At 35.1% G+C, this 132,500-nt stretch overlaps 7 protein-coding genes, 2 long non-coding RNA genes and 1 other non-coding gene across 45 annotated transcripts in view; 6 read left to right on the top strand and 4 right to left on the bottom strand.

Annotated features, from left to right (window-relative positions):
* The window catches only part of LOC125645622 (DENN domain-containing protein 2B-like), a 39,367-nt gene extending 24,839 nt beyond the window's left edge, over window positions 1–14,528 (top strand). For all 4 annotated transcript variants that reach the window (XM_048871247.2, XM_048871244.2, XM_048871246.2 and 1 more), the window contains 4 exons: window positions 1–15; window positions 4,576–4,694; window positions 8,737–8,878; window positions 10,437–14,528. The exon at window positions 1–15 is cut by the window's left edge and continues 109 nt beyond it. In XM_048871247.2, coding sequence (XP_048727204.2) covers window positions 1–15; window positions 4,576–4,694; window positions 8,737–8,878; window positions 10,437–10,531 — 371 coding nt within the window. In that variant the 3' untranslated portion in view covers window positions 10,532–14,528. The remainder of the gene's footprint in view (window positions 16–4,575; window positions 4,695–8,736; window positions 8,879–10,436) is intronic.
* Window positions 14,529–17,392: 2,864 nt separating this feature from the next.
* On the bottom strand, window positions 17,393–71,786 carry LOC125648149 (pleckstrin homology domain-containing family A member 7-like). Of its 25 annotated transcripts, none has more exons than XM_048875078.2 (33): window positions 71,675–71,785; window positions 71,415–71,491; window positions 63,415–63,472; window positions 59,253–59,324; window positions 57,955–58,006; window positions 56,907–56,938; window positions 56,693–56,765; window positions 56,524–56,596; window positions 51,366–51,573; window positions 50,226–50,996; window positions 45,061–45,667; window positions 44,757–44,856; window positions 40,207–40,902; window positions 38,936–39,027; window positions 38,088–38,183; window positions 37,769–37,893; window positions 37,128–37,224; window positions 36,427–36,528; window positions 36,008–36,142; window positions 35,806–35,886; window positions 35,217–35,366; window positions 31,286–31,393; window positions 30,327–30,498; window positions 27,986–28,188; window positions 25,234–25,336; window positions 24,293–24,400; window positions 23,626–23,663; window positions 23,020–23,523; window positions 22,606–22,686; window positions 21,811–21,944; window positions 21,381–21,529; window positions 20,381–20,417; window positions 17,393–19,271 (listed from the first exon to the last, which is right to left on the bottom strand). In XM_048875078.2, the coding sequence occupies exons 1-33, from the start codon at window positions 71,752–71,754 to the stop codon at window positions 19,268–19,270; spliced, it is 5,418 nt and encodes a 1,805-aa protein (XP_048731035.1). In that variant the 5' UTR covers window positions 71,755–71,785; the 3' UTR covers window positions 17,393–19,267. The 25 variants fall into 25 exon arrangements, with proteins under 25 accessions (XP_048731035.1, XP_055995502.1, XP_048731031.1 ...); XM_056139527.1 differs by having other exon boundaries at window positions 40,207–40,884; XM_056139528.1 differs by lacking the exon at window positions 20,381–20,417 and adding an exon at window positions 21,217–21,235 and having other exon boundaries at window positions 19,130–19,271.
* On the top strand, window positions 54,288–54,361 carry Trnat-ggu (transfer RNA threonine (anticodon GGU)). Its single transcript has one exon. It is a non-coding gene; the product is annotated as a tRNA-Thr (tRNA).
* Window positions 71,787–72,980: 1,194 nt separating the features above from the next.
* LOC130046749 (uncharacterized) lies at window positions 72,981–74,532 on the bottom strand. Its single transcript, XR_008795750.1, has 2 exons — window positions 74,200–74,532; window positions 72,981–73,492 (listed from the first exon to the last, which is right to left on the bottom strand). It is a non-coding gene; the product is annotated as an uncharacterized LOC130046749 (long non-coding RNA).
* A 17-nt stretch (window positions 74,533–74,549) lies between these two features.
* Window positions 74,550–80,806, top strand: LOC125648156 (dynein light chain Tctex-type protein 2B-like). 2 transcript variants are annotated; one of them, XM_056139543.1, is made up of 5 exons: window positions 74,550–74,572; window positions 78,436–78,610; window positions 78,789–78,888; window positions 80,248–80,338; window positions 80,498–80,806. In XM_056139543.1, exons 2-5 carry the CDS (start codon window positions 78,455–78,457, stop codon window positions 80,661–80,663), a joined length of 513 nt encoding a protein of 170 aa, XP_055995518.1. In that variant the 5' UTR covers window positions 74,550–74,572; window positions 78,436–78,454; the 3' UTR covers window positions 80,664–80,806. The 2 variants fall into 2 exon arrangements, with proteins under 2 accessions (XP_055995518.1, XP_048731054.1); XM_048875097.2 differs by lacking the exon at window positions 74,550–74,572 and having other exon boundaries at window positions 78,335–78,610.
* Window positions 80,807–80,901: 95 nt separating this feature from the next.
* On the bottom strand, window positions 80,902–93,062 carry LOC125648151 (uncharacterized). Of its 4 annotated transcripts, XM_056139542.1 has the most exons (7): window positions 92,950–93,005; window positions 92,254–92,409; window positions 87,292–87,565; window positions 87,019–87,103; window positions 86,412–86,544; window positions 85,980–86,059; window positions 80,902–81,143 (listed from the first exon to the last, which is right to left on the bottom strand). In XM_056139542.1, exons 2-7 carry the CDS (start codon window positions 92,339–92,341, stop codon window positions 81,015–81,017), a joined length of 789 nt encoding a protein of 262 aa, XP_055995517.1. In that variant the 5' UTR covers window positions 92,342–92,409; window positions 92,950–93,005; the 3' UTR covers window positions 80,902–81,014. The 4 variants fall into 4 exon arrangements, with proteins under 4 accessions (XP_055995517.1, XP_048731045.1, XP_048731044.1 ...); XM_048875088.2 differs by lacking the exon at window positions 92,254–92,409 and having other exon boundaries at window positions 92,950–93,062; XM_048875087.2 differs by lacking the exons at window positions 92,254–92,409; window positions 92,950–93,005 and adding an exon at window positions 88,154–88,468.
* LOC125648155 (glutathione S-transferase A-like) lies at window positions 92,636–97,078 on the top strand. Of its 2 annotated transcripts, XM_048875095.2 has the most exons (6): window positions 92,636–92,875; window positions 93,515–93,580; window positions 93,998–94,078; window positions 94,179–94,259; window positions 94,499–94,567; window positions 96,579–97,078. In XM_048875095.2, exons 1-6 carry the CDS (start codon window positions 92,636–92,638, stop codon window positions 96,795–96,797), a joined length of 756 nt encoding a protein of 251 aa, XP_048731052.1. In that variant the 3' UTR covers window positions 96,798–97,078. The 2 variants fall into 2 exon arrangements, with proteins under 2 accessions (XP_048731052.1, XP_048731053.1); XM_048875096.2 differs by lacking the exon at window positions 93,515–93,580.
* Window positions 97,079–105,002: 7,924 nt separating this feature from the next.
* On the top strand, window positions 105,003–110,888 carry LOC125648153 (glutathione S-transferase A-like). 2 transcript variants are annotated; one of them, XM_048875093.2, is made up of 6 exons: window positions 105,003–105,247; window positions 108,655–108,720; window positions 108,802–108,882; window positions 108,986–109,066; window positions 109,362–109,430; window positions 110,420–110,888. In XM_048875093.2, exons 1-6 carry the CDS (start codon window positions 105,077–105,079, stop codon window positions 110,636–110,638), a joined length of 687 nt encoding a protein of 228 aa, XP_048731050.1. In that variant the 5' UTR covers window positions 105,003–105,076; the 3' UTR covers window positions 110,639–110,888. The 2 variants fall into 2 exon arrangements, with proteins under 2 accessions (XP_048731050.1, XP_048731051.1); XM_048875094.2 differs by lacking the exon at window positions 110,420–110,888 and adding an exon at window positions 109,520–109,720 and having other exon boundaries at window positions 105,016–105,247.
* A 116-nt stretch (window positions 110,889–111,004) lies between these two features.
* On the top strand, window positions 111,005–120,913 carry LOC125648152 (glutathione S-transferase A-like). Of its 3 annotated transcripts, XM_048875092.2 has the most exons (7): window positions 111,005–113,557; window positions 113,963–114,135; window positions 115,637–115,702; window positions 116,008–116,088; window positions 116,185–116,265; window positions 116,475–116,543; window positions 120,365–120,913. In XM_048875092.2, exons 2-7 carry the CDS (start codon window positions 113,968–113,970, stop codon window positions 120,581–120,583), a joined length of 684 nt encoding a protein of 227 aa, XP_048731049.1. In that variant the 5' UTR covers window positions 111,005–113,557; window positions 113,963–113,967; the 3' UTR covers window positions 120,584–120,913. The 3 variants fall into 3 exon arrangements, with proteins under 3 accessions (XP_048731049.1, XP_048731048.1, XP_048731047.1); XM_048875090.2 differs by lacking the exon at window positions 111,005–113,557 and having other exon boundaries at window positions 113,586–114,135; XM_048875091.2 differs by lacking the exons at window positions 111,005–113,557; window positions 116,185–116,265 and having other exon boundaries at window positions 113,585–114,135.
* LOC125648157 (uncharacterized) lies at window positions 111,295–113,725 on the bottom strand. The gene is made up of 3 exons (XR_008795748.1): window positions 113,660–113,725; window positions 113,408–113,534; window positions 111,295–111,411 (listed from the first exon to the last, which is right to left on the bottom strand). It is a non-coding gene; the product is annotated as an uncharacterized LOC125648157 (long non-coding RNA).
* Window positions 120,914–132,500: the final 11,587 nt, after the last annotated feature.

Genomic DNA, 132,500 nt, shown 5'->3' with positions numbered 1-132,500 from the left:
GCAAAGTGGATGCTGGTAATTATTACACGTAAAGGTTCATTTTTAGCTCACCTGAGCTGAAAGCTCCGTCCGTCTGTCTGTTAGTCTGTCTGTAAACTTTTTATATTTTCGACTTCTTCTCCAGAACCACTGGGCCAATTATAACCAAAGTTGGCCAATAGTATCCTTGGGTGAAGGGCTTTCAAGTTTGTTCAAATGAAGGGCCATGCCCCCTTCAAAGGGGAGATAATAAAGCTTATACTCTTTATGACACCACGTCACAAGATGGCGATTTAAATGTTTTATGAAAGTATTTGTATCAATCGATTTGTTTGTCTATCATCGTAGCTCAGTGGTTAAAGCATTGGGATGGTGACATGCAGATCTCGTGTTCAAATCCCCCAGAGTCTTTTGTTCATACGTGTTGAAATAATTTTTTTGAAAATCATGTTTTTATCCAAATTTGTATATTTTTTGCCGTTTTGGCATATATATTTATTGTATATCATCATATTATTTATAATTAAATAAATTTGTACTGATTTGAGAAACTATTTCTGGGTGTAGTGAGCCACCTTAAAAATCTTCTTCTCAAGAACCACTGGGTCAGAAGAGCTGAAATTTACATGAAAGCTTTCTGACATAGTGCAGATTCAAGTTTCTTAAAGTGATGACCCTCGGGGGTAGGATGGGGCCACAATAGGGAATCAAAGTTTTACATACAAATATATAGGGAAAATCTTCTTCTCAAGAACCACTGAGCCAGGAAAATACAAATTTACATGAAAGCTTCCTGACATAGTGCAGATTCAAATTTGTTCAAATCATGATCATGGCCCCCAGGGGTAGGATGGGGCCACAACAGGGGATCAAAGTTTTAAAGTATACAGAAAAAATCTTTAAAAATCTTGTCAATAACCATTATTGGGCCATAGAAGTTAACATTTGCCTGAAAGCTTCCTGACATAGTGGCGATGTAAGTTTGTAAAACTCGTGGCCCCTGGGAGTAGGTTGGGGCTACAATAGGGATCAAAAATTTACATGCAAATATCTAGGGAAAATCTTTAAATATGGGCCAAGGTGACTCAGGTGAGCGATTTGGCCCATGAGCCTCTTGTTTGATCACCAGTTGTCCATCTGTCTGTAAACTTTTCACATTTTCGACTTCTTCTCTAGATCCGGCCAATTTCAACCAATCTTGGCAAAAAGCAGCCTTTGGTGAGGGGCTTTCAAGTTTGATCAAATGAATGGCCATATCCCCTTCAAAGGGGAGATAATAACAAAAATGCAAAAACCGGATGGGGTCATTTAAAGAACCATTGGGCCAGAAGTTCTGAAATATAGATGAAAGCTTCCTGACATAGTGCAGATTCAAGTTTGTTAAAACCATGACCCCCTTCCGCCATATTACAATATGGAATCAAAGTTTTACATGCAAATATGTAGGGAAAAGGAAAAATCTTTTCAAGAACCACTGGGCCAGGAATGTAGACATTTACATAAAAGGTTCCTGGCATTGTGCAGATTCAAGGTTGTTACAATCATGGCCCCCAGGGCTAGGATGGGACCACAATCAATAAGGGATCAGAGTTTTACAAACTGATTTATATGAAAGCTTCCTTATATAATGCAGATTCTAAATTGTTAAAATCACGGCCCCGGGGGGTAGGATGGGGACCACAATAGGGGATCAAAGTTTTACATACAAATATATAGGGAAAATCTTTAAAAGTCTTCTTCTCAAGAACCATTGGGCTAGAGAAATTTACATTTATGTAAAAGCTTCTTGACATAGTGCAGATTCAAGTTTTTTTTTAACATCATGGCTCCTGAAGGTAGGATGGGGCCAAAATGGGGGATCAAAGTTTTACATACAAATATGTAGGGAAAATCTTTAGAAATATTCTTCTCAAGAACCACTGGGTCCGAAAAGTTTACATTTACATGAAAGCTTCCTTGCATAGTGCAGATTCAAGTTTGTAAAAATCATGGCCCTTAGGATAGGTTGGGGCCACAATAGGGATAAAAGTTTCACATGTTAATATATATAGGGAACATTTTTAGATTAGGACCCTGACTTAGGTGAGCAATGTTGCCCATGGGCCTCTTGTTTAATCAATGGCAGGCTAGCTTTATTATACCCCCCGCAACAAGTTGTGGGGGGGGTATACTGGAATCGGGTTGTCCGTCTGTCTGTCCGTCCGTCCGTCTGTAGACGCAATGGTTTCCGGGCTCTAAAGCATTATCCTTTCCACCTACCGTCACCATATCATATATATGGACTACCCATGGGATGAAGATGTTCCCTATCGATTTTGGGGTCAAAAGGTCAAAGGTCAAGCACACTGGACATCGAAGTAGCAATATGTTTCGGTTTGTCATGCCATTTGTTTTTTACACTCAGAAAAGAGGTAGTTTATACCTATTACCAACACCCTTTGGGAGATTGGGGTAAGCGGGGGGTATTCTTAGTGAGCATTGCTCACAGTACCTCTTGTATTGGTGCAGGTATGATACAACTTCAAACTTTCAAAGATTTTCAATGATTCTGAGTTACATATACAGGTGACTCTCGATAACTCGAAGTTCAAGGGACCTTGATAAAACTTCGAGAAATATAGAGTTCGAGAGATCGAAATTCGGAATTTGAAGGTCCGCCGGTATGGTTCAGATTTTATAGTAACCAGAAATGTATACCAACAAGATCTTATGATATCATTTTGACATGTTTTCCTTCATATTCGTCATAATAAAAAAAAACTTATCTTGCATTAATAAAAACATTTCGAAGTTTATGTATTTATTTGTTCTTTAATCATGCTTAGATAGGCATACAAAACCAAGTTCCGATGACGCTTTATTATCACAAACTAAACAAAGCACAATGTTATGTCGCTTTACTCAAAGCAAAAATTCTAACAAATGAGTAAAACGATGTTTTAGAGTAACTTTACACAAAGAAGAAACTTGAGAAATTTAACAGTCTGTAGATCTCTAAATTATGTATAAAACTTACTCTCTCGTTGTCATGTCAAAACAAATTATAGATTTTATTCATAGTCGGATTATATATAATTTTAATCATCACGAATCAAAACCCCAGTGCAAGGTGTAAACTGACCAATTAGCCAATTATATACTCAAGTGTTCCACCTCCACAAAGAAGCACTGGTGATGTTTCACCTATGTAAACACCTAATTACCCCTCCGACATTCAACAAAAATCTAGGTAAGGCCGAAGCGGAAATTATTAAACGCTTGGGTAACGGTGGGTATACGCTACCACCACTTCGAGAGATCGAGAGTGAAAAACAATGAGATGTGTTTTACGGGACCCAACTTCACTTCAAGAGATCAAAAACTTCAAGAGATTGAACGTTCGAGAGATCGATAGTAAATTTGCTTTGTAAAATAGAGAAAAAAATCAGGACCACGATTTCACTTCGAGAGACCGAGAACTTCGAGAGATCGAAGTTCGAACCATCGAGAGTCACCTGCATTGGGTAATGTTGGTGTACTATATGATGGTGGCTTTATTGGTGCAGGAGGAAAATTTACCAAAAATACGACCAATAACATACATTGTTCTTTCTGTTCATATAAATAATATACTTGTTACTGGATTGTACGTCAATAGATAAAACGCTAAGATTTCAAACTTCTTTTATGAGAAAAATCCACTGAATATTCCCAACGGCAAAATTACCCAATATAGAGTATGTTAAAGGCATCCTTTGATGTTGTGTGTGTAGCTGTCTATTTTTTTTATGCTTTGTAAGCTCACCTGAGCGGAAAGCATAATTGATCTTACACTGTCGCCATTGGATGGCAGTTGGTATGTAAACTTAATGCAATATGGGCCATTCTCGGAAATTTTATTCAATTTTTTGTAATGAAATGGTTTTCATATGATTCAAAATTAAAGGAAGAACTTGTAAATAAAATTGCAATTGAATGTAGTATAGATGTATTTACTCAAAGAAATCTTCACAAGAACACACTCACCAGATTTTGACGAAACTTAAACAGAAGTATGACAATATATCTCTCCTAGTAAAGGAAACTGATCGAGCTAAAATTAGAAATTTAGAAAGTGATTTTATAAAGTATCTTTTTTAAAGCTGCCATGTGATTTTCACCAATATTTATATCCAGTATAAAGTTTGTCAGAATATAAGAATCTGCATGTCTGTCTATCTGTCTGTACCTCTGACCCGCTTTTTACAAAAATCTAATGCAGAGACATTAGAAACACAAGAAACAAATTTGGGATGAAGGTAATTTGGTCGATGTCAAGGTCACAACAATAATATTGTTTTAGATATATACATTGTTATGTGGCTGTTGGTGATTTACTCCTTCGATTTAATCACATTTATGTATTTATTCAGATAGCACATCAGCTTGAATATGCCATGAGATGAAGCACTGTAATGTTCCTGTTGGATTTGTAAAAATATGTCTCGTTCTGCTGTAACTGTGTTATGAAACCTACAGAAAAAGTTTATATTCTTGTCAGTACAAGTAGTGTTTGATATTAAAGAGCCTGTAAATGTCTCATATATCTGAATTGACTTGTGGACTTTTTCTTGTCAGACGTAAAGATGGCGTCCAATCTGATGATGTCTGAGGCGTTCCTACGCATGTTTGTGGAGGCTGTAGGTCATTATGCACAATACATCACTACTCAACAGGACGGGACTAAAGTCTTCCAGGTATAGTCTTCTGATCATCACAACATCATCAGCTGATCATCACAACATCATCAGCTGACTGTGTATTAAGTCAAGAATACACTTAGTCTTCTGATCATCACAACATCATCAGCTGACCGTGTATTAAGTCAAGGATACACTTAGTCTTCTGATCATCACAACATCATCAGCTGATCGTGTATTAAGTCAAGAATACACTTAGTCTTCTGATCATCACAACATCATCAGCTGATCGTGTATTAAATAAGAATACACTTAGTCTTCTGATCATCACAACATCATCAGCTGTTCGTGTATTAAATAAGAATACACTTAGTCTTCTGATCATCACAACATCATCAGCTGATCGTGTATTAAGTCAAGGATACACTAAGTCTTCTGATCATCACAACATCATCAGCTGACCGTGTATTAAGTCAAGGATACACTTAGTTTTCTGATCATCACAACATCATCAGCTGATCGTGTATTAAATAAGAATACACTTAGTCTTCTGATCATCACAACATCATCAGCTGATCGTGTATTAAATAAGAATACATTTAGTCTTCTGATCATCACAACATCATCAGCTGATCGTGTATTAAATAAGAATACACTTAGTCTTATTAACGGTGCTGCCGCAATGTATAAATACACGCGTTTACGTGGAATTATCTGTGCTGGTTTGGTGAATAGATACACAGATGAAAATGGACATGATTGACCTGAGAATTGTCAGATTTGTTAAAAACATTCTGAAAATACAGTAAAATATCTGTATCTTGAATATGGTTTATCTCGAATACCCCGCTTGAGTCGAAGTCGACCGCTGGTCCCGGTCATTTTCCCTATATAAATGATTTAAAAAACTTCTGATATTTTGTACACGGAAATCTCGAATACCCCGCTTATGTCGAAGCATTTTCAAGGTCCCATGCCCTAAATTCACCTGGTTTATCTCGAATTGCAGTCAATTTTCCGCTCTGCTTACCATACCTGGCGTCGTAAGTCAAAAATTCACACCCGCGGCTACACCAATTATAACTAATGACCACTAATCCACGCTCGCCTTTTCCGAGTAGACCCAGGTCACAATAAATGGTTCAACAGCTTGGGTGATTAGTGAAGCCTTCCAACATTACGGATTAAGTCCACAGCCAATTATGATCTAACACGCCCGATTCCAGGGATGGTGTTTTGAATGACACACGGTATGGGTTAGATAAACGCACAAAATTGTCGAAGTGCGTTTGAAGGTAACGCTCATAATAACGATACACGCTTCATAATTAAAACTAGGACAGAGAAAACACGAAAATTTATTTAATCAACATTTAAAAGTTTTTTGTTTTTTTAAATCCATATTTTTTGTTTCTTACGTGATAGGTTCTTTCATTAAAACACAACAGCTACATCCCAGTCGAGCCTAGACAGTAGTAAACTTAAAGTAAGCATACAAGCACGATCATCTTAATTTTGAAACACATTGTGAATTCAATGGGATATTTATATACATTAAAAAAAACCCAAAATATTTGTCTTTGAAATCCCGCCATATCAATTTATCAACTTGCATTAAACTATAAGAAACAGCAACGGGGTTGTTGTTTATAATGCAAATATCATACTATGCATCAAATATCCTCCTTCAAATAAAAAAAATATTCAAGATCGATTTTGGATATCTCAAACCCCCGGATATCTCGAAGTTTTTTCGAGGTCCCTCGGACTTCGAGATAGAGATATTTTACTGTATATCAGAAAACAAAACACACTTGGAGAAAATTAGTAGAGAGTTTGTGTATCTCTTAGGGCTGTGCGGTGCACCGAAAATTTCGGTGCACCGCAATTCACACCATTCGATTCGATGCACCGATTACAAATTCAATATTTCGATTCGGTTTGGTTTAGATTTTACTTACACCAAAACAACAAATATGGCGTCCGAGTGATGTTGAAAATGTGGTTTTTATGCAACAGAGATTTAAATCAGCTACTGTGTTGAGAGTTAGCATTTCTCATATACCACCAGAATATGGTCCGTAAGATCATTGCAGTTTATCTTTACATGACATATAGCATTTCTGTCAGTGGTGGAGTGAAATCAACATCGTAGGTAATGAAACAGATTTGACAGGAGAGATTTCCAAAGACTCTCAATTGATAGAATTGTTGAATTTTTGCATATCAATGAAAACAATATCATATACATTTTAGATTCACTATAGATTTGTTTAATAATCCAAAACTTATGCAGCACATTAATATAACAAATTTTGATAGACTGTCAGTGTTTTCTTTTTTCTATCAAAGTTATAAAATGCCATTATGAATAGATATGATGCTTACAAATGACGACACATAGTTATATAACCTGAATAAAATCAAATCAAATATGCTACTCATTAAAATTGTTAATTTTTGTGGTGTCATTAGATAAATTGGACCTAACATGAACTGAATCGAAAATAACCGAACCATGCTGTTCTGAATCGAAACCGAATCGAATTGAGCTAACCCTGAATCGTCCCAGCCCTAGTATCTCTATACAAATGATACAACTTTATCATGAATTGTGATGGACTGGTTTAACATTACACCCACAGAACTTAATATTGATAGTTATGATAGTGTCTGGTAGATTTATATTTATGATAGTTGTGCATTGTGTCTGGTAGATTTATATTTATGATAGTTGTGCGTTGTGTCTGGTAGATTTATATTTATGATAGTTGTGCGTTGTGTCTGGTAGATTTATATTTATGATAGTTTAAGTTGTGTGTTGTGTCTGATAGATTTATAGTTATGATAGTTTAAGTTGTGTGTTGTGTCTGATAGATTTATATTTAATATGATAGTTGTGTGTTGTGTCTGGTAGATTTATATTTAATATGATAGTTTAAGTTGTGTGTTGTGTCTGATAGATTTATATTTAATATGATAGTTGTGTGTTGTGTCTGATAGATTTATATTTAATATGATAGTTGTGTGTTGTGTCTGGTAGATTTATATTTAATATGATAGTTGTGCGTTGTGTCTGGTAAATTTATATTTATGATAGCTGTGCATTGTGTCTGGTAGATTTATATTTATGATAGTTGTGCGTTGTGTCTAGTAGATTTATATTTATGATAGTTGTGTGTTGTGTCTGATAGATTTATAGTTATGATAGTTTAAGTTGTGTGTTGTGTCTGGTAGATTTATATTTATGATAGTTGTGCGTTGTGTCTGATAGATTTATAGTTATGATAGTTGTGTGTTGTGTCTGGTAGATTTATAGTTATGATAGTTGTGCGTTGTGTCTGGTAGATTTATAGTTATGATAGTTGTGTGTTGTGTCTGGTAGATTTATATTTATGATAGTTTAAGTTGTGTGTTGTGTCTGGTAGATTTATATTTATGATAGTTGTGCGTTGTGTCTGGTAGATTTATATTTATGATAGTTGTGCGTTGTGTCTGGTAGATTTATAGTTATGATAGTTGTGTGTTGTGTCTGGTAGATTTATAGTTATGATAGTTGTGCATTGTGTCTGGTAGATTTATATTTATGATAGTTGTGCGTTGTGTCTGGTAGATTTATATTTATGATAGTTTAAGTTGTGTGTTGTGTCTGGTAGATTTATATTTATGATAGTTGTGCATTGTGTCTGGTAGATTTATATTTATGATAGTTGTGCGTTGTGTCTGGTAGATTTATATTTATGATAGTTTAAGTTGTGTGTTGTGTCTGGTAGATTTATATTTATGATAGTTTAAGTTGTGTGTTGTGTCTGGTAGATTTATATTTATGATAGTTTAAGTTGTGTGTTGTGTCTGGTAGATTTATATTTATGATAGTTTAAGTTGTGCGTTGTCTGGTAGATTTATATTTATGATAGTTTAAGTTGTGTGTTGTGTCTGGTAGATTTATATTTATGATAGTTGTGCGTTGTGTCTGGTAGATTTATATTTATGATAGTTGTAGTTTGTGTTTGGTAGATTTATAGATATGATAGTTGTGTGTTGTGTCTGGTAGATTTACCGTGGTATATTTATGATAGTTGTAGTTTGTTTATTGTAGAAGGAGAACTTTATCCAGGACGCCCCTACAGACAGTATGATGCAGTTCCTGCAGTGGTTTTGTGAAACTCAGATGTTTGAGGTTTTCATCACAGAACAGACGGAAAGAATTAAATCTGCTAAAAAGAAAAGCAAAACTATTGGTAAGCATTATGAAAATTAAATCGGCTAAAAAGAAAAGCAAAACTATTGGTAAGCATTATGAAAATTAAGTCGGCTAAAAAGAAAGCAAAACTCTTGGTAAGCATTATGAAAATTAAATCAGCTAAAAAGAAAAACAAAACTATTGGTAAGCATTATGAAAATTAAATTGGCTAAAAAGAAAGCAAAACTATTGGTAAGCATATGAAAATTAAATCAGTTAAAAAGAAACGCAAAAACTATTGGTAAGCATTATAGAAATAGTGTAGATATAAATGTTTATTCGGTATATACATGTACATACATACAAACATACATACATAAATACCAAGGATAACCCATGAAAGCTCGAAAGATTATTTCCAAAGGGGTCCTTTGATGCACTGATGTTTGCGCTAGGGGGTCATTTATGTGGGAGGAAACTGGAGTACATTACGGCGTACTCTATGCTCTAAATTACCTTTGTTTAACACCTGTTTCACCTTTTTTTAAACCTTTTGAATTAAATATCTATATCTTATATTTCCTTTGATATTGTTCCTAATTTTTTATTCGATAAAACTTTAACGAATTATATTTTGTGTTCTACGATCGTTATTTTGGTCATCTGCTACATAATCATGGAAGCTCGGTAAGAACACAAATCAAAATATAAATATAAGAAATAAAATATCATTTTTGAATGTTATTAGGATATAACATGAAGTTGGTACGTGATCAAATCTACTATAACGCCCTTTGGGTGTCATAGGATTTGATCATGTGACCAACTTCATGTCATATCCTAATAACATTAAAAAATGATATCTTATTTCTTAAATGAATTCACACTTATAGTAAAACATGGCTACAGTGAACACACTTATAATGAATTCACATTTACAGTAAAACATGGTTACAGTGAACACACTTATAATGAATTCACACTTACAGTAAAACATGGTTACATTGAACACACTTATAATGAATTCACACTTACAGTAAAACATGGTTACAGTGAACACACTTATAATGAATTCACACTTACAGTAAAACATGGTTACAGTGAACACACTTATAATGAATTCACACTTACAGTAAAACATGGTTACAGGGAACACATTTATAATGAATTCACATTTACAGTAAAACATGGTTACAGTGAACACACTTATAATGAATTCACGCTTACAGTAAAACATGGTTACAGGGAACACACTTATAATGAATTCACACTTACAGTAAAACATGGTTACAGTGAACAACACAATTATAATGAATTCACACTTACAGTAAAACATGGTTACAGCAAATACTAGTATAGTGAATTCACACTTACAATAAAACATAGTTACAGTGAACACAATTATAACGAATTCCCACTTTACAGTGAAACATGGTTACAGCGAACATGATTGTTATGAATTCACATTTACAGTGAAGTTAAGTGGATATAATGAATCAACACTTTGCTATAAATGAGTTTTACTTGATCAACAATTTAGGAAATGTTATATTGATATGCAAAATTGATATACTTGTTGTGGAAAATGATTTTACTGGAAATGATATATGTTGTAGAACTATTTGATCAAAGAATTGTGGAGGCAAGAGCAGAAATTCTGGATAAGAAGGCCAAGAAGAATAAAGGACTATTGAAAATGCTGAAGACCTAAGAGGTTTCTACAGGTCATGTCAAAAGTCTGTGATAGGTATTACAGGGTCAGTCAAAATATGGACAGCCAAGATTGACAGTTGTCACATACATTCCTAGATTGACATTTGTCATATATACATTCCTAGAATGTATTCTAATCCCAGTACTTAGTGTTAAGTATTCTGTAATGGAATTGCCAATATGTTAGGCTGGACAGAAAAAGCTGTCTGTGAATCATTATGACTTAGTCAAATTATCCATTTTTTAAAAAATAATATATATGTATATTAATGGCACTGCATGTATATTCTAGGTACGTGTACATCTCTGAGAATTTCAAAGTGTCTTATCAATGTAGACAAATAGCCACTGTTTCTTGTCTACATGTTGGTTTTCCTCTTTTTGTTATGGTTGTGTTGCACTATATTTTATACCTTGTAAAGTTTACAAAGTTGATCATGGTCAGATCCACATTTTACTTATTTTATCACTTGTCTTTGACAGATACCATGCCCCCCGACAACCATGATATTTTGATCAGATGTTACAAGTATATATATATATATATTGTACAGTAGGTGTTATGCAGTATATACACTGTACTATGAAACGAGAAACAGTCAGTGTATCAGAAAAGTTCCCTTTATTTATGAAACTGACCAGTTTCATTGTGCAATATTCATGTTGGTGTTTGTAAAGAATATATAGGCTCACCTAAGCCATATCTCAAGTGAAGTTTACGTATCAAACTCTGCCCTTCGTCTACCTGTCTATAACTTAATATTGTCAGTTCCAGAAAAAAATAAACTTTTGCAACCAATCTGAGAGCAAAATATCATTGGTTGTGGAATTTAAGGGCTTTTAGTGCAAAGGGAGTTAATTTTAAAAGAATTTTGATTTCGGAAAGAATTACAATTTGTGAAATTATCTGCAAACATTCTTATAAAATGTACATGTAGATTCAAGTTTGTTCAAATCATGGATTTCTGTGAGAAGTAAACAATGCGGTATAAAGTTCAGGAGATTTATTTGTCTGTATAAAGCAGGCTGATTCAGGTGAGCAGTGCAACATAGGCCTCTTGCTTGTGTAATTTACTTTTATTGTAAATAAATGCAGATTTAGTAGTACATGTCGATGTACAAAGTGCATGTGGAAGTGAATGGGACTCCTGTTGTTCTGTTATAATGACGTCGGTATGTCTATCCAATGGGACATTCTGTTATAATGACATGTCAGTATGTCTATCCAATGGGACGTTCTGTTATAATGACATCGGTATGTCTATCCAATGGGACGTTCTGTTATAATGACATCGGTATGTCTATCCAATGGGACGTTCTGTTATAATGACATCGGTATATCCAAATTGGCTGCACAATAGAAAGATGTGAAGAGAAAAACTTTGTGATTCAATATTTTGTGCCAATCAAGAATTGAAATACTTTCCCCTTTCATCTCCAATTCATTGTTGAATTTTTAGGTACTTCAATGGTACATCCTATGATGGGCAGCTAACTAATTTTAGCTCGCCTGAGCCAAAGGCTCAAGTGTTTCTTGTATTTTTCAAGAATTTTTTTTTGCCAAACCCACTGAATCATTTTTAGCCAAGCTTGGCACAAGCTTCCTTGCATAATGAGGATCTGAATGTAATTGTATTCAAATAAAAGACCCTTTCATATTCCAAAGGGGAATAAGTAAGAAATTGGTGGGGGCATTTAAAACTTTCAAGAACTACTAGATTAGAAATAAGTTTTTAAAAAAAAAGATCAATGAATGATTTTTACCTGAAGTGTGTGCATGTGGAGAAGATAAAAACATTGTGATGATTTGAAAGGACTAGGTTCTCAGTGGTCTGAGTAGGCCTGAATTCTAACTGTAAATTGAAACTACATACATAAATAATGAAATGATTTGCCTAAATTTACTGTTAGATAGTAAAAGATACAAAACTAATTAGAATTGTAAAAGTGACTGTGAATTTACAATATATGACATCACATGACTTTCACTCCATAGGACCAAATTTTTTAAAACCTGATTGGCTAAATTTAGAGAGTATGAGACACATGTATCAATCATAAGATTGAATTAAGTTAATCTTCATTACATTTTAATGGGGAAAATATTTTGATCAACATATGTGGTTGATGATTTATATTGAACTGGCTGAAATGTAAACATATTTAACAATTTTGAAGGAAAATGTGAAAATTCATTAACTTTGTGACATCTTATTCCAGAAGGAATCAGTTGTGGGGAAATATAACTTTATTTTTAGATAATACTAACTGTTATATAAGATTTGTATTTTCTATGACTCAGTGAATGCCAGAGTGTCTGAACCTCGTTTGTAAAAATTTTGAAGAAATCATTTGTTAACATTTCAGTCACAAAATATTGGAGTTGCATCTGGTAAATTTAGCACTCAGGTGAATAAATAGCCTTGCGCATGTATTTTCCAAACCTGAAACTTCTATTTTTGTCTAGTTTGCTCAATGGGTTAAGCTTTCAGCTTGTGATTGTTGACAATCTGTTGTTTTTATTTTATATAATTTCCTTTAATGCTGAAAGATTTAATTGAGAGAAATCCAGGATACAGAAACATTTGTAAGATATTTAGGGTCATCTTTAAAATTACACAGTACACACAACACTACCCATATCTTTTCTGGTAGTCGCTGAGTTTTAGGTGCCATGAATTAATTAGCTTTGTTATCAGCTTTAACTGAGAGAATTGACTCCAGGGATCTGTGATATTTTGCTTGTTGTCCATTAAAATTATAATTTTATCATTTGTTCTGTTAGTAGGGATGAATCTCAATCTCACAACATATCAATATTTTACTGTGGTCCTCTTATCAGGAGTCTAAACTGCACAACAAAGTGGAGCATTCTGTGACCTGAGTGCAAACCCACCCACCCCCAACATGCACACACACTCTCCAACATGACATATTGATTAATTCTTACTAGTCTACCATACTAATATATATAAAGTCAATGTCAGATAATGAATAATGTTTCTGGCATTGTTATTAACACACAGTCTTAAAGGGGCATGGACACAATTTGAGCTGAAAATTTTTAAGTTTTATTTTCATTTTCAATGTTTAGAATGCTTAACTAAGGTATTTCTAATAGTCAGCAAAAATTTAAATGTCATTTGTCAAGGTACATGAGAGATATAGAGCTCACAATTCTTTGTTATGTAAACAAGGATCGTGCCATATGTTTGTTTACATAGGTTAAATATACTACATTGTAGTAAAAGTTTGTTTAAAGCAGATTTTTCAATTTACAAGTAAATTCTGAACACAATTCAATAGTTTCTAGTGTTTGGCACATCTCATTTTGTTTTAATCATGATAGTTTCTATTAAACAAAAAAATGGCACAATTAACCTTGTTTACATAACAAAGAATTGTGAGTGCTGATATTAAAATTTTGGTTGTCCATTAGAAATACTTTAGTTAAGCATTGTAAATAATAAAAATTGAAAAATAAAGTTTTCAGCGCAATCGTGTCCATGCCCCTTTTGATCTTCATATACAGAAATACACCACCCCAACGATTTGTGTACTAACACCCCTTTAATCCAATGTCTTGACAGCTGTTACAGATGATTGTTCTTAGAGAAGCATTTGTGTTAATCAAACACATCTTGGTTTTTTTGTTAAATATTTTTATTTATATTTTGATTTGGAATTATTTTCAATATATAGTATTATAGTAACCTGTAAATCTGTAGTCAATATACCACACTCATGTTCTATATGTGTATTCCTGTTGATGATTTTGGTTCTGCCAGCGTTCATTCCTTGTACAGTGAGACATTATACTATTCATTCGGTAGTCTGTGATTTTTTCCTGTGCTCAGTAGTAATTAATGATCTGCTATTGGTAAAGATCACCTACTTAAAAATTGTGCAATTGTTGTAATAATATATCATAAAGTCATGTATAATGCAATTTTGTTACATTGATAATATATAATAAAATTATATATCTGTCCAAACTTCCAAGTGTTTTGGTATTTTTAACTCGGGTGACCTATTGCAATTGGTTGTTGTCTGTCATCGTGCGTTAACAATTGAACATTTTTAACTTCTTGATAACTACTATTCCAATTGTTTTCAAATTTGGTATGAAGTATCTTTGGGGCAAGGGGGACATAGATTAAAAATTTCAGGGCTCTTGCACCCCTGAGGTCCTAAGGGTGGAGCAAAAACTGCCCAAAATTGACCAATTTTCAAAAATCTTCTTCTCTAGAACTGCACATATGTAAGAAAAACTAAATGCACAGTGATGTAGAGCAGGAAGGCCTCTACTGAAATTGTAAATTTCATAATCCCTGGGGTAGGGGCTCTGACTCCAGGGTGGGGCCAAACTTTGTATAGAGTGTTTATGTATAAAACATTTAAATAGCATCTTCTTTAGTGCTATTAAAACTAAATGGATATTTAGAAAGATCAGGTAATCCTTTACTAAAATTGTAAATTTGATGATCCCTGGGTTAGGGGTTTTGATATCAGGGTGGAGCGAAAATGGTCAGTTATTAAATGTGTGAACAATAGAAATTTTTAACTTCTTGATAACTGCCATTCAAATTTGGTGATCTTTGGAACAAGGGGGGCATAAATTGTAAATTTCAGGATTCCTGGGACCTTAGGGGTAGGGAAAAAACTGTCCAGTTTTCAAAAATCTTCTCTAGAACTGCACGTTTAAGAAAAACTAAATGCATAATGATGTAGAGCAGGAAAGCTACCAAAATTGTAAATTTCATGATACCCGGGGTAGGGATTCTGACCCCAGGGTGGGGCCAAACTTGTTATGTAGGATACTGTGTAAAATTTAAATGCATACTTGGGAATAGCAGAAAAGGATGTACAAAAGTGAATTTCACAACCCATGGTTTTGACTCTAGGATGGGTCCAAATTAGTCATATCTGTTAATGTTAATACAAATACATAATAATTATATTATGTGAAGCCTTTCATCAGTGTATGCACTTTTGAGGGCATTGAAGTATTAAGAACACATCTCATTTTATACTGTTGCTGAAAATTTGAATTTAGCTTAAATATTCGAAACAGGAATTTTTTTTCTAGATTTCATAGCCCTTGGGAGTAGTGATACTCTTTCATTAGTACTCAGGTAACTGATAAGGCCTGTGGGCCTCTTGTCATTTGTGAACTTTTCAGGCCAGAATTTCTTTCTCGGACATTTTTGCTTAAAGATGTAAAATACCTTTTAGTCTTTTTAGGTCACTTTAATAACCCGGGGTGACCCATTGCTATTGGTCTGCCTTCGTCGTGCATTAACAATTGAATATCTCTAACTTCTTCCTGATAACTACCATTCCAATTCTTTCCCAAGTTTGGTATGAAGCATCTTTGGGATGTGAACAAAAATTGTACATTTCAGGACTCCTGCACCCCCAGGGCCTTGGGCGAAAATTGATCAATTTTCAAAAAACTGTTAGAAGAGGCCTATGGGCCACATCACTCACCTGAATCACCTTGGCCCATATTTAAAGATTTTCCTATATATATATATTCGCATGTAAAACTTTGATCCCTATTGTGGCCCCAACCTACACCCGGGGGCCATAATCTTTACAAATTTGAATCTGCACTATGTCAGGAAGATTTCATATAAATGTAATTTCTCTTGCCGAGTGGTTCTTGAGAAGATTTCCCCCTAATATTTGTAAAACTTTGATCCCTTATTGTGGCCCAATCCTACCCCCGGGGGTCATGATTTGAACAAACTTGAATCTGCACTATGTTAGGAAGTTTTCATGTAAATGTGTGTCCTGGCCCAGTGGTTCTTGAGAAGAAGATTTTTAAATGACCCCACCCTATTTTTGTGATTATCTCTCCTATATATTTGCATGTAATACTTTGATCCCCTATTGTGGTTCCAACCTACCCCAGGAAGTCATGGTTTTAACAAACTTGAATTTGCACTATGTAAGGAAGCTTTCATGTAAATTTAAGCTGGTTCTTAAGATTTTTAAATGACCCCACCCAATATTTGTAATTATCTCCCCTTTGAAAAAGGCATGGCCCTTCATTTGAACAAATTGGAAAGCCCTTCACCCAAGGATGCTTTTGGCCAAGTTTGGTTGAAATTGGCCCAGTGGTTATGGAGAAGAAGTTAAAAATGTGATAAGTGTACAGACTGACAATAGGCGATTAGAAAAGCTCACTTGAGCTTTCATCTCAGGTGAGCTAAAAACTAAATGCAGTCATTAAAGGCAGAAAGGCCTCCGCCAAAATTTGTAAATTTCACAATACCTAAGGTAAAGGTTGTGACTCCAGGGCAGGGTCAAACTTGACAGAATTGCCTAGGCCTGCTCACTGAAATTGTCCTGCCGTTGATTGGCGAGGGTGATTATAATGGTAATTGACCAAATCGTACCAGTAAATAGGTTGGAGGATGGCAATATAACAGGGTTTTACATAGCAAGGAAAATGGGACTTTGAACTTTTTTGGCGATATGTGGGGGGGTGGTGGGGGTGGGGGGCGCAATATAGCAGGGGATCACTATACATTATTCCCCATCCCCCACCCCCCGACATTCTACATACATGTTATATCAATTTGTGCAGAGTTGTCATTCCTGATCAGGCAGTTGAAGTATTAAATTAATAGACCGACAAGGTATACTGTAGATATATAAATGTTAATTCCTGTTTCAATTATTTCATAGGAATTCGTCGAGTAAAAAAAATATAGAGTAGCAGCCCCTTAATATCCGCGTTTTAAAACAACAGGACAATTAGACCAATATCGGCAGAGCAGAATGGGACTACAAGTTTGCACTCTGTCCGTCCATCATGCATTCATCAAGTAATTTGTCAACAAGACACAAAGTTGTTTCTAAAATAAAATTTATTTTTCATATATTTAAAAAAAAAAAAATATATGTATATATATAGAATTTATAAAATATTATAAAGTTATCAATTTGTAATTGCAACAATTAAACAATATCGTGATGTAAATGAAATGAAAAAATATACATGTACACATGCTTACTTCAACTACTATACTTGTGCTGTACTTTCTGACAGATCAACTTCAGAAGCACAACACTCATTTCTATAGCTAAACCCACATGTTAATTTTAGTCCACACCAAGATAATACCTAAACAGACTTGCGTGTACGGATACTTATGTAACTGGCAATGTATGTAAATCATGACAAATCAGCATTAAACACCATTTTTGATTCAAATACAATGTTAACTGCTTCAATGTACAAAAACATATATAAACATTTTTAGATATAAATCGGGCAAATTTAACGTATTGTGGCAGCATAACAACGCAACAAAAATCATCGATGTCAAATAAAATTTCATAGAAATAGATATCTAACAACTTCAAAAATCACAAATTAACAACCACACGTATATATCAAATTACATGAGAAATTGATATACATAGAGTAATGAAAACTTTTAACAAGATAAAAAACATAGCATGCATCTTGGGAGTAAATTAGGATTCTAAGGAATGTGCTTATTGAAAAATCCAGAGACAGAAATTCAGTGTCTATTAATGTGGAATGTGGTCTTCACAACCTAATAATTTCTCATGAGATTCAAGACCGAATCTACAACATTTAATAAAAATCATGACAGCACCAGTACTATAACAAAATATCTTCACTTCTTACAATATATAACCAGATATGTCATCACAAATAGGATACTAAGTGATTACATTTCTATTAGAAAGTCTAATAATCTCAAACAAAAAATAGCTGCTTATGAGGTAGTATACATAACACACAAAGCAGGGTCTATACAAAGCAAAATACACAAGCGCTGTGACTAAATGATACACTGCTAGAACATCTACGTGTTCAAACATTTCTTTGGTTCTGTTAACATTTATATTCTTTTGTACAATGTAATTCCTGCTTTACACTTATCAATAGTGCAAAATGTTTTTTATTTTATAAATCCATGAATATCATCCTTACGTCGGAGACGAAGGTCACACTTTTGTCAAGACAGTCTTTTAATCCCTATCCATGTCCCATACCCTCACCTTCCTTAAATTTTCTGGTTAATATAATCAGTGCATGCTAGTACTGTTCTAATTAAAACATTACATTTACATTGACTTTTAGTAGCACTGTTAGTAGAGAGACCCTTTCATCGAAAGGGAGACAACCCAAGACATTACCTGCATTTTATCACAAAGAAAAAAACAAAAGATACACGTACAATGACTCAGTATTGCAGGGAAAATTACACCCCCTTGGACATTCATCATCCGTATTTAGTAACATTTACATATACTTGTTACATCATGAAAACTCAAGATTCATGGATCTATAAAACTTCTAATATCCTTATAAAATATTTTGCCAGAAAATTGAGATATATATTACATGTATTAAGATATCTTTGTGTGATCCCATTTATTGTTCTGTAGTTTACATTTCAAGTTTTCTACCCACAATTTCACTGGAAATGGTAGTGTTTTGTTATTATGTGAACAAGTTTTCCAGTCTGCAGATACTCCGCAATAATATGAACAAGTTTTCCTGTCTACGGTTACGCAGTATCAGGTATGCTGAGATTATATGAACAAGTTTTCCTGTCTACGGTGATGCGGTGCCAGGTATTCGGAGCTTCCCATGGTCTGGTCAACTTCTAGGTCCTCTGGGTCCAGAATTGAATCAGCGACCTTACTGGGGGACCCTGACCAGGTTTTTCTTCTCTTGGCTCTCTCAGCTACAACATGAAAAGGTCACCATTAAAATAAAGGCCACGTACAGTACTTGAATAAATCATTATCATGAAAAATTAAGAAATAAAGTGTTTCTAAGTTATGAAAAATCTTTCCAAATTTTACTTTCCTGTGCAATACATGAACTACATGTATTTTCAAGTTTCAATACTCCAATCCTTTCATAATTATATTATATTACTACATGTACAGTATAAATTATGTTTAAAATCATATCAAGACTTGTATTTGAATAAAGATTATTCTGAACAAGACTAAAACTATTAAAAGCAGATATTTGGATCATGATTAAAGCACTCATTGGTCAATGGTTGGGTGTGTTTAAATCTCCATGGTTAAAGAGACTTGGACAATGTGTAGATAGCAATACATTTTGCAAAACAAAGTACTTGTAATTACTAAATGTATATATTGTATAAAATATTGTCTTAACATAATTACTGTTGATATTTTTAAAAATATGACAGTTAGAATCATGCTTTTATTTACAGTATCTAAATTTGGGATTAAATTTTTCATGCTTTTAATGAATAACTTTTTCAAAAACACAACATTCATGCTTTATCAAATCATTAGCAATCATCTATACAAGACTTAACCCCCAAATGTTAATAAAAATGTTAAATTTGACGAATGAAATCTTTGCTTGAATGAAATGAGCTGCATGTAGTAGTGACAATGCAAAGTAGAACAGATTACAAAACATATTGCAGAACTTCGGATGTGTTACACAGAGATATACTATTAAAGATAATAACAGAACAAAATTATTAATACATACATGTAAGTATGAAAATAACTTTCTTAATCATGTCTTTATCCTATTAAAAACTAATTATTCATATCAAACAGTTCTATAAAATTCACAAAAATAGCCACACAGAAGAATCATAAGATTTAAAACTATGGAAAGTGCACAAAAGCACCAGTGCACTTCATTAAATTTCAGATCCAATCTTTCCCCAACAGACAATTCTACAAAATTGATTTTCATCATTATCAAGCAGAATAGATCAGTGGTGCTGTAAATAGACAACAACCCGTGTTAATCAACCATTCAATTTTCAATGTTCTATAACCATGACAACCTTACCTGTTGTAAAAATCATCAAGCGATTTATTTGTAGATGCTAGAAGAAATTTCATCATAACAATGTCAAAATGATTAGCAAAAATTAATATTGTTTTGCATGCATGATCAAGAATAAAAATGCAATCCTCCTCCCACCTCCCAAATAACCTATAAAAAGGGGAAAATATTTTGTAATAAACTTTAAGAAAACTTTATTTCTAAGCTCATTCTAAGATCATACTAGCTATTGTAAGACACAATACGCAAGTTCCGAGATATCAACTCTTCTGTGATGGAGGTACATTCAGTATTCTGTTGAACGCTTGGGTGGGTACAAGATGTATACAAATGTTATAGACTAGCTATGCAAATAAGGATAAAAGTTATTAAAGCGTAAATTTTGTTTATATCAGCCATTGCTATACAATTAAACTGACCATATGAAGAATAATATTTGTTTGAATTAGGCCATTAAATTAAATATGAATTTATTTTTTATTTCCTCTTCTGCATGAGTGATACTTTAATCAAAGAAAGTTGGCGATTATCAATTTTTATTTGAGCTATTTTATTATCAAATAATCATAAACTTACTAAATTTGTGTGTCCTAGCAGTTTGGGTGGTTGCATGATGTCTGATAATCACCCTTTAGGCAATATATGAAGGTAGCGATAAGCATTTGTACCCACCGCGTGTGGAAGAAAGTATGTTTTGCATCTCACTGTGCGATAGAGTTCCACAAAGGGAAAGAACTATTGGGCAACTCGGAAATTGCGTATTTTACATGCCATTTGATAAACAACAGTCAAGTCAACTTTCAATACATGTATATACTAGCTCTATTTTCCTAAAATACCTTGGGTGGGGGCTAAAATCTAATGTTCATAAAAAATACCACAATAAATTCATATAAAATTTAAAGAGAGTGAGAGAATTTGCAGTATATGTATTGTCAATATTCATGCAATGTGCTCCCAAATATAGAGACTGAAGCCATAGGAATGGGCTTAGGACACATACCAGCTGCCTGTCTCGATTTGAGGGTGACCTGTTTAGCGAGCTCTTGGCTGACTGCCAACAGATGAGCTCGCTTGATCTTCTGCTCATGTGCCTGTTGGTGTATCCCTCCCACCTGACTAACATCTGGCTGGGACAAGGAATGCTGCACACTGCAATAATAGCAAAAATATCAGGGAACTGAAGAACTGAATGTCAGTATACACGAGTGACTTCCAGATGCTTCATCACTAAAGGTTTGCTCATTCTTGTTATATCATATTGATGGTGTTATACAATTTTAAATGTCTTTGTTTGACTGTAAAATGAGATATTTTCACATCACTCCATGTTACAGTATTATATAACTGATACAACCATCAACAACAAAACCATTTCAAAAGCTCAGACTGCTGTTTAATGTCAGCATTTCACTTCCGTTGTTGCTTCTTACCTCGAGTTGGTCAGCAGTCGTTTAATTTTCTCGGCCTTTTCCTCCCGTTTCATTTTCTCCTCCTCTGTGATGCTCTCGTCGTCCGAGTCAGGGACGTACCTCTCAGGAATTTCCACTTTATTGGGCACATACAGCTAACACAGAAACAAGCAATATCCACAACTCAGTCACATGCAACAGAACTGTTTTCGTAACTCCTGTGAATCTGATCTAAGCATTAATACTCGGGACAACTGAAAATTTATCCCTGTGTACCAATAAGAGTGGGGGGTTGACAGAATGTATCATTATGTCTCAAGAGATTCCCAACCCCCCAAGTTTCATCTGTCTTCATTACACATGTTAAATAATATATTCTAGTCAGTTTGGCTAAATAGATTAATGCATACATAAACAGATCACAGGCATGCTTGTGTAAGAGTTACAAAAACATAATGAATACACAGTATAGTACAATGTATGCCTAACTAATTAGAGTACAGTATATGATACAAATGCATACGGTACATTGTATATGATATGTTTACGATGGTACAGTGTATATGATATGTTTACGATGTGTATTTTGACAGGATATACACACATTACCTGCATGCACCATCAGTGTCACAATGTGCAGATGGGAACAGACAGTCAATCAATTTCATGTTACAAAAATTCTGCATTCTTAGGATGTGTTCTATAGACTCCTAGGTCACCTGAACGTTTTAGCAGGAGAGTGCTTCCATTGACTATCTATTCCTATCATTATTAACCTCCACTCACACATCTAACCACACCTGGCATCTCACTTACTATTTCTCGCTCTATGGCCGCCTCGTCCAGCTGCTGCGGAGTCTTCTGGGAACTTTTCACGATGTCTGGAACCATGTCCATCTAAAATCACATTGACATATAGATATCCTAATTATTACACAGTAATTAACTATACTGCTAATTGATGATGTAGTGTTATAAACCAATATAAGCAAAAGAGTCAAGCTTACAATAAAAGCTTACTACATTCTCAGACATATAAACAAAGACATGCAAGTTTTAAACAGTTGTGTCTAAACTCATGCAGTGATGGATTTCACTTCAAAGCTGTTATGAAAATATGAAACATACATGTACTAGCATTCTAATGAAGATCTACTGAGTTACAATGTGTTGGATAAGTTCATCAGTTCTGTCCATCTATCTCTACCAGTGTTTACCAGGTGGACTTACTCTGTTGGTCATGAGATCCCCGGCTGCAGTATTTGGAGATGTGGGTTGAATCAGAGATGTCTCGAGTCTCACTGGTTCACTGCTAGAGATGGTCATATAACGTCCGGTAGGCGCACGCTTCACGTTAAACATTCCCATACTGCTGGGGGTGTTCACTGGTGCAGATCTGTCTGCATCGTCTACTTCATCATGAAATGGAGGCTGGACAATGATTCTGGTTGCCTTGACTACACCATCATTGTTAGGATGATGGAATGAGTTGCTGTTGGAGACGATATTAACAGGAGATTCCACGTGAGTGACAGGGGAGGGGGTATTGGATTGCAGGTGGAAGGGTACAAAAGGTCGAGGCCCCATGAGATGGAGGCTAGAGGAGCGGCGAGAGGATGGAGCAGAGGAGTTGCTAGGCAACACAGAGGACCAAGATTTACTGGAATTTACCGGAGGCAGGTTCTCATACACTGGGTGGTTACCATGAGCACTAGAGGTGGGTGTGTCTTCATTCTGAAACATCACAATTAAATATCAAGGAGTGTTGAGTAGTAAATTTACATAATTTTTTTTATAGGTATCCCATAATTCCATTTTGTCTGTTGATGTATTTACCTGACTTCCTGATGAACTTTTATAATCCCAGGACGGATCTGTGAAAAAGAAAATACTGAGTGAAAAATATGCAGCACAGATTTTATTTCTCTCATGTACATGTTACCAATCAAACGATGTCTTTTAATTAAATGATTTCAGGATTGAATATTTCTCCAATACACACAACAAATTCTTTAATATCAGAAATACTCAAAAAGGTTTGCCATTCCATTTACAAGATTAATTTCTTGTTAAAATCAAGAGTAAAAATTCTATCATATGAGGAAATGGCATAAAATTACATCTGAAATTTTGTTAATTGGAACAGTGAGGGGGAAAAAATCAGTGAATATTTAGAAATTAGTTATTAAAAGGTTGCCTATAGACATTCCGTGTAAATGTGCTGTTTTAAATAGTTTTGCTAAAATTGAAAATGTTACACAACTTGATCTAAAGCTATAACACTACAATATATTAATGAAAGTGTGACACAATCAAAATCGTCAACCAATAAAGCTAGCATTTCACTGCAAATCAGACAGATATACAAGTATATTTGTATCAGTCAAACAATCTGGAGAATTAGGGGTACATTGTAAGAGTTGTCAACCCCCCAGTGTCTGATGGAAGCAGAAAGACAGTGTTGTCACCAAGGCAACGTGACCACAGTGACAGCGGAACTGACCAGGGCTAACATCCTCCCGACGAGTTTTGTGATTTTCTTTGCGTTGTTCTGATTGGCGCTTCACATCTCTAACAGTTAACACTTTTGGTTTCTCTTTGGGTATAATACCTGAAAATTCAAAGCGTTAAGGATATATAAACACCCATCTTACAACTACAAGCTGATGAAGCAGAAATGCTTTCCTGGTTTTCTAATTCAGATCATGGTGCTAATGCTGTTATAAATTAAGGAAATTATGGAAATAAAGGGAAGAGAAAATCAAATGAAACAGTCTGCCTCTCTTAAAATTAAGCTTGCTTCTGATCAGCATAGAGCATTAATTCCACTTCAATGGAATCCTATGATGTACTGCCATGTACTTCTTTTAATACAGAGCTACGACAGACTGTTTGTTTGAAGTCTAATTATAATTGTAAATGCTTGTAAAGCCACCACTTATCAAAGCTGTTTACATAAAAAAAAAATGCATTAATTTTTTGCAAAAACTTGAAAACAAATATCATGCTATTAATACTAAAGAAACCACAAACAACCACTGATCATAAATCCTGCCAAGCTTACAATTTCCTCAAAAGCTTTCTGGATATATATATATACTTATCCTCAGTAATTCTGATATACATTTTAAATGTGCGCATCAAACAAGAATTCATGCAAGTTATGTACAAGTACATGTAAGTATGTACAAGTACATGTAAGTCCTCCATGACTTGTCTTCTGAATACAAAACTTCTCCTGAATACTGGTTTAGCAGATAATAATGTTAATAAATGCATCTGAATCTAAACAGAGTAAAACAAATTGATTCTTGTTAAAAAAAATCATAAAATGTTATTTTCCCCCAACAAGGCATGGCATATTTCCCACGGTGCAGCTGTGTGCAGTGCAATACTCTCAGAGCTAACTATCACCCACAATGTCTGCCACCTAGAACCACATACCAAAGAACCGCTTTGTGTTGTCATCAGCTTCCGAAATGTCCCACTGTTCATCGTTCACTGGACCTCCTCCAGGAGAAAGGGAGGAGCTCTCAAGGGATACACTCTGTTAAATAAAAATCAAGACTTGTCTCTACCAACCATACAAAATACAATCTATGTGATAACTCAGTCATTTCTTTTATCAACTGGTACTGATAAACGGTAACATTCTAAATAATGTCGAGTTTTCCCAATTTTGAGGCTAGAAATGCCCAGTAACAAACTGCTATGTGTTAGTAATTTGAAGCTCGTAATTTGCTTTGCATGAAACATTGTACAAGTTAAATAATTTTTTCAATTTCTATTACATAAAGGTTTTAAAAAAATGGTGCTTGTTTCTAAACATGTAAACAATTCTTTAAAATATGGTTTTACATTCAGTGCTAATTTCAAAACAAATGCCATTTGTTGGAAATGAAAGAAATCTTCCAATTTGTTCTATTTTGATGTTATTTTTCATAACTAATGGGTGTCAGTTCCATTCCCATATGGTAGGGGGAAAATGCTGTAACCAAATCATCATTAAAACCAGAAATGTTAACATTTATATACCTCCTTCCTTATATTAGAAACATTGTGACTGTGTGCTAGCCAATGAAGTTCAAGGTAAAGGCTTTGATATGAATATCCATAGGGGTCATCCACTAGTCATGACCAATATACAAGTTACTAAAACTGTCAGGTGCAAAACTATATCCCTCTGTCCTTAAATGATGAGAATTTAAAAACAAGAGCCCATGGGCCACATCGCTCACCTGAGCAGCAGTTCCTAGCAATAAACAAGCTTGAGCAAAACTATCATTATCCATGTAGCTTGGTTCAGAAATTTTTTTTCCAAAGATAATGACCAAAAATTCCTTAATTATCAAACTTAATTATTAAACTTGACAACAGCTTCATTAAATATCAATCATATGCCCTTGTAGATGGGTATGGTCTTTCATATTAACAAATTTCATCTAAGGATGCTTTGAGTCATTTAGTTTGGTTCCCTTCACATGTAAAACTTTGATCCCCTATTGTGGCCCCATCCTAACTCCCAGGGGTCATGATTTTTACAAACTTAAATTTCCACTTTGTCTGGAAGCTTTCATGTAAATTTCAGCTTTTCTGGGCCAGTGGTTCTAGAGAGATTCTTTTCATAAAATACCCTCACCCTATTTTGTTTTTGCATTTTTGTGATTATCTCCCCTTTGAAGGGAGCATGGCCCTTCATTAGACCAAACTTGAATCCCCTTCACCTAAGGATGATTTGTATCAAGTTTGATTGAAAGTGGCCCAATGGTTCTGGAGAAGTAGTTATTCCTATATATCAGCATGTAATAATTTGATTCCCTAAAGTGGCCTCACTTTACCCTCAGGGTCATGATCTGAACAAATTTGAATCTATTCTATACCAGAAAGCTTTCACTTAAATCTCCACTCTTGCAGCCAGGTGGTTCTTGAGAACAATATTTTTAAAGATTTTCCCTATATATTCACATGTATAACTTTGATCCCCTATTGTGCCCTGTAGTCCAAGGTCAACAGTTCTGGTAACAAAAGAAATGTCTTCTAATGAGGTATCTATATTTGAAACATCAAAGCCCTATCACTCTTGGTTCAAAAGATATAACCAAGGTTAAAGTATTCGAGCAGTAGGTCAAAGTTCAAGGCAAAGGTCATTAGGTCAAATGTTTTCTACCAAAACAAAGGTCTTTTCAAGGGGCATCTATATGTAAAATATCAAAGCCCTATCCTTATTGGTTCAAAAGATATAGCCCAGGTTAAAGTTTTTAAAAAGTAGGTCAAGTCTAAGGTCACAAGGTCAAAAGTCTTGGTACTACAACTAAAGTCTCTTTATGAGGCATCTATATGTGTAATATCAAAACCCTATTCCCCTTGTTTCAAAATATATAGCCCAGATAAGTTTTTAAAATGTAGGTAAAAGTCCACAGTACAGGTCACTAGGTCAAACGTCTTGGTACCAAATGTCTCTTCATAAGGCATCTATATGTGAAATATCAAAATCCTATCCCCCTTGGTTCAAAAGATATAGCCCCGGTTAAAGTTTTTTCCTAAAAGTGTGATGCTGACGTCATGACAATAACTCTCCGGACAGTCATCCTGGCGAGCTAAAAAATAATTACAAATCTCTCCAAGGCCAAAAAATAAAAAGAAATAAAAATTAATAAATAGTTTCTCAGGTCAAAATTTCAAATTTATATGATGAGGCAGGCGTGTATATTTTTTACTTGGCTGTAGCATGAGTTATCTTTCCTTTATATGTTGACTGTAGAATGAGTTAGCTTCTTACTTATGTCTAAAACATGTATAATAAGCAATGGGATTTTTATTTTCATAAAAAAATAGTTTCACATTACTTACTATTAAATTTATACTACTATTCCTAAACACTTGCCATAAAATAGAATGCATTCAATAATCATTTAATCAAAAAAAAGATACAATTTTATTAAAACCTTCTGAAATTTTACATGCATATCTATAAGATAAGAGTTGCCTCAATTACCTATTAAATAAACAAATATAAATTGAAACAAATTTCCATGCAGTCCTTTCTCAACTGGTGCAGTGGGGCCTGAGAAACTTATGATTAATTCTTTTGGGCCTAATATAGGATCACTTTAATTTTAGGCAGAATACAATTGCCCAAGAGAGCAATACTTTACCATTACACACTACTAAATTGAGATTAACAATGTATCCTTACAGTTTGGCTAACCAATGTTTCATATCTCGCTACATCAGTCTCAGACATCTCCGGTGGGTAGCCTCCCCTTGACAACGAGCCGTAACCATGGAGCACCTGCTGGATTTGTGACAGGTCTTTAGAATCCCCAGTATCCAAATCTGTCTCCATGTAGGTGCTGGGCAGCTTCTCTACTGCCTTGTTCCTGTTTGTCTTTGGTGCATCTGAAATCAAATAATGATTATTGTTCTTGAACTATTGTAATATGCTTTTTGAAAATACAATACTCCACTTTAGACCAAAATCATAATAGTTTATGCAGGCAATGAAATTAGGGGGAAATACTCGCTAAATGCGAGTTAAAAATTGACATAGCGAGTGCAAAATCACGAGTGATCGCAGCTTTTTCCGAGTGAAAAACCCCCCCGATCTTTTTTCCGGATTTCCTTGGTTTATTGACTGTACTTTGAAGTTTACAATAATTTTGTCTTGTGCATAGAAATGCTTTACAGAATGAATATACAAGTATTGAAAAAGTAAACGTTGATCGAATAAATAACTAAGGCCAAGGTCATCTCAGTCAGTGATGTCGAAGATGGCCTACTTCATGCACACTTCGGGCGTCTCAGAGACCTCTGATTTAAATAGCAAGCATGTTGATGTCGTCAGTGTTTACATGAAACAACACATGAAAGTGTTAGTGTCACGCTTCACGCAGTGTCCTTCTGTAGTCTATAGTCAAACACTTAAGAGTTCGTGGGTTTTTTTCAACTAGAATTTTTTAGATGAAATTTCCAAAAGTTTTGAAGATATAGTTTGAATTGACGCAAACAGTCTTCAAGATTTCAAACCACATGATGTTGTAAATAGGTGGTAGATCTCTGGACAGCGAGTTCGCCGCACAAGTGTACCCTATGACCCTCATCATGCACCAATGATACATGTATGTTGTCTGATAATTCATTACAATTTAAATGAAAGAATTCTCAACATTATTTTTATCATTGCACTTTAAAGAAGATTTTTAAAGATTTTCCCTATATTTTGATATAGATACATGCTTGTTTTCTTAAATTCCTGTAAAACAGCAATCGATTGAAAAATGCTAGTAAAAGCTTAATTTTGCTAGTTGGAAAATAATCCACAAGCTAAAATTTGCTAGTAGTGAAAAAAGTTAATTTCGATCCCTGGTTTACGAGTATAGTAAAATGTATGTTTTAAAATACATTATAATAATAATATTTATTTATATAGCGCCCTATATGACTATAAATAACCACTCTAAAGCGCTGCACACAATAAAAATGATACAGCATGTTATAAAAGTAGTAAAAGGAAATTATGATAGCATTAAGACAGATAATATCAAAACAATGCTAGAAAAACATCAATAATGTGAAGTAAAACATTGATACAACTGTCCTTTTGGGACTAATACCCCCCGCGAGGCACACTATACAAGGGTTGTCCCAAAATTACGTGGACTGGGCTTATAACTTTTAAAGTATTCGATTTAATTCCATAAAACTGCTATATATCATAAATTATTATATAGCTAATAAATAGTCTACTATAAAATCTGCGTAAAATCTAGAGAATGTTAGTGTTCAATATCCTGAGAATTTATTGAACGCTAACTTTGCATTGCGTAAATTGTATGCGCCCGAAACATTCCGAGTATGAGCGTTCAATATTGACGTTACCGTCACGACGTAAACAAGCCAAAATGGCAGACGACGGTCCTCCGAATCTGACAGAGCTGGTATTTGTTTTACTGTACTTAAATTATGATGTCCCCATTCACAAAATCAGTTTGCCTCATGCATTTATGACGGGTTAAATATTGAACAGTTAAGAAATGCATGTTGATATTGCACACTGCCAATATTGATGAAATCTCGTCTATTTTGGAGTATTTTGAGTGAAAAGGGATATAATTTAACGACTAAATACTTTAGCTATATAATAAAAGGGTTATTGAACTTATATTGGTGAATATCGGCACTCGTTGGCTGTCAAAATGCACTCGCAAGCTCGTGCATTTTCACAGCCAACTCGTGCCAATATTCACCAATATAAGTTCAATAACCCTATAGTATTCCATTGTTTGTTTGAGGGGGTATAATTATGCATCAAAGATAATTGTAAAACCAGGGTCAATAACAGTGTACATTATTGCACTATACTAAATAACAAATATTGTTTCACATATATGGCTCCTTTCTGTAGTTTCAAAGTTAAGCTTTTATCAGAAATCTTTCAAAAAGCAAATCTGGTCACCTGTCAGTTTTACATGCATGGTATCATGTGTGAAATATGACAGTTCACAATTGATTTTCCATGTTTTTAATTTACTATGAACCTTTCTCAATTTTGTCTAGCATGTTTTCCAACCCTCCTCCTGAAGACGATCTCCTGAACTGTTTCATGGCTTCTGACAGCTCAGCTTGCTGCTCAGTCAGTCCGACCATCATGTCCTGGACACGAGCCAAGTCCTTCTCCATCTTCACTTTGTTCTTGTAATTTTCTTCAGACTACAGAAGAAATTCCTTACACTTTACATACATACAGTAAAACAGAGTTACAGCAAACACACTTATAATGAATTCACACTTACAGTAAAACATGGTTACAGTGAACACACTTATAATGAATTCACACTTAGGCCAATTCAACTTAATTAGTAGATTATCATCCAAGGTCAGCAAAAAGTATGGGGCGGGTGGGTGGATTTTATTTTTTAATTTTTATTTTCTGGGAAAAATATTAAAGACAAACGAGTTTTTTCCCCCAACAGATCCGCATCATTTAATGGCAGATGGATATCAATCTATGCTATTTTCATACACTAATTTCAGATTAATCTTTAATTTAAGGATATAACAGAAATATACCTAACTTCTTTAAGATTTACGTCTGTAAGAACGTGAGAAATTAAGAAAACCATATAAATCTATTTTCTTCACGTGACTTTTCACGTTCCTATACCGGAAATGTAAACAAGAAGTGTAAATATCAGAGTCGTACATGAAAATATTCCGGAAATCGCAAGTTTCGCAAAATAAAAAAAATCAGGGCAGGCCAATTTTTGAGGGGCGGGCGGGGATGATAATCTATCAATTAAGTTGAATTGGCCTTACAGTAAAACAGGGTTACAGCAAACACACTTATAATAAATTCACACTCACAGTAAAACACAATTACAGAAAACACACTTATAATGAATTCACGCTAACAGTAAAACACACTTATAATGAATTCACGCTAACAGTAAAACACACTTATAATGAATTCACCCTGATATTCTCCAAGAAAACATACCAGAGAAGGAGCACTCTTGCTACGATTGAGTTCACCATGAACTTTTGACCTCAAAAGAGCCACCTCATGTTCCACTTTGTTGTTTTCTGCGGTTGTTTCTTCCAGGGCCTACAATGATAAAACGTTCAGATTTATTGAATGAAAAATTCATGCATACTGAAAACGCATCAAAAGACAACTACAGTCAACTCTCGATAAACCGCCACCTTTTGTTCTTATGAAATTATGGCATTATAACGAATTTGGCGATGAATTGAATTACTGCCATCTTGAAGAAATAGAGTTACCGTTCTTTTATATGTAAGAGTTATCTTTTGTCCTTACTTACATAAACCACATAAACAATGATTTGCAATATCCTGATGGGTACATTTTGGATGATGTTCTTGGTACATAATGATTTGCTTTTTCTCATCGAAATTTAACAGGACCCTCTTTCGTGGCGAAACCATAGCTAAATTGAAATGTGTTTCTATGATGTATAAACAACTTGACTACAGTTCATCTCCAGTAATTTTCTTGTTTATTCAATACAGCAATTACTGGGATCCTTCTGTCCAGGTGTACGCCGGAGATCGATAATGACCAATTTACTGCTTCACTGACCACGTGCACCTATGGCGGTTTATCGAGAGAATTAACACGGTGAAATAGACTTTTGTAATGAAAACACTGTGGCAAATGGCGATAGCGAATTTGGCGTTTTAACGAGAGTTTTAAGTAACAGGAAAAATATTCCTAGAAAAATGTGGCGTTATAACGAAAATGGCGATGAATTGAGTGGCGATAATTCGAGAGTTACCTGTAGTTGCAAATTGTATTCCGAATTCAATTGTTTTCACATGTAAGCATAGTGTTAAAAGTACATATACAGTCTATTCTGCTTATAATGAAGTTGCTTATTGTCACAATTTGTGATAATGACATGGAAATAATCCCTAACTGCAAACCGTTCTTTGAGATTGATAAAGAGTATGTGCAAATAAGTTTATTATCATGCTCACCAATTATGCAAGTAACATCTACACCCATACACAAGCATGCACACATACAACACTCATACAAATAACAAACAACCCCCCCCCCAGAAAACAAAAAAAAAAAGAAAGAAGAAATTACAGACGATTACACGTGTACCCGACCAAAGCTAAATGTTAAGTTATGTTGCTTTATGTAGGAAAACCAGCAGACTTGTCTCTTGAATTCGAAATAGGTTACACAGGAAGGCGAAACAAAATATGTTGACTAAAGAGTTACCACACTTTACACAACACAGTCGTTGACTGTCCTCATACATGTCCATCATTAGCTCAATGTTTCTGTAGCCGTAAACGTATTTCCTGTATTTCTATTCAGGTCGTTCTTCAACGCTGTTCATCAAATACCTTAGAGCGCCAAAATATACATGTTGCAAGCACTTGCTCGAGCCATACAATACACACAAAGCTGGTCACCGCTGTTGAAATGCTCATAATTGTGTTCTCACTTTCCACACAGGAACACCATTTGAACATTTGAACTACATGTACATACAATGCAGGCCCAGTAAACCACACAGGTAAAACTCTCGACCACACAGGTCTATCATTTTCACACATTGGAAGGACACACCTTTACACTTCCACGGCTTGATCAGAACTAACACGTAAGCATTTACAAACCGTCTGACAGCCGTGACCAGCTATCTGTAACGGCTATATGGTGAGAACAAACTATGGAGCGAACAAACTATGGAGTGCCATAACAAGTATAAAAATCAGTATATGCACCCAGGGGTGCATGAGCCGAGTTGCATGGGATACATTGTAAAGCCAGGAATGACGTGGTATATTTATAATTGTGAAGAACTAATTTCAGTTTTAAACTTTTCGAGTTACTGTCCAGAAACCATATTTGTCTGAAGTTTTCAATCTATATTCGGTCACTGTGACCTTGACCTTTGTTCTCCAAAATCAATAGGGGCCTTGCTTTGCTGGTATCCAACAATATATCCAAGTTTCATTTGATTCAAATTAAAAAATTTCGAGTTATCCTCCGGAAACCAAAATCCTTTTGGAATTTTAAATCTATTTTCAGTCACTGTGACCTTGACCTTTGACCTATTTTCTCCAAAGTCAATAGGGGTCTTCCTTACCTGGTACATAACAATATCTTCAAGTATCATTTGATTCGGATTTAAACTTTCTGAGTTATCATCCGGAAACCAAATATTTCTGCAATTTTCATTTTATATTCGGTCACTGTGACCTTGACCTTTGACCTTTTTTCTCCAAAATCAATAGGGGTCTTCCTTACCTGGTACCCAACAATATATCAAAGTTTCATTTGATTTGGATTAAACTTTCGGAGTTATCATCCGGAAACCAAATTTTCCTGAAATTTTCGGTCACTGTGGCCTTGACCTTTGATCATTTTTCTCCAAAATCAATAGGGGTCTTCCTTACCTGGTACCCAACAATATATCAAAGTTTCATTTGATTAGATTGTAAACTTTTCGAGTTATCATCCGGAAACCAATTGTTGACGCCCAACCGCCCGCCCACCCGTATCACCAAACCAACTTCGTTGCAACTCGGCTAATAAAACAAACTCAAATTGTGACACTTATACTGAACAATCTGTTATATTGAAGTTCTTTATATTGACCTATCTGTTACACTGAAGTCGCTAATATCTAATTATCTGTTATATTGAAAATCACTTATATTGACCTATCTGTTTCATTGAACTCCCTAATATTTAACACTTATCTGTTCCATTGAAGTCACTAATATTTAACTATGTTATATTGAAAATCACTTATATTGAACTACAGTGAAATTTCTCTAAACTGGCCGGCTCTCGGACCGGAAAAAACGGCCGGTTTAGAGGGATGGCCGGTATACCGAGAATTAAAGCAATTATAGACGTTTTATCTCAATATTCACAAAGTAGGTACTGTTCACTTCGATCTGGTGATCTATGATCAATTATCGATGGAGATTAAATTAGTCCGCTTGTACCTAAAGGTAATTATGATTACAAGAAATATTCTCGCTGAAATCATCTAATTTTAAACTGAAAATCTATAACAGGATACATAAAGAAAACACAGAGGCTTATTATTGGAATTCCTCTTACCTATAAAAACTGTTTACATTCATCGCTTATGTCATTAACAATTTTGTTTTGACGTTTTTAAAAAGTACAGTAGTAAATATGAAATTGTAATTTGAATATTTCTTTGGAATTTTAAATCTATGGAAACCAAGAAAATTAATCTATCTTTAAATAATCATGATTAACAGTCATATGGATTTGTTCTTTATTAACTACCGCTTATATCCATAGGATAGTATGGTGAAACAATATGGCGTTTGATACTGTATTCATTCAATATGTTCCTAACTGATTAGCTAAGTGTCAATTAACACCCTTGACAGCACAGGTGAACAATAGAAATTAAAGAGGCCAATAGTGTTTTTCACCCCTCCAGTTGATAATTTCCCACCTGGCCAATTGGTCAGTCAATTTGCACACCTGGATGATCTTGATCAACCTCTGGCCAAAATTTTCTTGTCTTCAAAAAGTGGTATATTAAGGATAAATTACACATGTTTGTTAACAAATGTACTTTAAAAAGTGGCCGATGTCTGGTTTTCAGGGGTGGCCACTTTTGTAAGACTCTCTTTGTAAGGAAATGTTAAGATTTCTGCCGGGACTTTGAAAATCGGCCGATATTCAGGGAAAACTGGTTTTCTGAGGGGCCGGTTTGGAGAAGTTTCACTGTATCTGTTATACTGAAGTCGCTAATATTTAACTATCTGTTATATTGAAAATCACTTATATTAAAGTTGTTATACTGAAGTTGCTAATATTTAACTATCTGTTGAAATCTGAATTTCAATATATATCTATTGTAAACTGTTGATATATATACACATGTATTGACCTTGGATGCTTCTGCCAGATAGTGCATGACCCTGGAAAGTTCCTTCTCTATCGTCCTCTGCTGCTGGAGGAGATTATCAAGGTCACGAGGGTTGTCTCGAGTCATGTCCTGCTGCCTTAGGATTCCATGTAGAGCTTTCTCTAGTAAGTCCTGCAAATTCAAGTACATTCATGATATGTCCTCACTGACTGATCCATCATCAAATCATGCAATAACAAGAGTACCGCAAACGGTACAGCACCCGTCAGACAGTGAAATTCAACCTGTAAGCACATTATGCACTCTGAATCTGTATTTCTCGGACGGGTAATTTGTGACAAAATTTCAGGGCAATACCTGTATCCATAATGAATTTTATTTTTTGAAAACTGTTTGACCTACTTTTAGCCCTTAAGTAAGTCATGGTGTACCAATCCAGCTGAAATGCAAACTCACTCTTACAATTCTTGAGGGAGATATTGTGACCAAATTTCAAAGCTGTACATGCATCCGTTACTGAAAAATGTCTGGAAATCAAGACCTCAGACAGTACCATAAGACAATATGTCGCGTCTTTCTACAGGCATATAAAAACAAAACTGCCACTGACCTTGTCTTCCTGGTAACTGATGACCTTGAAGGAGTGTTCCTGAAGCATACGATCAAGTTCATACAACCTCTCCAACTTCTCCTGAAATTAAACACAAACCACATACAAATCCATACAATTATTACCAGAATGCTACCCTTGAATTACAAAATAGCTGAAGATTTCATTGCCCTGAGGACTTCTCTTCAGCTTGTCTGCGTACCTCCAGATCTGCCTCATCTTTCGTCAGCTGTTGGATCTCCTCCCTCATCGTCTGCACCATCTCCTCCTCCTGGTGTTTACGAGAAAATTCTATCATTTTCTTGGGAGGCGTATACTCCTCCGGAGAGAGTAAGTGCTGCAAAAGAAACCAACAAACACTAATACCATCCCCATTCCATCATTATACCAATCCTGTTTATTCAAACAATACTTTATTCTGCAAAACACAACATACCCTAACACTATCCCCATTCTATCATTACACCAATATTTTAACATGTAAAACACAATCAGGATTAGGCAGCAGGCAGAGCCTATATAAGCCCTCTCTTGTTGAACTGTTAACAGAGAGATATTCTATTCCTCGTGTGGTTCGCAATAAATACTGGACTTGTAATTGCATATGAATCACTAACTGACCTTTCTGTACTGGCTGGCCATCATGAAGTTGTCACCTCCATATAGACTACCCATGTTGACCATGTTGTGGACCAAGTTAACAAGGGGTCTGTACACCTCCAACTGAAAACAGAAATAATTCTTATAAAATTCTGTACACCTCCAACTGAAAACAGAAACAAATCTTATAAAATTCTGTACACCTCCAAGTGAAAACAGAAACAATTCATATAAAATTCTGTACACCTCCAAGTGAAAACAAATAATTCTTATAAAATTCTGTATACCTCCAACTGAAAACAGAAACAATTCTTATAGAATACATGAAGCACTTGCTGAGGGCTTCACACGTCGGAATTCTACCTGCTACTTCAGTCTTTGTCAGTAAATACTAAATAGGTGCTTTTCCCTAAATCAAAACTCTACCTAAATGGAGAAGTTGGTACACACAACTGAAAACTCTGTATCTACATGAAGTACATTAAGATATATCACACTGTCTGGTGGAAGTTCAGTTCTTGCTTGTTTCACTGGGATTTGATTTAACTTTTTTTTCTAGTTAACCCATAACAATAGACATTTTTAGATGCACTTGATTTAGTGGAGGGTCTCTTCCACCAAAGACACCAAGAGCATACACCGCCAAATGTATATACATTTACAATAGTTTAGTACACACAACATACAAATCAAAACTCATCTACATGAAGCAGTTACTATACCCTGTTCTCTACGTCTTCCAACTGATGCTTCAGTCTGATATAATCACAGTGATCCTCCTCCAAACTGGCATCCACAGGACCCCCCGACTGTCGAACTCTACAACAAAAGTGTAACTAACTAGAGACAGGTTCGATACACATTATAGATAGATACTCTTTTGTACACGCATGTTTCTGTATAATACAACAAATGTAACAAACTCATGGGCTATAAACATTTCTTAATAAATAACTGGATGAAAGAATTACAAATATAGCCGTTATCAATGTTAAATACCGTATATCTGGTCATTTTGTGATCGGGGAATATTTAGCACATTTTAAAACATTTAATAGCGGTTCACATTTTCATTTATATGGATAGAAATTTTGGCCCTTTCAATTTTGGTGAATTTTTATCATCCGTTAAAAAAATAAATATTTCTGGTGCAACAAAATTTACCGATGTACGACAGACAGACTTACAAAGTTCGATATTGGAATTTATAGAAGCCTCACATCTGTCTGTATCCGTTTCTAAATAACCTGATTTATATTTATACAGTATCTGAAGTTTATAGAAGCCTCACATCTGTCTGTATCTGTTTTCTAAATAACCTGATTTATATTTATACAGTATCTGAAGTTTATAGAAGCCTCACATCTGTCTGTATCTGTTTTCTGCCGGCCTCCTCTCCTCCAGCCGCTGTCTAATGAAGTTACGGACATTTTCTTCTGCTGCCTGTTCTCTCCTTAATGGTATTAGCATAAGCACCAGCTCATCATGCTAAAAGAGAAATGTCCAAACCAATCAAAGTCTCTCCAAAAATGTTTCAGATAAGCTCCATGCTACCAGTAACAATTTACAGGTGACTGAAGTGAGATTTATTTCCTACACATCTTCTAAGCACTATAATTATAGACCTTTCACACTTCACAACAATAGAAAATTTTTTAAATATGGTACAATATCAGACGTACAGTTTTCCCAATGAGGTCACCGGCCGAGATGCTCATTCTAATCCGACTGCCTCCCAATGGATACTTCTTGTTCAGATTGGGGATTTCTGCAGTCTCCTAATATATAAAAATAACAAATATATAGTCTATCGAATAAATATACAATCTCCTAACCAATAAAAATTACACCAATATACAGTAAAACACAGTTACAGTGAACACATTTATAATGAATTCAAGCTTACAGTGAAGTGATTTTCATTCCCTGTAGTTTTAAAACATAATATAAACTTACTGGATATAACGAATTCTATTTATAATGAATCAAAATAGTTCTTCCCTAGCACTTTGCTATAAACATGTTTTGATGTATAAACAACAAACAGAATAACTGACAGGAACTTTTAATTTAACATTTCCCATTTTGTGTGCTCATTCAGTGTAAGTTTTAGGGACACTGGGGCTTCTTTTGTTTATGATTATGCTACACAGTACATCATGTTGTACTAAAATTAGATATACAATGAAAGATGAGTACTTATACTGTACCTCCTGCAATTACAAAGGTACCCCCAATAACAGTAGTGTATAAATCACTTTTATTTTCCTGTAGATAGTTATACAAAGGTACCTCCAATAACAGTAGTGTAGATCACTTTTATTTTCCTGTAGATAGTTATACAAAGGTACCCCCAATAACAGTAGTGTAGATCACTTTTATTTTCCTGTAGTCATACAATGATCTACTTCTACAAGAAACATAACTTTCACTAATCAAATGTTCACAAATGGCTAGTCTTGCAAAATTTTGCTAAAATGTGATTTACGGTAACAAAAAGATTTTATCCCAAAGTTCCTGGTGTACTTACGATGACTTGGGAGTCCGGCATGTCTGGGTCCTCCTTAACAGTGTGTATCATACCTGTCTGGGGTTTCTTCCCACCCCTTCTCCCTCCAGCATCTGCAAGTCAACATCAATATATAACGACCAGGGAGTCAATATAGTTCTGCACATGAAGGAAGAATGCGTATATATTTTTGTTAGATACTAGATATATATACATGATTACATGTACGATTACATTTGGGGAATGCTTACACTTAAAAAGCATGCACTTTATGTATGGCTGTAAAATAAAGATTCATTATCTACAAAAATGATTACCGAAATACCCAAGAATTCATGCATTCACAACACCCTACTGATTGACATCAACCAAATAGATTTATATTTGACAACACAATGCAAAACACCCTCCACAAAATCATGCACTTCATCAGTATCTCGTCTTCCATCAAACACTCTCTACTTAAATTAATTATGTAATGTTTGCAGTTAATTGATCAAATCCAGTCTATGCCAAAAAACACTAGAGCTAATAATTTTTCTCATGAATTTTTTTTTAAACTAAACTAGCCTACTTACATTGCTGATATTACAATGACAGCACAGTTTGCAGATTTTTAATTTTGCAAGGTTGATCTCATTAAAAATGAATTTTGTTTACAAGAGAATGTACTGCTCACTCACAAATACTAGCACAGAAACTCAAGGATATTTTGGGTTTCAAATGAATGTAAATGTTCATACAAACACCATTTCAATTGACATGGATTTAATATAATGTAATCTTAAACTAAACTGATTAACAGCGATAATTAAGATTTATCTTTAAAATCATTTCCATCAGCTGAGAAATTGTTTATGAATTTTCTTTTTCCCAATCATAGGTAATGGTAGGTTAAATTAGTAAAGTGATGAATGACTAAATCACTGGTACATTTCTTTAAGACTCTGCTTTATGCACAATGAAGGGAGCTGAGAAAGACTTCTATACTGATCACTGAAAGTTCAATGACAATTCATTGTAAAATATGAAACAGATTCAACGTATCCTGGTGTTTAAGAGTTTAAATGCTGGAATAGTAAATTGTTGTTTGGTCTTGTAAATGTGATGTCCATATAACAACATGTTAAGTGTTATCTGGCACAGACTGGTTCACCTACAATTAACTCTGAATAGCTGTTGTGAATATACTATGTAGGTATGTCCCTTGTTGTAAATATACTACAGTGTATGTAGGTACATGTTCCTCACAATGATGTTGCACAAGTCACACCTGCTGATGGTAAGTATACCTGTTCTTTGATTGACAGACTGTGGGTGGGGCCTCTGTGACTCTGACTCCTCCTTCCAGGACACCTGAGAACTTGCTGTGGACAATCTCTTTTTGATGTCTGTCTCACTCTGATCATCATCTGCAGTGTACCTGTAAGTCTCCATCCTGTCAGCAGGATGGACAGTCTGGGGCAAGGCTCCCTCAAAACTATGGTTGGTCAACTTATCATTCATGGGAGCATTCTGTATGAAGAGGTTGTTGACTCTGTTGAGGTTAGGCTCATCCATTGAATTTCTCTGACCGCCTACTTTTCTGGAATTGTCCTGAGGTCCACCAAAGGAATTTCTGGATGTGTCCAATTCCTGCTTCTCCCTTGGATGTCTCGAAAAACTTTGGTCATGGTCTCTACTCTCATTCATCAACAATTCCCTGTCATTCAGTCTTTGCTCAGTCCTATTTTGACACATTACGTTATTTTTATCCATGTCAGACATCTGTCGCTCTACGAACATTTCTTCGCCCTGGAGCTCACTTTCAGTCAGTGGTTGAGACGCTGTGTTGTCAGGACTGCTCATCCGCCTACGAGCCAGGTCACTGGCATCCAGACTCTGGAGAACCTCCTTTGACCCTGACCTTAGCATTGAGGAGGCATGAAACTCCCTAACAATCCTAGGTTCTTCATTAGGGTTATCTATACCTTGGGAATTGATGTTATCTATAAAGTACCATGTACACCCATCTATACACAACATCAAGCAAGACATTATTCTGTACAATCTGTAATGCATCTATATATAAAGAAAAGGCAAAACACATGCACTGTACTGTATCTACATTACCCTACACCACGCTTTACACCTTCATTAATATCATACAGTATTCGTAAACATGCAAAAGAATGAACTGAAAAGGGACAACAGAAAAATCTCCATACTCCATTATGGCAATCTTTTTGAAAATTAAGCAGCTGATAATGAATAATCAAAACTTTTTATCTATACTAATAGTTTACGGTCTTCAAAACTCACTATCCTGACACACAAGGTTAGTTAAGGTAATTCCCCAGACCACGTCAAATAACGTTGGAAACGTTATTCACGAGTCACAAACGTTATCACACATTCAACAAACCCGATGGCATTTTGGTGAATTTTGTAGACTGTATTAGGACTTATTGTTTGAAAGCAAACAACAAAAATTTAGAATTAAAAAACAACAACATACGAATTGCAATAATACAAACAAGCCGGTTTTATACAAGACAACGCTCGGGAGAAAAAATGCTTATAGTTATGTACATCGCGAAGTCATGAACTCTCCATACACATTGCGTTATGACACACAGTTGTTCAGTAATTCCCGTGAGATTTCTGCAAATATTACAGATTATGATGTTAAGGTAGCTCCATCCTCATGTGACTTATCAATATTAATGGTTAAAAGTGGAAAAACTTTATTAATTTCCACTCAATATAGTTTAATTTAATTAATGACCAAAGAAAATGTATATGTTGCCACCTTTTTAAGAATGTCAGACATACTAAAACAGAAGTATACATCAACATCAGAAAATCACACATTTTCGTTAAACAGAATAATAAGAGTAGATAAAAACTTGTTGAAATGACAAAATTTAAATATCAAGTTTTTAAAAAAAAAACACTGCTAATTCATAAATATGTATAGATTAATTGTGGATATTAGGGAAACCAATGTGTAATAGACATCCAGTAGATGAAATTCCAGCATAGGAGTTATTGCCCTTGACAAAAATTTTCAAATCATAAATAATTGATTATCTATGGAAAATATGAACTTTTTCAATATCAATAGTCTACCAGAATTTTTATTATACTCAGTGAATAAAATTTCTCAGAAAGATATATTTCTATCATGCACAAAGTTTAATTTATTAAGATTTTTGCAAAAACCTATGACATCACACGAGGATCGATCAACCTTAAATCGTGTTGCCAACTTTCAAAGTATTTATTGTAGGCCATTTCTTTTGTGTGATTTCTGATCATTAATGATGGGTAGAAATAACGAATCTCCTATTCAACAAAATGCAATTTTTTGTGTGGTACATGTACTGCAGTCACCTATTTTTGTTATGTTTTCCCTATAATTTATTTAAACCTGACAGAATACAATCGATGTCATGATATAAATAAAATATGTACATATGCATAATCTAAAGCTACATATGTATACTGACATCGTAACCCCCCTTGCAAATTTTAAATATTTATTTACACGTACACGACAAAAATTGCTTTCGAGGCCATCCGAATCCATAATAAATGTGCATATACATGTACAATGTATATATGCATATCTCTGTTGTGTCTAATGATGATTTCAGGGTGTTCAATTTAGATCATACGCCGACAGATTTGTCACATATTTAGGCCCTATCTCTAGGCCTAGGTGTCGTACGTTTGTATTCTTGTACGTACAGTATGGATCATGGGTGTTGTAATGTAATTTTCTTTTATCTAAAACACTTTTCTGGCCGGACATGACCTTCACTGATGTTTTGATTAAAACGACTCGGAGTGTACGCGGTAGTTACATGTCATTAAGACTCACATCGCATGGCTGTATCGTATTGTTAAAAACTACCAGGAACTAAAAATTACCAAGGGGGCGGGGAATGCGGGTGTTTAAAAATATTCAAATTTCCCAAAATTTGTAACTTGAGCATATGTTAGCATTCTCTGAATGAGCACAGGGGCTCGTCACGAAATATTTGTCTTATTAAAATTAGACATCGTCTATTCTACATTAACAAGTGTAAATATAAAATAGAGAGGGTCAATTCATGACGAGCCCGTGGAATGAGCGTTAAAAAATGTAAAAATCATTCTGATCTACCTCACTTTGTTGCAACTAGATCTGGCGACATAATTTTATTTTTCCATCTATTGTGACGTCATGTCAGTGTTCATGTGATGTAGGCTATGGATTTAGTAAGCTCCATAAAGTTAGGATTTTTCTAACTTCAAGCCCGATCCCTAAAGCTTACGGCAATCAATGAAAGTGGTTTTTAGCTATTTGAAGCTTTAATGTTTTAAACTGTTTTTCTAAAACCACCCTGTAATATTTCTTGAAATGGTAATTTAGTAATGTAAATGATTAACAGAACATGTTTGCAGAGATGGGAATTTTAGACACCATTTTCCAATATGCGTTTTTTCAAGGTTTTTAACCCAGAGGGGATCATTGGGCTCTCAAATTATCCGATACCCTATCTACTTATGTCAAATGATTGCTGGAGTATAAAGGTAAAACATATTGAAATGTTTAAGAAATCTGAAGGTTTTTGAAAACACAATTTTCCAGATATGGTAGGCTATGATTAGTCAAAATTTGACTACTATACGTGCATTTTTATCACCTTGGAAACAAGAACATGGTTCATTAGATGAGAAATTATTGAAACGGTCAAATGCAATACATTTTCTTCAATTCACGTGAAAGAAACATATTTCTATCGTTTAAATAAAGACAGTGCCTTAAAATGCATGTATGTTAACACTGCTTGTTTTAAAGTGATGTGTTCTATTTTTAGAAGTGGCTGTACTCTGAGAAAGGCCGCTAAACATATTTTTCTTCGGGAATTTGGTCAATATGCATCCTAGACAAAATACATGCAAATTAAGATAGAAATCTGTAGGTTTTTCAATACTAAGATATGGTATGGGGAATTACCTTAACTTTGTCTGGGCTAGTGAAAATTGTCACAAAAGTAGCCTGAATAGAGCTCCAAAATATTTTGATAATATTCTGTTCTTTAATAATAATAGAAGTTAAATTGAAATAAGTTACATTTGTTTTTCCTTTGTTTACCTTTTCACTATGACACTTGTTTGACGTTTAATACAGATGTTTAAAACTGTTTTAGCGGGTGTGACTATATCCTTAACCTTCAAAATCACAGCAATCTCAAAAAAAAAAAACTGCCCAGGGAGGCAGTGCTTAATTTTGAAATTGAATAAAAGGACACAACATTAATTTTGAAATTTTATTTCTGGGCTAGTAAAATTTTTATTTGAGCTAGTAAAATCAAATCCACTAGACCTACAGGCTAACGGCCCAGAATTTTTTTAATTTTTTTTTTTAAGAGAAGACTGAGTTTATAATTTTAATAATTTACTGATGTACAACTACATCTGCTTTGTGTTTTTTACTTTTTCTTCTCGCTAGCAAAGCTGTTATTCAGAAGCTAAGTGTATCTAATAAACAAGAAAGAAATGGTATAATAGGACTATAGACTAGAACAGTTCAATAAGATTTTCATGTGCAGACTAAATTGAAAGAATAAAGTACTACAAACATGTATACAAATCGTTAATTATAATAAATCTTTGAAGATAATATACAGCAAAGATAAGATTCTGGTTTCAAATACGTATTGAAAATATCAAATATACACAATTATTTCAAAGATAACTTAACAGGTATTTTAACCACTTGAAATCCCAATTTACAAGCTTCTCTTAAGCGGGTTGCACTTTTCATCCATTTTACCCTTTACGAGCAAACAACATCTTGAAACACACGTACTTGACTTGTACCCATTCTGGTTCTCTCGTCCAGCCTCGTTCTGGTGTGAGTATGCTCCATGTCCAGGATGAAGGCGATTACCCTGGTAATTATCACCTCCCTACAAAAGCATGAAGGAGTTAATTAACATTATATATTCTTCCCTTTAATATGCAGCATTGTCATTGACAAGGAAAAATGTTAATTCCTTAATCTGTTATCAAAATAAAATCCCCATTTTGAAAGATTCCTTGTCCTTATCTTTTTTTTTATTTTTTATTATACATTGTATCACTTGCATACAAATATTAAGTTAGAATTATACTTGAAATTGTGGTGCAGTCTCATTGGTTGGAGTCGGGTAACTGAAGTATGCAGGTTGTTGCATTCTGAACTCGAGTGCTCTTTCAGCATCCAGTAGTTCCCGTGATGTATTTGGGGTTTTCGCCTGTGCTAACTCCTCTACATACTGAGAACGCACTGCTGTTGGAAGGGGTGGGCGGTGTGGCGTAGGACTGCCCTGGTCACTGTACCTGTGGGACAGTGCATCTCCAATGTTGACATACGTGTGAGGAATGTCAACATACAGGTTATTCTGACTGACTGGCAGGCTGAGATTTTCACGGTCTGCTTGCTGTGGTGGCCCGTTGGGCTGTCCTGGGGCTGTTTGATCTTCGGTGAGGTACAGCCTGGGTGGCTCCTTTGGCTGTGGACCAGCAGGATGACCTGGGTATTTTTCGTCATGCTCTGGTCGGATCCTCCCATGCCTAAGAATTTGTGGGTCCTGTGGATATCCTCTCTCTTCTCTGCCATACAGACGATCTAACTGTTGAGCCTCCGCCCTCTGTGGTGAGTAGTAACCATAGTTACTAGTCTCACTTGTTTCTCGGGAATGATTTGAATGAGGGATAATGTCTGGTCTCTCCACAGACCTGTAAATGAATATAGTTGAACATCAAGGTAGTACTCTACATCGTCATAATGGCTGACTTCCTTTAAAAACATGGATGAAAAAATCGATATCAGCAATATTTGACTTTTCCTTTTTCATTTAAATACCTAGCAGAGTAGCTCAGTAGGTTAGAATACCGACTGCTGAACTGTAGGTCGAAGGTTTGAGTCCAGCAGGGGTTTTAAATTTTTTTCAGGTTACCTTCTACTAAAACTGTATTTTTTGACAAAATAAAGTAAATTTGAAAATTTTCAACTTCAAAATATTGTTGTACATATCCTCCACTTTTCATCTACATCAAATTTCTCTGGTGTAGCATACCTCCTTAAAATGATTTCTTTGAAAAGTAATTACCATAACTCTACTGTCACCAACAGAGTAGTTGAAATCAGCAAAATTAAAAATTTGTATTAAATACTGTAAAAAAAAAAAAATAATAATAAAGTCCGACTCCAAAGCAGTACCAGAAAATACCGGCACGTACAGGATTCCTAATTTAATGCAAGGAATCAATATCTTGAGAAACCTTTGCTTGACAGATATCAAACTTGGTACAATGGTACATCTTCAGGAGAAGATGACCAAGTAAAAATGCTACCCTCGCAGATTCTAAAATCTTGCATTCATTAATTCATTTGCATTGCCAATTATACTATTGATGGAATTACATTATGTGTCAGAATGGTAGAATAAAACTGCAACCAAAGAATTCTTAGTAAATGCATCTCAAGTGGTAATTTGAAATTGAATTAAATATTTCATTACAATCATTTATCATCAAGCTAATTATCTATTTGATATCTTTCTTTTTTTCATATACAAGGAAACTATGAAGATAAGAAATGTTTGTAAAACATGTAGGCCCCCCCATGGCACCAAATTGAAAAGGGTTATACACATGCATCATTTGATTGATAGTACATGTAGTGCCAAACCATTTCAAAATATTGAGCAGACAATATCTTCCTATGTCCAGAGTGGATTGACCATGTGACTTCAAAATCAATAGGGGTCATCTACTCCTTAAGATGTACCAGTGTACCAAGTTTGATGTCTGTCAAGCAAAGGTTTTTTTAGACGTTGAACAGTCAGTATATTCCTATGTCCAGTTTGACCTTGACCTTTGACCATGTGACCTCAAAATCAATAGGGGTCAGCTACTCCTTAGGATGTACCAGTATACTAAGTTTGATGTCTGTCAAGTAAAGGGTTCTCAAGATATTGAGTGGACAGTGTCTTCCTATATCCAAAGTGGATTGACCATTGACCTTTCGACCTGAAAATCGATATGAGTCCTCTTCTACTCGTAACCAAACCACATATGAAATGTTATTACGATCAAGTAAATGGTTCTCAAGATATTGAGCAAACAACATGTGGTCTACCGACCGACCGATATGTGCAAGCAACATGCCCATCTTCTTTGAATGGGGGCATAAAAATTTATCATTTTCACGACAATGCAAAAGAGGTACATGTATCACTTTTTATTTCGTTTTAAGGTCATAGGTAATCTCGGCTGAGATTCAGCTTGGCTGAATATTTGAACTGACGCCTTCATCAAATCTCAGAGCAGTCCTTCATAATTTATGTCTGGAAATTTACTTTCAGCTTCGGCCACTTCTAGCAATTAAAATGCACTTAGGTGACACTGCTGTTCGCTTCAAATAAGTGATTTGACTGTTAAACTAACTCTCTATCACTATTAATGCTGTATTACTTACCATTTAGGTATAAAAATCCCAAAATGAAAACAGGCACTATATTTTCCGTTCAAATGAAGATTTCCATGGCACAATATTTTATCTCCTGGAATTGAAGAGTTCCTATAGTCTGCTTTATCTAGTTACTGATACAGCGTATCTCTACATACCTACTTGCATTTCTCTAATTAAAAAAAAACAAACTATAGGAACTCTCCAATTTTGGTAGATAAAATATTGCGCCATAGAAGTCTACATTTGAACGGAAAAAATAGTGATTATTTTATGGAATTTACATATTTAGACGGTAAGTAGTATGTGCATTAATAGTGATAGAGAGTTAGTTTAACAGTCAAATCACTTAATTGAAGCGAACAGAAGTGTAACCTAAGTGTACATTAATTGCTAGAACTGGCTGAAGCTGAAAGTAAATTTCCAGACATGAATTATGAAGGACTGCTCCGAAATTTGGTGAAGGCGTCAGTCAAAATATTCAGCCCAGCCGAATCTCAACCGAGATTCTAGGTCATAGGATACCCAAGATTTTGGATGCATCTAATGAAGAATGCCATATTTGGCTGTGTTTAGGGAGGGGGGGGGGGGGGCTTTTCTATTATTTGATCAAACAACAATGTAAATCAGTTATTTTAAAATACTTCAATAAAAACATGTTTTTGAAGGATTTCAATATTTAGGGTTATGATTTGCCATTACAGATTCGTGAATACATGTAATGCAAAAACAAAGGTGGTTTCATAAGTAAATTTTGTGGTAAATATGAGTGTTTAAAGCAATATTAAAACATTTACAAATGGTTTTAAAAATAATGTCTTTAAAAGATTAAAACACCCACTTTTACTACTCAAAGCATGTATGCACAGAAAAGATCAACAATGTTAATATGCTTCATAAGATTAGAAGTGTCAGATGTAATTGTTTAAAGGACACATCGACACATGTTTCCAAAGTATACAAAATTATATGCATTTTGTCTTTCGTATAGTAATTAATTCTAATAGTTAGTCAAAATATTGCGATAATTAGCCATAATACGGAGTTAAATCTAAGCCTCGATTTCAAAAAGACCCGTTAATTAGTTAGGTAGTAGCATGGTACAGTGACATGCCCTTCTTCGATCAACTGATTGTGAAAGTAGCATTAGATATTTTTAAAAACTCAGCTTTAGGGGCCTAATTTATTCACCATGGACAAAATTTAAATTGATGTTGACAAATTTCCCCGAGTCTTATATGTTTTAGCCACCAGTGCATACAAATACCAAATGTAGCGAGGAAAGCGAGTATGAAATTGGCAACTGCAAGTAATAATGTTTAAATATGGGCCGCTGTCTACACACTATTTGGTAATGCTATTCCTTTAAACATCTGTAGTTAGCATTATTTTTCTGAAATAAACAGTGCAATTATTATTAATTTTTGGATTAGACAAATTATGATACGTTGACAACTAGGCCTACTGTCACAGGTGTATTTCGAGAGAGAGAAAAAAACCCAATAATAAATATAATCAAATCAAAAGTGGAATTCACAATACTTTATTTTAATATAAAGCAATTTTACTGTTATATTTTAATTGTGATCTGCACGTCATTATGAATAAAGTGGGAGCACGGCTTTATACTGTACTTGATGTTACGAGTTCATTGAAAACAAAAATGAATAAGCATAATTTCATAATTCAATTTAAAGTTAGGAACTACAACATTTCATAATTGAAAGCTCAATTATTTGTTATCTTTAAAATTTTTGTAAATCTACCTTTGGTAGAAATTGGGAGCACAAGTTATGTTGTTACTAGGTGAAAGTCGGTTGGTGCGAGTGTGTATTGAATTTGAAGACCAGAGCAGAATACTGTAGGCCTAGTAGTGCTTAGCTTCAATATATCCATGTTCTCGCAGTTTATTTGGGTCTCTTTCCAAATGGTTTTTGAAAAAGTACATGGACAAAGATGACTAGGTGTTTTTTAAGGCAAAATCCTCACGCTGACAAAAAATTATCCATGTGTTTTTTCTCACTCTTTCCTTCGAAACATTGAAAACATCCTTTCTACCGACAAATAGTGCACCCTTAAACAGTACAAAACACCTTAATGCAATGTTATTTACAAGCCCATAACATGATAATTGGCTTTTGTCGAGTTTTCAAACCCAATGACGCATATGACGTCACACACAATTGCGCGTAAATATTGAAAGTAAATATGCATATCGCAGGATTTGAATTTTATTGCTTTCAAACTCGAAAACTACACAAAATATTTCATATAAAACACATTTAGAGTAGTTTTAGGCATGAATAGAATTAATTTTGCTGAAAATTGCTAAAAAGCTTAGAAACATGTGCTGTGTCCTTTAAGTTAGCTTGTTCAAACCACACTGCTTTACAGTACTCATTTTACAAATTATGATCATCACAATATCACTTGATACTGTCCAAGCTTTATACAGCAGATCCAAATTCAAATGCCTTTGTAGCTCATCTAGCTTCACTGTTTGGAGTGGCTTCTCAGAATCTCAGATCAACTTTTCTAATTGCTCAGAAATGGTACTGTGGAATCATTCAATTTTGTGGGGGCTCAATTTTTGTGAATTTCATAGCACCAATTTCAAACCACAACTAAATACACATATATTTAATGCTTTAACACACAGATACCATATCCACAAAATTAAATCGCAACAACTCTGTAAAATCTTGGCAATCCATGAAAACTGGCCCCACCAGATTTAAAGGATTCCACATAACAGTAACATAAAGCAAACAATGTCTGATTAGGTACGTGATATAGAAAATATCTTGTGTGAAAAATCAATACCTTGGGTCATGCTGTGCCATGTGAACATATGGGTTTTCATCATCCTTGCCCCCTGGTGACATCTGACCTTGAACTCTCTGCTCTTTCATCCGATGATGTCCTCCTCTCTCCTCAAATCGTTCATGAGGAGACAGATCTCTATTAAGTTTTTTCACAGGTTTACTATAGACATTGTCTTCAATGTATGAATTTTCTTTGTCTCGCTCACGATCATAAGCTGCTTTACTGTAATCTGCCACTCTGGGGAAGCCTAACCTTGCATCCACCTCATCCTTGTATCTAGGGTAATGATTGTCCACAGTATTTGATCTCGAGTTTCTTGGATCCCGATTGTTATAGGATCTTTCCCGTGAATCTGGTTCGTGGTATGACCTCCTATTCTGAGGTTCATTGGATCCCTGTAAATTGTCCCTTTGATAATTTCTAGGGGGAGGAAATTCCTCACTACGCGGCCTAGCTCGTTCTGGCCTTCTGTCCGGAGGCCTATGATTCACCTGAGCTCTTGGATCAGTAGGAAACTCGTCATACCGTCTCTGATTCGGACTACGGTTCTCAGGAATTTGATTTCTGTTTCTCTCTGGTGCAAGCCTAGTTTGTCCAGGACCTTGATATGGTCCAAAAGCAGATTGTGAATGAGACTTGCTAGATGGAGGAAATTCTGGCGGCCCACTAAATCTCTTCTTCACATCCTCATCTTCGTCCTCATCCCATTCCATAAATGCTGACTTGGGGATTAATTTTGGTGTGTTGTTATTGGGCTCAGGAGATCTTCTGTAATAAAATACAGAAACTAATAAGTATAAGGCTAAATATATCCGACAAATTCTCAATGGCCCTTTTCATAAAAAATCTTGCACGATTAAGATGAAAATTTTAAAACAGTCATTCTTTTACAATTCTTCACTCATATATTTTTGCTTGAGCAAAATTGAAGTATACACATAGGTGAAAAACTGGCATTCTTACTCAGGGCATAGTTGCACTCCATTGAGTATAAAGACGAAAAAAAATATTTATCTAATTAGCTGTAAGATTTTTTTGTGAAATTATAGACACAAGTGTGTTTTAGTATTATCTGTATGGTTCCATCAAGTACTTAGAAGCCAAATTGCAGAGGGACTCGGTGACTGTTATACATACTTGGGGACCCCCTTGAGGGCTGCTGCTAGTTTGAGAGCCTTTATCCATCTCTCCATGTCATTTTGACTGTCTGACGCGAAAAAGTAGGTCTTCATATTGTTGTGTTCTGCCTTAAAGGCAAACTTCTTGTTGCTTTCTCCCAAAACACACTGGGATATTTGGTAGCTAGGCAACAAAATGGATCCTACAGAATGATGCTCTTTATCGTCTGAAAAAGTACAGGTTTTCATGCATGTATGAATTACTTAAATCATGACAACTCTTCAAAATGATCGATATATTGGTAACCTTTTTTAATTTAGTATCTGCACTATCAGAGAAGGACTGGGATGACCCATGAAGAACCAATGCAAGATTGGAAAAATATATAATTAAAGCTATAGCACATATTTTGTCAAAAATAACATGGCATAGGGAAACCGGCTGTGGGTAAAACTAGTTCTCCCACTGGTAGTAAATCAGTAGTATGCAATACATTCAGAATGCTTGTATTTGAAGAAAATAGACATAAAATGGATCATTTGTACATATTAATGTGATTCTAAAATATAACAGAAATACAACAAACATGTTTTGCATTGTAAATAAATCTGTTCAATACTCATTTCTTCTAATAAAGCATTGTGATATGTATGATCCATCATATTGCGAGTCAGGTATCAAATCTTATCAAATTAGCTTATTACTGCATAATCCTAGCCCTATAAGATACAGTACTTAAAATGATACAATAATCCATCATGTCCAAAACCAAGAGCACAAAAGCATGTAGTACATTTATACATATTAATACTATTGATCAATTTCCATCTCCTTTAAGTGCTGTACTTCTTTTTGAGGATACAAACTCTCGCAGAGTAGTTAAACATCTATAATACCAAAAGATTACATCACATGCCATTCATCAATCATGGTTTACATAAAGTGCTATTCCTTCTTACAAAGATACATAATTAGGCCGAGATGAATAAATTGTGCGTTTCCTATTCCGGTCTGTAAAAAAAACACAGGGTAGGTAAGTAAAGAAAACATTTTATTGATATTGGCAATAAAACCACATTCACAGTGTTCATAGTGATTTACTGGCAGTATTGTGAATAACAGTCTTTACAAAGTGGAAGCACAATTTTTACATTGCTTTTTATCTCCTGGGATACTTGACAAGTACGATGCATTTTACCATGAAAAATCGTTATTCAATCATGATTCCCGAGTAGAATACATAAAAGCATTTTCTCAAATACTGAAGTGACCAAGATTAGGATTTCTAAAAGTAAAACCGAAATTCTTTCCTTTCGGAGGAAAAGGGGTAAATATTCAATAGTGTTACCTCATAAAATTTAGGATTGGACGACGAACCAGAAACAAATTTATTTATCTTGACCATATCATATATATTTGATGCTTTCCACTGAATATGATTTTACAAGGAGTGCTATACTGCCGAGGATACCAACCTTTATTGATGAATAGTATATCATTTAATAAGTTTTAAAGTGATGACTTAACAACGATGCTGATTGGTTGAAAAATTCGTTTGAGTTTGATTTCTGTGTCAAAATTTCGTTCGGAGTTCATCTGCACTAAGCATGCGGGACTACTTTTCTCTGGAATGCGTCTTCCCCATTCTAATTTTAGCGCTATTTATAGAACGGGATTTTCCACACAAGCATTATATATAACGAAATACATTCGTTTGATTTTTGTTTTTCATTGCTATCAAAAATAATACAGATTAATTTGCCTTCATGCCAGATTAATCTCATTTAATTGACGGAAGAACTGTTTCCAATGTTGGCCGATCTAAAAATCGAACGAATTAATCAAAACCAAAGCCATCATAGTACGAGTTAATGTGCACATAGCACTTCCTTTTCCGTCCCAGACACGAGCAGATTGGCACTGAAACATAGCAGATGCTCTCTAATTTCATACCCCAATTGGCGCCCATGTGCCACAATATAAAATCAAAATATTCCCACATACAACACTAAAAGTAGTGCCGAAATCAGGGCTCGCCATTTCATAAATCTAATTCAAACCCCGAGTTTTTTCAACCCAATTGGTGCCCACGTGCCACGTAAAATCTGGGAGGGTATATATATTCATCAGTCTATCCTTTGAAATCTGCGTGGGAAATCTAGGATCCCGTGGACACGCTTGGTCAGATTCATATACAGTGTTTTACTAAATTCATCATAACAAATAGAGCCATGTACTCTACTATTCCTCAGATCTCCATTCTTTCCGGTCATGAGGGTCGGCAGTTGAGAGCTTCCACTCCCTATGATCTTTCTCCGTCAGCTCTCTCCAAAATAGCATTGGCCGACCAACTCTATGTCTCCCAGGAACTTGTATATTTGAGCGCACTTTACGATGCTAGTATACTATACATCTATATATATATATCTACTACATTTGGTGCCGTTGACCACCCCTGCAGGGCTCGAATTAACATATGCACGTCAGTCTGTGACTGGTTAAAAGTCTGGCGGACTGACCGACATTTGTTTTAGTCAGTCTGATGGGACTGGTTAATTTTCTAATGCTTCATTTTGGAAAATATACTTATGAAATCTTATACACACATTTGGCATCCTTTTGTAGATATCAGATGAACCCAATTAATAAACATTAATCTCACACAAGTGTTACAATATTGTCAGAGACATATTGAGTTAAATTTCATTTTATAATTTAAACATCTGTTGGACTGGTAATTTTCTGCGGACTGGTTGAAATTATACCCCATCAGTCCACCTGGACTGGTGAAATAAAAAGTTCGCTTCAAGCCCTGCCTTGGTCTTGCAGGTGAAGGTCCTGTCAGGGGCCAGAAGAATCTGGGTTATGTGTCTTCGAGGGCGAAGACTGTTTAAGGCAGGAGGAATGTAGTAATTAGGGCTATGCGGTCCGTGGAAATCGACCTGGATAGCTCAGTGGTTAGAGCACCTGTCTGGTAGTGCAGGGGGTCCTTGGTTCGATTCCCGGTCCAGACAAAGAGTTTCTCCCCTCTCCTATATATACTAATACATTATATATTTACTACATTTGGTGCTGTTGACTACCCCTGGTCTTGCAGTCGCAGGTCCTGTCAGGGGTCAGAATCTGGGTTGTGTCTTCGAGGGCGAAGACTGTTTAAGGAGGGAGGAATGTAGTAATTGGGCTATACGGACCGTGAATGTCGGCCTGGATAGCTCAGTGGTTAGAGCACCTGACTAGTAATGCAGGGGTTCCCGGTACAGCCGAAGCGAGTTTCTCCTCTCACCTATATATAATTCAATATATATATACTACAAATTTGTTGGTACTCCCGTAGCTGAGCTTTGCAACACATCTTTATAATCATCTAACAAAGGGTTTGTTGTCCCCTATCCTGGGAGAAAGTATCCCCTGAGTAATGGAGGAACATCATATCGATGTATGTGGCGGGTCCGTAGGGATGGATAGGAGGGTTGTGGGCATATCTGGCTCGTGGTTTCCCTGCCCAGCCATTATGCATAGTGGTGGGCGCAATGTTGGGTAGACAGGTTGTCTACAAATGTATGCTATGTAGAGCATGTTATCAAGTAAAAAATGTTGGGTAGACAGGTTATCTACAAATGTATGCCATGTAAGGCAAAGTTTTCGATTGGGGTCATAGCAAAGCCTGCAGGCTTGGGGCCCTCTCCACCTCTCATAACAGGAGGGGAGACTTAGTACTGGAGTACTTGGGTAGAGAAGTACTACTAACCAGAAGCAATCACCGGGAAGCAGGTATACAGATGTGCTCTCAACAATCTCGGACCCAAATGTCTAGTACCACCTAAATTTGGGATCCTTGGCACCTGCGCCCAACGCAGGGCCACTGGTTTTGCCCGGTACTTATTAGTCGGTATACCAGCTATCCCTTCTGGACCCAGTTTTTTATTGTATATCCCACAATGCGGCCGTTTCAATGCCAATTCCCTAATGTCCATCACAGTTCGGAACATATGTTGTACCCTTTTGATTAGTCTTTAATAAACATAATAAACTATAATACTCTTGTTGTCTAGTTGGCATCAGGAATGGTAATGGGTATGTGAATATCACCAAATGCAAGGAATCTTATGTTTGTAAGCATTCCTACCTGACTGTTCAATTAAGCACAACTAAAGATATGAATAAAATACAAATTAATTTAAAGAAACAACATACATGAGCGATGACGTGGCACAATTGTCAACTTGATGACGTAGACCACTTATTGGTAGAAGTAGACAGATTACACTAGTTCCCGGTATGAATCACCTGCTTTACGAGATCGATAACATGACGGAGCAAGTGGCGACTTCTGATCTGGTAAATATTAATTAAATTGAACTGCATTATATGGGTCTCAGTCAACGAGTGCGTTTTAGATGAAGAGGTGTTGAACTTTTTACTCGATATTGAAATGGAGCATGGAGCCGAGTTGCATTCCACCGTTCCAACAACACAACCAGTGTTCAACGTCTCCTCCAACACAATGCAGCATAAATCCAGTCACCACTTGTTATCTTCCTTTATATTTAATTCAGCTTTTAACAATTGCACTTTTAATTTGGCGTATAGTCCATTTAAATCTGCACAGTACTGTACCTGACCTGAACGCACAGCCATGCCGTTTTGTTGTTGTTTTCATTCTTACATATATGCATTCCTATGCGCCATTTCAAAAATGTTAATTCAAGCTTTTTGATGGGAGAAACTATTTGTTTTTCTATCTTAAAAACATAATTAAATGATAAGAAATAAAACTTATAATTCTTTGTTTGATGCATGTATCAAACGAAATATTGGACAGAAAACTTTTTCATCAATGCGCTATGTGCATTGATGAAGTTTTCCGACCAATGTTTCGTTTGATACATGCCTCATACAAAGAATTATAAGTTTCATTTCTTAAATAATGACTACAAAGTCTCTAATACCTAGAAAATATAATATTTATTCAATGCTTTCCATTGGTTATGATTTTATTTCGAGTGCTACACCTCCTTTTATAAAAGGTAGGACTAACCTTTTATAAAACTGTGTCAAATATTTTTTTTTACTTAAACAGCTTTTAAAACAACTAGATATAAACTGGAAGTTCATGGCTGAAATGTAAAATTCAAACCAGACACGTGAAAGGATGTACTGGTATTAAATTACTAACCTTTGTAGAAGAAGAGTCCGAAGTCAGCTAGGACACACCACCTCTTCTTCCAAGACTTCAGGCCACTGCTTTCCTGTGAAATCAGATAAATCATACTTTTCTAGCCACGCAGAAGTATAGCTTTTGTATGCTAAACATTCCATTATAAAATTTCCTGATGTTGACTAACCTGACGATAGAGCCAGCCCTTTAGGGTTACCATTGCGGTTTCTTCTCGTTTTGCGGCTGGTGCCTTTAAAGCTCTGTAAAGTTCAAAATTTACTGAAAATTGCTTCCAAAGACACGAATAGGAAAAAAAATACCAAACTAGAATAAAAATCTTCTCTATGAAATCAGTGGAATGTTCTCTATGGAGTCAGTGGAATGTGATTTAACACTCCTACCTTAACTTTGTTGGGGATCTTACAGGAGACTTCTAAAAAAAATTACAAAAATGTTTAATACATTTATCACATATGATAGTGTTAACAAAATGTTATATAACGAACACTTTTAGTAAGTAAAGGTCCATAGGCCTTATCAGTCACCAGAGTATTAGTTAAAAGTATCATTAACCCCAGAGCTGTGATATCTATCATTTTCCTGCTATCTAAACTAACCTGACGATCACTCAGTATAATTAAAACAAGATACATTCTTAAAACACAAATGCCCCCCCCCCCCCCCCCCCCCCCCCCCCCCTGAAAGTGCCCATACTGATGAAAGACTTGAGATATATATCAATTCTAAATGACTATTTTGGACCCGCCCTTGGACCCGTCAGAACCCTAGGAATGTGAAATCCACAATTTTGGTGCATCCCTTTTGGCTTCTCCTAAATATGCATTTAGTTTTTATACAGTATCAGCAAAATTAAGAAGTTTTTCAAATGATAGATATTTAATCACTATCATGAAATATACAATTTTGGTAAAAGGCTACCTGCTCCTTCTAAATATTCATTTACTTTCAGTTTATTATCAATGTTATTTAAATGTTTCATATTCAAACACTATATGAAAAGTTTATCCCCACCCCCCTGGAGTCAAAACCTTTACCCCGGGGATCATGAAATTCACAATTTTGGTAGAGACCTTCCTGTTCTATATGACAATACATTTAGTTTTTCTTAAGCAGTGGTAAGCAAAATTTTTGGAAAATTGCTCAATTTTTTGCAGTTTTTGAACCATCCTTAAATTCCTGGGGTGTAGGGGTCCTGAAATTTACAATTTACGTCCCTCTTGTCCTTAAGATGCTTCATATCAAATTTGTAAAGAATTGGAAGGGTAGTTATAGTTATCAAGAATTGTTTTTTAAATTGTTCAATTGTTAACGCACGACAACAGATGCAGACCGATAGCCATCACTAAGGTGACCTAAAATTTTGTTAAGAACCAACCAGAAGTACAGGCAAACTTCGGTAGATTCTGTTCCTGTATGAACAGTACTTACCGGGGTTCCACCACCAGGACTGCTAGGGGGAGAGGCTGCAGAGGTGGGGGACCTATCAAATAATGCAACATTTATTACATGGAGAATAATCAGTACAGCTATCTCAGTAAGATCAGATTAAATCATGGAATCTATAAATGTACTGCATTTAAATCAAAGTTTTACACTTTCAAGATTTTCACCATCAGAAAGTTAAAACTTAATACTTAGTCCTTGCACTTCCATTCTCATAGAAAAAGATTTACAAAGAATTTTTTCCATATAAAATTGCAATATAAACTCTGATTTATAGTTTATCAGACAACCATTAATTTTCAATAAATCACATCACTAAACATTTTGATTAATCTTTATCACATCTATCATACATACATACTGTGTTTCAAACCAATTGCAATAATTCCTGAGAATTTACATCCTCTAGCAAAGCATCAGTTTAAAAACCATTTTCCATGCAGAAACTCAAGTTTCTTCACTTATAAAATGTTTACTTACCATCAAAACTACTTAAAATTCTCTGAGATTCTAGTACAGTAAAATTCATTCTACAATTCCCTCTCCATATGTAAGCCAAAAATTTGCCAGTCTAAATGACTGTTGATATAAATTACAACTTTGAAAGCATAAGCCTCTGGAATAGATTTAATCCCATTAAAGTTTGAATGTAATCCTAATACATTTTCTCAGCATGACAGAAGCTGTCAGCCAAGCCCAAACAATACAACAGGTTGAACCTACAAAGATCATAAAGTTTCAAAATGTTCAATCAGACCATTTTCCAGAATTGGTAACAAATGCAGGGATGACCTAAGTCTCTGCATTAACCAAACAAAGAAAGTGGTGACCAACTGGATTTGTTACAGAATAATCTTATTAGTTAGTGTATATTGTCACCAGTAATCTGCTAATCGTGTTCACCATTAGTCAAATTTTCCTGACAACAGATCGAACAGCAAGGTTGGATAATGGCCAACATCATTCAGCTTATATATATAAGGCCAACATCATTCAGCTTAACCCTGAATGAACCACAGGAGTTAGTTAAAAGTTTTGTATTATCATCATACTGAAATGTCCACCATTAATTGGCCCTTCAATCAGAAAGCAAAATATACATCCAACAGCTATATCTGCCAACCATTAGGCATAATACCCATCAAGGTGTAAACTCTTAAAAACTACACATATCATGTTTCAATAAATGATTTGTCTGTGGAGTTTTACACTGTGAGAAAAAACTTTTAACCATTAGATTCCTTGTGTTGCTTCATTTGATAGAGTTAGATATAAGGACTTACTGTGTGGGACTTGCATGGCTGACTGGTCTTCCTGTCACTGGGTGCTCAAAGGTTGTAGTCTGTGTATTGTGACTGAAAGAAAAGAACACAACTTTACAAAAATATTCTCCCACTGAAATGCACATTTAACATGCAAAGTGACTAAACCATTTAAGATTAAACAACAAGCAAAGATTTCTTATAACCAAAAACTAAACCATGCTTATGTTCATAAAATCAATATACACTTCAAACACCAGCAATGTCCTATCACTTTAAACGGACTTGTCAAATAACATACGTACATTTCATTTTTACCATCTTTTTTTTCTCCAACTGATACAGAAATAAATCATACCTGGGCATTTCAAGTTCAGTGACTTTCAATTCCCATAAAAATTAGAAATCGCCCACTATCACATTAACAAGTGAATGTCCTTATAATGATGGAATCACTAATTCTAAAAATCTCCTCCAGAAATTCAATGGCATTTCCGAAACACTAGGCCAATCACTTCCCAAGCACATTTCTTTGTGCCTGCAAATTAGCAAACTATCCTGCATAGCTTGTTATTGTGCCAGGTATGTCACCGTTATAATGACTTAAATGTCCAAACTCTGTAAGAGAACAAAGTTCTAGTGCCGGTCTTTTAAGGATATGCAGTGTTACGAATGTTAAAACCTCTTAACTCTGGCTATCGAGTCTTTGTTTACCTTGATCACCACCTACTCAGTGTAAATATGACTCAGTGTCTGCACGTAAACTCATAAAGGAAACTCAGAATTTACCTACATGTCACCTGTACCGAACCTGAACTACCAGAGTCTGTGTAAAATACATTGAACCCTCAGAAGATAAATGGTCTGTCAATATTGAACACAAGCCAAGTTTATTGATGTTTGTTAAAAGGTCATAATCTTTTCATTCTAAAACAAGATCTATATCTGATTCAACTGTTTGGTGGGGTTTTTTTTCTACTACACTTTGTACAAAATCAATAAGTTTAAAGGAATTCTTGACCAATATCTAAAGAAATTTCAATAATTAGTACACAATACGTAGGTCAACAACATGGTGTGGAGGTTTATAACAATTAGAAAAACAAACATTTTGACAATATTAAACTTGAACTGTTTATATTAGTGTCCTAGAAGACAGCCTTGGTCTGTGTGCTGTTACCTATTGGCACCTTATAAGCTGATATAGATGTAATCACTCATTCTGTCTGTGCGGTGATCAGATTAGAACATCCCATATCAAAATAGCACTGATTTACATTGTGTCAGCTTCTGGGGTTTTCTTAAAATATGTATACAGGATTTCCACAAAGGACTACATATGTAGTATAAGCCAAATTTGCACACACACACCCCTCCCCCCAAAATTGAAGTTAAGTTCCTAGAATGTATTCCTAGGTTTCTGATGTGTTATCTAGACAAAAATGCTACTGATCTTAATACGATAGTGTATTATAACTTTTCCTGGACTTTAAAATGTTAGGGTGGTGGTGAAAAATTGCGCCTACTTGCTGCAAATATGGAGGGACTTCATATTATATAAAAATCTTATTATTGCTACATGTAAGTAACTTTACATACCTTCCTCAGAGCAAAAGAAAATGTTTTACATAGTAAAATATGTACAAAACAGCAAGCACTAAATCAGAAAATGTACATATACTGCAAATTATGTGGTTTTCACCATGCTAATCAATGTTTTCTAGGGAGATAATTAGGACACATTCTATTCGTCCAATGGGCTGTTCCACAAAGCGTGAAGTGATAATGGGTATAAATGTAATTATTCTCAAAGGCTAAGGAAATTAATTAATGATAGCAATTAGTGCAAAAGTCAACCTGGAGACATTCCTAATTAAGCACTGCAAAACATGCATATAATCTAAAAGACAAAAGAAAGAAAACAAAGTGGACCAACTCATGAAACAAAGGAAATGAAGCCTAGGAAGAGAAATAATCGTTAGGTATCCCTACACTGATCAGAAGAATATAGAATCAAAAAACTTTTGATCAAAGACGTTTAGGTTATTGTCTGATCATGGCCTAAATGAACTGAGGATTATTCTGCCATAAAGAGTGCATGCAAAGCATAGGAAAGTAAGACTGACATGCAGTCCTGTAAACTAGGATGCAATCTAATATATATATATATATATATATATATATATATATATATATATATATATATATATTAATATAGATCCGACAGTTTTGGATACTGAATGTTGTTGGTTCTTCAGTGCTTTATATATATATAAAATAATAATAAAAGTCAAGAAACACATAACATTTCACTGTTAGCGCTTTCGGCTTTAATGCCTCTTCAGACAGTTATAAAATGAAATAATATTGCTAAGTAACGTCAACATATCACGACGTAAGTAATTGTCCTTTGTGACGTCATAATAAATTACACTGGTAGCGGTATAATACACACAATATTAGACAATACTTGGAGATCAATTACAGAGTTCAGTTCAATGTAGTTTCAATTTTACACAGTTATTTTCTATTAAGTTTGGGATTAAACAATTTTATAAAGTATTCCTCCTTTGTAACTCTGGAAATTCGCAGTCATTATACATTTTATAAAATGGAAATATGTTGAAATCTCCATGACCACAATTGGCAAAATGTTCGGAACATGGCGAATTTCTGATACTTGGATCGCGAATTTGCTGCTTGTGGACGTGCACACAGGCATTCAGTTTATTGGTTTGTCCAATGTAGTTTTCATTACAGGTAGGGCAGGTCATACAATATATTACATTTTCGGATTTGCATGTCATGTTAGAATTTGGTGTGACATGCTGAGAGTACAGCCAAACACAGGTCTGGATTCTGATCAATGAACAGGAATAGGGGTATAGAGACATGCTGAGAGTGCAGCCAAACACAGGTCTGGGTTCTGATCAATGAACAGGAATAGGGGTATAGAGACATGCTGAGAGTGCAGCCAAACACAGGTCTGGATTCTGATCAATGAACAGGAATAGGGGTATAGAGACATGCTGAGAGTACAGCCAAACACAGGTCTGGGTTCTGATCATTGAGCAGGAATAGGGGTATAGACATGCTGAGAGTGCAGCCAAACACAGGTCTGGGTTCTGATCAATGTGTGTTTTTAATCGGGAATAAAGATGTATTCTCATTACATGATCTCTCCTTTCTTTCCCTGGGAGGTGGCACTCTTCACTTGAAACATGGATTCTGTTTAACTTTTATTAAAAAAAATTGTGTCAGTTTGATTTCAAGACAAAGTTTGAAGCAGCTGTGATTTTTCTCTCCTGAATTGCTCAAGTTGTGTCTTGTGTCTTGTTGAAGTAGGCAAAAGATCTTAGTCATACACAATTTCCAATTATGGTGCAGAGTGAATGTGAAGTAATTTTTCTCCTTTTTGGCAAAAATTGTTTAAAGTATATAGTATACAGATAAATATAATTTTCTTTACCTCAAAGCAAATCATATGGGTTTACCGTTTAGATGGAAAATTAATAATTGATATGAAAATCAATGAATTCTAATGAATATTTACTTCATGCTCTTTGCAGTGTGTGATCTTACAATAAACATGCTGCTAAAACAATGCAGAATTCTACATTTTACACTCAATGCCATTATTTATCACTTTAACAATGAGAGGACACAGACCTTGGATTGTAAATTGGATCATCATTTTAAATCCAATTCAGAATAACTGTTCTGCTTTAACGATTTATTGACTGGAGTAGTATTGTTCATTAGAGCTCCACAAACAAAAGGTCAAGGATCAATGGCTGTTAAATGAAGAATCTTAAAACATCTATTTCCACATAGCATTCTAGTAATACTGTAGCTTAAAACATCTATTTCCACATATTATTCTAGTAACTCTGTAGCTTTTAAATAAAAATTGACCCTCAGGATGTGCATGAAATTTAAACTGTCATCTCCAGAAAAAAAACAAAAATCAAAAAAAGCAGACTTTATGGATTCTTGGCTCATCTTTAACATATCTTAGATGGGGAGATTAGTCTGCAAAAGCCAACTCTGCATACCTTTCCTCCGGAAATTCCATAATAGTTTCCATTATACCTCCTTCCAAGGTGCAACAGTATTAAAATGACAATGAATGAGTGCAGTCTGGGATACTTGGATTGCAGTTATCTGCCCCTACAATACTTACTCTATGAAGTATATAGCTCCCTCTGGTGTCACCGCTTGCTCCCATCCATCTGGTAGTCCTGAAATTTAAATCACAGTGCATATGATTTTGTGTAAATTTATAAGACTCATTAAGTATTGATAGCTGAATTAGAACTTGCAGGCAGTATTACTTTAAGTGGGGTAATCTATACTCACAAGGAATCAATACAAAGCACCAGTACAAAAATTCCATCAGTCAAATCAATCAAATACTTTTTTATTTTTCATATCACTTCATAACTGCAAGAATTCTCACAGGACTTGATCATTAAGTGTGTACCCATGATTCATGTTTGCGATAATAAAAGCTTATATATAGTAAATCTAAGCATATATTGGGAACCATGGATTTATACAAAATAGATTTTGAAAATATTGGCTGAATATTTCATATGTACCGGTACACATCATGAGTTAGATTTACATTTCCTCGTATGGTGCTCTTTAGAAAAACAAAACAAAACTCTGTAATCTTAGTAACCCATGTGTATCTGTAACTGAATACTGTCATTATCTCAAAACATGAACACCTATTCTTGTGACACAATTTCCTTACTGCATTGTTGATTATAGAAAGTAATATCACATTACAGTCACTGATATACTGGCATTGAAATAGGTTTGTGCATTGTATGTATTTCAAGATAAATGAGGTACAGAGTTGACATACGCAAAAACAAAGATACTTAACATTACCAGTGATTGGAAATTCAGTTCAAGATAAATTTCCTTTTTGAAAATACATGACGGGTATGAACTGACACTTCACTCTGGCATACTAGTGCTTCATGAAAAGTACGCCGACGTGAAGTGTTGCAGTTCATACCCTCATGTGTTTTCAAAACTGAAGTTTATTTCTTATCTCTAGAATTAATAGAATTAAAATAGACATCCTATATTTATCTGAATTCATATATGCACTGTTTATACGGCAACTGCAGTATGTAGTCCAGTTGCTCTCCATGTATGAGGTAATAAAAAACACAAACTTAAGCGTTCCAAGGAGTATGTGTGTTGCCTGCGAGCAGGACATCAGTATGTGCCACTACTCAAGTGACACATTGTTTAATTGTATTTAAGGAGGTATGCTACACCAGCAAAATTTGATATGGATGAAAAGTGGAAGATATGAACATTGAGGATATGAAATTGAAAACTTTCAAATTTACTTCATTTAGTTAAAAAAAAATCCAGTTTTAGTAGAAAGCAATCTGGAAAAAATTTAAAACCCTGCTGGACTCGAACACGCGATCTACAGTTCAGCAGTCGACGTGCTAACCTACTGAGCCACTAAGCTAGACAATGATATTTGAAATGAATAGACAAATATTGCTGATCAATATTTATATGTTCCTCCATGTTTTAAAAGGAAGTCAGCCATTATGATGATGTAGAGTACCTCCTTAGATGACCTTTAGACTAGGAACATGCATGCTAAAAATCAAATTCTCTCTCTCTTACAGCTTCAAAGTTCTAGGGTGTGGCAGATGGAAGGACAAACAGACAGATGACGGAAAAAGCGATCCCTAAATATCACTGTGCTTCACAGGTAATACAAAAAGTCAACAGATAAGCAACGACTCTACACAATTATATCTAATGATTGTCAAACACAACATAACCACGCTAAGGATAAAAACTCCACCTCGCAGTCGAAAAATTGCAGGGTGTGATGGACAGACCTGTAATATAGCCATTCATTACCATAGTTATAATATGTATGTAATTTAACAAGTGATGTCAAAGAATCGGAGTCACGACCCTAACAAAAATATGAAAACAACAAAGGTAGACCTAAAAAATAATGAATTTTCAGCACAAGCATTATAAATGAAAGGCTAAACAAATATCACCACAAATAGAAGACAGGACACATAGTGTTCTAGACAATGAATGGGATACACAGGATCATCCAGTACCACTTTTAGACCAACCCATAATAAATGAACTCATTTATTATCTATCAAATTTTCAATTAAGTACAAAAAGTCAGTATAAAAATCAACAAATCAGAAATGACTCTTCATCCTAGATGACTTACATCATACAAGAAATCAATGTGCTAAGAATGAAAATTTCACCTCTTGTTAAAAATTGTAGGATAGATGGTTAGATGGACGGACGGACAGATGGATTGACAGACACTTGGACAGATGGTTAGATTACAAACATACATGTACGTGTCCACTATGCTTCGGAAGCGACACAAAATTAAAACTCAGACAACCATATCCTCTTCCAATAAAGTAATAAAATAAAAGCACTAAGAGATATCAATTTTCACGAGACTTAGATATCAAAAGTCACTCAACCAACGCATGTGGTTCAACATCATGAAGCTCCCAATATGGCATTACAGAGAAGCCATCCATTAGGGCCCTCACTATTCACAAAGCTTACTAACAAGAAAAACAGAGACGTACAAATCACAGAAGACTGGGACTTCACCCGACCAATAGAATTGAGGCTTACTTTGGTAAAGCCTCCATCCTCTGGAGGACCAGATTATCACTGCTGCTCTCCGACTTGTCTTCATTGCACAAACCTCATAACCACCTTCCAATCTGTAGACGTTCTCCAATAAATCACACACAAACAAGTTGTAATCAAATCATTTCCTGCATGACATTGTTCTCTCCAATTGTTACAAACATTGGCAGATCTTGAACAGGAGAAAGTTCCTTTGATCACTCATGTAGGAAAATATTTAAATTTGGACTTTCAATTTGATTGAAGATTGAAAAAAAAAAAGGTTCGCATTATCAATTATATTTCACAGACACTAGTATATATATAATCAAAACATCGAACTCAAGGACAGTAAAATCTACATTAATCTGTCCCTCATATCCTGTAATCATAAATCCTTCAGACAAGTGACTGCATGGCATCAACTTAACATGGACATGGTTTGACATTTCGCACCTCAAGTCTCTGGTCTTATGCAATACTCCCACCAACACAAATGTCTTTTTTTTCTGTCTCCTGTGAAGCATTTTGCCCTAAGGCCAAAACAGGCAAGTCTAAGTGACTGTGTCTGAGGATACACAGTTTGTCAATTGAACCACCATGTCCTGGATGTATTCTAAATTGAATTGTTTTGGCCATCTTGTTCATTTAATGAGCCTCAGTACATCAAGGGCTATTTAGAGTCGTTAAAAAGAATTCAGGGTTTTCATGTCTTCAGAGTGCTAAAATGCCCACTGTTCTCTCAGGTATGGACATAAATTAGCATTCAATCTCTCCTACAGATTTTTGAAACCTTTTACCAGGGGTGTCTTCATTTGAACCACATTAATCAGAATTGGAAGTTACATTCAGGTATAAACATACCAACACACTATTATGAGAAATCAGAACCTATTAAATTCATTGGGTTCTTACTTCTGCAGTATATATATATATATATGCTAAAAGTGACATTCATCGACACTGTCTACCTTGTGCCAGCAATATATGTCTGAGGTATAAATTAATGCACATTATTTGAAATAGTCTGAGGTATAAAATAATGCACATTATCTAAAATAACTATCACCAAACAAGCACTCACCAGTAAAATAATGTAATAAAATTTCCTTTTAAGAATGACAAACCATTTGAGGGATTTGAGAGGTAAAATCACAACCACAGATGGTGAATATGGGCTATCTTTAAACCTCGATATAAAATAGATATACCGGTATCCAACGCACAGTTGTGAAATTCATCTGCATAAATGTCACCTTTCCTTCAACATGGGAGATATGTTTTATGCAAAATATGCTGGAATGTTGACGGCCACTCAGAACAAATACATAACTTCATACGTAAGCCTTTAGTCTTCTTAATTCCCTTGTGTGTTTTTTTTTCCACTGTTGAAACCTTCTCCTGAGGTATACATTTGTTTTTGTTTTCAACAAAAGGTGTGACAAAGGAAACAGATAAGAACTGATCAGAGTGAGACGATTAGTCAGGACTTCAAAATGACTGTCCACCTGTAAACTTTTACCAAGTGAGCCATAAAACATAAAGTAAACAAAATCAACAACTTGATCCTCAATACCTGGTTGGTAATTATATGTGACTGACTCGGAGCAGACGCCACACTTACCCAAGCACTATAACTATGGGAAATAACAAACTTTCCATGTCTAACACAAACTAATCAAATTTGAACATCTCTTTTCTTACCTGTTCTATCTCAAATCTGTCAATATCACCTCAGGTGCCCATGTAAATATGACAGGACATAGATACCATGGCTGCCATGTCTGTAGCTTAAATTGCTACTTAAGTAAAATACAACCATTGCAACAAATTGCTGGAACAAGAGAATTTTATAATTTAATCACAATTCATTAAACTCTGGTGATTTTTAAAACCAATATGCACATACTGAGTTTATTAAGATCCCAATCCAAGTAATTGATTTTCAGCAACAAACAAGGTCAGTGCTTTCTGACACACCAGTGTTGGGGTACCTTCTCCTTTTACAACATAAAACTGCATGTATTGTAGATCTGATTTCGATTTAATAATCCCACAGGGTACCATGGTTGATCAGCAGAATATATTCAACTTAATGGTATGTTCCCTATGTAAATACTCTGAATTATGTAACCTTCGTTCATGTTACATAGCAGGTCGTACACACTGATTCTAGCTTGTCCCCAGGTATCAGATGTTTACAAACAAACCAGAAAAGCCTTCAGAGCACATCATAACAGCAAAGAAAAAGGTGTCAAAATCTCCATACATTTGTGCTGGAACTTTGTAATCTTTCCAAAATCCCTTTCATACATTTTTAAATCATGCTGTTAGACTGTCTCTTGGATGACAGACTAGGGTTAAAAATAACCATTTCTGGCCTTAAAGTTTGAAAAGTTTTTAATTTAAATGTGAAATTCAGTAATTCCATCATGTCCATGTTGAGATAGCCGTAAACAAAGAATTAAAAATCAAACTGATTTAATGAACAGGGTTTGACACTAAGGCACATCCGACTGACCGAGTCTATTATCTAGATGATAGGTCTGGTCGGGTAAAATGTCGATTTACTAATCCGATTGGTCATGTTGAAAAAATTTAATTTAACTTAAAACCACAAGATATTTTATTTTTAACTAAAAAAAACTGTAAAAAGTTTGCGAGCAATTTTGAATCGTGTGATGACAATCTTATTAATTTTAAGTTTTAGTAAGTAAGTCGCAGTCAGAAGTGATGTTTTACGACATCTAGTCGATGTTAATGTGTGTAAAGTCATGTTTCAGATAAATAGATATAAATTTTCATTTAAAAAAAAACCCAACAGTTTATTTGAATTAAATATAAGAAATATTTATCAAATTAATAAATTATGTCCTAAACAGTCATTTTTCTGTGTTGGCATATGTGCAGGAATGTCTCTCTATTCAAATATGACTTCTCATCCTCAAGGAGAGATGTCCCAAGAGAAAACAGGAAAAGGTTGGGCAGAAACAAATCAGGGCTTATGAAATAGAAATTTAAAAAAAACAAAAAACGGTCGGTCATTTTATTTCAAATGGACTAAAGAATTTCTGTGCCGGGTAGAATTTAAAGAAACAGAAAATGTGTTTGAAATAAAAACATCAAATTGAATGACGAGACTAAAGATTTTTTTGAGACAATTAAATACGTTTTAGTTCAAACTTAACGTTTGTCATTTGAATTAAGTATTTTAAAAAATATATGGAGAAACTACTATCAGTTTTTTCTGGAAAGTTGATCAGTGCTAGTGGATCGACTAGTAAAAATCATTTGAAGCAGTCCGACTGGTCTAGTGCTCAAAAAAGTAAATGCCAAACCCTGAATGAATCACAAAGTTGAAGATTTTCTATAATCTCCATGGAAGTTGTTCAACTCTGATTTCTGGCATAAAATACTTAGATGTGATTAGTTGACACCTCAAGAAATACTGCCAAACATTCATTAGAACCTGAAAACTTGATCAGTTAACGTTTGAAGGTATATATGTCTTATCATGAAATAAAAGTAGCGAAGAAATGTTGGTTCTTTGATATCAAAATTCTGAGGCATGATTTAATAAAGCTATGAAGAAATAACACCTGAATCATATGCAGATAAAGTTAAGCTGTATGTTTTTAAAAGGGGTGGATCTATAGCTTTCTGATCTATCACATTTTTTTTTCATGAGAGAGCTACAGTTCTGCAGCAATAGTGTTGAGAACTCTGTAAAATTCTTACAAGCAGTCAGCACAACCCTTACTTTGCCTAATATTAATGCATATTTTGATAAACTTTACTTATAACAAGTAGTCTTGTATATACTTCCTGGTATAATTAATGTGATTTTCTGCTGTTCTGTGAAAAGAAACCATTTCCCAGGATTTCCTAATATTACTCTGGTAGGAATATACTATCTAACATATTACAACAATGGAAATATGTGATCATTGTCCTATTCAATGAAATGATGAACCTTTGAATTCTACAACTGATTACTACATGTACCGAAACATGATAAAATGTATGAAATTTTCCTAACCCAATATTTACGAGACATTTTGATCACCACTACTGTACTTCCAAGATTACAGCTGTTAAACACAACAAGAGGCCCATGGGCCACATCGCTCACCCGAGGCACCTTGGCCCATATCTGAAGACTTTCCATATATATTTGCATGTAAAACCTTAGTCCTTATTATGGCCCCAACTACCCCTGGAAGCCATGATTTTTGCAAACTTGAATCTACACTACGTCAGAAAGCTTTCATGTAAATGTCAACTTCTTTGGCCCAATGGTTCTTGAGAAGAAGATTTTTACAGATTTTCCCTATATTTGTATGTAAAACTTTGAACCAACCCCCCCACTTGTGGCCCCATCCTACCCCCCGGGGGCCATGATTTGAACAAACTTGAATCTGCACTATGTCAGAAAGTTTTCTTGTAAATATCAGCTTTTCTGACTCATTGGTTATTGAGAAGAAGATTTTAACTATATATTTGTATGTTAAAACTTTGATCCCCCTTGTGGCCCCATCCTACCCCCGGAGGCCATGATTTGAACAAACTTGAATCTGCACTATGTCAGAAAGCTTTCATGTAAAAATCAGCTTTTCTGGCTCAGTGGTTCTTGAGAAGAAGATTTTTCCTATATATTTTTATGTAAAACTTTGATCCCCTATTGTGGCCCCATCCAACCCCCAGGGCCCATGATTTGAACAAACTTGAATCTGCATTATGTCAGGAAGCTTTCATGTAAATCTCAGCTTTTCTGGCATAGTGGTTCTTGAGAAGAAGATTTTTAAAGTTTTTCCCTATATATTTGTATGTAAAACTTTGATCCCCCCTTGTGGCCCCATCTTACCCCCGGGGGCCATGATTTGGACAAACTTGAATCTGCACTATGTCAGGAAGCTTTCAGGTAAATTTCAGCTCTTCTGACCCAGTGGTTCTTGAGAAGAAGATTTTTAAATGACCCCACCCTATTTTTGCATTTTTGTGATTATCTCCCCTTTGAAAGGGACATGGCCTTTCATTTGAACAAACTTGAAAGCCCTTCACCCAAGGATGCTTTTGGCCAAGTTTGGTTGAAATTGGCCCAGTAGTTCTGAAGAAGAAGATAAAATTGTGAAAAGTTTACAACGACAACAACAACGACAGACAACGGACACATTTTGATCAGAAAAGCTCACTTGAACCTTCGGTTCAGGTGAGCTAAAAATGAAAATAACACCCCAGAAAAAACAAAAACCAAGTACAACCAAAACAAAATAACTCCAGACTTCTGTACTCCCTTAAAAATGTATATGGAATCTGATATTGTGTTCCAGATTTTATGAAGCATAAAGCCTTTCATTAAAACATCTGTTTGATAACAATCACAAAACAAGGTTAAAACTTGTAGTTGTAGATGTAGATGAAATATAACACACGACAGGTGTTTTGTGGCATAGTGAATGTAAAGCTGGTACGAGTTGTTCCCCTTTGTAAACAATGTCGTGTATGTCTTACCTGAGCCGCCTCTATGTCCCGTTTGGATGGGATATTGTTTTAATGGATGAAGCCAAGATGTAGTTCGTGTTCTGTCACTATAGAGCAAAAAAATAAATAAGGAAAACTAGAGAGAGAGAAAATTATCTTAGCATTCAGTAATTCCCATCATAACAAGGTGCGCTTTGCTCCAGGTATATATATATATATTGTGACTGCATTTTGTTAATGGTTCATGTTTTGAGAGTACTCATACTAATTTCAATATAAAAAATACTCACTCAATAAAGAAAATTCTTCCATCTCTTGTCACTTCGAAATTTCCAACGGGATGCCTCTCCCGCAAAATATCTACCGCCATGTTTAACTTTTTTTGGGATTTACCTTTGGCTCTTCCGGTATACCCCCTTTAAAAGTCGAATTAGAGGTTCGCAGAGGGAAATTTTTTGGGTTTTTTTTTTGTGGGGGGAGGGGTCATTTTCAATAATTCTGTGTCCCTACAATTATTTCCCCTTTTTAAATATGATTCCATATCTTTCAAAACACACGTTTTTCATCATGCAAGCGTATGCGTTATACATACATAATATATATGTAAATGATAACAAATACAATACGTACTTAAACAGCAGTGTCGGATCCAGAGAGCAAGAGAGAGAAAGGGGGGGGGGGGAGTAGCTCTGATCCTCAAATTTATTTTGTTGTAAAAATGTGCTATTTTGATAATTTTGCAAGTACCTTTAACCAAAATCATTGATAAAATTAAAACTATAAAGTTTTAAGATTTTATCAAAATACTAAAATTTCGGTTTTATTGAATATATAGCATTGTATATAGAAATCAATTTTATATGGAAAGGCAATGGTGTAATTTTGCTTCCTGCAGAGCCTGTGAGTAGGTTTTATAACGCAAATATATTATTTATAACATTAAAAGTTTATAAACTCAATCGCATAGAAACTATATGCAATTTTGCGCTTTATAAATGAATAAAATAATAATAATTAGAAATTAGATCCCCTCACATACTCGCTATACTTGTATAGCGAGTATGTGAGAGGATCTAACATCTAATTTTAATTAGATTGGTATAAACCTTTTTTTTTTTTTTTTATATATATTTTCTGTCATTGAAATAGTAAATCACAATTTTACAACAAAAATTTCCAACAGCAAAATGACAACTAGTATTGCTTTCACACAAAAAAGATCAAGTGCGTGTGTATGTGTGTGATTTAGTGGTTTTGTGCGTGTGTATGTGTGTGATTTAGTGGTTTTGTGCGTGTGTGTGTGTGTGTGTGTGTGTGTGATTTAGTGGTTTTCAACTTTCACCATCCCCCCTTTGGGTACAAACTTGGTAAAAGTTTTCTGGATCATCCGCCTAAGCTTTCGTTATTGAAAGCATATTATTCATACGACTATTTTCATTCATTATTGAATTGGCATAACACAGACACGTATACATTTACATACTTTACGAAGGAGACATCTTTTAAGTTTCGAAACTGGAGAAAGGAGTGCGATTTTCTGAGGATATCAATGCAATTTAACTGTACTAATGTGACATTTCAAAGTTTTACACAATATTTTAAATTAATGGTTTATTTTTTATCTATGTATAACATAAATATCTTTTTAGATAAACAAACATGGAAAAGGTTAGACTGGAAAATCACAATCTATGATGTTGATTGTTGAATGTTCAAAGGTGGAAGTTAAATCATACAACTATTTGATAACGAAGAGTCGTTGTCCGATAATCAAATATTCTTATATCAATTATGTACATTGAAAAAGATTGTCTTCGAAAGTTTAAAGATCGTTGTTCTTCTGAACAATGCTTGAATCTGGTTGAATCCAAGGGCATGTCTCGTCGACAGAGCAGCAGCACTGGGCTCCGTAATATAGAGTAGGGACCACGTAACACTCGCCCGCCGCTGTTTTACAGTGTCCACCCACGTCTTTACAGCCACCAAACGAGGAATGGTCTACCACACAGGCCTTAGCACTCAGTGAACAAACCAGAAACAAAGCCATAAAAAGGACTAGGTTTGATGACGTTCGTCTCATCTTCACCATTTTGCAGTAGGTATGGGTCCTACATGAACATGATGATAAACATTATAATCATGAAAACATATAGTTGCTTGTCCTACATTTTCCCGATATTTTATAAAGTTGTTCTTAGTTTTATTAGCCGTAATAAAGTGGATTTACATGTGGAATAACATTGCTTGTCAATGTATGTGAGATATATGTGAGTGTAAGGAACGATAAGTCTGGGTAGAGCTTGCTACTTTCCCTGCAGTGCGTTGCCGAATAAAGATATACTGTTGTTTTAAATACACCCTTTAGGCTTTATTTACAGGCATATCTTATTATTGCCTGTTAAGGAGATAATAAAGTACATGAAGTATGCTGAGGCAAAACTGAGGTTCTTCGGTGAAACCTAGTTTCGAGGGCGGTCTTGAATGCCTCGACAGTTTTGTACCGTTGTGCATGGGGCAATAAATAAAACAGAATGAAAATGCGTCTAATGTATTGTTTTGGGTTTTTTTAACTCGGAAAAATTACCATAAGTAAACTGAAGTTATAGGAAAATAGTGAATTACGCCGATAACCCTGACCCAGCTTGAGCTTGATCCTGTTCTGTTGACTGCACTGTTCCATGCAAATTCGAAATTAAATTTTACTGTCCATTAAGCTTTAAGTGGTAAGTAAGAAAACAATCCAAGAAAGATTTCCACGCAAATCAACCCAAAATCTTTATCATCATTGTTATGTTTTAAAATACAAACCACCAACCTTTAAAGTTTTTGGCGCCAACAACAGATTATGAAATTTCCTGCTTTCCAATCCCGATGCAAAATACATGTTCATTTCCAATGCTGATTATGACTGTATTATTGTACAGAACTTCTAGTACGCACAAAGTTATGTTGTGTATTTAAAAAATTATACATTTACAACCGCAGGCTCTTGTTTTTTGTAATTAAGTTATGGCGTCTGTATACTGATTATAACACGTCATAACTTATCTCGACTTATTTATAGTGTCTGTAGACAATATCATCTGAATCATCAATATGTTTGACTCAATACAAACTTATATTTTATTCACCAAATTATTGTAAATCCTTTAAGTGACATAGACCAACGTTAAGAAGATTTTTGAAAGGTTTGTTTATGAAATTTAGAAGAAGAAAAATCATAGAAAGATATATTTCATCCATTTGATGAAAACCAAAGATAGAATATATATGTAATTTGTAGCAATACAGTTGTAGGCGTATGATGTTTGAAAGACCAAAGGCGGGTCACGCCCTGGTATAGAATTCCCCCCTCCTGTTTCCGGATTTCATCGATCTGAATCTTCGACGATATTCATAAAATAAACGAATATTTTTGTTGTTGAGATGTTGAAGTTGGATTTACACGCTGAAAACTTTGAATTGCATATAGTAAATACAATATGCTTCTCAAAAGACTTTAATGATGGTCAATATCATTAGGATATTTCGTAAAAAGTCGACTAAAAGATATACATTTAAAATATCTGAAAAGTAAAATAGATACACGGAATAAATAAAAGTAATTTAATTTTCCTGTTTATTGAAATTCGAAATTTTAAATTAGCTGTGTGAATTCCCGGTCTATTTCCATCCCTATTTCAATATATGTAATCGTTTCACGCTTTTTGTAAGCTTTAGAGACCGGTATGATAAAATAGTATTTTACAAAAAGCGTGAAACGATTACATAAATCGTGAGAGGGATGAGATAGACCGGGAATTAACACATTTTAGAGAAATTATTGCCACCAAAAAAAAAATACCATAAAAGGGGGGTGGGGGTGGGTTAGTACTAATATCCATACTTCAGGTGCCTGTGATTCGATCCGCTTCTCCCTGTGAGTGAGGCGGCGGATTGAAATCCTTGGCTTGCGAAAATAGTCCGTATCTATGTCTCGTAATGTATATTCGATAATCTAGTGATGTATATGTTCAACATCTTGTGATGTGTATTCGATAATTTTGTGATGTATGTTCAATATCTTGTGATGTATATACGATAATTTTGTGATGTATGTTCCAACAGCGTACTATTAAAGCAAGGGCAACTTTCATTGGTTGGAAATAACGAAAGTATCCGGTGATGCAAAATATTACAACACTAGTATGTTAACTTCTATAACACTGTATGACTATTTAGGACTTGTCCTAGACACAGGTATCTGAATTACAGATACTACTTACCCCCGCCCCCCTTGATATTTTTTTGCTGCGATAATTTCTCAGAAATGTGTGAATTCCCTGTCTATTCCATCCCTCTTTCGATTATAATTGTTTTACGCTTTTTTTGTAAGCTACAGAGATTGGCCTTCTACCGGTGTACACATATCAGAGAAATTATCACCGCAAATTTTTTTTTATCAAAAAATGGGTGGGTAGTATTCATACTTCAGGTGCCTGTGGTCCTAGAGTCAGAACTCTAGGGTTTAAAATTAAAAATTTTGGTACATTCCTTTATTCTCCTATATATGCATACATTTAGCTTTTATCAGAGTCTCTGCTTTCAAGTTTATAAGTATCAGCATAATACGCAAGTTCCGAGTTACCCAAAGGTTATTTCCCTTTGTCGAACTCTTTCGCATTTTATGACGTATGGTGGGTACACAATGTATACATTATGTCGTAGACTGGCACTGTACATAACGATTACGTACGATTAATGTAATGAAAGCGTAACTTTTGTTTATATCAATCACTGGTATGCATATTCTGGCCATATCAAGCATAATTTGTTTGAATAAGATCATCAAACTCATTATTCGTTTCCTCTTCTACATGAGTGATTTGTTTGAGCCATTTTGTTATCCAATATTCATAAACTCACTAAAGTTGCCTTTCCCCTGAGATAGGATGGTCTCAGAAACTCTGGATATCATCTTTTAAGAAATAATACAAGGATAGTAATTAGCAAATGTACCCACTGTCATCATATTTTACGTCGTAATTTACGGAAGAGTTCGATAAAGGGAAATAACTGTTGGGGAACTCGGAACTTCCGTATAGATGGTTTTCATATGACGTATTTTGACCCCGAGTTATTCCCCTTGGCCGCCATTTTGTAGGTCAAACTTGTGGATTTTCCTCTTTGGGCAACCAATTTGAAACATGTAAGGCAGAAATATATGGGGGGAAATCTTTGCAATATTGCAATTATGAAGTAAAAGATGCATTAACAAATGTATATTAATAAGAAAATCAGTTTATCTCCACCTCAGTGACCAGAATAACAAGCTGATTTTGGTTGAATAATGAAGGAATCCGGGCATGTAAACATACAATATGGCGGCCAATGGGAAATAACTCTTGCTTAATCGCTTCGATGGAAAACCATCTATTAAAGAAGTCCTTCAAATGATAAAGACATTTAATCATTATGACCATTTTGGCCCCACCCTGGCACCAAAAGTCCTACCTAGGGATCATGAAATTTACAATTTTAACAAAGGGTTTCCTGCTCCATTCAACATTAGCATTAAAGAAGACGTTACTCTTGCATCACTGGATACTTTTGATATTTCCAACCAATGAAAATTGTCCTTACTGTAATAGAACGCTGTTGTGTCATACTGTAGAATCATTTAAGTTAAATTCGTGGGGGCCAATTTTCGTGGATTGCTGAATTTTTACGGGTACGTGGGGATGTAATTTCGTGGATTTATATATTTGTAAGAAAGATAACTCTGCAATGTCTTTATTCGTTGAGGATGTACATTCGTGGGTGAAGGGTACTCACGGATTATACGAAAACTGAGCCACCACGAATTCTAATGATTCCACAGTATTACCCACAATGCAATTATTGCACACACTTGACAAGATTGTGGAATATATATCACAAGATATCGAACATGCATCACAAGATATTGAACATACATCACAAGATTATCGAATATAGCAACGTTTTACACGCCATAGATGTCTCGCGGGGTAACCTCTTTCTACTCATCAGTCGCTGGTATCCGACTGTTAGGATCAATGGTACATACTTTATTTTTGTATTTAATGCAGGTATAGATCTAACATAAATACTTTGCACACCTGACATTTTCGGGATTGAATGTCAGGTTCTTTATCTGAAATCGGACTTGCAGAAAGAATCGATGAGAGCGGAACTCTCCACTTTTATTGTCGTTTTATTACGCAAGCAGAAGGAACTGAAGATTAATATTTTACTCGCTTTATTGCCCTCTAATCAACCAGCTTCTTAATAAGGCTATTGTTTGTAATATCATACCAAATTACACACTGGTTCTAATTTAAAACTCCCATTGCTACCAATATGGAACAAAATGCAATAAGGGATGCTTAATTCTTTTATGAACTAAATACAAAATATTACATGTATCAGGTGGAGGTGACTGTTCAGTGTAGAAGATTCAAAGAAAAATTCTCTTAAGTTCTATTTTAAGGAAGCAATTTTTACTTTCCACAAATTATTCATGAACAATTAACATCTCGACATGATATTAACTGTCAGTGGCGTTAATAATGAGCTCTGGTCAGATCAACACCTTGCTCTCATGAAAATTTCAAAAGGAAACGGCTGTTCCTTTTGTGTATACATTCTGTACATCTCTTAAATTTTGATTTGACATTTGTGAACGAAGCGATTATATTAAATCATTAATCAATGAAAGTTACTTTTATTGGGTTTTGATTTGTCTCTGTGTAATTGTGATGGTGCTTATTCCCAAGTCAACATATTGCTATTAAACTGCACGTGAACTGTTGATTTAACGAGGAACTCTCGAGACTGAAGTGGCGCAACAGAGATCATCAAACAAATCAATCTCAGCTTCGTGGATAATCTAGCTTCCTTTTTACCATGGAAACCGAATAAGCAATTTTCTACTCAAGAATCAATCGACAGTAGCTGTGCTTGAGGAGCGAATGATACCGTTCATAACATATTGTATTAACATTATCGGATTATAATTACATACTGAAAATATATTATTTATACATATGAGGTTGACAGAATCCTGAATTATGACGGGGAGGGAATTGAGGTCTAAGGTTTCCAGTCTCTTTGACGTAGCAGCGCAACACAAGTCCATGAAAAACGCTGGTTCCAGTATCATCTCGTTCGTCGTTGATCCTCGTCGTCAAAGTTCTACTGCTCCCATGCCGCCAAGATTTAGAAAGGTATGAATCGGATCAGTGCAATACTTTCGTGATAAAAATGTACAGTGTAATTGTATTAGTTTTGCCATATATGATCTATAAAGGAAGGCGATTATATTTTCGGGCTGTGTGTGCGTGTCAAATAACGGAGTGTGATATTATGAACTCCCCCCTAATTATTCTTAACATTTTTGAAAAGGTCTTCTACGAGAATACCTATCAGCTGGACCCACCTGCCAAGTTCCGACCAGACAAAGTGAAGCCTATCATTGAGAAGGTCCTGGAGGCTAATCTTGAAGGTATGTCAATCTTCATCTCCATTAGTTGTTCGAGCGATCCCGCTATAATATTCTGAATTTTTAGATCAAGGAATTATCGGTAAAAGGGGAAATTATTTTGGAAGACAGTTTTGAACGAAACCAGTTAGACTGATAGGTAACAAGATAATTCCCTGTTAATTTGGAGGTCTAAACTAGGGCTACTTTGTAGAAATTGTCATCAACTGTCAATGAGGAATATGTAATGAATGTACATGTATTTAAGAATATTCCTAGATTCTTGAAAGAAAGAAATGACATTTCATCAATACTATTAATTTTAGAAGGAATTTTTAATGGGTACATTTTGTTGTGAGTAAAATTGCTTGAAGTGAACATCAATTATCACCAATGACAGCAAATTATAGATCCCGTGTCCTTTTCTCGCTTTCCATTATTTACCGGATCTCGGACAGCGCTATCTATCAAATGCACACATTTTGTTTTCCACACACATCCTTACCATTTTATTGGATGGCGTGACAACTGTAGTACATTCTGTCACACTTGCAACTACAGTACGGTAAATGGTTGAAAGGCCAAACAGTATTCGTCCCATGTGTCATCACAAAAAGCTTGTCAAACAATTTTTTTGCGTGTACAGTGTAATTATTTACCATTGGGATGGTTCAATGAATGGTTGACAAAATAATTCAAAGCAGTGAGAGGTTTAAAACTCCTGCCAAGAATAGAGCATGTCACAAAGGTTTTTAACAACTCCTTGGGTAGTGTTCTGCAGGAGCTTGATACTGAAGTTACGCGTGAATTATATCATGTCTCTACTCTCTACAGAATGAAAACTTGTGTAGCCGACATCCGAAAGCCCAAACAACTTGTTAACTTATATACCTATTTGACGTTACTGTTAAAACTATATATTTACATTTCCAATGTGTTTTGCCTTTGATAGCTTTACAAATTCTAATGATTGCCATTTCCTTATGAATGCGCTGCAGTGTGAACAGTGCGCGCATGAATCTTGATAAATATAGAACGTCTATTCTAACAGTTGGGAATTCCAATAGAAAAGATAAAAGAATGTATATAATAGAAATGAATTTCATTTTTGGAAATACATGAGAGTACGAACTGCGTCTCAGTTCGTACCCTCATGTATTTTCAAAATTGAAATTTATTTTTTCAGTGAATTATGTTTTCCCCTCAGTTCAATAAATCTTGACACATCAAGGACGTCACTGCTAGCAGCTTCTAAGACGTATTTCATCTTATAAATTTGGAAACCGAAAAGGATTGAGGCCCCTCTTCAGTATTCAAGATACACCCGGTAGAATATTCTTTCATTATGATACATATACATTACTGTTTTCAATCTCGCTGTAGGGAGGAAGTATGATCCATTAGAATGCGCTAATCTGTCCAAAAAGCTCTCCGATGAAATCAAACAGAGAGTCAAACAACTGAACTTCAAGAGGTGAGTGGTGTCAAAATCAAATAAATTCCCTAGATGAGAAGTTCTGTTAGTTAATTACTTGTAACACTGTTTCCTAAGGTTCAAGCGCTGTATACCTTTAGTATTGCTGAGTTATATGTAAGAGGTGTGAACCAATCTCTCAGCTCTCTTGTGTTTTAGATATAAGTTGGTGTGCACGGTGACTATCGGACAGAAACACGACCAGAGCGTACAGATGGGGTCACAGTACCTCTGGGATGCCGACAGGGACAATTTCGCTGCCGCCTCGTTCCACAATCGCCACATCTTCGCCGACGGTTCTGTGTACGCCCTCTACTACGAGTGATGAAATGTGTTCGTTTATGACGTCATTTACATGGTTCTAGTCATTCTTAACACTTATTTGTGATTCCATAATCAAAATGACTGAAGTATTTTACTGATATGTTATTTTTTGTACGATTTAGATAAACAAGTTGTTCAGCTGTACTAAAAGTGTGTAGTCTTGTACTGACTGTATTTATCTCTTACAATGGGCGGGCCTTTTAACCCGAGTAGTAAGCAATTAATTAATCACATGCATCAATGTTGTACGTATAGTTTTACTTCATCGTGTGTAACATACGAGTATAATGTTATAATGAAACAGATACCGGGAATAACAACACATAGTGAATATCACAGACGTCTGAGGGATTTAGATTGTAGGTTTGCTCCGTAAAATCAATATTTCGTCCTTCATGTTTTGAATAGCAGTGCCATGGAACATCTTATTAAATTCATCGGAGGCAAAAATTCTCTGTCGCTGAGTAAAGTCTTGAAGAATCTAAAAGAAAGAGTACGGTTTTACAAAGTATATATAAAATTATGTCTGTGTATGTTGAATTATTCTGTTAATATGGGGGTGTGGGCTGTTATTGTGGGGGTGGAGGGGGTTACGTAGGAGGCCGCTGACTGACATTGATCAGTGGGGGAAAACATCTACATACAAATTTTACATCATTTAGACATTCTGCTTTTAGACTTGCCACTTTCTAGTAGTTGTCAGCCCAGTGACTGCAATACATTTTTATGCCCCCCTTTAAAAAAGAGGGGGCATATTGTTTTGCAACTGTCGGTCGGTATGTCGGTCTGTCGATCGGTCTGTAGACCACATGTTGTCCGCTCAATATCTTGAGAACCATACACTTGATGATAATGATATTTCATATGTGGGTTGGTTATGAGTGGAAGATGACCCCTTTTGTTTTTCAGGTCAAAAGGTCAAGGATCAATCTACTCTGGACGTAGGAATATAATGTCCGCTCAATATCTCGAGAACCCTTTGCTTGAAAGACATCAAACTTGGCACACTGGTACATCCTAAGGAGTAGATGACCCCTAATGATTTTGAGGTCATATGGTCAAGGGTCAAACTAGGCATAGGAATATACTGACCATTCAATGTTTAGAGAACCCTTTGCTTGACAGACATCAAACTTGGTACACCAGTACATCTTCAGACGAAGATGACCCCTATTGATTTTTAGGTCACATGGTCAAGGGTCAAACTGGACATAGGAATGTACTGTCCGTTCAATATCTTGAGAACCCTTTGCTTGACAGACATCAAACTTGGTACACTGATACATCTTCAGGAGAAGATGACCCCTATTGATTTTGAGGTCACATGGTCAAAGGTCAAGGGTCACACTGGACATAGGAATATATTGTCTGTTCAATATATTGAGAACCCTTTTCTTGACAGACATCAAACTTGTTACACTGGTACGTCTTCAGGAGAAGTTGACCCCTATTGATTTTGAGGTCACATGGTCAAAGATCAAGGGTCAAACTGGACATTGGAATATACTGTCTGTTCAATATCTTGAGAACCCTTTTCTTGACAGACATCAAACTTGTTACACTGGTACAATGTACGTCTTCAGGAGAAGTTGACCCCTATTGATTTTGAGGTCACATGGTCAAAGATCAAGGGTCAAACTGGACATTGGAATATACTGTCTGTTCAATATCTTGAAAACCCTTTGCTTGACAGACATCAAACTTGGTACACTAGTACGTCTTCAGGAGAAGATGACCCCTATTGATTTTGAGATCATATGGCCAAAGATCAAGGGTCAAACTGGACATAGGAATACAATGTCTGCTCAATATCTTGAGAACCTTTTCTTGACAGACATCAAACTTAGTACACTGGTAGATCTGCAGAAGAAGATGACTCTTATTGATTTTGAGGTCAAAGGTCAAGGGTCAAACTAGACATTGGAATATACTGTCTGCTCAGTATCTTGAGAACCCTCTTCTTGACAGACATCAAACTTGGTACACTGATAGGTCTTCAGGAGAAGATGACCCCCAATGATTTTGAGGTCACATGAGCAAAGGTCAAGGGTCAAACTGGCCATAGGAATATACTGTCCGTTCAATATATTGAGAACCCCTTGCTTGACAGACATCAAATTTGGTACACTGGTACATCTTCAGGAGAAGATGATCCCTATTGATTTTGAGGTCACATGTTTAAAGGTCAAGGGTCAACCTGGACATAGGAATATACTGTCTGCTCAATATCTTCAGAACCCTTTGCTTGACAGACATCAAACTTTAAACAGTACACTGGTGTATATTCAGGAGAAGATGACTCCTATTGATTTTGAGGTCACATGGTCAAGGGTCAAACTGGACATAGTAATATACTGTCCACTCAATATCTTGATAACCCTTTTACTTGACAGACATCAAACTTAGTACATTGGTACATCTTCAGGAGAGGATGACCCATATTGATTTTGAGGTCAAAAGTCAATAGTTGAACTGGACATAGTAATATATTGTCTCCTATATTTTAAGAATTATTTGCTTGATTGACACGTACCAAACTTGGTACACTGGTACAGCATAAGGAGTAGATGACCCCTATTGAATTTTAGGTCACATGGTCAATTCACTCTTGACATAGGAAGATATTGTGTGCTCAATATTTTGAATTGATGATAATACTATCAATTAAATGAGGTGTGTGTATAACCCTTTTCAATTTTGCACCATGGGGGGGGGGGGGGGGGGGGGGGGGGGGGGCATATGTGTTTTACAAACATCTCTTGTTTGTTTACACAGTTGTAAATTGGTCTCATGTTTAAAGAATATATGGGTAGAATTTCTCTGAGACATCAAGTCTTTTCAGGAAGAAGAAACTATTGTAAAGCATTGTGCACGGAATTTAATACGCCTTTCACTGGCACTTTCTATTTGATCATAATTTTTAAAGTTGACACTAAATATATACTGTTCCAGTTTTTGTTAAGTAATTCATATGTCACAAGATCTGTGATCTCCGTCGATTCTCATTAATTATGCCAATGATACTAAAACAACTATATGTAACTGAGCTTGTCTCAGTATTGATTTATTTTATATCAAATTTCATTAATACTGAAAGCCATTTCCATTACGTCATCTTTATTACAAAGAGCTGATACAGAATAACAACTGTTGGAGAAAGAAGTTTGTGCATACTTTTGCACATACTTTCTCTTTTATACAACAGGAACTTCATTTGAAAATACCGGTCACGGTAGCTCTGGCAGTGGTAGAGCGTTTGCTTCGTACCCGGAAGGTTGCAAGTTCGAGCCCCACTCGTGCCATGGTTGTGTCAAACCTAAGACATTAACATAGGTAGTGATTGCTCCTTCGTTATAGGCTCGGCATTTAGAAGTGAGAATCACGGGTCTTTCGAATATGACCATAAAAACGCTGTGTCGTGGCACGCATTGGTCAATTATCTTGGCACACTGATTTTGACTGCGGATAACTCGGTTTACCTGAACAGGATATAGGGCTCACGGCGGGTGTGACCGGTCGACAGGGGATGCTTACTCCTCCTAGGCACCTGATCCCACCTCTGGTGTGTCCAGGGCTCCGTGTGTGCCCAACTATCTATTTTGTATTGCTTGTAGGAGTTATGAGATTGATCGCTGTTCGTTATCTTCACTTTTCATCTTAGCCAAAGTACTAAACATGATTATTGGGTGAATATGGTTATTAGGTAGTTATCTTTCTTTACTAAACATGGTTATCAGGTAGTATCTTACAGTCTTACTAAACATGTTTATTAGGTACATGTAGTTATCTTTAGCCTTAATAAACATTTTCATTGGGTAGTTATATTACAGCCGCTTACTAAACATGATTATTGGGTAGTTATCTTACAGATTTACTAAACATGATTATTAGGTAGTTATCTTACAGATTTACTAACCATGATTATTAGGTAATTATCTGCAGCCTTATTAAACATGGCTATTAGGTAGTTATCTGCAGCCTTACTAAACATGGTTATTAGGTAGTTATCTGCAACCTTATTAAACATGATTATTAGGTAGTTATCTGTAGCCTTATTAAACATGGTTATTAGGTAGTTATCTTTAGTTTTATTGATAATGGTTATTACTTAGTTATCTGCAGCCTTATTAAACATAATTATTAAGTAGTTATCTACAGCCTTATTAAACATGATTATTAGGTAGTTATCTGTAGCCTTACTAAACATAATTATTAAGTAGTTATCTACAGCCTTACTAAGCATGGTTATTAGAAAGTTATCTGTAGCCTTACTAAACATAATTATTAAGTAGTTATCTGCAGCCTTATTAAACATGGTTATTAGGTACTTATCTGTAGCCTTGCTCTTGCTAAACTTTACTAAACATAGTTAATGGTTAGTTATCTTCAGGCTTACTGTGAAAGCATTACTGAACATGGTTGATGAGAAGTTATCTTTAGCCTTGCTAATCATTGATATTGGGTAAATAGCTACAGCCTAACAAAACAAGATTAATGGGTAGGTAGCTTTACCTTGACTGAAAATAGCTATTTAGTGGATAACTACAGTCTTATAAAACAAAGTCATGGGGTCGCTATAGTCTATATACATGTACCAAAAAAGGTATTAGGTTAGTTAGCTACTGCCTTACTAAACAAGGTTACAGGATAGGTAGTCATAGCCATACCAAAACTCGGTATTATTGGATAGGAAGTCATAATTTTACCAAACAAAATTATTGACTTGTTATAGAGTCACGCTAACAGTTTTTATTATATGATTGAATAATTCCTAGCTCTCTAATTGGCTGAGATCCAACAATGTAGAAATCATACTACGTTATGTTTACCTGCACGTGACCTTCCAGGTGAACACAAGGAATTATTTTTTCCACATAGGACCAAAAATAGGTCAGGAACTTTCAATTTGACACGATCGATTATACTTATTTTTGCCGTCCAATGAAATTCCGCGTTTCTCACTGGGTTCGGCTAAGATTTCAGCAGACGTATATAAACACTAGAAAAATGGCGAGGTTTGTGTTTTAATCATATAATAAAACAATTATTGCTGTTTTTGAGGTCAATACGATGATTTAGCCACCTTCGAAGTACAATATTCACCTTGCCCTTCGGGCTCTGTGAATATTGTACTCCTCAGGTGTCTAAATCATCGTATTGACCTCAAAAACAGCAATAATTGTATAATGGTTATTGGGTAAAACTACATGAGCACTGGATACTATAGTAGCAGCACGTTATATGCGCAATCTTACAAAACATGGTTATTGAGCAGCTAATCCTTACTGAGCCTGATAAATGGTTGTTACAGACTTACCGCTGATCGCCGCTTTCTGAATTCTGGATCTGGAACATGACTGTATTCTTTACGAATCTGTTCTGCATATTTCTTGTACTCTAAAGGAGATCACATTACATTAAATTAGGTCATGATGTCGCTATCTTACTGCTGTGTAAGAGTATCATTTCATGTAATATACTAGTGTAACGACAGCCCGACATTGTCGTTCTTTAATATAAACAGGTCCAATAAAACACTGTTACAACAAATCTCCACGTCCAGCGAAAAACAGATCGTTATAATCAAACTACGTTTAATTCGTCGAAATCTTAGTTATTTTCCTCACATAACAGAATAAATATCACTTCGCAATACGCGTGTTCGTTATAAGCGTGACTTCGTTATAATCGTGTTTTACTGTACTTGTGTATATAAATAGCAGTTGTATGGACACTAAGTAGTATAAACCTTCACTAGATCTCCCCAGTACTGCCATGTCCATATCCAAAAAGTACTGCAGGTCTTTTTCTGCATTATCCTGAATTGTGTGAGCTTTTGTCAGCAAAATCCACTCTTTCACTTTCTCTACTTGGTTTTCTTTCTAAATTGGGATAGTAAAAAATGATATAATGGAAACAAGAGATTCGTGGGTCGCAATGCTCACCTTGGTCTTCAGAAGATTTTAAAAATATTCTCTCTTTATTCCTACGAATTCTTTTAAAACCTATATCATGAATCTACAAAGGCAAGCTTTCATACAAGTTTTTTTTTTCTGATTCAGTGGTTCTTGAGAAGATTTAAAAAACAAAATGTCTTCCCTTTAAAAAGCGTGTGAGCCTTCTTTTGTTGAATTCCCTATACCCAAGGGTGCTTTATGGAAAGTTTAGGTGAAATTGGCCCTGTGGTTCTAAAATGTGTAAAATTTATATATGGACACTGGATGATCAGAAAAGCTCACTCAGGCGAGCTAAAAAAAAAAAAACAACGCAAAAATGTAGCGAATGAAGATAATTCATAGGAACAAATGATACGTTTTTCACTAAAATTGAACTAATGATTTTGCTTCATCCCTCACCAAGTTACCGGCCTCTTGTGAGAACTGCACAAACACGTCTGCACTTCTTTCCTCGTTATCAGGTGCCTTCGGATCATATATAATACTAAAGTAAGAAAAGACCCACTTTTAACGTATACAGATTATGCATTTGGAAACAGATCACAAAAAAGCCTTTGTTTATATTTCAAACGAACTATAACGAACACATATTGCATAAACTGTACGTCATGAAATTGAACGACAATCTAAGTGTGATGAATCCATGTGATAAATTACGTTATCAAACCTTACTCATGAAAAAATATTGCTAATGATACAAGTTCCGGATGAATGAGCTCGTTCTGGAACTGATCAAAATGCTGGAACATTTCCTCCAGATGGCGTAGAGTATGGTAATGCCTCTGACTCTCGTTATATCTTTGCTCAATGTGTTCCCACCACTTCCAGCTAATGCTTTCCGGAACTGTCAGGGTTTCTTTCGCCAACGTCGTCCATCTTTGTCTTAGATCCATGTATAGACAGATATTTACACGTCCTTTTCGATATATCACATGGAAAAATCTACCTGAAAAGGAAATCGATCATCATGGTCAAATTCATAAAAGATGCTTGGGTGGCCGTATAACATATTGTTCTCCCAACACTGTATAACATCATCAAATGGCCTTTACCTAGGACCTTCCGTATACGTGGATAAATCCGTGTAGTGATAGTTAATTACGAATATTTCCTTTACAAACCATACGCGTAGGGTTTAAAGCGTGATGTCAGTATCATCAATAAATAAATTACGTAACTATGGAAATATTATGGGTGGAGGTAATTTACACAAAAATCTTGTAAATGTGTATTTTGTGTAAATATCTCCTACGTGTAAATTTCCAAACTTATTTATAACACTTATCAGTTATCACAGATGCAGTTCCATCCCAATACCAAATTTGCAAATCTCTTACATTATTTGGTTCTCTCAACGTCAGATGCATAATGTCTTACACTTTTATATGTTCGATCTGACATAAAAAGATACAAGTGATGAGAAACAAATTCTACTCCGATCTTCTCCATAACATATATCGTTACAATCGCCATGAATATGATCAACATTTGTGGCACTTCTACAGCTGATGACATCACTACCAAGGATACGTACCCCCTACCACGGATTGAGGAAACTGTGAGCCTATTTTGTTCAAAGCACTATAGTCTACACATAAAATTCCATCCTTCTTTTTCACAATAACTATGGGAAATGCATGTGGATTGTGACTTTCCCAATATTGTCTTGATTCAGTATTTTGTAGTATATTGTATAACCTCTTTTATGTGATGCCGAGGAATTCAACGTTGGGAAATGATTGGCATATTGTCTGTAAGATTTATGTTATGAATTCCTGTTGATAATGACACGTGTATTTAAGCTTCCGGGAACATGAAAAAATGTATAGAGAGACACCATAGATCAGGGAGAAATATTTATTCGTGGTTCGAATTTCCTCCATTGTTTACACATAGGTTATAGAACGGTATCAGGACAACTCGCCCTCAAGACAACTCGCCCCATCATCGGGACAACTCGCACCTAAGACAACTCGCCCCCTCTTCGGGACAACTCGCCCCCTTCATATCATACATGTTTACAATTATTATTTTTGGTCTAAGTCCAAGAAGTGTTTTAGCAAAAATTAATGAATTTCTTATAGATAGTATATACATCACAGACAATAAGACGTTTAGAGCGAGATTAATATAAGCCTTTTGGCTTGTTTCTCAATCTATTTCATGTATAAGACATTGTTTGTAAACATTATCTAATTATTTACGCATAAATATTGTTTAAACTAAGACGTGTTCACATAAACACTGAACTTCGTGTCTTTTTATGCAAGACGAAAGATTTTCGTGAAAATCCAGTGTTTGGGTTCAGTAAATTCATCACTTTTATGTACATGTAAAATTTCAGCGGAAACAAGTTAGCGTTTGGTATAGGGAGAGTATTGGCTTGGTCTACAGCTGACGTAGTATAATTATCAATAATCTGCGTCTGTTGTTAAATATAATTGTTTGATTTCACCCAAGCTGCTATAAATTTACTTCAAACGTTATGAGGTACTCATCATCAGAGTTCTTTACACTTTGAAATCGCCGCGTAAAAAGAATCACCCCGGGTAAAAAGAATCCGTAAAGCAAAGCCGTTATAAAATTTCTAAAATGGGAATTTTATTATTTTTCAACGGGAATTAGGTGAGAAACGCATTAAAATATAATTACATATATCAGAATATTCATGATTCACCTTTACACTTATGTATACTATATCGATAAAAAAAAAAAAAAAAAAAAAAAATTCTCAGTATTTGGAGACATTTAATCAATTACCTGAAGATCAGTAAATATAATTTTCCTTGCCAATTGATTTATGAAAAATATAACTTTTTCTGAAATGCAATAATCAAATCTGTGTATAATTCTATTAGAATTTACCATTCGTGTTAAAGTATGAAATAAAAAGACGTATCTTTATAGGGTTAAAAGTGTAAATAACACACACACACAAAATAAAAATAAAATGTGATAATTATGTATATATAATATTGGGGGCGAGTTGTCTCAAGAGAAGGGGGCGACTTGTCCTGAGAGAGGGCGAGTTGTCCTAAGAGGGGACGAGTTGTCTTGAGGGCGAGTTGTCTTGGGGGCGAGTTGTCCAGCATTCTATAGAACAATATCCTTGACCCAGGCGCCTATGACATAGACATACATCAGCGAGGGGACGAGAAACGGTATCACGACAACTCGCCCCCAAGACAACTCGCCCTCGAGACAACTCGCCCCTTCCTTGGGACAACTCGCCCCCTATTTGGGACAACTCGCCCCCTCTCTTAATATAACTCTCCCCTTCACATCATACATGTTTACAATTATTATTTTTGGTCTAAGTCCAAGAGGTGTATTAGCAAAAATTAATAAATTTCTTATAGATAGTATATACATGTACATCACCGACAAAAAGACATGTTCACATAAAACACCGAACTTCGTATCTTTTTATGCAAGACGAAAGATTTTAGTGAATATCCAGTGTTTGGATTCAGTAAATTCACCATCACTTTTATGTACATGTAAAATATATAATTTCAGCGGAAGCTAGTTAGCGTTTGGTAGGGAGAGTATTAGCTTGGTCTACAGCGGACGTAGTATAATTATTTATAATCTGCGTCTGTTGTTAAATTTATTTGTTTGATTTCCCCCAAGCTGCTATATATTTTCTTCAAACGTTAAGGTACTCATCGTCAGAGTACTTCTCACTTTGAAATCGCCGCGTAAAAAAACAGTAAAGCAAAGCCGTTATATTGAGTTGAGAAACGCATTATTTAAAGATAATTACATGTATCAGAATATCACATTTACACTTATGTATACTCTATCAATAACACACACACCTCCCAACCCCCCAAATTTTTTCTCAGTATTGGAGACATGTAATGAATTACCTGAAGATCAGTAAATGTAATTTTCCTTGCCAAATGAATTATGAAAAATGATTTTTTTTTCTGAAATGCAATACTAAAATCTGTGTACAAAGTATGAAATAAAGACGTATCTTTATGGGGTTAACTGTAAATTTTTGTACAATTACTCACACACACACAAAACGAAAATAAAATGTGATAATATATTTATATATAATATTGGGGGCGAGTTGTCTCGAGAGAAGGGGCGACTTGTTCTCAGAGAGGGCGAGTTGTCTTGAAGGCGAGTTGTCTTGGGGGCGAGTTGTCCAGCATTCCGAGAAACTACTACACAATCACAACCCCCACAAAACCACTGGCCCAGATGAAGTATTACTCAGACCACACAACAGATAACACCAGCACTTACACTTCTGACTCAGTGCAACAAGGTCAAGTTCCCAGCCAGTGGAAATTGGCTAACTTTATGAAGGGAGAAGCATGGTTGTAAACTACAGACCAATAACTCTTAACTTCCGTTTGTAACAAAATCTTGGAACACATAGTCCACAGCCACATCATTGCCCATCTTGAAGAACATGGTCTACTGATGGATGGCCAATAAGGGGTTAGGAAGAGACGTTCAACCGAGACCCAATTCATCCTGTCAGTAAACGACCTAGCAAAGAGCCTAGATATTGGAGAACACTTCAACAAGTTGACTGTATCTTTCTATATTTCTCCAAGACCTTCGATAACGTTCCCAACAGCAGACTCCTAATGAAACTGCACCATTACAGGATTAGAGACGCACACGTATAATTGGATATTCAGCTTCGTGCTAGAACGTTCAGTGTGTTCTAGGTGATCAGTCATCTCCATCAACATCATTGACATCCGGAGTACCCCAGGGATACTGTTTTAGGACCACCCCTGTTCTTAATACCCATCAACGACTTATTACCATCATCAGTAACAGCAAACCACCAGGTACTTTGCAGATGACTGCTTCACGTACAGACGACACAGAACATCAGAAGACCAGGCTACCTTTCAGACAGACCTTGACAAACTGCAGGGCTGGAAGAACCGATGGCTTATGGGCTTCAACCCGGACAATTGTGAAGTACTGCAGGTTACTAACCAGAAATCTCTGCTCGTCGAATATACATTGTATACAGTCGACTCTGCAAAGTCCCTCGGCCATACTCACTGCTTCCTGGTACCACACACCAGAAGCTCTATGTACACAATTCCCTTCTTCCCCAGGCCATCAAGATTTGGAACAAAGTACTAGGAGGAGTAGTGGAGACCAACACCCATCTGTTACATTATATTTTAAGTGTCTCAGTGTATTGGAGGACGGTGCAGTTTTCAAACATTTAGCCTTCCATGTTTTACTAGTATTGTACATTGACGTCACCCACCCCCTTAGGCAATGTGCCATCATGCTTAGATGCATGGTTCTACATTTATCCGGAAGTGGAAAAAGAACAACTAAAATACATTGCATATATGCTGTCCTATCAATATATTTACATTTTTAATGCTTTTACCATTGCCATCATTACCGGTACAAGTTGTAAACAATGCGCGTATGAACCCAGAAGTACTTGATGAATACAATACGTGTATTTTAACGCTTGTGAATTCCGACAGAAGTGAAGGTAGAATGTTGATATTAGTTTTGAAGGTATATGAGGGTATGAAATGCGATGTGTCATGTCGGCATACTTTTCATTAAGCCCAAAAACTAAATCTAAAGTATATGTTGAGTAGAAAATAATATACAAAATATTATTACCATGCCAAACCTTGTGACCTAGTCGTAATTTCCTTGTGTAAAATAGACCACTGGAAATAGATGACCGTGCATCGTTCAGGATACCCATTCATTTGCCAGGGTGTCGCAGGATCTGTCTGCATGGAGATCAATTGTGTCCTAATGTGTTCTTGTACACTAATGATATACGCGATCGTCGATACATGAAATGAAAGATTTATAATCGGATAACCTATGTTATAAGATTTGTCAACAAAGTTTGAAAATCGCATCACTCATTCACCAATTCAACGTATCAAAATGCTATTTAGATAATTTCTGCCAATTTGAATGTAGACCAAGAGGCCGAGAAAACGTCCATATGTCCCCATTGTATTGACCAAATAATTAAGATGACACATACATGTCGCCGTATCTGAGGAAATCAATGCGCACCGCCGTTTTCTTTAGACAATTTTGTACACTAACGACAATGGCGGCAGAGGATATGTTTCTATATTGGGGATCTGGAAGTGTCCCTTGTTGGAAAGCTATGCTTGCCCTCGAAGAAAAAGGCTTCAGTGGATACAAAAACAAAATGATCTCTTTTGATAAAAAAGAGGAGAAAAGTCCAGAAATACTGAAATTAAACCCCAGAAGACAGGTAAGTTAGACTCTGAATTGTATAGTACTACAATTTACACTAAACTGTTACATAGTTACTAAACAGTGACTGACCTGTTCCACAGTGACCCTTCCTAGATAACCGACCATTCACTGAAAACGTATGGAAACCCCTGATTGTTACAAATTAAGAATTGCAAACTGACATGTTATACAACTTTCTTTAGATCGATTTGCACCCTCCCCCTTTAATTGAATTGTTTTAAAATGTCATTTTTGCCATATTGGAGTCTTCAATCCAACTCTCTTTCTTGGGCGGAAAAGGTGCACACATAGATTTTTATCTGTATGCACTATTTTTAAAATCTAATCTTTCAGAGTTTGATTGACAAATGACACGACTACTTCAAACTGTTATTATAGAAAATTGGGAAAGAATACATACGTAACATATATATTAAATGAATTTTTAAACTACTCTGTTGAAAACAGTTTACGGGAAGGAAAATACAGAATAAAATACACAGCTAAGTTTCAATAATTCATGGAGTTTGGAATTTATAGCAGGATACCAGTATTTAATTGTAATTAAGGAATTTATAACCGGATACCAGTCTTGGTAATTAAGGAAGTTAAATATTTTCCTAAATTTATCGTTACTTTTTTCTACACTTGATAGGTTCCAACATTTACACACGGTACAATCGTGGTGAACGAGTCCAGCGCCATCTGCGAATATCTTGAGGTATAGTCTAATTACAGAACTTGCACCTTGCTGCTTTTTACAACATTGGGTGGAAAATACTGGAAATACATAAGAAATGAATTACCTTTTTAAAATTACATGAGGGTAGGAACTACTGGTATGGTGCTTCACGTCGGCTTAATTCGTGTCAAAGCGCGTGAAGTGTTGCAAGTTTGCATGTATTTTTAAAAATAGAATTTATTTTTTGAATATTTCATTCTACTTTCATTTCTGTCTGAATTTTCATATCTTAAAATAGACATACTATATATTACATTTGAATTCATACGCACATTTTTCAGAACTTCAGCGCATTCACGAATATATGGCCATCATTATAATTTGTAAAGATATCAAAGGCAAAAAACATTGGAAAGTGGAAACGTAAATATTTTCAAAACACCACGTTATTTTCAGAGTACATTTAAAGAGAAAGGGACACAACTCATACCTACTGATCCGAATGAGCGGGCACTTGTTCTTCAGAGAATGCATGAGGTATTGCAGTAAAACCTTTAAAATGGACTATAATATCCTATGAACCACCAACAAATCACTGATAACTACAATGAAAATAAAAAAAACTGTGCTTTTTTAGGCAGCTGCTAACCTGATGCAGAAAATGTTGTTGGATTTTCTGTACGAATTTTTCGACACCAAAGAAGAGGATATGGACCCGGTATGAGTTTTCCCATCAATAAATATATATATATATATATATTTCCTCTTCCTACTCAAGTACGCACGCGCGTAGAAAGACGATAGCAACCGTCGGTATCTGTGGATGACTTTTTTGGTTTTAGGGTACAAATTTGTAAAATTTTATCTAAACGAAAGAGGTATCAATTTTAATGTAACATCAGCCACATCAAATGATTTCGATAACGAAATTGTTTTTAATTGTTGGCTGAAAAACAGAACATCTTGGCCAAAAAGACGGAGACCCTGAAAGAGGAGCTGGACAGATGGGATGGCTACCTGGGACAGGTATGTAAATAGTTATATTAGAGAAAACCATACCTACAATCCATGTATGTAATGTGTTTACATTTTACCGTCATTTTCTACAGTAAAACTTTAAATTCTAGAGACAGTCATAGAACTTTAAATTGTCGATTGTTGTTGCATTAAGTTGGCTGACGTGAACAGAAATTTCTAGACATTTGAATATGCAGAGACACTTTTAAAAGAGTTAAAATTACATGGAACCAGAATATACATAATCTGCTTTTGTCCTGTGTTGAGCAAACACATTTTGCGCAACATTTGGCTGCTCACCACACGGCGTTCATCTGTTTCTTTATTATGCGTCCTTTGAGAAATTTTTCCTCACATTGATTGGACACCAGTTGATGTGCCACAAATTTCGACCTATGCATAGCGTTCAGTACTGTAACAGAGACACTTAATTTATCGTACCAACGACTATCACGACACGAGACCTCCGTTTTAAAATTCTCATCCGAAAGACCTACAACTCTTACTTCCGATTGCAGAGCGTTTGACAGGCACTGCCTATTTTAATATATTTGGTAAATTCGATTAAAGCAACTCTTGCGACACTAGAGTTGAATTTACGCATGCTCAGTTAATGAAAACACCTCGTGTTGTGTAGTGTTTGTTTACAACATGGAGGATAGGAACGCAAGAAATGTGAACTCTGAACTGGAAATATATTAAACGAACTCACTGTTGCATTAACATAGGCAATTGTTTTATATCTTCTAATTGTCATATACTTATTTGAAATTGCATGTTGTTAAAAAAAATATTTTCATTTTGTTAAATTAGTAAAACACAATTAGAGAGAGAAAAAATCATTATAGTTGTATTTTATTTATAATACCAGGTAAATTCAGCATTTCGACAGTCTGTGCATTCACAAATGCTGTTTAAAGTTTCCTTTTTATATTCAGTTCAATTTTATGTGTCAAACTTATATTTTGTATCGTGTTTTGTCGATGCTTTACATTTCTGATACGATATATAAACAAAAGTAATCTTCACACAACGTTTCATCCTAACACGCTACTATTTTGGTACACTTGTTACTCCTGCTGAAATGGGGAGTATACTCGAGTGTGTTAATTAGACATTTTATGTACATAGTTACCCGTGTAACTCGCGTCGCTTAATCGAAGTCACCCCTTAGGTTTAACGCGGTCATGGTACATGAGCGGGATCCAGGACTTCCCACGGTCGCGAAAAGAAAGCTCTAAAATTATAATTTTTTTTACATAATACTTAGATTAGGCAGAGGAAGACTCCTTTTTGATTCTCAATTTTATCGGCTGTATCGCTATGTCCAGAGTTATGGCACTTAGAGTATTTCAAATATTGATATTGATAAGACTAGGTATATCACGCCGCCATCTTGGTTTTCTTTTTTACCAACTGCATCGCTTGAAAATTTCGGAGAAAAATTCGATATAATATGATAATTACACCCCTACCGTTTAGAAGCAACTCTGTCAAGGTCTTACCTCTCGCATCGTCATGGTGAACTGGAAATAAAGTCCATTTATCGGCTAAATCAACCGTCAAACATCGTCTACTGCTTCTCAAATGCGAAAAATCGCTGAAAGATGGACGGAAGTTGACATAATTTCGGGATAGTCCTTATTTCATTGGTCGATAAAATTAAAAATAGTAATATATGTTCTAGAGAGCGAGTCGAGTGCCTGTGTGACAAGATATTAACATTCTATGGCATACAATAACTTGAGATTACTCGGAAAGGTAATGCTCAAATTCCTATGGTAATCATCCTTCCTGTCCGCCCGTTCGTCCGTCTGAGTGTCCGTCAACATTTTCTATGGCAGCCGATACCTCAAGTTTTCTTGGTAGTATTTTCATAAATTTTATGCACCATACTTTGATTAAGCAGAGAATATCTGTTTTATAGCAGGACCCTATCTGACATTAAGCTTTCTGGTTTTATCGACGAACAAACTCTCGTTATGAGAAATACTTCAGTCTATCAGTTTGTTTGTTGTAGACAGGGGCTTTTTTAGCTGGTCCTAATTTCACCATGGCGGACATCTATTTCTTCCCCTTCATTGGTTTTGGCGTCCGCTTGGGTCTCAGTCTGGACAAATTTCCAAATTTAAAGGCCTACTACGAGAGAGCATGCGCAAGACCCAGCGTCAAGGCTACCTGGCCTCCGCACTGGAAGGAAAACAAACCCTCTATGACACCCCTGGCTGGACGTTTTTAAGGATAGAGTGGAGAAAATATCCCAGATCAGCGATACATAATGTAGTATAACTGTATTGTGTCGTAGGCTTCACTGGTGCTTTATATATATTTAACTAGCCATCCGCTTTTTTTTGTGTGTGTGTTAGACAGCTACAGAAGTTCTGCGAGTAACGTAACATGTTGATGTGTTCGAAGTCCGTGTTCAATTTTCAGTGTTTATCAATTCAAACTTATTTAAAACAATGTAAAAACTAAAATAAAAGAATATGAATTATTTTCCATTTTATATTGGACCGAAAATACTGTTGTTTTCTTTGTTATTGCGTAATAGTTAAATGAACGACAGGTTCATAGAACAAGTGGGGGTAATGAACAGTGATCAATCTCATAAATCTTATAAAAGGTACAAGATTAGAAAAGGGCAAACACGGACATACCAGAGGTGGGATCAGGTTCCTGGAAGGAGTAAGCATCCTCAGCAATTCGTAGTCAAAATCAGTATGTATAGAACGGTCTAACAATTGGTATGAAATACGTCAGACAGCATTCGACCCAGTGAAAGCTTGTATCTGCAAATTAGATCCCAATAACGACCAGAGAATTTGCGACATTCTGAGTTTAAAAGAAATTGTTGAAACCTCTGTGACATCAACAATTTGTCAGTAATCTGTCTCGATTTAAAAAATGATCATACGCAACATGATCTCGCATATCGAATCAGTTGAGAGACATAAACACCATATGCTGGTGATGATAGAATATTTCTACTCAAATATGGTAAGCTGACGATGGAGAAGCTGAAATCATTTCGTTTGTCATAAAGATGTGTTGTTAGTCTTACAACAATTGTCGAAAACTAGATGTAAATCTGTTCATTGATCAATGCCGTATATTGAAAAAAACTGTATATGTGTGAAAAGATATACAATATAACAATTGTACAAAGTATCAGAAGAGATTATCAGGTGATTGAAGGAATTTGTACAAGGATGGTCTTGACCAGCATCTGAGAACAATAGCTTGTAACTCGGCAGTTTGCACACTACATCTGGTCCTTTATGGAGGAGGATTAACCCACCAAAGAGAAATGTCATGAATGGAATATACAGGATATGTACTATGGTATCCTTTAAAAAAAAAACTTAGCGAAACATAAAAACTCCTGCGGGAATTTATTGGTAGGTACCAAATTCCAAAGGACACGGAATAATTGCATGTTTGAAAGCTATCAATCTAATTAAAATTAGATGTTGGATCCGCTTGTATACTCGCTACACAAACATCTAAAAACATCCCATAGAGGGTCACGTCAGAGGTCAAATTCGGTATCACTCTAGACTTATCGGCTTCAACAAACATTCAATGATTTTGCCAGCGGTGATTTCATTGATCAATCGAATTTGACCTCTGACGTGACCCTCTACGGGATGTTGTTAGATGTTTGTGTAGCGAGTATGCAAGCGGATCCAACATCTAATTTTAATTAGATTGGAAAGCTATGCAAACATTATTAGGATTATCTAAGGTGCTGTCTTAATATGTATTGAATAAAGTGTTCTATAATACGTGTCATCAAATCAAACCAATGTTAGGTAGGATGATTGATTGTTTAACGTCCCTCTCGAGAATTTTTCACTCATATGGAGACGTTACCATTGCCAGTGAAGGGCTGCAAAATTTAAGCCTTTGAGCAGGTAGGTTTTTTTTTAACGTGCCACACCTGCTGTGACACGGGGTCTCGGTTTTTGCGATTCTATTCTAACTCGGATCCCCAACGGGAAAGATAGGACGATACACTGGAATGAATGTGTTACTCTGGTATAAACGACACCTTTAAAAACAGAAAATAAAATGGTTATCAGATAAACTACAAAACTGACTCAGGAATATGCTTTGTTGTTTTTCAATTTTTTGCAGAAATTCTGAATACTTACTTATTTGTCATAAAGATATCCACACGGGTGTATATTTCATTTTAACATGATGTAACAGACCAATTGGTCTCCTATTATGGTTCAAACATAAATGGATACAGTGCTTTATGAACAAAATGCTATCCTCTTACATGAAGTTGTTGGAAATTCAACGTATAGAATATTCAGCGTTAACTGAAACCACTGGTTTTTTCCTTTGTTGCCTTAAAAATGGCAGATTTTTCCCCACAATAAACTAATGTTGACTAGGTTCAGTACCTTCATTTTAAGAAATACAATCAGTGTTTACTACACACTTCAAACTACATGCTTTACCCTAAGTGGTGAGGATGTTTTAAAAATACTACTATAATAAATTCCCAATTGCTTAATTCTTTCCCCTTGAAAGGGAGCAGTGCAACAAATTAAACACCAATTACTAGTAACTAAAAATGTAGGATGGATAAGGGAGAAGTGCTCCCCTTACCTCCGCCCGTGATACTTCATCAGTCTCTCGTACAGAGGTCCATTATGAGTGCTCTATGACAGATTGATACTTCGTGGCAACTTTGTTTGAAATTCTGGAGAAGACGTCAGAGATGTTGAAAGTTAAACGGAAATATAGACGACTGGCGAAATCCTAACATTGCACCTATATAAGGAATAATTCACCAAAAAATTGGAAATGGCTATTTCTTCATGGAGACCCTAACATTGCACCTATATAAGGATTTCATGAAAGTCATCATTTGTGTTTGAAATATATTGACCAAACAAACTCAATTTGAAACACAGGACGTGCAAGATGTAAAAAGAAATGTGTAATGTGAGATAAGCAGACTCGTGCAGGGTGTAAAAAGAAATGTGTAATGTGAGATAAGCAGACTCGTGCAGGGTGTAAAAAGAAATGTGTAATGTGAGATAAGCAGACTTGTTTGAATTTGTTATCAGTGGATCGACCTGTCCAGATAATAATGTAATACCGTTACAGATAATAATGTAATACCGTTACAGATAATAATGTAATACCGTTACAGATAATAATGTAATACCGTTACAGATAATAATGTAACACCGTTACAGATAATAATGTAATACCGTTACAGATAATAATGTAATACCGTTACAGATAATAATGTAACACCGTTACAGATAATAATGTAACACCGTTACAGATAATAATGTAACACCGTTACAGATAATAATGTAACACCGTTACAGATAATAATGTAATATCGTTACAGATAATAATGTAATACCGTTACAGATAATAATGTAATATAGTTACAGATAATAATGTAACACCGTTACAGATAATAATGTAACACCGTTACAGATAATGTAATATCGTTACAGATAATAATGTAATACCGTTACAGATAATAATGTAACACCGTTACATATAATAATGTAATACCGTTACAGATAATAATGTAATACCGTTACAGATAATAATGTAACACCGTTACAGATAATAATCCGACTTAACTCGCTTATGAGTTAAGTCATGTTATTGAGATGAATTGAGCAAGACCAAGAAGGATAACTCGTATGCATTCCTATTAGTTTCGCTTCGGTAAATGTCGTCACTTTCCGCAACCCTGGTTGCCACGAAGCATGCGCAAAACCTCCTTCCTTTTGGAAAATTCTAGAACAACGTAGAACAAGCAATCCCTCCCTCCCACCCAATATTTACTATAATTGCAGTTTTTGAATAATTTTCACGTATTTATCTTTTGGTTTGTTTCTGTTGTTTCCTTTTATATTTTTTAGGATGATATTTAACTCCTGTACCATGTTAACGACATCGACGTTCCAAGTTATGGCTTTACTCATTGTGCTGTTTGGCGGTGTCTGCCGAATTTTGCTTGAAGCGCCGCTGCAGGTTCTGTTATCTTCCAGGGTCTGCGGCCAATAATTGTGCTTCCGTCATTGTTTCATTGTCATTGAACATTCTACATCATATACTATTGATAAAGTCGATGTAGACCATTGTGTGTGAACTCGTTGATGATCATTGATATTTGCGTCTCAACTGCATGTTGACAATTTTATTCCTATACAGTATTGAACCATTGAACAGTCATTGATCATTGTATATATTCATTGCATTGTACCACTGAACAGTCATTGATACTTGTATGCATTGTATAATTATTAATTTCTCAATTTATCTCAAAGTAAAGCCATGACAAAAACTGCCAAAACATTGTTGCTTTATTCTATCGAAATAATGTAATATCGTTACAGATAATAATGTAACACCGTTACAGATAATAATATAACACCGTTACAGATAATAATGTAATACTGTTACAGATAATAATGTAATACCGTTACAGATAATAATGTAACACCGTTACAGATAATAATGTAATACTGTTACAGATAATAATGTAATACCGTTACAGATAATAATGTAATACTGTTACAGATAATAACGTAACACCGTTACAGATAATAATGTAATACTGTTACAGATAATAATGTAATACCGTTACATATAATAATGTAATACCGTTACAGATAATAATGTAACACCGTTACAGATAATAATGTAACACCGTTACAGATAATAATGTAACACCGTTACAGATAATAATGTAATACTGTTACAGATAATAATGTAATACCGTTACAGATAATAATGTAATACTGTTACAGATAATAATGTAACACCGTTACAGATAATAATGTAATACCGTTACAGATAATAATGTAATACCGTTACAGATAATGTAATACCGTTACAGATAATAATGTAATACCGTTACAGATAATAATGTAATACCGTTACAGATTAATAGAATCCTTCATTAGTACGAGTGTGGGATAGGGAAATTCCACCGAGGGGACAAGATTCGCAGTCTAGGACGAGACTTTGCCGAGTCCTAGACAGCGAATCTTGTTCCAGAGGTGGAATTTCCCTACCCCACACGAGTTTATAATGAAGGATTATTTTTCTCACATTTTACCTACAGTTTAGTGCATAAATTTAGGAGCTTTGAGAAAATTCTAAATTATCAAAATCCTCATTTGAACTTCGATGCAAAAACTAATTAGATAGGCAGAAAGAGCGTATCCGAAAATGGTTTACACTGTAAGTGTAAACTAAAAAACCGAAGGTTGTTCAACAGAAAGCTATATACATTAAAATTTAAAGATAACAATGCAAAATATTTTTGCTTCACCGTGTAACGTAAATCTTCACCGTGTAACGTAAATCATAGAAAATATATGACGTCACAATCAAATGACGTCGCAGCAGTGTGAGACAGAAAAATCTCACATGACTGTCTCACATGGGTAAAGTCGATCTCATACTGGTGATAATGTGAGAAAATAATGTAACACCGTTACAGATAATAATGTAACACCGTTACAGATAATAATGTAATACCGTTACAGATAATAATGTAATACCGTTACAGATAATAATGTAACACCGTTACAGATAATAATGTAACACCGTTACAGATAATAATGTAACACCGTTACAGATAATAATGTAATATCGTTACAGATAATAATGTAACACCGTTACAGATAATAATGTAACACCGTTACATATAATATTATTATACTTTCATGTAAAATACTCGAACCTGATTGGTCGAGAAGCATTTGAAAAAACATATTGTTACCCTCTGAGAACAGAAAACACGCGACCCAGGGTGATAGTATCTAGCAACGGGTAACAGTACTTGACAACGGGTGATATTATAAAAAATTATCACATGCGTCAAAATTATGCGCGTACGGTTCGCCGTAGATTGCTAGACGACGTCGTTTAGCGTTTGTAATAAACGCGAGTACCCGCATCGAAATACGATATATCGCACGACAGTGATTGATCAAATGTCAACAGACGTAAGTTTTTCTGCTTTCCAGTTTACATAACATTCAGTATAATAAAACAAATATTGCATGTATTTGAGGGTAACATTGAAATTTTCACCCCTCGAGAAACCATTGTCAACCTCGGCTACGCCTCGGTTGACAATGGTTTTCTCGGGGTGAAAATTTTCAATGTTACCCTGAAATACATGCAATATTTATATAATGTAACACCGTTACAGATAATAATGTAATACCGTTACAGATAATAATGCAATACCGTTACAGATAATAATATAATACCGTTACAGATAATAATGTAACACCGTTACAGATAATAATGTAATACTGTTACAGATAATAATGTAATACCGTTACAGATAATAATGTAATACTGTTACAGATAATAATGTAATACCATTACAGATAATAATGTAATACTGTTACAGATAATAATGTAATATCGTTACAGATAATAATGTAACACCGTTACAGATAATAATGTAATACTGTTACAGATAATAATGTAATACTGTTACAGATAATAATATAACATCGTTACAGATAATAATGTAATACCGTTACAGATAATAATGTAATATCTTTACAGATAATAATGTAACACCGTTACAGATAATAATATAATATCGTTAGAGATAATAATGTAATACCGTTACAGATAATAATGTAATACCGTTACAGATAATAATATAATATCGTTGATAATAATGTAATACCGTTATGGAAAATTGGTATTGTTTTTTTTTTTACCTATCAAACACGAAGGCGGTGTGAAAGGCGCTGAATTATTAATGTTGAGAAATACACAGAATTATTGATGCTGAGAAATATATCGAATTATTAATGTTGAGGAATATATCGAATTATTAATGTTGAGGAATATACTGAATTATTAATGTTGAATATACTAAATTATTAATGTTGATTATACTGAATTATTAATGTTGATTATACTGAATTATTAATGTTGATTATACTGAATTATTAATGTTGAGGAATACACAGAATTATTAATGTTGAGGAATATATCAAATTATTAATGTTGAGGAATATACAGAATTATTAATGTTGAATATACTAAATTATTAATGTTGAGGTATTTACAGAATTATTAATGTTGAGGAATATACAGAATTATTAATGTTGAGATATATACTGAATTATTAATGTTGAGGAATACACAGAATTATTAATGTTGAGGAATATACAGATTTATTAATGTTGAATATACTGAATTATTAATGTTGAGGAATATACTGAATTATTAATGTTGAGGAATATACTGAATTATTAATGTTAAGAAATATACTGAATTATTAATGTTGAGGTATATACTGAATTATTAATGTTGAGGTATTTACAGAATTATCAATGTTGAGGGAATATACTGAATTATTAATGTTGAGGAAATATATAGAATTATTAATGTTGGGGGAATATGCTGAATTATCAAAGTTGAATATACAGAATTATCAATGTTGAGGGAATATGCTGAATTATCAAAGTTGAATATACTGAATTGTTAATGCTCAGGAAATATACAAAATTATTAATGTTGAGGAAATATAATGAGTTATTAATGTTGGACCCAATTTACACATAAAGTACATTTCTATCCATGAACAATCAGTTAATTGTCGATATGATTAAGTTTTCATAAAATTTTGAAATCTAAAATTATATCTTGATTTTAAAAATTAAGATCATTTCTAAAATTCTTTAGATATAAAGTGCAAATGGTTAGATTTAGAAAGGATTTACAAACTGGCATTGTGCATGTGTGGCTGATAGGGGTCTTCAAACGTTGAATCACGTCTTTTCATTCTGACGTCACATGTATTGCACAATAGACACGTATAACGGTGTTTTCATCGTTGCAAATGTAATTATTCAAATTTAATACTTCTTATAACTTCACAAATACATATTTCTTCTTTATGTGTATATTTTGTTACTTTGGATTTTATAGGTACTAACATTTGAAAATGGAGATAAATAGTAAAAGTGATATTACTGTACAAGCCCGCCAAACCACGAGTCTTAGTTGTAAGTTCTTTTGTAAAATGGACACCTGAATATTGATGACCGTGCATCTTCCAGGATACCCATTCATTTGCCAGGGTATCGCAGGATCTGTCTGCATGGAGATCAATTGTGTCCTAATGTGTTCTCGTACGCTAATAATATACGCGGTTGTCGATACATGAAATGAAAAATTTATAATTGGATAATCTATGGTATCAATGGTAATTAATTACATGTTATAAAATTTCCATGTATAACTAATCATGTTTAAAAATTGCAATACTCATTCGCCAGTTGTTCAACATCTTAAAATACTATTTAGATCTTTTCTGCGATCAACCGTACGATGAAACCTCGATTTCTTGTCAGAATGTGTCCCCTTCAGACTCTCATCATTTTATAAACCAAATAATTCAGATGACATATGCATGTCGCCATATCTGACGAAATCGTTATCACAACGCACGCCATCGTTTTTAGACAATTTTGTACACAAACGACAATGGCGGCAGAGGAAATGTTTCTATATTGGGGATCTGGAAGTGTCCCTTGTTGGAAAGCTATGCTTGCCCTCGAAGAAAAAGGCTTCAGTGGATACAAAAACAAAATGATCTCTTTTGAAAAAAAAGAGGAGAAAAGTCCAGAAATACTGAAATTAAATCCCAGAGGACAGGTAAGTTAGACTCTGAATTGAAAAGTACTACAATTTACACTAAACTGTTACATAGTTACTAGACAGTGACTGACCTGTTTCACTCTAACCGACTATTAAAAACGTATGGAAAATCTTTCCTGAAAAAGTGATACATCAACTAGAAATTTTTATAAGAAACATCTTTTTCACTTCGAATGCTATATATCTTTCACTTATTAGAAAATCTATTTATTTATTTTTTATATATACATGTATGTTTAATTCTCCATTTTTCAAGGGATATTGATATAATAGTATTTAAATAGAATAAATCTAAGTTTGGTTTCCTATCAGTTCCTTAAAGAAGTAGACTGGTGGAGTGTCAAATTAACATAAACTCAAATAATTGAAGATATCTTTAATTACATGACATCAATTCAATTATTGCACGTAATAATTGAATTGATGCACGCATCAAGTCAGTTATTGCTCTCATCAATTCAATTATATATTACGCGCAATAATTGAATTAACACGCACATCATATTGAATTGATGATATCAATAATTGATTTGATGTGCGCATTAACTGAATTGATGAGAGCAAGAATTGATTTGATGTGTGCATTAATTCAACTGATGAGAAAAATAATTGGTTTTATGCGCGCATCAATTCAATTATTACTTTCATCAATTCAATTATTACTTTCATCAATTCAATTATTACTTTCATCAATTCAATTAAAGCACGTATCTATGTGACGGAATTATTGCTTGCAAAATTTAATTTGGAGTTTTATACCCCATTCATACAACACGATTTGCATACATACGTGTTTTTTGCATATGTGTAAATTTACAGGTGAGCAATTCTTGTCGTATGAACTGATTTACTTATATGCAAATCCTGCATACCTAAGTAAATTTGCACCTAGTCAGGGGTAGGTGCAAATTAACTTTTGCTCATATGTTGTAGCAATTTTCTGGTCCTGTGTGTATTTTTGTCGTGTGAACGCACAGTAAATTTACAACACCAAATAAATATCCAATTGTTCGATATTTAGCAGTGGATGCTAACCAGTAAATGGCAATAACTACTTTTTTCTTTGCATTCAACGGAATCTCTACAGTCCACGGGGCAGGTACCAAAGCACTTTCTAGCTTAAAGGGACTTGGGCACGATTTGAGCTGAACATTTTCAAATTCTATTTTTTGATTATTTTTTTTAAATGTTTAGAATGCTTAACTAAGGTATTACTAATGATCAACAAAAATTTGACTGTCAGTAGTCAAGGTTCATGGGAGATACAGAGCTAGGTCACAAGTCCTTGTTATGTAAACAAGACTCGTGCCATGTTTTTGTTTACATTGGTTAAATAAACTAGCAAGTTTCGTTTAAAACAGATATTTTCAATTTATAAGTGAATTCTTGACACAATTAAATAGTTCTAGTGTTTGGCTCATCTCATTTTGTTTTAAACACGATATTTTCTATCAAATAGTCTAATGTAAACAAAAACATGGCACGAGCCTTGTTTACATAACAAAGAATTGCTAGTGCTGTATCTCACTTTTAAATTCAAATTTTGGTTGACCATTAGAAATACTTTAGTTAAGCATTGTAAACAATAAAAATGGAAAAATAAAATTTGAAAAATTTCAGCTCAAATCGTGTCCACGCCCCTGTAAAGAAAGTTCCCTTTCTCATACGAAAGTTCTTGTACTACTCATTGTCATCAAAGACTGTGAGAATGGTGCTATCGTACCATTCGGAATAACTATTTTTCCTACGAACATCTCTTGTTCTGAAACATCTTGTTATATATCCTGCGCTTAGATAGTATGAAAATGTACGTTTTCTATGAAAATGGACAAGTCTGAATCGATCCATCTCTATTTTACAAGTGAGTTTTATCAGGATTTACTCACGGTATTTAAACTTCGTCTGAACGCGTAGCAAATATACTTTTACTCGTGTGCAAATTTACATATATCAGTAAATTTTCGTCGTACGAATGGGGTATTAGATAAATGATTTGATGATCCCTATAATTCAATTGAAGATTTACCAAGGTTTTGTATGAATGATTAATGCGCGCGTCAATTCTTTTAAAGAGAGCAACAATTCAATTGAAGAGATCATTAATTCAATTGTGGATATGTTGAATTGAAGATATCTCTAATTATACAGTTTCTCTCTGTAGCACATCAATTGAAATAAAGATAGTATTAATTCAATGCACGCTTGAATTGAATTGATCCGCATATTGATTGATATCATCAACTCATTTCAAGAGAGCAACTGTTACAATTCAAGTTTAGCGCGCATCAATCCAGCAGAACAATCAATGCTATCAACAATTCAATTAATGCGCGCAATAATTCAGAAATGAGGATATCATTAATTATTTGAAGAAATCTTTGTTACAAACATCAAATGAATTGATGATGTTTTCAAAAAATTAAAGATATCTTCAATTAGGGGCCTATTTGAGTTTATGTTAATTTGGCGCTCCATACAGCTTGGTGGCAACTAGTTAATGCAGTTCCAACGACCTCCTCAAACTGTCACGCTATTTTATGCATTAGATTATCACGTGATAGATAGCGAAGAGCATGCATGAGAGAAATCATAATAGTAAAGTGGAAAAATATATCGCTTTAACTTTATGAGATATCTTTTTCTGAAAATCTGTAAGACAAATCTTTTCAAATTAAGAGATATATCTTACACCGATAAAGAAATATCTATCTACGATAAAAAAGAAAAAAAAAGAAAGAAGAAGTATATTTCTATGTTATAGAGATATCTCGCAAACTTTTCGATTTCTTTTTCAGCTCAAAAGACATCCCTCTTTTTAAAGAGATATCTGTTCAGTTAAAGCGATATCTCTTTCATTTAAACAGATATCTCTATCTTAATCAACAGAAGAACGGCTTTCCCTTAGAAAACTCCTGCTCGTACAACCAAGAATTGCAATCTTTTTGCGATTTACATATCACTAAACAGCTTTCCTTATATCCGTGTTTGCCCAACTCTCTATTTTGTGCTGATTGTAGGAGTTATGAGATTGATCACTGTTCGTTATCATCGCCTTTCATCTGCCAGATTATACAGTTTTTGAACATTGCTTTCTGTCAATTCTAAAATGCATTTAGTAGTCGTATTTCTCTCAACGTTTGACTGATGCATGCCGAGTTTAAAGTTTCATTATAGTAGAACAGCTGTTAGAAATTTGGAAAATGAATACATATGTATATTTTTAAAAAGAACGTTGGAGCTTTTCTGTTAAGGACTTTTTACGACAAGGAAACTACAGGGTAAAATACCACAATTTACTTTTAATAATGTATTAATTTTTACAGTTTATAACCGGATACCTGTCTCGGTAATTGAGAAGTTAAATATTTTTCTAAATTTTTTGTTAATTTTTCTACAATTGATAGGTTCCAGCATTTACACACGGTACAATCGTGGTGAACGAGTCCAGCGCCATCTGCGAATATCTTGAGGTAAATTCTAATTATAGAAACTTATTGAAACCTTATTTTTACAGCTTTAGCTACTCTCTAAAAACACTGCGTCATTTTCAGAGTACATTTAAAGACAAAGGGACACAACTCATACCAACTGATCCGAATGAGCGGGCACTTGTTCTTCAGAGAATGTATGAGGTATTGCAACAAAACCTATAAATTGAAATGTATATATCTTATAAATCACCAAGAAATCTTTAAAAACTGCAATGAAAATAAAGAATCTGTTATGTTTTTTCAGGCAGATGCTAACCTGATGCAGAAAATGTTGTTGGATTTTTTGTACTATTATTTTTATACCGAGAATTTGGTTATGGACCCGGTAAGATTTTTTCCATTGATAGATATGCCCACTTTTGGTTTCTTCTTTGTGCTGAATTAGAAACACGACAGCAACCATGGGTATCTGTCGATGACATTTTCGGTATAATCAATCGACGACTTCATCGGTATTAATTATGCAACTTCGTAAAAGTTGATCTGAACAGAAAGAGAGATTATATATATATATATATATATATATATATATATATATATATATATAAATTTAATGAAAAATCAGCCAAATCAAATGTTTCAGATAATGATATTGTTTTTAATACTTGGTTGAGAAATAGGCAACCTTCTCCAAAAAGACGGAGAGCCTGAAAGAGGAGCTGGACAGATGGGATGGCTACCTGGGACAGGTTTGTAAATAGTTATATTAGAGAAAACCGTTGCTACAATCCATGTATTTACATTTCATCATTTTCTACAGTAAAACTTTAAATTCCAGAAGCAGTCATAGGACTTTGAATTGTCGGTGGCTGTTCCATTAAGTTGACAGGAACGTGAACAGAAAATTCTTGAAATTTAAATTAAAAACAGCTATAATTACATACAACAAGAAAATCAAATATAAGCGTAGAATAATTTTTTTTATTGAAAACCACGTGCTGTGCAGACAATTGTTTGTAAACATTGCCTACTCACTACACATTTTTGTTTGTTTATTTCTTAGTTTATTATTCGTTCCTTCATACTGAGCCGTCACCAGCTGTAGGCGAAGAGTCACAAATTTAGACCTTTGCTTAGCACTCCGTAACAGAGAGGGTTCTTAAACGTGCCAACGCCTGCCGCTTGTACACGGGACCTCCAGTTTAGGGTCTTATTCAAAAGACCTGTGACTCTCACTTTTAAATGCTGAGCGGTCATGCTATGATCAGGGCTCAAACCCACGACCTCCCGATGAACGATTTAACCACTGACCCACAGCGTGATCTCTTGATTTAATAATTGTGTAGAGGAAATTCCGATGAAGCCTCAATCCTTATAGTTCCTTCATGTTTAGTCATAAAGTAGATATGAATAAGATATCTGCGATAGGATTTACAGTTGACGATGCAATGCATCAGAGAGATACTGTGGTGTAATGACATGAAAGAAAAGATGAAGCTAACAAACAATCTCGCAATTCCTATAAGAAATACAAAATTTTAAAAGGGTTGGGCATACAAGAATCTCTGAATATACTAGAGTTGGAATCACGTGTCTAGGAGGTTAGAAGTAAGCATCCTCTGCCGACTGGTCACACCCGCTGTGAGCCCCATATCTTGAACAGGTAAACGATAGAAAATAACAAAAGAACTCTCGTTATGAGAAATACTATCAAACTATCAATTGCTGTTTGTTGTAGACGGGGGCTTTTCTAGCTGGTTCTAATTTCACCATGGCAGACATCTATTTCTTCCCCTTCATTGGTTTTGGCGTCCGCTTGGGTCTCAGTCTGGACAAATTTCCAAATTTAAAGGCCTACTACGAGAGAGCCTGTGCAAGACCCAGCGTCAAGGCTACCTGGCCCCCGGACTGGAAGGAAAACAAATCCTCTATGACACCCCTGGCTGGACATTTATAAGGATACAGAGTGGAGAAAATATCCCAGATCAGAGATACATAATGTAGTATAACTGTATTGTGTCGTAGGCTTCATTGGTGCTTTATATATATTTAACTAGCCATCCGCTTTTTTTGTGAGACAGCTACAGAAGTTCTGCGAGTAACGTAACATATCGATGTGTTCGAAGTCCGTGTTAATTTTTTAGTGTTTATCAATTCAAACTTGCATAAAACAATGTAAAAACTAAAATAAAAGAATATGAATTATTTTCCATTTGATGTAATTGTATATCGGACCGGAATTACTGCTGTTTTGTTTGTTGTTGTGTAATAGTCAGATGAAACGCTGCTGGACAGAAGTGACGATAACGAAGTGATTAATTTCATAAATTGTGTAAAAGATACAAAATCAAGAACAGTGCAAACACGGATCCCTGGACATACCAGATGTAGGAGGAGTAAGCATCCCTTAATGACCGGTCACATCCGCCATAAGCCCTATATACATGTATCATCGGGTAAACGGAGTAATCCGAAGTCAAAATCAGTATGTAAAGAACGGCCTAAAATGGTATAAAACACGTCAGACAGCATTCGTCCCAGTGATAGCTTGAATCTTGGGGACATGTTTGGCAATTATAGTTGTTTTACACCAAATGGATGTAGCACAGTTGATTATGTTTTAGTGTCGGAGAACATTTCAAAATTTATTTGTCAAGATAAAATTGAACAACACAAATAAACTCCTAGTTGGCTTGGTATACAGATCACCGTCAGCACGACCAGAAACTGCTAATAAAGACAATAATTCAGATTTACTAAACTAAAACTAAAACAAAGAAACAGTTCACACACATTTTTAATACTGATGGGAAATATAAACTACCCAGCTATAGACTGGAAAGCATGCAATACAAAGAGTGGCAACACCGAATCAGACGAATACAAATTCCTACAATGAGTTCAAGACAATTTCTTATATCAACACGTAAAAAACCCACACGATGGAGGGGATCGATATCTGATACGCCGCACGAACTAATGCAGAAACATGATCAGTGACCTTGAATACCTGAGCCCATTGGGAAAGAGTGATAATTGTGTCATACATGTTAGTTACAACTGCTATACGAAACTGAAAATTAACAATAGGACAAGAATGTGCTACGGCAAAGGAAACTACTCTGACTTTCAACAAGGAGATAGCAAACACTGACTGGACTACAGTACTTTATCCAAATGACGACATGAGCAGAAACCTGGAAAACATTCTTAGAAAAACTAAATAAGATGGAGAAAAGGTACATTCCGAGTGTAAGCCAGGAATATCAACAAAGAAAAGGATTGAATTTCCGATGGACAAAAAGACATTAGAGAAAATTAAGAAAAAGAATACATTGTGCAGGAAATATATTGCAACCAAAGATAACAAAGTAATAAGCCAAGTTAAAACATAGACAAGGAAATTGAAGAGAGAAAAAACAACATGAAAAGGACTTAGCACAGAAATCCAAGAAAATTCCGAACGCAATATGGAAATTCATAGGAGAGCTCCTTACTGACCAAAATAATGAAAATTCACCGAAAACCAACGTAGACGACAAAGAAAAGACTGAAATACTTGCCAAAGTTTTCAATAGTGTATTTACACAAGAACCTGATGATACTGTACCGTAGTTACCTATGCACGACACTAAAACGATCATGGGAAGTTTAGAAATTACAGTGGAGAGTGTTACTAAAATATTGAAAGGACTAAAAATAGATAAATCACCTGGACCGGACAAGATACACCCGAGAGTGCTAAAAGAACTAGCAGAGACAATAGCAGTGTCGCTACAATTGATTTTCCAAAAATCATTATCAACAAAGATCTTACCAAATATGATGAAAAGAAGCACAAATCAGTGCAATTTTCAAGAAAGGAAAACAAATATTCAGCTGGTAACTATAGATCCGTCAGTTTAACATCGGTAGTATGCAAAGTCATGGAAATACTTGTACGAGAACACATCATTAAACAGATGAAGCAAAATAAAGTTTTCACTGACCGAGAATCACTCCAACTTTTAAACGTACTTGATATAATGGGACATCTGTAGATGTTGTATACACAGATTACATGAAAGCTTTTGATACAGTACCACTTAAAAGATTAATGAACAAACTCAAAGCATATGGCATTGAGGAGCCAATTAGTCCAGCAAATTTCTGTCAATAATGAGTACTTATCCTGGTGAAACGTGACATCTGGGATTCCACAAGGATCCGTTTTGGGACTGCTGTTGTTCGTCATATTCATAAATAACTTAGCCAACGTGGTTGACTCCGATGTATACCTGTTTGCCGATGACACAAAGATCTTCAACATCATTAGCGACACGAACGATACAGTACACCTACAAACAGACCTTAATAAACTTTCAATGTGAAGTTAAACCTGGCTACTTAAATTTCATCCAGAAAAATGTAAACACATGCATATTGGTAAACTCGAACCAGAACCAGATATAACATGCACACTAAAATCAAAACAGCTACAAAATGTAAAAGAAGAGAAAGTAAAACTTTCAACACTTAGCTTCAGAAGAGCACGTGGAGACAAGATCGAACTCTACAAAAATTTCAATGGGAAGTATGATTGAGAGACAACACCGTTCGTGAAACTATGGAAAGATCAATTAGAACAGGGGCACGGGGAAATAGCCTGAAGATCCACAAAGAGCAAGAACTGAACTGCGGAAAAACCCGTTCGCCATAAGAGTGGCAAAAATATGGAACAACTTACCTGAATCAATAGTCAATGCGCCAACTGTCAACACCTTCAACAATAGACAAGAACTATACTGTGCGACGACCACAAATCAAACATAACCGGAAGTGGAATCGACTATGAGACAGAGTTTGATGATTTCCTGAATCAGAAATGGAACCTTAAGTAAATATAAAATTCTACTCTGCATTCCAATACATGTATATTCATACATAATCAATCTACATTAATTACTACCAAAGTTCATCCCGAAATTCCGTGTATTACCCAAGATTTGCAGAACTGAATGAATTCAGAAAAATGCTAGTTATTTTTTGGTCAACTGGCTCTATATCACTAAACAGAATATGCAACAAGTGCAGCATTACCTACATTGTACAGAGTGCGCGAACGAAATTATGGGAAGGGGAACCAGACTACTAATCGCTTTCAGTTTACATGACCTTCACCCTAATCAATTGTAAACTAGATTGTGGAAAATAAAAATGATAATTTCGATGTCGCCGTATCTGACGAAATCGTTATTCCAACGCACTCATCCATTATTTAGACAATTAAATTGTTCACTAGCGACAATGGCAGAGGACGTGTTTCTATACTGGGCCTCAGGAAGTGTCCCTTGCTGGAAAGCAATGCTTGCCCTCGAAGAAAAAGGCTTCAGTCGATACAAAAACAAAATGATCTCTTTTGATAAAAAAGAGGAGAAAAGTCCAGAAATACTGAAATTAAACCCCAGAGGACAGGTAAGTTAGACTTATGATTTATTCCAAATTAGGGTCCAAACCAATCTAATTAAAATTAGATGTTTGATCCGCTCGTGTACATGTACTCGCATACATAACGTTTTGTAGGAGAGTATGCGAGCGGATTAAACATCTATTTTTAATTAGATAGGGCCGAAACGGGCATAACTATAATGTATTACGTAGTCACTAGACAGTGACTGACTTCTTCAACTCTAATCGACCACACGTATGGAAACTATATAAAGCTTCACTATTTATTTGGAAGATAAAATATCTCTCTAATTTATCTAAAGATATATATCTTATTTTTAAAGAAATATCTGACATCTCTTTAAATTGATACTGTTGCAAAGTTTGATTACATGCTATTTATGATTTAACTATTTATACATATGTATTATGATAAGACGTTGGTTAATTATATGAAATTGTGAATTGCTATGTAAATAATTGCATAATATTTGATATCTTCTTGAGACTCACAACAGGAACCGTCTGGGAGAAGGAGCTTTCCAACCAGCCACTCTAATAATAACTGTCTCGGTGGGAATGCCCTGGTATAAAAGGATATACCCCTCTTCGTTAAAGAGATATCTCTTTGATTTAGAGAGATGTCGCATCTCTCTAAATCAAAGAGATATCTCTATTTCAATCAACAGTAAAACGGCTTTCTATTAGAAAACTCCTGCTCGTACAAACCAAGAATTGCAGTTTTCTTTATATCTGCCAGATTATATAGTGTTTCAAACTTAGTAATCGTTAGTAAACTTAGTAATCGTGTTCTTAAAATATCTGCCAGATTATATAGTGTTCGAAACTTAGTAATCGTGTCTTAATATCTGCCAGATTATATAGTGTTTCAAACTTAGTAATCGTGTTTATCACCTGCTATCTTTTAAAGTTTTATTTAATATTATAACAGCTTTTAGAAATTTGGAAAATGAATACTGAATATTTAGTATATTCAAAGAATTTTGGAAGCTTTTCTGTTAACAACTTTTACGCTTTAAGGAAACTACAGGGTAGGGTAAAATATAGCTGCAATAATGTAGCCCTCTCCGATTGGGGGGGGGGGGGGGGGACTATAACTCCTTAGGATCTCCGTAATGGTGCAAATGGAGGAGTGATTCACTCCCGCAACATTTTCGATCATTCTAAACATTTGCTGACTTTCTTTACGTAAATACAATTATATTCAATGTTTCTTAGTCAATATATAAATTTACAACCTGCAACTTACGATTTGTGAGGCTCTATTCTACCGTTTTCAACAATTTCGATATATTCCAATTTCTCGATAAAATTATTTTGCACCATTACGGAGATCCTATGGAAATGTAGCCCTATCCCGAAAACTTCAGAATAAAAAAAAATCGGATAGGGCTACATTATTGCAGCTAGGTAAAATGCCACAATTAGCTTTTAATAATTTATTAATTTTTACACTTTCTAGCTTAGTAATTTCTAAATTTATTGTTACTTTTTCTACACTTGATAGGTTCCAACATTTACACACGGTACAATCGTGGTGAATGAGTCCAGCGCCATCTGCGAATATCTTGAGGTAAAGTCTAATTATAGAAACTTATAGAAACCTTATTTTTACAACTTTAGCTACTCGCATAGCTCATTACACTAACTTTTTATTTAATGGCTCGTTAAAACACCTCTTATGAAGTATGATTTTACCATTGAACGAGTGATGCAAGCTCTCAATTATTTTATATGAATTTTTTGTGATTTTTCCCGGAATGATAAAAAAGTGTTTTGTTTACAAATAAGAAATTCTAATTACAGAGCATCCACCTTGCTGCTTTTTACAACGCTAGGTAAACATACTTTAATCCCAAATCATTGCGTTATTTTCAGAGTACATTTAAAGAGAAAGGGACACAACTTGTACCAAGTGGTCGGAATGAGCGGGCACTTGTTCTTCAGAGAATGTATGAGGTATTGCAAAATAGAAGCTTTAAAATTGACTACGTATACCGGTACCTTATGTCACTTCAATGAAAATAAATTTTTGTGTTGGTTTTTTTTTTTTAGGCTGATACAAACCTGATGCAGAAAATGTTGTTGGATTTTTTGTACTATTTTTTCGACACCGAGAAAATGGATATGGACCCGGTATGAGTCATATGCCCACTGTTGGTTTATTCTTTCTACTCAAGTAGAAAGACGAATCTATCGACGACTTCATCGATGTTTAGGGTGCAACTCTGTGAAAGTTGATCTAAGCGGAAACAGAGGCTATAAATATAAATATTTATGAAAAAATCGGCCAAATCAAATCATTTGGATAATAAAATTGTTTTTAATTCTTGGTTGAGAAATAGGCAACCTTCTCCAAAAAGACGAAGAGCTTGAAAGAGGAGCTGGACAGATGGGATGGCTACCTGGGACAGGTATGTAAATAATTATGTTTAGGGGGTACTCTACATTGTTATAATGTCTGACTTCCTTTTAAAACATGAATGAAAATATAAATATCAGCAACATTTGTCTATCCATCTAAAACATTCTCACCTAGCTGAATAGCTCAGTAGGTTAGCACGTCGACTGCTAAACTGTAGATCGCGTGTTTGAGTCCAGCAGGAGTTTTAAATTTTTCTCAGATTGCTTTCAACTAAAACTGCATTTTTGTACTAAATAAAGTAAATTTGAAAGTTTTCAATTTCAAAATATTGTGGTATCAAATTTCTCTGGTGTAGCATACGTACCTCCTTAAAGAAAACCATGGCTATACATCCTTTTCTACAGTAAAACTTTGAATTCTAGAGACAGTCATAGAACTTTGAATTGTCGATTGTTGTTGCATTAAGTTGGCTGACGTGAACAGAATTTTCTAGACATTTGAATACGCAGAGACACTTTTAAAAGAGTTATAATTACATGGAACCAGAACTGTCATAGTTATCAATGTAAGCGCTGAATAATTCTTTATTGAAAATCACATGATCAGCAGACAATTTTTTTGTAACCTTTGCCTGCTCAATTCACATATTTTTTGTTTGTTTATTTTTTAGTTTGTCCCTTTGAAAAATTTTCATTCATATTGAGATGTCACCAGCTTTAGGTGAAGTGCCACAAATTTTGACCTAAAAATACTAGCTGATTTAACGGTTAATTCCAACAAGCTCTTCGGTAAATGGTGCAAAACCCTGCATTCTGAGCATTTCCTGGCACTTCTTTTTCACTATTAAATTGTCTGCTTCTTAATCAAAACATTTATGTTAAATATGCTTTTTATGAATTTTTAAGTGATACTTGTATCTGACGAAAATATCGTAAATATATATCGGTGTTTCGTCTTATTTATCCTAGAATAAATGATATACTGATGTTGATTTTGAATGATGCAGTTACATATAAGTATCCACCCCTTCCATTGAACGATTTAACCACTGACCCACAGCGCGATCTCTTGATTTAATAATTGTGTAAAGGAAATTCCGACGAAGCCTCAATCCTTGGAGTTTCTTCATATTTAGTCATAAAGTAGATATGAATACCATAAGTGTATTAACATGAAGATTTACAGTTGTTGGCGGGATGAGTTAGATAGATATTATGGTATAATGACATAAAATAACAAAAGAACGTTTAGTCTCGCTTTCCCCAGACTCTCGCTCTCGAGACTCGTGCAAAGTCTCGAGAGCGAGAGTCTGGGGAAGGCGAGACTAAAGAACTGACTGGGTTAGTGTCTAAAATGAGTGGATAACGCTTTACTCTGACTGGGTTAGGGTCTAAAATGACCGGATAATGCATTACCCTGACTGAGTTAGGGTCTAAAACGACTGGATTATGCATTACCCCGACTGGGTTAGGGTTTAAAATGAGTGGGTTATGGTTTACACTGACTGGGTTATGGTTTAAAATGAGTGGGTTATGGTTTACACTGACTGGCATTCTCTCACCAGAGGGCACGTTACGCAGGCTTCACATACACCTCTGTCAACGCTTGGAATCACGTGACAATATAATCACATGATATAAACAATCATTCTAGGTTTCCTTTCCCTTTAAAAGTTCAGGCAACAGGTGATACATCAGGCTCTTTTCAAGCCAACTGACATTTTAATAAGTGCATATTTACCGTTTAGCTGTTTGTCTCTTATTTTACAAGTTTTATCGTATTTTTACAGCCTTTCTTACTTTTGATTCCATGTTTACATTTAAATCTCCACCACGTGTATATCCTACATTCATACGCACATTACGAAGTAGTTCCAAATTTATGATCAGAAAACGGCGATTTTAAACAATTTACAGTAAGCATCAATTTAATTGCACCAAAACATATCATAATATGACTAAATATTTAGTCCAAAACATAAATGTTGGATCAAAGAAACTTTTACAAGATTTCTGTAAAAAGCCGTTGACAGAGGTGTAGTGCGTATGGAGCGCCAAATTAACATAAACTCAAATAATTAAAGATATCTTCAATTATTTGAAGATATCATCAATTCAGTTATTGCTCTCTTTAATTGAATTAATGCGCGCATTAAATCAATTATTGCTCTCATCAAATGAATTAATGCGCGCTTCAATTCAACTATTGCTCTCATCAATTGAATTAATGCGCGCATCAATTGAATTAATGAGAGCAATAATTGATTTAATGCGCGCATTAATTCAATTATTGCTCTCTTCAATTCAATTGATGAGAGCATCAATTGAATTAATGAAAGCAATAATAGATTTGATGCGCGCATTAATTCAATTATTGCTCTCTTCAATTCAATTGATGAGAGCATTAATTTCGTAGAAATATTGCTCGCAATAATTGATTTAGAGCTCGGTATAAATAATTTGATGATCTCTTTAATTCAATTGAAGATATCTTTAATTATTTACAATGCTTTTGTATAAGGAATTAATGCGCGCATCAATTCTTTTAAAGAGAGCAACAATTCAATTAAAGATATCATTAATTCAATTGTGAATATGTTGAATTGAAGATATCTTTAATTATTTAGTTGCTCTCTCTAAAAGAATTATTGCTCTCTTCAAATGAATTAAAGATATCATTAATTCAATTGAAGAGAGCAATAATTGAATTAATGCGCGCATTAAATCCATTATTGCTCTCATCAAATGAATTAATGCGCGCATCAATTCAATCATTGCTCTCATCATTTGATTTAATGCCGCATTATATCAATTATTGCTCTCTTCAATTGAATTGTAGCGCGCATCAATTCAATTGTTGATATCATTAATTCATTTGAAAAGATCATTAATTCAATTAAAGCGCGCATCAATTCAGCAGAAGAATTAATGCTATCATCAATTCATTTAATGCGCGCAATAATTCAGAATTGAAGATATCATTAATTATTTGAAGAGATCTTTAATTAAATTGTTGCGCGCATCAAATGAATTGATGATATCTTCAAATAATTGAAGATATCTTCAATTATTTGAGTTTATGTTAATTTGGCGCTCCATAAGTGCGAGGAGCGCACGGAACTTTGGGTAGAGAATGACTGACTGGGTTAGGGTCTAAAATGACTGGGTTATGTTTGACTCTGACTGGGTTATGGTTTAATTAAAATGACTGGGTTATGTTTGACTCTGACTGGGTTAGGGTTTAAAATGAGTGGGTTATGGTTTACATTGACTGGGTTATGGTCTGAAATGACCGGACTAGTGTCTACGATGACTATGTTGAAGGTGTACATCTACTTTGTTATGTTTTAAATAGTTTTTCCACTACATGTATCAAGGTGACATTACGTAGACTCCTATACATGTACGTCTCGTTAATATATAGGTCTAAATGTATTTTTAAAAGCGATAAGAACTAGAGATTGTCTCTATATCTATTATATGAAAGAATGTAATACAGGGATAAACAGTAAATATAGGTACGCATATAAAATTGTAATATTCAGTCACACGCAGACTATCTAGAATAAAATTTGAGGCAATAAATATATATTATTGCTACTCACAGGCTATCAATGTTTTAAATATATAAAAAAATATATATATTCCTGTAAAATAATTATTTGTGAACAGGAAGACATTTTTTTATTTATCAGAGCCTGTTTACTGTTGTACATAAATCTTTGAGATCGGGATCACATATATCGTAGTAACGTCAAAATATATTCCAGAGAACTTTGACTGGGTTATGTTATAGACTCTACCTAAAGAACGTTTATTGCATCAACAAACTCTCGTTATGAGATATACTATCAATTGCTGTTTGTTGTAGACAGGGGCTTTTATAGCTGGTCCGAATTTCACCATGGCGGATGTCTATTTCTTCCCTTTCGTTGGTTTTGGCGTCTGGTTGGGTCTCGGTCTAGACAAATTTCCAAATTTAAAGGCCTACTACGAGAGAGCATGCACAAGACCCAGTGTCAAGGCTACCTGGCCCCCGGACTGGAAGGAAAACAAATCCTCTATGACACCCCTGGCTGGACATTTATAAGAATACAGAATGGAGAAAATATCCCAGATCAGAGATACATAATGTAGTATAACTGTATTGTGTCGTAGGCTTCATTGGTGCCTATAATACAAACTTTTTAAATTTGTCAAGTAAAGAAAAATTTCTATTGCTTATGTCAAACGAAGATAACATGTTGTTAACTAAGCTGGGTCAATTTTTAATCAGCATTTTTGAAATGAGAAGCAATAAGCTTCTATAAAACAATGTATACTATATACATAATGTATATTCTACAATGAGAAAAGGTGTACCAGGTATAACTCCGAAGCTTATTCTACAAATGTTCATTATATATCATAGATTCTAAAAGTTAATTTTATATCTAATACAATATTAATATTGTTATACATGTACTGTATTTCTAAACAGCTTAATTTGCTGTACACTCTTTTTATTTTCTGTATTTGTTCTTTTGATTGTCACTTTTTTCTTCTTTTCTTAAACTTGTATGCCCACAAGGCCCAGAATTGGATTTGCAAATTATAATATTATATATATATATTATATATATATATAAAGCACTAAATAATCACAACTAGGTACTGAAAATTTTCGCCCCAGCCCGGGGTCGAACCAGCGACGTACGGCACCCACCGCCTAGCAAGATTGTCAAACCAGTGCGTAAGTCCACTCGGCCACAACGACTTCCCTTGTGGCCGAGTGGACTTACGCACTGGTTTGACAATCTTGCTAGGCGGTGGGTGCCGTACGTCGCTGGTTCGACCCCGGGCTGGGGCGAAAATTTTCAGTACCTAGTTGTGATTATTTAGTGCTTTATATATTAATTAATTGATTTTCACATGTATCGTTTAGATCCTAGGGGTAAACGTAAGGTTGGGTGTTATAATTGTTTGTTTGTGCTTTATATATATATATATATATATCCCATTTCCATTCTCAATGACCGTGTAGCGTGTGACAGCGTGGCGAGAATTCCATCGTCATCGAAAGCAAGTTTTTTGACTTGCCTTAATAGATGGTCGAGCGGTCTAGCGCGCTGGTTACATGCTGGAAGATTTGGTTCCGCGGGTCGTGAGTTCAACCCCGGGTAGGGGCGGAAGTGGGTATCCAAATAAAGTGAAATGTTCTATGCTTTATGTTAAATATTTCTTCACTTAGGGCAGTTATGTTCATTTAAGAGTTCATTGCTATTTCCGTGCTTTATATATATATATATATATATATATATATAGTACATTGTACTATTTTTGTATTAGTATTTTAAATTGTTACACTCTGAAGAGCTGAAGAACACGGCGAAAACGCTTTAAAAATAATTGATTATATGTGGATCATTTCCTTATTACCAATACCATGAACTTTTTCTCAATACCATGAACTTCTTCTGCAATCTCGCTATATGATTTGCTACCCTTCCCCAGAAAGCTTTTTTTTTTGTTCTGCATGTAATATTATAACATACTATGTCAATGGTATACATGTATTGCACTACATCTACATATGTTCTAGTCGCTTTTCCTCCACTAACAATCAGAATTGTATGTTGCGTGAAGAAAATTATGTTATACATATATGTACGATAGTATGTCCTTTGAATATGTCTCTAATCATTCATGTTCTGTTATTGCCCATTGCGGGTCCGTAATTGGTCAATGAATCATATATCATACCATATAACCACGGCCACTCGACGTATTAAATATCTAAAATAAAAGTGTTTTGCTATTCACGTGAAAAGTTTTGTATTTATTACTGATATCTATAAAAACGTCGAGTGCCTGTGCATATAACATGTCATGTACAATGTGTTAGAAGTATGTGTTACATTTTTAGTGTTTTATCAATTCAAATATAAAACTACATTTATGTCAAAACTGAAATAAAAGGATGTACATGTTTATTATTTTCCTGTCCACTTCTCTGATTGGTTTCATTTTAACATGATGTAACGGACCCATTGGTAACCTATTATGTTTCAAACAAATATATACATTTGCTATGTTAAGAAAATAACCAGTTGTGCTCCTCTATCAAGTGATCTGATTTTATAATATTCTTACGAGGCAGAATTTATTCAAAAGCTTCTATATGAAAAGACATACTTTTTTTTTTAGCTGTAGTCTTCAACTCGACATTCAGATATGCATATATGGGCGACGTTTTATCTATCAACAATACTCATTTTCATCTAGATGTCTATTCGATATATCCCAGTGATCTTGAAATAAAAGACACCAGTCTTTCACATCTGGACTAAGTTTTACAAACTTCGTAAGTTCAAGATTTCAAGTACTTGGATATTTTATTGAACATGGATGTTAACGGCTAACTCCGTGGCCGAGGGGTTAGAGCATCGCGCTCAAAAATAACACGGCCTCTCGCCTCTGGTCGGCGCGGGTTCGAATTTCTGTTAGTGAGAAAGTTTCCCAGTTTACTTTCGGAAGGTCGATGGTCTTTTCCCAGGCCCATTGTATCTGGATTCTCTTTTCCACCAATAAAAAACTAGGTGCCACCAGATAACTGAAAAATTGTTGAGTGTGGCTGAAAACAATCAACAAACTCAATTACGACAAACGGGAATATCAGCCTTTCTATTTGTAGTACTGTTCCATTGTTACCTGCATATGGTGTTTATATCTCTCAACTCAAGCGATTCTTGCGTATGTTTGTAAATTGTGGCAGGCTACTGACAAGTACAAGTAAGTTGATGTTACAGGGATTTCAAGTCTTGTTTAAAGTCAGCATTTCGCAAATTCTATGGTTATAACGATCTAATTGTCATTGGGTCAAATGCTGTCTGGCGTGTTTCATATCAATTGTTAGGTCGTTATGCACATACTGGTTTTGACTACGGATTGCTCCGTTTACCTGACCAAGATATAGGTTTACGGCGAGTGTGAAAAATCGGCAAGGGATGCTTACTCCTCCTAAGCACCTGGTCCCACCTATGGTGTGTCCATCCGTGTTTGCCCGACTCTTGATATATTATTTATTGGAGTTATGAAAATGATCACTGTTCTTCACTTTTTCCTGCTGTTTGTTTGTTTTATAAATGGCAGATTTTCCCAATCATGACTTGGTTCAGTACCGCCAGTGTTTATAATAAACTGGAATCTACATGAGAATGCAAAACTCGGAATAGAGAAGACATTTTTAAAATTACAATTGTTTAACTTAACTATCTCCCCGTGGAAGAAGGCATTGTCACAAATTAAACACCAGTTACCCACAGATGTGGGGGTAGAAAGGGTGATGGGGAGCAAAGGGGTAGGGTGGAAGAGAGAAAAGGCCTGTGGTTCTGGAGAAGACGTCAGAAACGTTGAAAGTTAAACGCGCGGAGAGACGGCGGACGTACTAAATATACATTAAGGTAGCTCCATCCTCATGTGACTTATCAATATTAATGGTTAAAAGTGGAAAAACTTTATTAATTTCCACTCAATATAGTTCAATTTAATTAATAACCAAAGAAAATGTAGGCCTATATGTTACCACCTTTTTAAAGATGTCAGACATACAAAAACAGAAGTATATATCAACATCAGAAAATCACACATTTTCGTTAAACAGAATAATAAAAATAGATAAAAACTGTTGAAATGACAAAATTTAGATATCAATAAAAAACTGCTAATTCATAAATATGTACAGATTAATAGTGCATATTAGGGAAACCAATGTATAATTCAATTCAATTCTTTATTGGCACTAAAGCACATTATATAAGAATGTGTTGTTAGCCATACATAGATACACATATATATTGATACATTACAATAATTATAATATTATAATTATAATAGACATCCAGTAGATTAAATTCCAGCATAGGAGTTATTGCCCTTGACAACATTTTTAAAATCATAAATAATTGATTATCTATGGAAAATATAAACTTTTTCAGTATTATTAGTTTACGATATTTTATTATATCCAGTGAATAACATTCCTCAGAAAGATATATCTCTATTATGTGCAAAGTTTAATTTATTAAGATTTTCGCAATATCCTATGAATGACATCACATGATGGTTCGTTTGAAATGAAAAATCACTTCTGCATGGAAATCAGTTGCACCACTATAAGGGTTTCAAGGTCTTGTTTTGAAGATAAAGATGTCTGAAGTGTTGACCGAATAAAATAAATTCAAAATATAGGACATGCCGTGTATAAAAATGTTCGATGTGCGACACTATCTATACCTGCACACCAGACTTGTTATCAGTGGGTTGATCTGTCCGGATAATAATTATGTCACACCGTTATTGAAAATCGGTAGCGTCATAATTAATTTTTCAAAATTTCAACACGAAGCGGTTGGGTAATTGAAAGCGGGGTGAGGGCAATAATAAATTATTAATACTGGGGGATATCAGTAGCGTCTGGTTGGGTCTCGGTCTAGACAAATTTCCAAATTTAAAGGCCTACTACGAGAGAGCATGCACAAGACCCAGTGTCAAGGCTACCTGGCCCCCGGACTGGAAGGAAAACAAATCCTCTATGACACCCCTGGCTGGACATTTATAAGAATACAGAATGGAGAAAATATCCCAGATCAGAGATACATAATGTAGTATAACTGCATTGTGTCGTAGGCTTCATTGGTGCCTATAATACAAACTTTTTAAATTTGTCAAGTAAAGAAAAATTTCTATTGCTTATGTCAAACGAAGATAACATGTTGTTAACTAAGCTGGGTCAATTTTTAATCAGCATTTTTGAAATGAGAAGCAATAAGCTTCTATAAAACAATGTATACTATATACATAATGTATATTCTACAATGAGAAAAGATGTACCAGGTATAACCCCGAAGCTTATTCTACAAATGTTCATTATATATCATAGATTCTAAAAGTTAATTTTATATCTAATACAATATTAATATTGTTATACATGTACTGTATTTCTAGACAGCTTAATTTGCTGTACACTCTTTTTATTTTCTGTATTTGTTCTTTTGATTGTCACTTTTTTCTTCTTTTCTTAAATTTGTATGCCCACAAGGCCCAGAATTGGATTTGCAAATTATAATATTATATATATATATAAAGCACTAAATAATCACAACTAGGTACTGAAAATTTTCGCCCCAGCCCGGGGTCGAACCAGCGACGTACGGCACCCACCGCCTAGCAAGATTATCAAACCAGTGCGTAAGTCCACTCGGCCACAACGACTTCCCTTGTGGCCGAGTGGACTTACGCACTGGTTTGACAATCTTGCTAGGCGGTAGGTGCCGTACGTCGCTGGTTCGACCCCGGGCTGGGGCGAAAATTTTCAGTACCTAGTTGTGATTATTTAGTGCTTTATATATTAATTAATTGATTTTCACATGTATCGTTTAGATCCTAGGGGTAAACGTAAGGTTGGGTGTTATAATTGTTTGTTTGTGCTTTATATATATATATATATATATATATATATATCCCATTTCCATTCTCAATGACCGTGTAGCGTGTGACAGCGTGGCGAGAATTCCATCGTCATCGAAAGCAAGTTTTTTGACTTGCCTTAATAGATGGTCGAGCGGTCTAGCGCGCTGGTTACATGCTGGAAGATTTGGTTCCGCGGGTCGTGAGTTCAACCCCGGGTAGGGGCGGAAGTGGGTATCCAAATAAAGTGAAATGTTATATGCTTTATGTTAAATATTTCTTCACTTAGGGCAGTTATGTTCATTTAAGAGTTCATTGCTATTTCTGTGCTTTATATATATATATATAGTACATTGTACTATTTTTGTATTAGTATTTTAAATTGTTACACTCTGAAGAGCTGAAGAACACGGCGAAAACGCTTTAAAAATAATTGGTTATATGTGGATCATTTCCTTATTACCAATACCATGAACTTTTTCTCAATACCATGAACTTCTTCTGCAATCTCGCTATATGATTAGCTACCCTTCCCCAGAAAGCTTTTTTTTTTGTTCTGCATGTAATATTATAACATACTATGTCAATGGTATACATGTATTGCACTACATCTACATATGTTCTAGTCGCTTTTCCTCCACTAACAATCAGAATTGTATGTTGCGTGAAGAAAATTATGTTATACATATATGTACGATAGTATGTCCTTTGAATATGTCTCTAATCATTCATGTTCTGTTATTGCCCATTGCGGGTCCGTAATTGGTCAATGAATCATATATCATACCATATAACTACGGCCACTCGACGTATTAAATATCTAAAATAAAAGTGTTTTGCTATTCACGTGAAAAGTTTTGTATTTATTACAGATATCTATAAAAACGTCGAGTGCCTGAGCATATAACATGTCATGTACAATGTGTTAGAAGTATGTGTTACATTTTTAGTGTTTTATCAATTCAAATATAAAACTACATTTATGTCAAAACTGAAATAAAAGGATGTACATGTTTATTATTTTCCTGTCCACTTCTCTGATTGGTTTCATTTTAACATGATGTAACGGACCCATTGGTAACCTATTATGTTTCAAACAAATATATACATTTGCTATGTTAAGAAAATAACCAGTTGTGCTCCTCTATCAAGTGATCTGATTTTATATTCTTACGAGGCAGAATTTATTCAAAAGCTTCTATATGAAAAGACATACTTTTTTTTTTTTAGCTGTAGTCTTCAACTCGACATTCAGATATGCATATATGGGCGACGTTTTATCTATCAACAATACTCATTTTCATCTAGATGTCTATTCGATATATCCCAGTGATCTTGAAATAAAAGACACCAGTCTTTCACATCTGGACTAAGTTTTACAAACTTCGTAAGTTCAAGATTTCAAGTACTTGGATATTTTATTGAACATGGATGTTAACGGCTAACTCCGTGGCCGAGGGGTTAGAGCATCGCGCTCAAAAATAACACGGCCTCTCGCCTCTGGTCGGCGCGGGTTCGAATTTCTGTTAGTGAGAAAGTTTCCCAGTTTACTTTCGGAAGGTCGATGGTCTTTTCCCAGGCCCATTGTATCTGGGTTCTCTTTTCCACCAATAAAAAACTAGGCGCCACCAGATAACTGAAAAATTGTTGAGTGTGGCTGAAAACAATCAACAAACTCAATTACGACAAACGGGAATATCAGCCTTTCTATTTGTAGTACTGTTCCATTGTTACCTGCATATGGTGTTTATATCTCTCAACTCAAGCGATTCTTGCGTATGTTTGTAAATTGTGGCAGGCTACTGACAAGTACAAGTAAGTTGATGTTACAGGGATTTCAAGTCTTGCTTAAAGTCCGCATTTCGCAAATTCTATGGTCGTTATAACGATCTAATTGTCATTGGGTCAAATGCTGTCTGGCGTGTTTCATATCAATTGTTAGGTCGTTATGCACATACTGGTTTTGACTACGGATTGCTCCGTTTACCTGACCAAGATAAAGGTTTACGGCGAGTGTGAAAAATCGGCAAGGGATGCTTACTCCTCCTAAGCACCTGGTCCCACCTATGGTGTGTCCATCCATGTTTGCCCGACTCTTGATATATTATTTATTGGAGTTATGAAAATGATCACTGTTCTTCACTTTTTCATGCTGTTCTTTCCTTTGTTTTATAAATGGCAGATTTTCCCAATCATGACTTGGTTCAGTACCACCAGTGTTTATAATAAACTGGAATCTACATGAGAATGCAAAACTCGGAATAGAGAAGACATTTTTAAAATTACAATTGTTTAACTTAACTATCTCCCCGTGGAAGAAGGCATTGTCACAAATTAAACACCAGTTACCCATATATGTGGGAGTAGAAAGGGTGATGGGGAGCAAAGGGGTAGGGTGGAAGAGAGAAAAGGCCTGTGGTTCTGGAGAAGACGTCAGAAACGTTGAAAGTTAAACGCGCGGAGAGACGGCGGACGTACTAAATATACATTAAGGTAGCTCCATCCTCATGTGACTTATCAATATTAATGGTTAAAAGTGGAAAAACTTTATTAATTTCCACTCAATATAGTTCAATTTAATTAATAACCAAAGAAAATGTAGGCCTATATGTTACCACCTTTTTAAAGATGTCACTCAAACATACAATAACAGAAGTATATATCAACATCAGAAAATCACACATTTTCGTTAAACAGAATAATAAAAATAGATAAAAACTGTTGAAATGACAAAATTTAGTTATCAATAAAAAACTGCTAATTCATAAATATGTATAGATTAATAGTGCATATTAGGGAAACCAATGTATAATAGACATCCAGTAGAGGAAATTCCAGCATAGGAGTTATTGCCCTTGACAACATTTTTAAAATCATAAATAATTGATTATCTATGGAAAATATAAACTTTTTCAGTATTATTAGTTTACGATATTTTATTATATCCAGTGAATAACATTCCTCAGAAAGATATATCTCTATTATGTGCAAAGTTTAATTTATTAAGATTTTCGCAATATCCTATGAATGACATCACATGATGGTTCGTTTGAAATGAAAAATCACTTCTGCATGGAAATCAGCTGCACCACTATAAGGGTTTCAAGGTCTTGTTTTGAAGATAAAGATGTCTGAAGTGTTGACCGAATAAAATAAATTCAAAATATAGGACATGCCGTGTATAAAAATGTTCGATGTGCGACACTATCTATACCTGCACACCAGACTTGTTATCAGTGGGTTGATCTGTCCGGATAATAATTATGTCACACCGTTATTGAAAATCGGTAGCGTCATAATTAATTTTTCAAAATTTCAACACGAAGAGGTTGGGTAATTGAAAGCGGGGTGAGGGCAATAATAAATTTTTAATACTGGGGGATATCAGTAGCGGATTTAGAGGGGCGCCGAGCCGGCGCCCCCCCCCCCCCCCCTAAAATTTTCAAATTTAAGGTAAATCGCGGTATCTTGTTTCGGAAAATGTACTAAACGATAATTTCTTCCACTCCCGAGAAATAAATGACAAAATCTTTTGATTTCTTGAATTACGTTATTGGGAAAACTTTTAAATTTTTTACAAAAAACCCTTAAAATTTGGGTCATTTTATTAATTTCACCTTATTAAAATGATAGAAAATAGTACAAAATGACTAAATAGGAGATATATTTCAAGCCCCATAAAATCTGGACCCACACCAGGGCTTCGCCCTGGACCCACTGCCTCATAAAGTGCCCCCCCCGTAACCACAATTCCTGGATCCGCCCCTGAATATACTGAAAACCAATGTATGTAGAAAATTCATTTCAATCCACGCAGGATACATTTTATGTCGAAATTTTAAAAAGTCCAACATCAAGAATTATTTCTTACTTTAAGAAATTATGATCATTTTTTCTTTTTTACATTTAGGCTTATATGGTTTGATATGAAAAAGTCGAATCATATCTTTTCATTCTGACGTCACATGTCGTACAGCTTCGTTTTGAAAATGCCTGAAAGATACAACACTTCTCGCAAAATGTACCAGGGTCAAAGCTATGTACAAGACTTTGAAATCCCTCTGCAATTTACGCAAGCTCTTGAGGCACATGGTTTAAATATGAAATCTACACTACATAACGATGATAATGTATTTTCGTGAGATAGGATTCTTTCGTACACATGGGTCACAAAACTTACTTACTACAGTAGGACCGCTCGTCAAGCATTTGAGTATTTTCCACTTCTCAAAAACTACACAGCCGAGACCCAAAATATCACATGTAATGCCAATAAAGAATTTGAATTTGTAATACAAGGGTGAAGGCAACATTCAATGTGATTAAACGATCTCTGTAATAGGGTGAGGGCAACATTCAATGTGATTAAACGATCTCTCCAATAGGGTGAGGGCAACATTCAATGTGATTAAACGATCTCTCCAATAGGGTAAGGGCAACATTCAATGTGATTAAACGATCTCTCCAATAGGGTGAGGGCAATATTCAATGTTATCAAACGATCTCTCTAATGGGCGAGAGCAATATTTAATGTGATTAAACCCTTAAAATGACCTCTACAATAGGTGAGGGCAACATTCAATGTGATTAAACGACCTCTAATGTGAGCAAACAATCTCTCAAATAATGCAAAATGCCCTCTCTCTCTTAATCTCTCTTTCTGGCTGTGGTAGTTGCAAAATTCTTCACTATGTAAAAAAAAATCATTAACGGAGTGTGTATGCAGTATATAATTCAAAGGAACTGAGCATAACAGTTCAAAAAATTTATGAGTAGCCTCTGAATCCCTAACAGGGTCTGAATACCCCCAGCCTCACAATTCAAAGTATGCACATTGTCATATCCTCATATCCCTGCCTACTTCACCCGTATTGTATTTTCATCACATTTTGAGAGCTAATAAACAGAAAATGCATTTTGTGCAACAGCCACATCAAATGTTCCTGTAAATAAAATGTGTGAACAAGTGTAACAGCCACATCAAATGTTCCTGTAAATATATGTGTGAACAAGTGTAACAGCCACATCAAATGTTCCTGTAAATAAATGTGTGAACAAGTGCAACAGCCACATCAAATGTTCCTGTAAATAAAATGTGTGAACAAGTGCAGCAGCCACATCAAATGTTCCTGTAAATAAAATGTGTGAACAAGTGTAACAGCCACATCAAATGTTCCTGTAAAAACTCAATATATGCACCCAGGGGTGCATGAGCCGAGTTGCACGAGATACATTGTAAAGTCAGGAATGATGTGGCATATTTATAATTGTGAAGAACTAATTTGAGTTTTAAACTTTTCGAGTTCCTGTCCAGAAACCATATTTGTCTGAAGTTTTCAATCTATTTTCGGTCATTGTGACCTTGACCTTTGTTCTCCAAAATCAATAGGGGCCTTGCTTTGCTGGTATCCAACAATATATCCAAGTTTCATTTGATTCAAATTAAAAAATTTCGAGTTATCCTCCGTAAACCAATTTTTTTTTTTTGAATTTTAAATCTATTTTCGGTCACTTTGACCTTGACCTTTGGCCTATTTTCTCCAAAATCAATAGGGGTCTTTCTTTCCTGGTACATAACAATATCTTTAAGTATCATTTGATTCGGATTTAAACTTTCTGAGTTATCATCTGGAAACCAAATTTTTCTGAAATTTTCATTCTATTTTCAGTCACTGTGACCTTGACCTTTAACCATTTTCCTCCAAAATCAATAGGGGTCTTCCTTACCTGGTAACCAACAATATATCAAAGTTTCATTTGATTAGATTGTAAACTTTTTGAGTTATCATCCGGAAACCAATTGTTGATGCCCAACCGCCTGCCCGCCTGCATCACCAAACCAATAACCAGTTGAACTTCGTTGCAACTCGACTAATAAAATGTGTAAAGAAGTGTAACAGCCACATCAAATGTTCCTGTAAATAAAATGTGTGAACAAGTGTATATCAATTCCGGTTATTAACCTAATACTCTCAATAATATTAGATACTATTAACTCAAGTATCACATGGATACAGATCCTGTTGTTGAAGGCCCCTATACAACACGCCCTGTGACAGTATATTCTCTGTTGTTGAAGGCCCCTATACAACACGCCCTGTGACAGTATATTCTCTGTTGTTGAAGGCCCCTATACAACACGCCCTGTGACAGTATATTCTCTGTTGTTGTAGGCCCCTATACAACACGCCCTGTGACATAACATGCTGTTGTTGAAGGCCCTTATACAACACGCCCTGTGACAGTACATTCTCTGTTGTTGAAGGTCCCTATACAACACGCCCTGTGACAGTACATTCTCTGTTGTTGAAGGCCCCTATACAACATGCCCTGTGACAGTACATTCTCTGTTGTTGAAGGCCCCTATACAACATGCCCTGTGACATTACATGCTGTTGTTGAAGGCCCCTATACAAAATGCCAAGTGACAGTACATTCTCTGTTGTTGAAGGCCCCTATACAACATGCCCTGTGACATTACATGCTGTTGTTGAAGGCCCCTATACAAAATGCCAAGTGACAGTACATTCTCCACAGTAACTTTGCTCAATTTAGGTTAC

The sequence above is a fragment of the Ostrea edulis genome, chromosome 6 (assembly GCF_947568905.1).
Source record: "Ostrea edulis chromosome 6, xbOstEdul1.1, whole genome shotgun sequence".
Taxonomy (NCBI): Eukaryota; Metazoa; Mollusca; class Bivalvia; order Ostreida; family Ostreidae; genus Ostrea; species Ostrea edulis.
The sequence above is the reverse complement of the archived record's forward strand: the minus strand, read 5'-3'. Positions and strand labels throughout refer to the sequence as shown.

Excerpts from the sequence above, each read along its gene's own strand:
- LOC125648156 (XM_056139543.1), top strand. The coding sequence starts at position 78,455 with ATGACGGGGAGGGAATTGAGGTCTAAGGTTTCCAGTCTCTTTGACGTA. Across the intron at positions 78,889-80,247 it reads CCTGGAGGCTAATCTTGAAG|GGAGGAAGTATGATCCATTA; the intron begins GTATGTCAATCT and ends ATCTCGCTGTAG. Across the intron at positions 80,339-80,497 it reads AAACAACTGAACTTCAAGAG|ATATAAGTTGGTGTGCACGG; the intron begins GTGAGTGGTGTC and ends CTTGTGTTTTAG.
- LOC125648155 (XM_048875095.2), top strand. The coding sequence starts at position 92,636 with ATGTCGCCGTATCTGAGGAAATCAATGCGCACCGCCGTTTTCTTTAGA. Across the intron at positions 93,581-93,997 it reads CCATCTGCGAATATCTTGAG|AGTACATTTAAAGAGAAAGG; the intron begins GTATAGTCTAAT and ends CGTTATTTTCAG. Across the intron at positions 94,260-94,498 it reads AAGAAGAGGATATGGACCCG|AACATCTTGGCCAAAAAGAC; the intron begins GTATGAGTTTTC and ends GCTGAAAAACAG.
- LOC125648151 (XM_056139542.1), bottom strand. The coding sequence starts at position 92,341 with ATGGGTATCCTGAACGATGCACGGTCATCTATTTCCAGTGGTCTATTT. Across the intron at positions 87,104-87,291 it reads TTAGCAATATTTTTTCATGA|TATTATATATGATCCGAAGG; the intron begins GTAAGGTTTGAT and ends TTCTTACTTTAG. Across the intron at positions 81,144-85,979 it reads TCAGAAAGCGGCGATCAGCG|ATTCTTCAAGACTTTACTCA; the intron begins GTAAGTCTGTAA and ends TCTTTCTTTTAG.
- LOC125648153 (XM_048875093.2), top strand. The coding sequence starts at position 105,077 with ATGGCGGCAGAGGAAATGTTTCTATATTGGGGATCTGGAAGTGTCCCT. Across the intron at positions 105,248-108,654 it reads AATTAAATCCCAGAGGACAG|GTTCCAGCATTTACACACGG; the intron begins GTAAGTTAGACT and ends TACAATTGATAG. Across the intron at positions 108,883-108,985 it reads TTCTTCAGAGAATGTATGAG|GCAGATGCTAACCTGATGCA; the intron begins GTATTGCAACAA and ends ATGTTTTTTCAG.
- LOC125648152 (XM_048875090.2), top strand. The coding sequence starts at position 113,878 with ATGATAATTTCGATGTCGCCGTATCTGACGAAATCGTTATTCCAACGC. Across the intron at positions 114,136-115,636 it reads AATTAAACCCCAGAGGACAG|GTTCCAACATTTACACACGG; the intron begins GTAAGTTAGACT and ends TACACTTGATAG. Across the intron at positions 116,544-120,364 it reads GGGATGGCTACCTGGGACAG|ACAGGGGCTTTTATAGCTGG; the intron begins GTATGTAAATAA and ends TGTTTGTTGTAG.
- LOC125648149 (XM_048875074.2), bottom strand. The coding sequence starts at position 71,754 with ATGGCGGTAGATATTTTGCGGGAGAGGCATCCCGTTGGAAATTTCGAA. Across the intron at positions 71,492-71,674 it reads GGAAGAATTTTCTTTATTGA|TGACAGAACACGAACTACAT; the intron begins GTGAGTATTTTT and ends TTTGCTCTATAG. Across the intron at positions 30,499-31,285 it reads GCAAGAGTGCTCCTTCTCTG|TCTGAAGAAAATTACAAGAA; the intron begins GTATGTTTTCTT and ends TTTCTTCTGTAG.